Below are 123,827 nucleotides of genomic sequence, written 5' to 3'. Positions count from 1 at the left end.
TCGAGGAGCGGTCCGTTCGAGGCGGCGGCGGCGCCTCGGTTTTACGAAAATTAATTGGTGTAGGTCACTGTCAAGCGCGTAAATCGATCAGAGCACCATAATATATTATATGTTATATGTGTCTGGGGCCGCGTTGATAAATTGCATAAATTCGGCGGCGGCGCTTTGCCGATAATATTAATGATGGCACGGCCGTCCCGTTCAAAGCGGCGGTCGCGGACTCTCGCGCAGTCCGAGACGTGCGGCGCGTATAGTATTATATAGACGAGACGTATAGATGATGTTGTATGTATAAAGAAGACGCGGCGTGAGTGCGGGACCGCAGCGGATGATTAATGACGGTCGGGCGCGTGAGAGCTTTCGAAAGCAAAAGTTTGTGTTTATATATAATATATATGTATATGGGCACACCTGATGTAAGTGGGAGTTATTCTTTCACCTCAGTCCCACGGTGCAGTATTATGCGTATATATATATATAGACAAGGGGGGCCGTATTTTCTATACGCTACACCCCTCGCCACACCTTCGCCGACCACCCGAACTGGTCTAGACTTATACGTGTGACACGAGATCATATACATGGTATATAGTATACACAGTACATATATACGCGTGTACATAATATATAGTAAGTGCGTTTACGGCGGCAATCATTATTCATGTCGTCTGCCGCCCGAATGAGCAGTCCCCGGCGTCCCCACCCTCGAGGAAATATGCTCTACACCACGCTGCAACCGACGACGACGACGACGACCGCGACACATTACGATAAAGCTTATTGTACGCGCGGTTATATATATTTATGTCAGTTCGTGAACCGTGATATATAAATTATAATATGTATATATATATATATGCAGAGGAAGCTCTCGCGGACAATTCAAATCGATCGGATCGATCGGAGACAAAAAAAACTATCAAAAACTCAAACTATAGAAAAAATTATATTTTATTTTATTCGAATTCAATATATTTTTAGTATTAAATATACTTAAATATACCTACATATTATTATTCATTGGAGTTTTTAAAAAAAGTACTTATTCTATTGTTATAATTAAAAAATGCTATTACGTACCGTTACATCCTGGGATTTGACTTCACGAGTTTCTAAAAAAAATTGTTGGTATTTTCCTCTCCGACTTGTTCGACAAATAAATTGAGAACATGGTTAAAAATAAGATTATGAAAAATAAAATAATAAAATTTAATTATTGTAAGACCTGCTTTGCGGAAACAGTAGCAGTATTACACATGTCTTCTCCGATAATGATGTTTTGTGTTTTTTTTATAACGCCTTGGTCAATTGACTGCAGTTTAATGTCGTGTTTGATGGCAGATTAACCACCCATATTGCCCTCAGTTCACGCAAAAGAATTATAGGATGCACAGAGCAATTATTGACAAAGTGAAGTACTTTTCTCCACTAATAATAAAACATTATATTATACAAGTCGAAAATCCAATATTCATAGACAGTCACGGTGGATAATGTCCATCAAGCTTTTCTACTAAGTATATGCCTAGCTACGTGACTGGTAACAGTTCCGCTTTTTTTCTTCTTGAAATGTCTTTGTTTTTCGATTATTCAATCACAAGGAGTTTCAATCTTTCAGACTTCAGTAGGTACCAATCGTATTGGTTCTTACTGTGACTATTACATAATATTCTTTAATCTTTTCCCCTCCATGACAACTGACAAGTATCCCTTTTAAATATAAAAATTTTATCTAGTGGACATTATAATTAAAAGACAAATTCAGCAGCATTCTAAATGTCTTTAGGGTTGTTTTCTTATCACAAACCCGGCAGTAGGTTTGTCCGATAATTTTCAGTCATTTTCAAACATCACTGTATTACTCAAGTCTAATTATAAATACTAAATAATAATACAAATAAATTATAAATTAGGTACCTAGATATTTAAAAAATACAGCCTAACATATCGTTTCTGCTCAGAATTATTTTTCATATACCTATAATAATTTGTTACTGAATAGTAAACAAATTTAACACATCTATATGCACCTGTATGCACTATGCATACTCAATGATAAGGTACTACCTATACTTGAAACCTAATGTACAGGCAAACAGCACACTGCCAAGAGACTTCCTCTTATTTTTCGTTAATTTTTACCAATACATTTATGTTTATACATTTTTCTTACTAGGTAGTAGTATGCAAATACAAGTAACCTTTATTTGATTACCAAAGCAATTTTTTTAGATCAACATTATTAAGATAAAACAAATTAATACAATTTTTGATCTAATGAAAACAGTTAAACCTAGAAATAAAATTAATAATAAATGTAAAATACCTACTCAAAAAATGCCTAAATAATGATTATATTTTAATAGACTAATGACGGATCACATAAACAATTACATTAATTTATTTAATTAATAAACAGTTAGCTAATAACACCTTAAACTTGATTTGGTAATCCATTAAATTTAAGTAAGATATTAAATTAATACATTTTGTCACGGAACTTTAAAATAATAAAATAAATACAAGATAAACATAAGAATCAAAGCAACTAAACTTCCTGAAATTATGCGTTTTCAAATCGAGTATTTTTACTTTTTAGTGACTATAAAAAACAGTAAAATACAATTGAGAACGGAATTTTTAATGAAACAGTTGATGACGATAAATTTATTACGAAATACATTGCATTTATAAGTACATTAATTAAGGTCATGGAAATGCAGAGACAACATAACCTGATAAAATTCTAGGGTGTTCAGTGTTCACATATTATTATTGATTGTTTGACTGGGAGTGGAGGGCAATAATTTTTTTTACATTAATAATTAATATTACACAAATTATTCATAATTAAATCAATAAAAATATTTGACAAAATAAAAAGTAAAATGTCTTGGGGAGGGGGGCATGGCTACTATGCCCACCCTAAAAGCTACCCCTGCTCATTACATAACTTTCTAAGAAGTAGTCACACAAAAAATGCATGTAATCTGTCATCAGCTGGTTGAATTACTATTCTATAGGTAATGCCGTTTATAAAATAGTAATCTATATTATTTGAATTAACAACGCTTGCCAAGTTGGAGATCGGCTATATAAACTTTCTTGATTTTCAATTTTTAGAAATTTATTAATTGTATATTTGTATGCAATATATATGTATAATGTATTTTATTTTCATTTTCATTTAGTGAGATAGATCTCTGAAACCGGAGAGCGGATTTGTTAGATTCAAAATTGGCTAGGAGAAGTGCAGTGAAGATTTTCAGAACTTTATATTTTTTAGTTAATAAATTAATTCATTACAGAGCTTCAAAAAAATGAAAACACATTTTATTGGGCATTTTTTATGTTTTCCAGCTTTATAGCTTTGTGGTGAGTTAATGATTAAAGATAAAGTTCTGAAAATCTTCACTACACTTCTCTTAGTCAAGAGCGCCATTTGGGGTATCATAGGGTATACATTGGTGGCCCTATTTTTTCATATAACATATTGTCCTACCTTAATTTTATACTGCGCCGGTACAGCTAAAATGTAATAAATAAACTATTATAATAATTTTTGAAAAATATTTTATAAATAATATATTGTTTTAATCTTTATTGTAGTTAACATTTCTTGAAAGTTGTGAGATTATAATTTAAAAATATATTTATGTCTTATTAGCTTGTCATATAAATATAAATTATTAAAAATTTATAAAAATAAATCTTACATTATTCAATTTGCTAATTATTTATAAACTCTTAATTTTAAATTTTAAATAATTTAATAGTACAAATAACTGCATGCTAATAGCTTACATTGATTTTTTTTTATAATATATTGCTTACAGCTTTATTTGGATAATCAAAAATTTGATTTGAATGATAATAGTCATAATTATTCATTATAAATTGAGGTGCTTAAGTTAAATGTATGATTTATATTTATACTTTATAGATAATGACAGTTTAATCAAGATTCAAAGTAAGAGTGTGTAGGCTGGTTGTAAGACTTCTACAAATAGGCTAAAATGTATAAAGAATGTCGCACGCCCTATCTTTTAAGACAGTAATAAATTTCAATATTTTTACTATGTTCTGATGATATGGTGGACAAAGTTGGCCTGCTTAATAATTTGGCAGCCCTATTTTAAAACTGAATTGGCGCCCCTGCTCTTAGCTAAAGTGATTCTAACAAGACCCCAAATAACAAATCCGTTCTCCAGTTTCGGTAATCTACCGCGCTAAATGAAAATCTAACAAAAAATAACTATTTTTTTAACTGTGAAAAATTAAATAATTTTTTTTGAACAATTTTAATCTCACATTTTGTATTTAATTGATAATCTTTTTTTAATGAGCTATCAACCAACTTTTTAAAAATAATAGTTTTGGAGAAAAGTTAAAAAATAGAAGTTTTGGAATTATCCACCAACTCAGTTGTAATAAACAACTGAGTTATATTTTTATCATTTTCCTATTTAATAAAAATTGAGACCTTTTTCATTTCAATTGCCACACTTACTTGATTAAAAATGAAGAAAGTAAAATGACCAGCTAAAAAATAATTTTAAAATATTCCATTTTGTGTTTCCTTTTTAAATGTTGTACATAAAACTACTCAATGAGTTTTTCTCCATATGTTCTGTCTTAACAAAACGCCATCCTTTTCTTATTACATTTGAAAAAACAATTAAAAGTAAAAAATATATAGCCATAGGTAGTTCAAAATTAGAGTAAATTTGAGTTCAATTGTTCTATTTATTAATAAACTATTAAACTAGTAAAAGTATCTTTAAAATGTTGTTTTATTTCTCCCATTAGTAAAAAAAAAAAAAAAAATAGAGGTGTATAATTATGATTTTAAACATCTAGAATTGTAAGTATACAAATTATTGAATATTTTTTTTTGTTCATTAATTTAATGTTTAAAGTGTCAACATTTATTAAAACAACTCAAATAAAGTATATACTTATAATTTTTCTGTGTATTGTATTTTTCTTTTTAATAAATTCTAAAATATACAGTTAAGATTGTTTATTATGTTGATATTAGGGTAACACAGTATTTAATTCTAATAGCTAAAGGTGACATGAATCAAAAAAGGTTAAGAACCTGTTATGCATATAGATAGAAAATTATTAAAAATTATTTGTAAAACATATATATATATCATGTAAATAAATAATAATGATAATAATATAAAATTGCCAATATTTTTATTTTGCATAGATTATGCAATAATTATTAAGTATAATATAAAATATTATTAAAAATATAATAATGTATATTAACATGTATTTATACATTATATATTTTACAAAAATAAAAATAAAAAACCAGACAATTTAATCAATTATTGATATTTTATTTTTGCTATAAAAAATAATATGACTAACATTACGTACAACAATTTTGTATGATTGGTATATATCACTCAATATATGGTAGTTACCATCACAGTCATACACGATGACCACTAAATAAATAATTAATGACAATAATTATTTATATATATTGAACTTTTTATTTTGATTAATCAGCTGAAAAGAGAATCAAACTTTATTAAATCTGTTTGATATTTTTTTACAATATTGGTTGAAAAGTGTCTCGCCTTTCTATAATAGTAATGCAGGGTTTTAATAATAAAATTCTTACCACTGATACATAGGGTCCGGGTCATATTTTTTTAATTCTATAATTTTTTAGTGGTGAAATGGAGTGGTTGTATAAGCATAGTTTATGATTTGTTATTTGATATAAATTGTAAAATTATATTATAATATATAATATTATTATTATTATAATTATATTGTGTATACAATTGCTCAAACAAAATAAATAAATAAATCCAATACATACATATTCATTAATGAAAATAAAAATAAATTTCTATTCAAATGATTCGTTATAATATATATTTTCAAATCTACATTATTACTTTGTTACATTTCAATTTATATTATTATAGGTACTAGTGTTCATAAAAGTAATTATAATATTTTCTAATAGGTATTACTCCTATAATAAAATAAAAACTGAATATTATTTTTACAATAAAAAAATAAAGTATATTTTTTTCACAAAATATTAACAGCCAATCTATAGTTCCATATGAGTATTTCTCAGAATTTATCTGATATGAGAATTAAATAAAATAAGTATTTAAAAATAAAATTCTATAGTAATGTTACAATAACAATCTGGGCAATTCTTTTACATTTCTATTTAATTTACAGAATTTAAAATTTAAATTGATTTCAGAATATTGTCTGAATAATGAAAATAAATTTTCAGATGTATATAAAGGTAAAAAAAAATATCATTTCAAGTAAACTATATTTAAATTTTAAATGGTATTCACTAAATAGAGAATATAGCATAAATATTAGAAATTATTTTTTAATTATCTAAAAACTTTATTATTTAATTTTATTAATAAATTATATTCTTATTTAGTATTGGTAAAATGTATTAAAATATAATACGTTATTGCTTACGTTATCTTTAAATGAAAAAAATATTCATATTTATCATATGTATTTCAATAATATAGTTTGAACTTGGAATATTAAATAAAAACTGTACATCATAAAGCCAATTTTATATCATTAAATATAAACTTTAATGTTGAAATAATACTTCTTTCCATAATTCTATTCATTGACCTTCTGATTTATAAAATATAATTATTATTTTTCTTCTTCTGATGTTTCATCTGTAAATAAATATCAAACAACCACAGAAAATATAATAATTATTTTTAATTTAAAAAATTTTAAAAACATGAAGAACATTAATTAAAATTGTGTATATTATCCTTATAAATTAACACGTTGACTGCCATGCACTCGCTAGAATCCGTATAAAAATGATTAGGTATTGATAATTTTTAGACCGCCGGCTACCGCACCATATCATACGTAGGAGGCCATACAGCTACGGGCTGCCGTAAATTAATTTATATTTATATTATCAACTTTTCCGTGGCGCTACAATAATGATCTAGAAAATATGCTGTGGCGTAGCAGGAATAATTGCAATTTTTTTGGTGTAATTAACATAATTTTAACATTTTTTTTTTATTTTCACGCAAATCTCAATCTCAATACATTTGATGGCGCGCGGATCTACAACCTGGGAAAAAAACAAAAAATTGGCGTTTAAACCACGTCTACCCCAAGATCTTCTTTTATCACAATCAAGCGAAGACGAAGATCAATTTTAAATTACCACTAAAAAATAAATATTAACTAACATTAGCATGTATATTCATTATCACTATATCACTAACTAAAATATTAGTAATTGTAATTTGTTATTTGTAATTGAACACACGATAGTAAACTTGTAATAGCATGATAATAGGCTGAAAAATTTTAATTTAATAAATAAAAAAAACATGTTTTTTTTGTATTTATAATTTTTTTTTAAACTCAATAGTATATAACCGAGTACAAATTTATAATGACACTGAAAAATGTCCTTGGCGTACCCATGATAAATATTCTTGTAGCCGCATGGCAGTCAACATGTTTAAATCTTACTAAACATAAAATATTAATATTCACAAGCTTTTAGAGCATTACCTTCAGTAAAATGTATACGATTTGTTTTTATTGGCATATTACTTTTATTACCAAAGTTAAAACGTATTTTTGATTGTTTGATTAAAATATTTGTCTTGGGTTGTTCAGGTTGACTAAAATTAGTTGAAAACCCGAGTCCCGTTTTTTCATCTCTAACATCCATTGAAATCTAAAAAAAACATAGATAATAAAATAAATATACTTGATATAAAACATACCAATTGTAATGTATATGTTACTATCAGGACCAACTACTAATACTAACTTCTAAAGCTTGCCATATAAAATAAATAAATAACAGAAATTTACTCTTAATTTAATATAAAAAATTCAAAATATAAAAAAATTATAAAATATTTTTGGTTTTATTTTTATACTTAGGAACATCAGTATAATAATTCCAATTAAATATTGAAACAAATAAGAACAACATAGGTAGGTTTACAAATAGTAAATAATTATTTGTGTACATTTAATATTTATTATTTTGTTTTTAAACTTAAAATGTATTTTATGATTAGATATATATAAAGATAAATAATACTTTAAGAAGTTCAAACTGTTAAGTAATCTTAACACTCATGGTATTAAGTTTAATCGGTCAATTAAATAAACAAGTCATTAAGACATGTACATTCATAAATGTATAATAGTTATTACAATCAAGAGGTTTACTAAGAAACTGAGAATGGATTAAGGGTTTTATGCATAAATGTTTGCTTAAGTAGTGAACAAATATATTCAAACATAACTAGTTACAAATGTACTGCAAATGAATATATTATAATACGAGAAACAGTTCTGCAAGTCTAGACTGTAGACCATAAACCACATTCAAGATAGATTTATCTTAAATTGTGTTAGAATTTTCATTGCTGTTGTCTTTAATAGGTATTAATAATATAACACAATGTATTATACAACTATGCAAATTTATATTTTACCAATAAACTACTGTTTATATAACCGTAAAATATTAAAATCAATCATTGTTAAAATATTTTACACAATAATAACAATACACTATTTTCTCGGGAAAGTATATAAATAACTTAATAAATAGTAATCATAAACAATAATTTATCAAAGCAGTCAAAATTGAAAAATTTTATAATGTTATTTAGATTTACTAAACATTATTCAGTAACTTATGTTTCTACAAAAATTTAAAATTAATCAATTGTTTTATCTATTAGCATTTGGTTTTTGTAAACTATGATGAAATTTTAACTTGTAATGCACAAAATGTAATATAGCAAGCAGCATACAAGCACATCATTTAGTTTTATATTTAACTTTGTTATCGCATTTAATAAATCCGTGTAATTTACTACTTTTGCCACATGCCTACCAGACTTATCTATTGTCCACTAAGAATTGTTTAAAAATCAAACAGTTTAATCTTTACGTAGATTCAATTCTGTTTTAAAGTATGTTTTGAAAAATCATCATTAAGTATAATAAAAGTATAGATAGATAAATATACAAACTAGTTATTATATACATTTATAAAATTAAGAATAAATAAACATCAATGTTAATAAACTGTGATTATTTAACATTAGCTAAAAGAATCAGAATTATTAATGATGTCTAAAAATAATTTATAATGAATAAAATATCATCATAATGAGTAATAAATATAGTTAAATTAATGATCTTTAAAAATATATATATATAATTAATATTATAATACTTACAGGTTCTTTAATCCCAGAATTACTAGATCCCAAAGACTTTCCAGGTGTCCAACCCATATTTTCTAATAATTTAAAACCTTTGTTTTTTGTAGGAATCGGCCTAAAATAAATTAAATAATTTTTATTCAATTGTGAATTAGAGTATGAAGAATTTTATTAAGATTTATAATTAAAATATAATTTTATTGTTATGAATTATGAAATATAATATTATATATGCTTAAAATATTTTTTCATTTTCATATTAAATTGTTTAAAAATAATTTTCAATTTCACTTATTAAATTTTAACATGAAAACTATTTTAATTTTTTAGAAATATTTACAACAAAATAACCAAAGTAAATTTATAATTAATTATGAAAACTTACTGTGTTACACAAGCAACTTCAGTTTTTTCATTTGCATTTTGAGATCCAACAGTTTTTCTTCTTTTATCAGCTCTATCTTTATATCCCTTTGGCAATACAGCATCTGGTGGTTCACAGCCAAGTAATCCATATTTTTCTTTTAAACTTTTTAATTCATCATCATATTTACGTTTTTGTGGTACAACATTTTTAACACCTTAAAAAAATATTTGAATTGTAGGTAACATTTACTTTTATATTTAATTTTACAATCCTTAACATAAAATAAAAATATTAAATAAATAAACTATAGGTAATGGTATACCTAACATATTTCTCAATTATATATTGACTTTTTGGTAAGTATGTAAAAAAACATTTATGTGAATTTAATAAATTCTAGCTATATATAATCTCTATAATAAAAGCGTTTAATATTAGCAAATTAATTACCTAAAATATTTTAGCAGAATTAAAATAACAATGTAATACATTTTAATTTACAAGATATTTATTAAATGTAAACATAATATAATCCTCAAAATAGGCAAGTCAATTAGTAACATACCTATTTACAATATACTTTATTCCAAATAAGAAGACCAGGCATTGGACAAAAACCGGTCTAAATTTGCACATACCTCCCACCACAGAACGATAAGACATTGCTTAGAGCACAGGTTCTTAACTGGGGGATCGTAGATGGTTACTCGGGGGTGTCCACGGAGTGGCTGTGAGTTTTTTTTTTAATAACCCAAAAATAAATACGGTCCAAGATTTCAAGGTAATATTGGAAAAAACGACAGCAAATGTCACATTAAAATTTGTTTTTGACTATAAGAAAAAGTGATTATCCACAATCATTAAATATAGTATTTGCAGTATTACATCTTAGATTTATTATGATTAAAGTATATCTAAAATAAAAATTATATCTATTCATTTATATATTTATACATAAATTATTAAGGTTAAGAATCTATGATTTATATATATTTTTTTTGGAGGAGGGTCCGTAATTACATATTATCCTTGAAAGAGGTCTATGGCCCAACAAAGGTTAAAAATTATGGCTTAGACTTAGAAGGTCCAGACTTTGCTCAGTGATTCACTTATATGCACCAGAGCAGTTCCTCATTTGTAACATATTTACTACGTTTATATGCAGCAGTTAATGCCCATTAACTTAATTGTTGATCACCCTGGTATAGAGCATAGTCAGTATAGACATTAGACGTATCACGTATAGAATATAATTACAATAGTTGATCATTTTCACATTTTAAAAAATACTAAAATTATTTGTTTTATAAAAATAATTAATTTGCTGTTATCTATTATCATTTATTAATAATATAAATGTATACATACTTTCTTCTGGTGGAGGAGCTTGTATACCAGGTTCACACAAATTACACGTTTCCATGCCATCATGAATATGACACAATAGTTTTGTGTCACCTACAGTAAGTTCACTACCATGTACTAAATGACGTGGTTCACTCGAAGACGAGTGCTTTGGAAGTTTTTTACCATCCAAAAATGTGCCATTTGTACTACCTTTGTCTTTCACAATATAATGACCTCTACCAACTTTGTTTACATTACCAATAAATGATATTTCAGCATGTAACTAATAAAAAAAAAAATTCTTAACCTATTAATAATTGTACAATTAAATTTTTAATTTCAATATTATTAAAATAATTTATTTAGTGAAAATAATATTATGATTATTAACCTTGCTAACATTATCATCAGGTACTACTACATCTCGATTTGTTGAACGTCCTATTGTTCCACCAGGACATGTAATTAAAAATAGCTTACCAACCAATGAATTGCATGCTTTGGATTCTGTTATTATAATACGTATACATGGAGGCCATCCAACAACTTCTATAACCATACAAAACAAATATTTTAAAATATTATAGAATAAAAATATCTTCCTTTGCAAAAATACTATCCAGAACTAAAATATTTACTTGATTTAATCAATTTAGTTTGTGTATCAGAAAGGTGAGCTTTAACTTCTTTGTATGATTTCCAATTTGAATTTTTATCATCTCTCTTATTTTGACATAGATATTGTTCAATTCGATCCCAAACTAGATTGTCATACTGAACAATTTCTGATTCGATTGCAGTTAGTTGATGCTTGACTGTGTACCAATTTCTTATTTGTGCATATTGTTTTGCTTTACTCTGCAAATTACGTAAGTTAGTTGTTGTGCCAATTTTTCAAATGGCTTACCAGTATGGTTTACCCCATCAGGTGTTAATTTGTGAACTATATTCTTAGGTGCTGGCAATAACTTTGTATATTGCAATAAATTCAAATAACGCTTGTCTAAAATCTAAAATATAATAAAAAACATAACTTTTAAATAATTTCTAACATAAATAAATAATTACTTCACAAGTAGAAGGTGGACATGGACAATCTTCAGGTTTCACTGCTTCCTTTTCATCTTTAATAGGTTTATTTTCAACATTTAATTCTTCTTTCACTTCTTGACAATCATTAGGTTTCTTTTCAATAGTTTTTAAAGTGGTATCTTTAATTTCTTTTTCATTTGCTTCAGTATCTTCTTCTGTGTCATCTTTAATAATTAAATTACCACTATCTTCAGAATTTTCTGAATCACTGACCTCACTAATACTTCCAGGTACGTCTTGGCTATGTTTTTGTTTATCTACGTTGAGCACATTAGAAGATAATTTAACTGTATCTGAGTGAACTTGGGAATGTAATCTATATTTTTGTGCAATTACATCAAAGTAATAATAACACCCTTGATTTCCATCATAAAATAATCCATTATCCTATAATTAAAAATACTAATATAAGACTCAAATATTGTATTCTGAATTTTTTTTTTTTAAATTTATTAACATACAAACTATAGATTTATTTCAAATACATGAAGGATTATTGACCTGAGTATTTGAATTAGATGTTCAATAAGTGCATGTATGAAGCAGTCTATCCCATATTCATCAATAGGTCACTGATTTTATTCAAAACTCTATTGCACTTTTATAAAAATATTAATTTTTTGTGTATTTATTTAAACTTTCTACAAATTTGCTTATTTTGCTTTGATTTTGATTGTAAATATTCAGTTTTAAATAAATATAAAAACTAACTTTTTAACTTAATAAGTTACTTTTATTTTTATCTAATTTTAAAATTTTAACTTGATTAATTTGAATTTTTTTAAATAAAATTTGAAATTTTAATTAATTATTTATTTAAAAATTGTAATCATTTCACTATTAGATACCTAAAAACCTTCAATCCCATCTATCTTTTAAGTAAATATGGGATAACTACATAGTGGCATAGTTATGGGGGGGATGGTAATGGGAATAGATCCACCTAGAACCTATTTTTTTTAATGTTTAATGTGTTGACTTGTACTCCAATTACTCCAATGAATTATATATCCCCCCTCCTCTAGAACAAAATTTTAACTATACTACTGGATAACTATCATTATTAAGTGCAATGTTTTTGTCTAGGTCAGATACTTATTATTAATATTCTGTACTTCATGTAAATATAAAATAGCTTCATAAATAGTAACTATATGACTATAACTATAACTATACTTAGTTATAACTATTCCATTATTATTTATAATATTAAAATAAGTATAAAATGTTAGTACCTAGTGAAATAAATTAAACTTACTAAATTATAATAGTAACCAGTCACTTGATCATAATACATTCCAGTTGTTTCTTCTAGAATAAAACGGCTTTCTCCCAAACTATATTGATTAACTTGTTTTTGATCTTTAGATTTTTCTTCATCTTCACTACATTCTCCTTCTTCTTTAATTTCACATTCTGTTTTTCCTGGGTTATCAACTTCTCCATTTTCAGATTTTTTATTATTTTCCAACTTTTCAATCTATAATAATAAGAATAATTAATTAAGTTTCCTATAATAAATATTAATCTAAGAAAAGGAATTTTTTTTACATAATATATTAATCACCTTACTAATAAGTTAGTAATTAAAATAATCAAAAGTATTTATGGGTTTACATTTGTAAATAATATAGGTATGAAATACTTATGATTTATGAATAGATGCCAAATTTTAATTTCAGAATAAACATTAAAATAAGATATTTTTATACAATTAAATATTTTAGGGAAATAACTTAATTTTTGTTTATTCAATACATTATGATTCTTTACAAAATGATTTATTCAGTTTTCAATTCTATTTTTTTTATGTAAATTATTAATTTTCTACTCATTTTATAATAATTAATAATTAACAAATTGTAAACTAAATCTTATATAATTAGAAAAAATAAAGACTATTATTTATGTGCTAAGGAAGCCCAGAGTACTATATTCACTATTTAGTTTTCTGAATTATTTATCAATTATTGTTGATTCTATATATCAATTTGAAAAATGGTCATGATAGAAATCATAAATAAATCACACTAATAGAAACCTTAATTTTTTGTTTGTTTATCCAGATAATTAAAAAAAACCGTTGAAAATTTTTTACTTTTTACACTCCTTCTTTCCTAAATACCAATTAATTTAACTTTCCTACCAGAAAAGTTGCTGAATTTGAAAATCGTAGCATTTATATTGTCTTAAAACATGTCCTCGAACAATAAAAACATACATCATTGTAAAATTAATACATACCTCGTTCTGCTCAGAATCTAAAATTGATAATTTTTTAGACTAGTAGCATCAAAAGATTATTTCTACACAGTAATAAGTTAGTATGTATGTATTATTTATATGATTTAATAAAATAAATTTAAGTTTTTTCTATAAGTAAAACTGCGTTTTTATGTAAACCTCCATTAATCCGGCAATCCTCTAGTTTGATATCTGCTAGATTCTTGAGAATCTACTGTATTTTTATACATATTTTAATATATATATATGTATATTTGTATATTACCTTTTTGTTATTTAAATAAAATAAATATTTCCAAAATTTGTCATTATGTGTGAAATATTTACTAATACCTAAATAATATTATATATTTTTTATTTTTTATACAAAATAAAGTGTTGTAGGTATACAGATTTGTAGTAAAATAAAGTTTCAATAAACCTTAGTCAAATTGTTATTGTAAAGCCTTGATAAAAATAGGTAAAAATAAAAAATTCTGTGTCTACTTAGGAGATATGGTTTGAAATAGACAAGGAAATATTCCACACAATTAGTCTTAAGGTATAAAATTATAGTGAAATAAATGTAGGTGACATAAGATCAAAATGGATTTTAAATTATAATTGAAACATAGATAATTAAGTATAGCATTAATAAGTAATAATACAAGCTACGGTGATCAATAGTGAAAGGTTGAAACCTGTTAGAGATAAATTTAGTAGTTATGTAAAATAAAATTAACAAACAATTAGTAAATATAAAGGATTCACCAGATTAAAATTTCATATTGTAAGTTATAGTACAAACACTTTTATACTATATTAACTAACTTGGGATAAAACTTTTCTCTCTCTCTCAAAATAAACATTTATACATAATAAATGTATCAGGTACTATTAGAAATTACTAATATTTTCTTACAATACATTAAATTCAATAGAAGATGTTCCATGTGAACTATTACACAAACCAATATTTTATTTGCTTTATAGTTTATACACATAACAGTTTTATATTTATTTCACTAATTTTCTTAAATATTAAAACAATATACTTACATTATCTACTACATCACCAGCATTTTCACTTAGTTGATTTTTAACTTCAAGTATATCTTTCTTTGTACTTTTAACTATTTCAGTGTTTTGGTCAAAACCATCAGTTTTAATGTCTGATTTCTGTTTAAAAAAAAATAACAATTAAATAGGTATATTAATGTATTTCTTTTTTAATTTAGCTTTAAATAAGTGTATGATATACAACATCAATTCAATATTACCTTGAAGTCGATCGAACTGTTGTTCTTAATGTTCTTTAACATAGCCAGCAAATTTTGTTGCCGTTCTAGCATTCGCACGGCATTTTTTAAATACTCGTATACTTCTGGATATTCATGTTCAAGAAGATCCTTAAACGGGACTTCTACATCGTCCATCGTAATTTGGGTGGTACTTATGCCGGTATATGGACCAGGGTGAGTAAGCGATCGACTTACGATTCACATAATATCATATCAATCGCTCATTAACGGCAATACACAGAAAAGTTTAATGTGAATGAATAGTAAAAAGGTTTTGGAAAATGCCGTTTAAAAAAACGTGTATTTGCCGTACTTGATAAAAAAAAAAATTAGCGTTCACACTGTTTACTCTACATAATCAACGAGCACATTGAGCATAGGAGTATAGGAGATAGAACTACCACCACAAACTACAGATGTGAATAAAAAAATTGTTTCAAGTACAAACCAAAGCGCGAATAAATGTTCATCCTCTTTGATAGTGAATTACGGTTTTTAATATCTTATCAACAATTATTCCATTCTATCTGTGGTTAGAAAACTGAATAACAGCTGACGAACCAATGTTTGGAACTCCTGTCTAGATTGTCCGATCTCGTTCAAAGGTATTTGATAAGAGTATAATATTATAATTTTTATTATTTTGAATTTTCTATGATTTTTACTTTTTTTTCATAAATCTATTTCAATAATTTGTTCTTGGATTGTATAATAATATTCAAAAATATGGTTGTAACAAATGACCATGAGTTGCCAACATTCGAAGAACTGACAGTGGAAGAAGTACCCATCAGTACACCAGGTCTCCGTGCCGCTGCTCATCATTTCGGTAATTTTTTTTACTATTATTATAACTATCATTTATATGCGTCTATAATTTTATGTTGTGTGTTTATTATTCGTGTTTAGGAAAATATTGTCTGGATGTAAATGATGAATTTATGATGTGCAAGCAAGAAACTAATGATCCACGTAAATGCTTGAATGAGGGCAAGGCGGTCACTAACTGTGCACTTGAATTCTTTAGGAAACTAAAAGGCAATTGTTTTGACGAATTTCAAATTTATAGTAACTGCATTGACAAATCTAGTAATCGCTTGGATTTTGAACCATGTCGTAAGACACAAGCAGTATATGACAAGTGTGTGTTTGAAAAAATGGGCATCGAGCGACCTGAGCATGGCTTTTTTTGTAAAGCTCGTGTCTACACTGGAAATCGTCCAAAGCCTCCAGTTGAGGAACTACAAGTGTTTGGTGATTTGCCTGTTGGTCTTAAAGACTTTAAAGAAGAAGAACGACCACCAGCAAAATATGGACAACGTAATTGGTTTATCAAGTAATACTGTATGTTTAAAGTTTACAGTTTAATATTATTACTTATTAGTGTTTGTTAATGAAAAAAAAACAGTAATTATTATGAGATCGAAATTGTATTTTCATTTAATTTTCCTGCTGTAGACAATTGAAAGTATAAATATTTTATAATGAAAAAATAATAAATAAAGTATTTATAACATGATGTAGCAATATATAAAATATTATGAAATAACCTGCTCACAAATATGGAATAAAACACTTGAAATTATATACAAGTTAAATACAATTATCAATAATTTTACACAGAACAGTATTTACAAATATTTTCTATAATGGTGTGTTTGAAATATCTAAAAAGTCAAAGGTTAATTCGACTGGTCTAACAGATCCAAAAAAGTCTGTTATTGGAACTTTGGCCAGGTCTCTGTGAAATAAGTCTATTCGTACTCCTACAGTTGAAATACAGTCTTGTTTAGGACAAACACCCAGCTGGAAAATAAAATAAATTATAGTTAATACTATGTCATCAAATGTCAAGTACATATAAGTATATAAGTATTAAAAGTGAATATGATTGATTCAAATATGAGTATTTTTTATTTAAACTATAAATTGTAAATAATAAAAATTATTTACTATAGACATAAGTAAATCATCCACTATTGCTAATCAATGATAAAAATGCTTTTCAGTTTATACATACACACATTTGATATAAGAATAAAATATTAAATTATATACCACATATATCGCTAAAAATTGTAAATAAAGTGTTATAAATAATATAGTATAATATACTGAGTAAAATAAAAAACTTACAAAACTCTTCATGCTAATACGACTCTTCAGTTTAACATTCTCTAAAAATTTCAATGCGTAAAATGTATAACGATCTATTATGTACACTCCAATTGCTGGATCTACGTGATGCTGAAATATAAAATATAAAATAAGTTTTTAGATAGTTAAAAATGATTATATTATATTTGTTTTTAATTTTTCCGTAGTAAAATATTATGTTTAAATCTTTTACCGAAAGAGAGTCTTCACCAACTAAACTACTAGCCATTGCAAGAATGTTTGGTGAATAAAATTTTTCATACATCGATGAAGCTTGACAGGTATCAATCATAAAGAATATTTCATGGTATCTAAGGATAAATAACACACTCTATAATGATATTAAATTATAATATAGATGGTAGTTTTCTAATTACCTTCTTTTCTGCCACATCTGTTCAAGAGCATCAGCTAATTCTTGGCTGGTAACTTCTTCAGAATCTTGAAACTTTAGAAATCCATCACCGCCATGACCAGTAAGGTATATTAAGATGTTACTACCTTCATCAGTAAGCAATTGTTTTGAACGAGGTGTATCAGGAGGTAACCGACCTGTTAATAAACGTACAAAGTTTTCGACCGTTACCTAAAAATTCAAAAGTTAGAATTAATAACAAAAAAAAAATAATAATGGAATTAAAATTTAAAATAATCTTACTTCATAGCCTCTAAAATCGACTTCAACGTCGTCCCCATAGACATTAAGCTGTTGATCGGCATTATTGAATACAGTCGCAGGACTAGGATTACGAGGGTTACAGGCCATATCATCAGCAACCATTAATATTATCTGACTATAAATGCATAATAGTATTAGAACCGAAATTAAATTTTAATTTGTTATGAACACATTTCATACCTATCTGGTATACCAAGACGTTTGACACTTCTGTAAATGGACAAAACGTTTGCTACATGCCTGTAATTGAACCAAAACCTTGATGTATCAACAAGAACTGCCCAATTATTCGAATGATTTGCCTATGAAAAAATTTGGGTGTGACTTTTCATGCATGATCATTGATATTTTTTTTAATCCAACGTACTTACCTGACACACATGTATGTTCAAGAAATTCGCACAGAAGAGGAACAATAATAAATAATATGATTTCATATTGTGCATGAAATTTAAAAAAGAATAAGAACTGAACTACGAACAATTTGTTTACTTCGGTAGTTTATAAAATCGTTAGTTATCATTTCACGTATTGTTAATATTGTCATGTTATCTCTTATCTATGCCGATTGACGGTTATCAGATAACCGTTTCCTGTATTGCTTAGATCCACAGACATGTATATATGTCTGTGCTTAGATCATATGATCTAAGTTGTATTGTTCACAGACGTATATAAATATCTAGATATTAGTATCTTAGTCCGTGATTATACGTATATAGTTAGTACCTCTCATATACCTACTATGTATATTCCAGATATGGGTCACTGGTGGTCCGTATAGGTACCTTTTTTTTGTAGCCCGTACCCTTTGCTCCATTTTCAAATTACTTAATAACATTTTAGAATTTATCTGTATTTTATTTTAATGCATAATATGTTTAATATTAAAATTCGTTGTAGGTATACATATATGAATAATTAAATAAAAATTAATTGTAAATTTTTAATTTTCTGGACTATTTTTTTTTACTTTCTATTCTATCAAGCCCGTTAATTTTTAAATTTTTAAAAATTGACACTAGTAACTTTAAGTTGCTCATCCCTGGTATATGTTTATATTCTCTAATGTAACTGTATGTATGTATTGTCTCTGTCTTAAACTCTTAACTCTTAAGAACATCATATAGTGACGTATAACTACGGATTAATATATTAATCCATGCACATAACGGCATTAAATATCAAAAACCGAAGTATACCTAGTACCTACGTTCCAGGCCCGTATACTAGAGGGGAGTTAAGGGTTCAAACCCCCCAGAAATGTTTAAAGTAGAATCATTTTTTATCATTAAAATAATAATAAAATAATGTATTTTTAATTCATGTATTATAAATATTTTAACACCCCTCCCCCCTCTGAATACATGTTTGCTACGTCCAGTAGGTCAGCAGTTTCAATTTTGTGCTTTACTTTAAATCCTTTAAACATTAATAATTTACATACTTGTAACTTGCTTGATGCTTATTAAAAAATTAAATATTGTATAAGTCCAACGAGAGAACACAAGTAATGTTCTTATTACCTTTAAGTTTGATAATTCGGTCACTGATCAATTCACCGTGATAATAAAGTTAATATAGTATTGGAACTACTGAACATAAATTTGCTACATCATAATCATTCTACATAAGCATAATACATTTGGTAAGACGGAAATCACACACGAGGGTACGGCGTCTTGTCGACTTCTAAGGTTCATGTTCAAAATAAAATACTTTAAACAAATTTCAAGGATGATGGCCTGATTATGGCCACTAATGGTTATTGCTTTATTAGTTAAAATGAGCAGCTATTTTTCTCATTAAAAATTATTTGTAATAATATATACACTTAGGTAATAGATACCTATGGAAATGAATCGAAATTTCAAAAAATTTAATATAAATTCACGTTTATAATTAAAAATAATTTTAATATTTTAATATATTTATTCAACTACCTACTGACTACTACAAAATATTTTCATGAATTAAAATTCTTTTAAATCATGATTTTATGAATCCTAAATGAATCAAAATTTAAAAGCCAAAATAACAAACAGGATTTTTAGCAAATGGAAGTATCTAGGCACGTACACAGAGGGGTATTTTGAGTGTTCAGGCACCCCCTGAAATACTTTGGTTTTTGCATAATTATTTACTAATTCAATTTTAATGTTAATTTTGTTATATCAATGTTTGTATTTAAAAGTATTTTAAGTATACCTAATTTTCATAATTTTTTTTTGTATATCTATTAAAAAAACTTCTACTTTTCAATAATTGATTTCCAAAAACACTCCCGCAAAACTTTTTTCTGTGTACGTCCCTGGAAATATCAAATATGACGAACTGGAATACCTAATAAATTATAACTTCATAAATTATATTGTTATGAAATAGTAATATTTGTGTGTAATACAGGTTTCTCGCGGATCATTCTATATCTATAATATCGCATAGTATATAATTCTGTACAACTGTACCCAATGAGATATCATAATAATCTATAGATGTTCTAATAATGGCAATAGTTGGGTCCACTGGCTGGCTGAGCAGGTATTCCTCTCCGCCTCATCCTGCAAACGTGTTCCTCAAGCCTGTGCTTGGCTTCGGTCTCGTTAAGCACGTGTGACCAGAGCACTTCGGCTACAGCGCTAGCTCTAGGCCACGACACTGGCAATAAATTTGTTTCGTCAACAAATTCGCCCCACATACAAGCCTCACCACCCAAAAACAAACGGTTTTCGCCGACAATGTCGGTCGGGTCGCACCTGTAGAAATTCAGCCAGTCCGTTCCATAGTTAATATAATTCAGGTACCAACAACTGGAAAATACCACTGGATGTCCACATTTCATCACCTGCAGTGACAATTATGAATTAATTAGGAGATGGTTTTAAAAGGCAATAGATTATCTACTCAAGAAAATGTACAAAATTATCATAATCGATATCGTGTACTATTCCAAATAGTATACTTTCTACAGTCTGTAAATGCATACATCGATGATAATGATATCGGAATCATGCGTGTCCACTGCTTTCGAAAGAAACACTATACATTTTAATATACAAACTAGTGTAGTAGTATACACATACATCAAATACTTACCTTCGACACGGACGAATTTAAATCGCCCTTCCACACTTGCACCACGACATTGGGATCTAGGTGGATATTCTCGTCAAATAATTCTTCCCACACGATGGGTATAGTTCTTAAATTTTGCGTTATGTTGAATATGTTTGCAAAGTAGTATTTTTCTAATTCGATAACATCGCTCATATTATTGCGAAGCATGAACATTTGTATCTTTTTGTTCGTGGACCTACAATCGACGAAAACCAATATAATATATTTAATATTTATAATACACGCCTAATTGGTCAATTGACGTAAAATTTGTTTGTTAAGTTGTTAGTGGGTGAAACGAATTTTATATCATTTCACCCATGGTGTATGGGTGTATGGTATACACTGGATTGGACCACATAAACAAAGAATATAACAATTATATTATAAAGTAAAAGTATATAATAATAATAAATATTATATTAATTTGAACACCCAATCATTCAGCACTGACTTTATGTATTACGTTACCCATCTAAAATATATTGTTTAATACACAAATCCATAAATATTGTCATTACCAACATGATGTATTTACTTCATCACCACCTAGGTGAAAATACTTGTCTTGGAATAATCCATTGACTTCAGACAATAGCATCCTGATAAAATTGTAGTTTTCCTCGACCGTCGGGTCAATAGGCCCAAAACGATTTGAATGAGAATCCGAACATGGGGTTAATAGTCCTGGAATACCACCGAGTCCCCAAGACAATGTATGTCCTGTGTATAAATAAGATTATCTTACAAAATATCGTCTGATAACACGTGAAACCGTCGTTCTCAGTTCTCGTGAACAAATATTGAAATGTATATTATGTATTAGACTGTCTATTACTTGTTCTATGTTATATGTTCTTACCTGGGGTGTCGATTTCTGGTATAACACGAATGCCTCTACGTTTTGCGTGTTCTATTACATATTTGACGTCATTTTTCGAATAAATAGCTGAATGTCCAAAAGCTCCTCTTTCGCTATTTATAATATATAAATACAAAAATAATATCTATTAAGGCAATAACTGTAGTTAACTATTAGCATATATTTATTAACTTATTGTAAAAAATTTTTACATTATTCAGCACAAATTATTATTAATATAAATGTTAAACCTAAGGTTTGGAAAAACGCTGCTCTGAAACGGAAAGCTATTGTCATCAACCATGTGCCAGTGAAATACGTTCATTTTTGAATACGACATAGCGTCTAAAGTTTTCGTTATTATTTCGATAGGTAAATAATGGCGAGACGTATCTAATAAAAATCCACGATGCCTGAATTTTGGATAGTCCACTATTGATGTACTTCGTATTAAAAACTGTGTGTTATAAAATTGTACATTATAGGTTCACCACATAATATACATGAGTGTAGTCATAATATTTAAAATTACCGTCGAACCATCTGTTCCCAAATAAACCAACTGAGAAAAAGTTTCTAGACCTCTGAAAATACCCCAAATAGACGATGCCAATAAAAGTCCACAAGAATTATTTATTTTGATTTCATCTGTACAAAAAATATATGTAAAAATAATTAATATTTGTATTCTTAATACAACTGATTGTAATAAAATATATTAATAACTCAACATTTTTCATCCATATTTAAAGAGGGATAATTTTCACAGGGGTTTGTAATCTGTACATTCAGCACTTCTAGCTTACCAAAGGTAAAGTTCGTAGATAAACTTTTATGGTGCTTAAAAGTTTTTTTAGCTTTTAAAAATAGCATATGATTATACCTTTTAAATGCATCTTGAAGGTCATCACAACTATGACCTGTTATCTAAAAAGAAACTTGTATATTTAAGCTTACTTACAATTATTAAAATATAATAAATATGCAGCATGCAAGATAATAATATATAATATTATTTAAAATTTAATTTATATAATTAAATAATTGTTAAAAAAACTCATAATATTATACGTGTTTTAGTCGTTAATATTTTCGATCTTACGTTAAAATGAAAATTTTCTGGTTTAAGTGTTAAATATTCGTCAAAGTTGTGTTGAAACAAAGGTTTCGGCCACACTTGGCCATTGGTCATTTTTACAAGTGGTCCCACATTTTGGTTGTGCGATTGTGGCACAGAGGATAGAAGAATTGAACAAATAATTAATACGTTGATAAATAAACCATAACAATGCATTGTTTAATTGTTAATCACAAAATAAATATATGTGACACTGACAACACTCGCGATAAATTGAATACTTGTATTTGCACTTTAGATGCACGGACTTAGTATGAATTATATAACAGTTATAACTCATAAATTATAATTTAATATAATAAATGTTCACTAGCCACTAAGGTTATTGAGCTACTTAAATTTAATAACTATGATAATATTAAATTGTTGTTAGCCGGTTGTTGTTGTCTAGCTATCACTACCACTTAGGTATAGCGTTTGGAGCGCTACACTGCTAAAGAGTATATTTTGTTGCTAAGTCGTATCATAAACTATGTCATCTTATCAATAGTTGATAGTTAATTAGTTGCATATCTTTAATTTTAATATTATACAAAGTTGCAAGCCTGCATCTGAACCATGAACTTCCAACTTGAAATCAGATCTACAAACCACAGAAGCACAGAGTAGGTAGGACACTACTATAACACAAGACATTAAACCATAATAAACTATGGCCTATGGGTCTGTGGCAAAACATAAATCATAATAAAAATCTATAAAAAATACGCTTAATTCTTTTTATTTTTAAGTTGAGAATGTTTCAAAGGTAAATATTGGCTTTGTTTGTTCTTTTTACTAGAGTATAACATTATATTTATTTTATCTTTCTAATCTATATTCTATGTTTCGCGACTTTTTAATTTCTGTATAAAACAACATATGGAATCTTGTATTAAATTATCATTGTTTTGATTTTAAAAAAAAATAGCATTTTAAATATCATTAAATAGCTTCAAAAAGCCAAGATATTTATGAAAACGTAAAGTTAATAAGTATTTACTATTATTCATTTTTGAATAACAACCAAAAAATTCCACTATGTTTAAATTTCGTAGATATATTTCACATATTTTTTTTTAGTTTTCCCAATTATTTTTAAAGTATTATGATTTTTTATTTTTTAGTCTATAAAGTATCAACCAAGTACCAATCATAGATGATTTATAGAACTATAAAATACTTAAATACATTTACGTGTATGATGGTCAAACCTCAAATTTAAATTGACTTAAAAATTAGTACTTAGATTCTAATGATTAAAAATTATAATAGCCAGTAAAAAATAACAAAAATAACACAAATAATTAATAAAATTACGTAATTTGTCTTATTTTAACCACTTTGATTCATATGAATGTGTAGTAGAATAAAATATAGCGAGATAGACAATAAATAAAGTGGGAGAGAGATGGGGCTATGATGTGGGGATATAAATGTATTGGTGGATTGGTAAAGTAATGAAATGATAACAAGTAATAGAGATTAAAGGGGAAATAAGTTTGTGTATGATTTGAAATTAAATGCAGTTGGTTGTTAAATAATTGAAATTAAATACCCTATCTGCATTATTTTATTCTACTACTATTTATATTATTGGGTCGACATGAAGCTACGTATTTAATTTTATGTATATATGTGTTAAATTTCCACTTACCTTTTCGTCGACGGATGTGTGTAGATATCTCGGTGTTGTGATTCGATAAGCATTATTATATACGATCCGATTTACTTTATTAAGATAGATACTGAGTCGTTTGGGCTCGAGTATAACCTATATTGGTATATTAATGTTGTAAGATATTTAGAAAGGGTTGGATAGATATTAAAATTAGGATTTAGGATCATAGGACAATGTATTAACATGTTATTGGATGTCAGGCAGTATAAATAATTATATGAACGTTTTTAAGTTTTAAGTAATAAAGCCAATATACCAATCTAGGTTTATACTTAGAAAACGGGGAACCAACGCAACGTTACGAAATTAATAATAAATAGGTCTCAGTACGCGGAATCGAATCTTGTGCTGTTCTCGCGTGTCTTCAGTATTTTTTCGTGTTCTTTTGGCGGTGTTTCTGCTTGAAGCTTGTGTGTCGTGTTGGTGAGATTTTTGCACTGCACTCATGCTGTGAGGGCGTTGTGATTTTTTATGCGTTCTTCAATGATTTTTTGAATGTATATTTGCGGCATTTTTGATATAGATAGTTTGTTCTGTCCGTAATTATGTGATTGATATTTTTATTTTAAATTTAATTGTCGTAGTGTTAGTTCCAGTATCTTTGTATAATTTGATTATCGTGGTATTTATTTTAATTCTTTAATTGCGGTTTCATCGCGTTGATATGATTGAATGATAGTATATGGTACTTATATTAGTTTGGTCGATTGCTATTTTATCATCTTCGTATAGTTCGTAATTGTAACATTTACTTTAATTCGTTTATTGCGCCTGGTTCCACATTATCTAAGTAAGCCTGCAATCGGAAATCTGCCTTATATATTTATTGGATTATTATAACTGTAATATTTATATATTACAAATGGATGAATTATATTATTTATGAACATAAAATGGGATCAATAGTAATATAATAATTGTAGTATCTACAAAGTAAGTACAAGTCTACAATGAGCATGTATAAAATGAATGAGTATAATTAAAATATGTATATAGTAGGTAATAATATATTATTTAGTTGCACGTTGACCGAAACTACACGGTACAAATTAATTGATTTTAAGTAGGTCGCAGATCGTTTAATTTCCTTTTCATGTACTCTTCAAGTTGTGAATAGTCAACTAATGTATTTTGTATGAGTTCTTTGAGCACAATAGGCCATTCCTGTTCTAATAAAATCAGCTTTGCCATTGCTAGACACGTAGTATTGATCAATGAATTGAAATGAACTAGTCCTTTGTGTCTCCAAATACATTCATCCTTAAAATACATATTAATTAATTTATATGATAAATTTAAGTGTAAATAAAAATATAATTAAAGTCAAGAGCAATATTAACTTGGAGTAGTAAGATACTATTTATTATCAGTTGATAACATAAACTATACAGAGTTTAATAAATTCTTTACTTATGTATTCAGTACTAATTGTTGGTGATTTTTGAACTGATTGATAGATCAGTTAAATTAATTCTAAAATTAATTATTTTTACGATAGAAACATTTTAAATTAAATTCCATTTGGAAATTACTATGATTTAAATTAAAAATAACAATCTACCATTAAATTTTTAAACGTGCCGAACGAACTGATATACGAGTGGATGACTGGGCTCTATACAATTTACTATACACTATATTACGACTCATAATTTATGAGTATTACGATTCATAATCAGATTGTAATAGACAGCACTCGCGCAATAATTAAGCAGTGCAAAAATTAACTACCTGAGCATTTCCATTTTTACGCCATTGCAATGCTTCTTTGCAAACAACATTACGTAAAGCTGGGTCTGATGACTTTAACCATTTACAAGCGCTTTCTTCAGCACTATAATCTAACTGTAATTTATTGAGCAACGGTGTCAACAATGATTCTGGCAGTGAGTATAATACTAAATTACTTAGTCCCTTAAAAGTATCCATTGATTTGGTTATTTGAGGTTCATCCACCTAAATAAAGTACCAGTATGTTTTATCAAAACTTGAAATAAAATCTACTTTAATTAATTTATATAATATAGTTATTTTTTTATACCTCTTTATCATTAATAAATTTTAATCCCCAATGAGATAATCTATAAATTGCATAAGAATGCCATTCTTTTCGTGTAATAGGATTTCCATCTTCATGTATGTACAAAGAAACCAATCCTTGTAAATCGGCTAGAGCATTCAACTGACCAAGGCAGTAAATATTTGTGTCGCGAAAAAAATAGTTTTCAGCGTTTGGAAAACGATTTTTAATTTTTGAAAAAACTGGTACAAGAGAATTGAAATTAACATAATTGAATTTAATTGTTGAAACATCATTTGATTTTGATTGATTCCAAGGTTTGTCTATGTATCGCAAACTGCCCTGCCCGTATACGTTTAAGAACTTTCCTGTTATTTCGACTAAATAATCACCACCTGTAAATCACAATATCATACTATAATATTACTATATTACTCATATTCATGACCAAAGTTTAACATTAAAAAATATTAAAATTAATGTAATTATATACACTACCTGTGTCCTGTCTACCTAACATTTAAAGTTGAATATTATGTGAAAAACCATATTATCATTGTTTATTATATTATAAAATATATATTTAAAAAAAAAAAATGTTATATTGCAAATTTGCAAATTTTATTTGGAACTCTTAATATTATAATTTATAAGTTTAATTCAAGCACATTTTGTAAAAGATGGTAATAATTTTCAATAATTTTCCCAAAATTATCTACTCATATAATATGTATGTATATTATATATATTAATAACGTGTATAAAACACACGGACAAACCTTGCTCTTTATTTTTATCTTTTGGGTTGGAACCATTGCATTTTGGTTTTGGTCTGGATGTTGCTGGTCTAAAACTACTTTCTTGCTGATCACTTATGATAGGAGCTGACATTCTAGGATTAGCACTTTTTATTGGTCGAGTATTGATAGCTGGTTCTTTGGTGATTTTTTCTTCTGAAGATGATTCACAACTGCTACTGGTGTCATCACTACAAGAAGCGTCCATATTCACTGAACTGGAAACACTCCTTTTACTTTGTTCACTATGGTCAGACGGATATATTTCTAAACTACTGCTATCATTTTGTCTAAATTCAGATTTTCTTTTGGAAGTTGGACTTTGGTTGAGATACTGGTTCAATATTGGCGGTAGTCTAGTTACAGGCACCGTGTCACTTTTGTCTGTTGTTGGACGACGACAAAGCTTCTTTTCAACAAATGTTCGATTCTTATATAAAAAGTACATTTTCTTTTTCCGTTGTTCTGCAGTTGCTGTTTCGGGATTTTCTTCCAATGAATTTTTACATAATGCAGAATCACTTTTAGTACCTATAAAATCATATTATTTTATGTTTAATAAAATAATAAATGCAATGAAGATATCTATCACTTTTCAATAGTATCTAAATAGGGTGTATAACCGACTATCGATATATTTATTCTATCGTTTAATGTTTGTAAGATTATCAAACAATAAAATGGATATATTTTTATTAAAAATATCTTCACTTTTAAAACAGTAGATATATTTTAATTATATTATATTATGTCAATATTAAAGTTAAACGTATGTTTTGAAAAAAGCAAAGTACGAGATGGTACGCATATGATCAATTTTATAGTTCGATAACTAGGTTATATAACATTATAACTTATAAGTTATAACAATAACTTGAATAACTGTATTATTTAAATTTATTTATTATATATATATAATATAAATAGAACAAATAATACAACAAAAGTTTTGTTTATTAAATAACAATTAAGTATTTTTTTTTATTTAATATATACCTATAATTTAACTATTTAAATATGACGTTATATTTGATAAACTTATAAATTATGATATTTAATAACTAATATGTATATATTACTACGAACTAGTAAAATTGTATTATTAAAATGGTGCTTATTAGTTTATTATATTCTTGACACAGCCACAGAAGCCAGTATTATAAATATAATAATTAATAATAGTATATTAATAAACAAAAATTATTATATTAATATATTATATGGTTTTCAATAGATTCTATAATATTAATACTTCGATTAGTTCGATTAAAAATTATAATAAACTTTTTTTTATGATTATTAATTATTATTGATACTAGATTTATGATTTGAAAATTTCAAAAATATAATCATATTATATTTGAACTTTAATTTACTCACCATCTTCTGTCTCTGTTGAACTTCTTAGATCCTTCAGTGAAGTTGCTAAATTGGGATTTACACAATGCTGAGACCGCATTTGTTCCCAATTAGACTTAGCATTATAAATTATGTTGTCACGACCTTTTTTTCCGGATTCTTGTATAGAATTTGCTGCAACACATTTAAGACTTTCTCGAGTTTCTTTCCAAATCACAGCAGTACGTCTCATCTGATCGGTCACCTGAGTACGATTTAGTGCTTGAAGCTGAGATAGATGTGATACCAAAAATGATACACATTCTTCTACAGCCGATACAGGGTTATTATCAATAGCTAATTCTTGGAGCTTATTTAAATGCACCAAACTTGGCATATCGTCAATACTAAAATTACGTAAATAAATTGGAACCAATAGGTTTTTAATATTAAATAATTTAAACTTTTAAACTTACGTGTTAATTTCATTGTTACTAAGAAAAAGTTTCGTTAACTGTTGAGTCTCTGAAAATCCTAACAGACATTTTAAACGATTTCTTCGAAGATTAAGTTCTCGTAACGACCTGAGGCCAGTAAGGTCCAATGAACCCAATACTTTGATTTGATTACCAGCAAGATTCAAAACTTTTAATTCACCTTGACTTTGCAGTCCACCTACTTGAGTTAATTGGTTACCATGCAAGTCTAGAACTTCTAATCGATGTAACGTTTTCAAACCCTCAATGCGTTTAATTCTAAACAATAATAATAAAATACGATTATATATTTTTTAACAATCGTAAAATAATAACAAAAATTATTGGATACGTACCGATTTTTTCCTAACAAAAGAACACGTAGATTGTTCAAGCTTTCAAGACCTGTAATTCTCTCTAGTTGATTACCATATACGTCCAAGAAAACTAGTCTAGATAAACCAGCTCCAGAAATACCATCTAATTTTGTTAGTAAATTATGTTGCATTGATAACAGTCGAAGACGAGCTTCGCCAGTAATCACTGGAACGCTCATCAAACCTCGTCTTATTTAAGAAAAAATATAAATATATTCTTATTATTAAAATAAATTAAAATAAATACCTATCTAAACTCATTCGTTCTGGATTACGACTCTTGATACATTGAGACCTAGTAGCTTGGATTTTTCCATCTGTTAATGTTTGTAATGATACCAGATTTGTGTTGCTCATGTTTTCATTTAGATTACTATTATTACTTTAAAATACAAATGAATTTACTAATCACGCACTTATTATGTAAAAGTAAGTAATTTTAGTAATTAGAATATATATATATACACTATATGTCTATACTCTATATATTACTTTACAATAGATGATCGTTTCTGATGAAGTCGAGGCTGCAAAGCTGCCGGTAGTAATGGAATGTTGGTGCATGTTTGTCTACGCTGTGGATTTAAACTGCCATCGATGAGTTCTTTATTATTTACTCCAAATACGGCAAAATCGGGATTCTCGTGCTTTAAACATTGAATAAGAACATAAAACACTCATTTAATATATTTGAAACTAAATATAATAGGACTTAGGAGTTAGGAGTATTCTATTATATATATACTGATTTATTTAATGTATTTATATTATTATTTATTATTTAAATTGAATAATATAATATATATATATATATATATAAATAATATGTATATTAATATAATCGTACTTACGTTCAAAATTCCGTTGTTCGGCGACATAAAATCAGCCATTTGTGTATTTGTCGCCATAGCAAAGTAGCGTGTGTGTAGTCATTTCGATTTGTATAAAAGGGTTCTAGCACGGCACCATGTCATGATTGTTGTGCCAGGCCCCTTCTACTTTTAATAAAACTTGGTCGATTTTTATTTACATACAACAAAGGTCGACGACATCCCTACCATGCCAAAAATTATCTAATTTACTATACATAAAATGTATATACATTGTATATGTTTATTAAAGTTCATATCTACTTATTTTACAAGGTTTTGTTTAAATCTATATTTATTAGTATACTTTGCATAAATAGCCAAGTGATGGTAAATCAAATCAATTTTAAAAACAATCTTTAGCTTCTAGCAAAACTTTTTAATCCTTAGTATAGATGGCTGTTTGAATACTAATTTTAATTATTTTTTTCAAAATTATTCTGAATAACAATACGTTAATTCTTTCTCCTCTTCATCATCTCTTTTTGCCAAAATCAATGTTCTAGTCACACGCTCACAATCATACCCTTTCTACATTTCAGGTACTATAGTACTCGAATACTAACTATATGAGATAAATCATCCGTAGCTTAAAAAATAATTTTCCCAACTATTAGATGGTTTTACCATATAGTCATATAGATACATCATATAGGTACCATATAAGTACATAATTTATTGATTAATGTATCAGCTAATAACTAACGAAAAAATAATTAATTATGAATTTTATATTAATAATTCTTTCTTATTTCAATTTATAACCAAGTATAAAATATATTGTATTAATAACGTCCTTTATATGAGTACCTTCATAATGATAATATTTAGACTAATTATAACTACCTCAAAAGATCAAAAGTAAAAATGTATACACTATATAGTGTTGAAAAAATTTAACATATTTTATCAAAAATCGGAATATATCGATTCATAAAATATTAGGTATTTATATCGACTTATCATAAAGTCTTCGCTCAGAATTGTTTTTCGTATACAATGATATAATATCATTGAATTAAAATTGAACACGTCTATTACATACTACAGTGAACTACTCAACAGTCACACCTAATATACACAGCAGTAAAACAGAATTCACTTGCGTACCTTTTTGTTTTTAATTATATTTTGAGCGGAGCAATAAATGCATTGATTTTACAATAATTTGTGTTTCAGGTATAAAATCGAATCTGATTTGTATTTAAGATAAGACAAAAGTAAAAAATCCTGATATTTTTCAAAATAACCGAGAAAAACAAAAATAAATTAAGTATTTTTATGCAAATCCAGATTTTAATAAAATCAATTTTTTTTTTTTTTTGGTGTTACTTGAAAACTAATAAACTTAGATTATTGGTACTTAAAATTTGTATTAAATGTTTATATAACCATTTTTGATACATTATAAAATTAAAATAATATTACTTCTCTTTTTGAGTTTATTTGTTGACAGAGTGAATATTGGTCTTACATTTCCAATTTCTCAGTTGAAAGTAATATAATGTTACTATATATATTATATATGGAAGTCATAAAATATTTTCACCTTTTTTTTTGAGGAACTAATCAATGTGTATTTTTACAGCTCTTAATAATAAATTTAAAATACTCACATAATACATATTTACCATTAGTTTGGAAATATATATTTTTCTATTTAAATTTATCTTGTGGCAATCTTCTATATGTTTTTTTAAGTCTACACTTAATGTCTAGGTATTTAATTGTTTTTTTATTATAATTTTATGCTACTGTGCCAAAGATCTTTTCATATGCTATTAAATTAGAAAGATAACAAAAAACGTTTTTGTATATATTTCATATAAGAAAAGACATAGACATTATTAAGTAAGCAAAGAAAATTCAAAAAATAAAATGAAATAAAACACAAAAAAGGATTATTAATCTCGTGGTGATAAGACAATATTTAAAAATGGGCGGGTGATTAGAGACGTTCAATTTAGCAATGATTCTGATTGGTCGCTGAATTTTGCTTTTGATGCTCTCGTTATAACATGATATCATTTTCAATGCTGAACATTGATATTTGATAATAACAAAACAATATAGTAACATGTACATACTCGTGTAAATTTAATATAAGCACCATAAGCGGCATAAGCTAAACGAAGTTGTGGAATATTGCAATGTCTGAAATCCAGTTGTTGAAATAATATTTGTCAATTATTAATTTAATTATTTTTGTTAAAAATATTTATTGACCAATTAAAAAAAAAAAAAGATTATAATGTTTAAGATAATTAAATTAAATTATGTTCGTAGTTGTGTTCAAATACCAAGTAATTCATATGCATCACCTAGTGGTAAGTTATATTAAACATATTATAATCTGTATTTCCTATAAAGTATACTCGGTTCTAAATTCAAATATTCAATTTCTGTATATCGAGGTAACTGTTACGATAAACTTCTATGTTTATATTTGTAGGCTTTATTATAAGGTGCTGAGAACTTATAAAATCTATTGATGACTAAACGAATATGTGGACTTAAGAAATATATAAATTATCTCATAAAATATTAAAAAATCACTTTGCTGTAAAAAAACTAAATTAATGCCTAAATTAATAAATTAAAGAAGAACAGTACTTTCCTGTTATACGAGACTACCATAATTTTTGACAACATCACAATCCTGTTATTTAAGACTACCAAAATGGTACTTTCCTGTTATACGAGACTACGGCTATTATTTTTGTGAGTATCACCCAAGACTACCTCCTTTATCGCGACTACCACAATTAGCTGATCGATATCCACGCGCTGCGTTCTAACGTAGCAATTCACAATTGTTATATTATCTATTATATTATTATTATTATATATATATACAGTGTGATTCAAAATTTATATTACGGCCATTTTTACACAACAATATTCAAAATAGAGAACAATTTATGATACAAAAGTTTTTTGATGTAGAAACATCTAAAATTATTATACGACACTAATATTATTACATTTTTTTTTATATATAATTTGTAAATGTGGCCATCATTATTTATTATTTTATTTGTGGATTTACCATTTTTTACCACTATTATTTTTGTATTTATTATAATTATTATTTTATTGTTTTTAGTGACCGTACGCCACATATATAGCGTGTGTTGTGTAATACATTACAAATGATTACTGGGTATTTAAATCCTTTTTTTTTATAAATATAATTCGATTATAGCCATCCCAACAATACCTACTGATTAAAAAATATTAAAGAATTAAATATGCAGATGCATTATACAAATATAAATATTAAACAAAACTAAGGTAGTCTGTAATAATAGGAAAGTGTGCAAATTTTAGTAGTCTTATATAACGGAGGTAGTCACAAAAATAGCCGTAGTCTCGTATAACAGGAAAGTACCAGAAAAACTAATAACTTCTTCTGTACTAAAAATAGTTTAGACTAGCTTATTACAGATGTGTTAATAAATTGTTTATAACCAGTATGTTTTATGCCTGTTTTAGATACTTATGACTTATAAATGTAAAATATGACCTATAACTTATAATGATGCATAGTGGTTAATAGTATCTATTATTTTCGACTATGTTAATAACTATGATTTCCATTGGTTATTAACTCAATTTTAATTTCTAAAAACTGTAAATATGATAATATGTATAATGTCTTTTTTTTCTATTTCTATTTTATTAATTATCATAAATAATAATGCAAAAAGTAAGATAAAATCCTCCTTTGTTAATAGTCAAACAGCTAAAATATATTTTTACATATTATTTTTACTTTTACTTTTATTACTATAACATTGGATATTAATTATATTTGTGCATTTGGTAAAAGTCTTTACAATAAAGTCTGCTTATTAGTTATTACGTCTTTAGATTATATTAATAGTTATTAGTTATACTTACTTCTATTGTGTTTCAGGAATTATTTCATTGGGAAAGTCTAAAAAAAAACTGGGCAAAGGAGGTCCAGTTTTAGAAAAATCTGAAATTCCTGTTGAAACTGATGCCAAAAAATTAATTAATTTTGTGTGCGGGAGTAATATATTAAAAGAAGGTCAAGATATAGAAATAAAACCTAACTCAGAATATCCAGATTGGCTTTGGAATTTGAATATAGGTAATAATAATAATAAATTTAGATCTTATTTAAATAATAAAAATAAATTTTATGTCACTCAGTTAAATTATTTGGTGGCAATGTGAAATTGCAAAAGTAATAAAGTGATTTAATTTTACTAAGTTTTTAATATTTCTATCATAAATCATTCATAATTACACTGTTTAAATATGTCTAACTAAATTATATTAGTTATATTTATACTTATATTATATACACATAAAATAATTATTATTACAATTGTTTGCAATAATCATGATAACCATGATTCAAATGCACTATGGTTATAACTTATAGTATAATTTTAAAAATAATTCCAATTTATCTTAGCTAAAAAATAATTCTTACATTAAATTTAATTTTAGATGGACCAAAACCATTACAAGAATTGGATCCTAATACAAAACAATATTGGCTCAGAGTACGGAAATTAGCAATGAGAAGAAATAACTTATTAAATAAATTAAAAAGGTTTTAGGCATATATATAATATGATAGATTTATAAATAGTAATTACATTAACCATTGTTTATTTTTAAAGTCAAGATAACTTTTTATTGTTCAATAAAAAAAAAAGTCGAATTTCTTGATTTGTGATTACTGTCAAGTATTATAACATATCTTTTGTCCTTTAATAATTTTGGTATAACATATGTCATCATCAGTTCAATATAGTATCCATAGGCGTCTACAGGTCCTCCCTATCATGCGCAGACATAACCTACAAAATTTAAAACATTCAATACAATTTTATATTAGTTATTTATTTATCTGATAAAAAGAAAATTGTTATTTGTTCCTAATAAAAAAAATTTTAATTATAAAATATATTAATATATTTAAGCTTATTTTAAAATTTGTGGGTCATATTCCTCCCAAACTAACCTGTTTTTTTGGAGGTTGATTGTTTGTAATCCCCTCAGCCCCCCCCCCCTCCACAGGATAGGCACTATTATGCACAACTTGCAAATGAGATCTATGATATTATATATTTTTAAATTATCTTTAAAATTAAAATGTTTAAAACATTTTAAATGTATTATGTAAGTCTTAATAATATAAATTATTGACCGATAAAAATATTTGTGAATTGAACTAAGTAATTTAAACTTATAAAAGTCAAATAATTGGTGTAAATGTTCAGGATTATTTTGATTTCAAAATTTAGTAGGTTCATTTTGTAATTTCATTATATTGGAATAAAATTAATTTTAAAACAATACCAATGAAAACCTTTATCTAACAATAAGTTGTTATTCATTAACAGTATTATTAAAAAATAATTATCATAAATTATAATATAAACTTAAACTTATTCTCCCTTTTAGAAAAGAAATATTGATCACTTTTCTAAAAAAATGTCTAATTGAATAAAAATATGGATTGAATTGGGACACAATAATAATATAATATCATAATGAATACCTCATTGCTGTATTCCAAGTTGTTGGTAATAAATTTATATAATTATAATGTTTTTATTGTTTTTAAAAATATTACATCTTACATTCAGTAAGATGTATTTAGTATTATAAATCTGGTCATGCAATAAGTATAAAAATTATCTTTAGTCCACACAATACAAATTTAATTTGTATAAAGTAATTTTATTGCCCTTTTGATTTCAAAAATTCTGGCAACGCCATTGAGTCAAATGATGATAGCTTATATTATTATGTAAAATTAATAAATAAACAACAATAATATTTTATATTTAATGGTATTACACTAAGTATCAGTATTGCTTGTATGGTAATATTCTGAATAGCAGTTATAATTATGATTTATGGTATTATTCGCTAACCATATTCTACTGTGTCACTGCAAGTTGGATTGAGCTCTACATTAATTTGGTCATGACACAACAGACGATGTAGCTGTGAACCTGATGAATTCAATAATTTATCCATGCACTTGATCTGGATAAATTGCAATAATAGATATTAACAAAATAACTCACCAACAGATAGCGCTTTAAATACCATTTAAAACATTATTATAATTTTGATTATCTCTAATATCTAAAATTTGATTTTTCCTTTTTTGCTAAAAGTTGTGATACAAATGTTTGAAAAATAGCTAATTCTTCTAATAGGTAAGTAGAAAATTAGTTACTACCTATACATTTATAATTTCATCATTTTCACTACCCAATGGGCGACGAATGAATCGAAATAATAAAAAAAATTAAATATTATCTAAGTGAGGTACCTATCAATAAGTTGTAATATCTACCTAAAAAATGTAATTTCGTTCGCCATTTTTATATAATGTATATGTACAGTGCTGTATACATTGATAATTGATTATGATTTATAAATAATACTAATAATAGTAAAAAGTATTTATATAGTAATAAATATGCTTTTTGAATTAAATACTAAATTAGTTTATAGATCGTAATATTGTATTATGTGGGTTTTTTACCTAGCCACCTATAGAAGCTAAATTTATTGTTTATGTAAATGTAAAATATTACCTATTCAATGTGAACGGTGCAAAAACAATGCTAAATTATTGTTAGATAATTGATTTTTATAGAAAATGACCAAAATAACCTATACTTTTATTAGTTTTATTTATAAAATACTAAAATAGCATATAGGTATTAACTCTGGTACAGAGGTAGGTATCTACCATCTAGTCTACCTACTTATTGACATTATTAATTGACTAGATGTATTAATGAGTTGTGCCGGATATTTCATTACAATAATTAACATTAATTATTCACTCAATTTAACAAAAATATTTTGAAGCGTATTAAGTACTACAAAAATACTCGAATAGGTAACTAATCATGTTATTATGACTTATGTTGACGGATTTTGTATTTGATCTTCTTGGAATCCTATCATTATAAAGTATCGCAACATCAAGTTTATAATAAATAAAGTATTATATGGTTACATTCAAGTTCTGTCAATTGAATGTAAAAGTGGCATTGAGTGTACCTTGACCTAGGAAGAAAATAGATTTTTCATTATAATTCAATTAAAAAAGGCATGAACAAAAAACGAGTTTTTCTGTACAAGCCATAAAAAATGTCTTTACCTCCCATACACATATTTTAATATATAAAAAAAATACTATATAAAAAAATTATTAATTTAGCTTCATAACATATAATAAATTTTTTATACTTAATGAGCTCATTAGCTATTATTCAGTAATACATCATCGTCAGATCGTCCCGGATCTCATCATATTAACATAACAATAATGAATCAATTTTATTATAACTAGTTAGTTACCAATCAGACAATGGTACTAACTATATGTAGGTAATTATGTAAATAGACACATCGATTTCATTTTATTGTATGAGTTTGAATAGTTAGTAAATAATTTAGTTAAATACAACTTTTAATTTTGCAATGTGTATTTATTAAAATAGATTTTTGAACATCGAATAATATTCAATATATTATATATAGATATTTATAGGTATTATAGGTAGATAAGTATGGTACATAACTGCAGTCATAACTAATATACCTATATTTAGTTAACTATTACTGTAAGTGTTCTTCAGAAAATATTTTGTCGAATGTTTTTTGATACACTCGAATATCGAATTCTATAATTAAACTTTAAACAAATCTATAGTTTCTATAACCCTATTTTTCTATTTCATAATATTTTTAACATAGATTAAATTTACAATATTTATTTAAATAATACTTATGAACCTATGCAACAAGTTATGTCTATGAGTTATGCACTTTACAGGCTTACCTGATGTACTTCCATGTTATTTTAAAGTTTAAATATCAAATTTATGTTGGTACCTTAGTTATAAATGTACTTTTTATATGACTAATTTTATATTTTTGGAATATTTATATATGAATAACATTGCAATTTGTATATTCGTATTTCCAATTAACTTCTGAGCCATTATAGATACTGCAAATAGATGTTCAAAATTGTTTATTCATCTACGATGTTTTAATTCAGTTTTTTGAACACAATATCTATCTGCACTACTATAACTGTAATAAGTATATTGTATGAGTATAGGTGTGACAGTTATTATTTATTTGTACCCATCGCCCATGTAAACATGAAGCTATAACATCATATCAAGGTATGATTTAAAAAATCCGGTTTTCATTCTAGGTACATCTTGTAAGTATAATCTTAACAATTCCACTACGAATTCTAGTTTTTGATCTGTATAATTATCATGTACTTGAGCTTAATCTTGATGTATGAAAATATATTTTAACACGGGAGAATTGGTAAATTGACTTTTTGCAGCGGCCTCATCAACGATTTGTAGGTACCTATTCAAAACTAGTTTAATAGTTTCATTCTGTAGTTAATTCGTTGCAAAACTTCGTCTTCTGTATGAATACTCAGATTATTACATCCTAGATAGGTGCCTAATTAAATAACTCCAAATAATGATTTTGCATAATATCTAAAAATTATTTTCATGTACCTAATCATTAAAAAAAATTAGTTCTCATTTCGATGAATAGGTATCTCATTCTCAGATGTTCAAAATTTAAATGTAGATATACATAAAAAATATATTCACAAAATAAATGCCTCTTGCAAAGAAAAAATACGTAAATATATACTGCATATAGGTGTATTTTATAATATAGAATTATAAAGATATCATTGTGGTTTTAAAACTAAATTGGAATCAAAATTGTTAGATTTATATTAAATCGGTTATTCTGTGTATGATATTATATTTTAAAAATTGCTATAGGTGAATGATAGGTAGATACTTATTTACACTTAACTAATAGATATTGATGGAATTAGCATACATATTACATACAATATAGTAACTAATTGATAGATACGAATTAATACTATATTAAATAGTAAATACTGACACATATTCAACAACATTGCAATTTACAGGTAAACAAAATAATTGAATTTCATGGTTAAAATATGCATACAAACACAAAGACATCAATTTTCAAATTTCATCAAATGTATTTAAAATGTTAAAGGTTTGTGTTAATATTATAATATTAGATATCGTATTTTATCTTACTCTAATGTTAATTTGTAAAATGTTTAATTCAATTTTAGTTTTAACACGAAAATATAATTGTGTATTGTATTTTACACCTATAACTTATGAGTATAGGTGTACATTATAATGAAAAACTAACGGACAATTTTTTACTAACGGAAATTAATTAACCGTGTGTTTACTACAAAACAGGTAAATTAATAATTTTTTTTTAGTTTCAGCTCCGTAAAGTTTTATAAATAGAGTCTTCATAAAAAATTCTACAAATGTCTTATTTATACATATTATACTGAGGGATTAATCATGCACGTTTCATTGAAATAAAAACGTGTCTGAGAAGTTTTCTTTTCTTTATGTACATCAACAGAATTTTTTTTAAAAAGTGCCAAAGAATTTTCTCTTTTATTCTTGGGTTAGGTTAGGTTTTAAGTATATTAAATAACTGTCATCTACCGACTGTCATCAATGATTAATATACTAACGTTTTATACTATTCTTTCTAATGATCTTATTGTATCATTTTATTAATGAGTATATTATTTATTTTTTTTCAAGAGACAAGTATAAATCCAAAACTATTATAATTATTAAAGTAGATTTTATTTGTAGAAATAAACAAATTTACTTAAAATGTATATAGTTTTTGCATACAACACGTGGATAAGTTAAATTATAATTCTAAAAACGATTAGCATAAAAATTGAGTAAGAATTAGGATATATTGCCAAGATAATGGATTGAAATTAATTAGATTAATAAAATACAACGTGTGATACAAAACTTTTTCAATTTCAATCAAATTTGAATTAAATTTGATATGAATCAAATTCATTATTTCAAACTCAAATGCTTAATATATCAATATTCAATATTATAATAAACATTAGCTATCATAATTAGTTATCATTTTATTTTGTATTTCTGTAATATTATCTTATATTACCACAAAAAGTATTTAAAAAAATATTATATCTATATCAGTAAAAAAATGATCCAAAGGGTTTATCTTTCATATCAACACACGTAAATATTCTATGTATAAATGCCTATATATATATCAAACTGCCGATTAGTCAATTACGAAACCAGTTCAAAATTTCAAATGCATTCCATACATTCATATGGAATCTTCTCGAAATAATTATCTCAATATCTAGTAATATATACTTATATCAACTAGGTATCTATAGTACCTGATATAATCTGTAGTAATCTTAAAAATAATTTATACTTTTTGATTTTAAAATGTTTATCTGTTATATACTAGTATATAATTAATAAATAATAAAGTATTTTAAATATTTACTATTTATAGATATCATATTATTTTAATCTTATTAGAAAATATAGGTAGATATATTATGTATAAGCACTGCAAGATATACAGTTAGGTTTAGGGTTAGTTATTTAAATTCTATGTTGTAAGAACAGGTTTTTATTAAATTAGTAAATATATTCTTTATAATAGTTATTAAAAACTTCGCCGAATTCAATTTTAATTTTATTTATATATTCGTGAATGTACCTATGTGAATAGTGTATTCGTTGTTTTGTGAATGTATATAAGGTATACTTGAAATACTTGCCTAAATCATAGATGTAGTTAGTATTTATTTTTTATAATTAAGTGTAATAATTTTAACTTTAAATACATACCTAATGTAACTTAAATAATATGGAGGCACTTTTAAGTACAATGCTAAAGTACAGTTATCTATAGTAAGAACTAGGTTGTTAGTTTTGAATGAGATAAGTTATTGGTGTAACTATATCGTACATGTTTTTGCTTTCATTATTATCTATTTAATTTGTAATACATAATATTAATAATATATGATAATAGTTTGATATATATTAAGATTCATTAGTATTATTTAATATTTTACATTTTAATAATGATAACAATATTATATGTATAACATGACATGCCTCCTTCAAAAATCACTTATTATTTTTATTTTTAATATAATAAAAATATTATAAAATGTGATTTGAAAAAAATTATCAAACAAAATGTCGTAAAATTTAAGTAATATATTTTCGAAAAAATCTTCTAACGTTTATTATTATTATTCTATTATTTTTGGTTTTTCGAAATTTAGAATAACTGTAACTATAAAATGTTTTGTAATACATTTTCGACCCATGTTATAGATAATCAAATGTTGATAAACGATTTATCTTACACATTTGTGACTAAACAATTTTCGTTACAAATATTGACGGTTGCAAATTAAATTAATCTATAGGTCTTTGTAGACTGCAGCATATAATGACGCAGTAAATACTCAGGGTGGGGTCTGGTAGAATGTTAAATCATTTCCGGCAGCCTCCTGGGGTTGACATAATGAGAGAAGTCTACTGACACCAATCTTAGCGGTGCCTGCAGCACTAGGACATCTCATGGAGTGTCTCTTATTCTATCAATGACACATCTTGGCGTAGGTGCCACTTTAAGACGATCTATTATGCTAAATATAACCTACCCATAACTGCAATCAATTGTACATTATTTTAATATCTTGATTTGTTTTACTTTCAAAAAATTAATTTTTAATCTTTTATACATTACCTATAATATATAAATATAATTTGATTTCTTAAAAAAAAAAAGCTTTTTATTTTCATTTTTCATTTATCCTACAGATTACTGATTAACTAGTATTGATGATGGTTATTTAATCGTATTAAAAAAAAAATGTTTAACATATAATAATAATTTTTCAAATTAAATTTAAATAGATAACTATTTCATATTATTTTTAATTTTAATAACGAAGTTTCATTTTTACAATGAAAGTTGAGGAAGGTATAACCATGGAATCTAGTATAACAATAACAATAATAATTATGAAGTGTTAACGTATCTAAAATAATTTGAGTTTTAAACATTCACTATAAGAATGCAGTTAAAAAAACACTTTCAAATAGTTATAAAATTGATTACTTATCAACTATTCTAGTTGTTAGAGTGTTAATTTTATTATTGTAGTCTGTGGACACTTAGTTTTTATGAGTTAGGTTGTTGTATTAAAATAATAGTTCTATAATATGTTATATGTTCTAGAAACAAACTTTTATTTATTTGTAATGAAATAAATTGTAAAATTCTCTCAAGTTAATATAAATAGTAAATACCAATTAATACCAATAATTATTTTGGTGATATAATTAAATAACGTCATTGAACTAGGTATATTAATAAAACAAATCTTGACCTCTATTACGTATGATATCGATATATAAATTATTATACGTAGCTTCAACTACCTTTATGACTAAAACCAAAAAAAAACAATAGAAAGTCAGAAATTTGAAAACAAAAACCGGAAACATAATCAAACTATCCCGTGAACATGATTTTCATAATTTAAAAATGATGTGAGACATTCTTGTATCGATGACCCTCGAGGCTTCTTAACGGTACACAGTAACGTGTGACCTATACACCAAACATTCCATATCCAATCATACGTGGTAGCACAAAATCAAGACGATTATTTTTTTCCGTTTGTTTTTTTCGGACACAACGTAACAAAATGTAAGAGTTCTCATGATATTATTATCGCACATTGTGCACATATCATATTCGTGTATAATCGTATTGAACTGCCAGTCTGCGAAGAGGTATACCATTGCACATGATATATCATACATGGTTAAGTAAAATAACAATTTTATTTTATTGTGTGTAACAAAACTATATCTTGAATCTTGATAGACGTGACACGTATCGTACCTACTCGCGCGTCGCTATGTATAATGTATTAATAATATACTGATTAGCTATGGTGGACCTATCGTGCTGAGTCTTTTTTTGTTGTTGTTGTTTAACGTATTTAACGGTGCTTTTTCTACCTCTTATCCTTTTGTACAGTTAGATATTCGTCACATACAACATGCTTTTCCCGCCGATCGTCCAGTGTCCTCTTCAACTATACAATAATACTATACGATGAATATTAATTTTCAAATGATTTAGTGAACGCAATGGTAATAATATAGTATATACCATTACAAATAATCGAACAAATATGCAACATATACATATTCTTGAATTTTTACTGTTTATCTTTGTGACTATAACAATAATATATTTCAAATAATAAGGGTGTGGACAATTGTAGAAACGTAAAGTGATATTTATTACTTTTGTATAGAGATAAGCCACAGTTGAGGTATCAAAATTCTACACTCGCGGTGCTGGTATGTATTTATATATTTTATTTATACTTATACAGCAGCAGCAACTCGTCAAGTTTGCCTGTATGAAACGAGGTCTTAGCGTCTGTGTATGTGTTTGGGGCCAAAAGGTTTGTAGTCGACCTTGAAGCCCACACCACATTCCAGACACATATAATACAAACGGTGCACACGGGAACCACTTTTCAAAAAAAAAAAAATGAAGTATAGAATGTAATAATAACAAACCCACCCTTTAATCCTTATATATGTCTATATGTTATACTACACCCTCAGTCAAAAAAATAATCAACAAAAACCACCCCTGCACTTAGTAATCTGTAAATGGCAGTGTCATCTTTCGATGAAAAAAGTCGAAACCTGATATGTCTTTTTTATGAAGGAGGCTGTTTCAAATCAAATAGTCGTCAGAACGATGGCGACGACTATATGTGTATAATAGGAAGTGAAAATCAATACCGGATTTCAGTATCGATAAAACGAAGGTGGAGAAAAATACAAGCCTCTACGTTCGTCAAAGAACTCATAGAAGCATTTTTTTTACATCTGGTGAAAGTCAATATACACCGTTTTTTGCAGACTAGAGTCATGCTCTTCCCCACTTACTCCACCCCCAATTCCATTTTGATTAGTCACCACTGTCAAGGACATACAAATATTTGGGTGGTTTTGTATTATTCATTTTCCCTCATTTTTACATTGTCCAATTTCAAACGATCGTGCCGACTAATTCTGACTTGCAGTTAACTTAGATATTTTATTTTGAAATAAAACAAAAATAATATTATTATATTATAGTAATATTTTTCCCACACAATTACAACTTTAGTATTATGGAATCATGACAAGTAAAATGTAACGAGGATTATCGAAATAGTTCAACAAATTTAAATCGATTTGATAAACTACTGGCATTTTGTATTTTTTGACTTTTCCTCAGATAATGAAAGAGAAAATTCTTAAGGTTTCTAAAAGACAATAATCATATAATCTCATTGATGTTAATTGATTTATCATTAATAATTACTACATATTGCATGTATGATTAAATTATTTGACCTAACTCGCAAACAGGATGTATCTAACAATAATAATACTCAACACTAATCGTTTTAAAAGTAAAAAAACATATCGTTGAGTATCTGAAAATTATAAAATTATTTAAATGTTAATATTTATTTAAAACGAAAATCAATTTTTAATTTATACGCTATGCAGTAAGTATATTAATGAGTAACTGAGTAAATTATCAAATCCAATAACCCATAATTTATCAAAAAGTAACAACATATATAAAAACGTATATGAGAAATATATTAACAGTGAATTTGAAATAAATTTTCTTAATGAAAGCAAGAAAATAAATATATTGTTCTTAAGTATTCTAAGAATTCGAGTGGTGTGGTACATGACTACATGAGAATAATATTACAGTCAAGAATGAATAATATGATACAAACTATTTGTCGATCTTAGTCATACTAATTTTTACATAATTTGTTAAAAGTTAAAATACTTTCTAAATTAAATTTTATGTTTATACTTTTAATTCATAAAATGCTTAAACTTAAAATATCAATATTGTTTACGAATCTTCAAAATTGTGAAATAACTTATAATATTTATTATAATTTATGTTATAATTTGGATTAGGTATGAAATAAATTATAACCTTAAATACATTATAATCAAGTATTATTGTTTTATTAATTAAAACATTAAATCTAAAACAGATAAAAATTTTAATATTTCAAGATTAATACAAGTTAACTACAACTAATATAAATAAAATATATTCTTTTGTGCACAAATAAATTAAAATTATGAATATTTTGAGAAGTATCGATTGTATAACTTTAATGTAGACAACTCAAATAACGACAATTGCCCACGTAAGTTCTAAAAAAATTGTGGTTAGACGGTTCATTCAACTGTTGGATGCCGCAAATGGTCATAACATGATATACAAAACAAAAATACATATATTTATAACTAACTAACTAAGAATTATAACTTTAATGAGTATATCAATACGACATGTTAAAAGTTTATACTTCTAAAAATAATAATTCTTAACTGGTTATTTACATTACACTAAATATGCTTCATCAATTGTTTGTATTTTATTTCCTATATAATTTTTACACGTATAAAACATGATAAGAATAAAAATGTAGATAGTTACGTGGGATTATTAAAATGTTGATGATTCATGTCTAAATTATTAAAACATTTCTATAAAACCAAAGATTAAAAATAAATTACTTTTCAAATAATTAAAATTTTTAAATTCATAGGTACAATTTTAGTTACTATAAACCACGTTGACCCTAAATAATAAATTAAGCAAAAAATAAATGTAAATACATTTGAATATTACAGTTTTGAAATTATTGCTTAATCAGTTAAATATATAAATATAATATTTACTTATTACTTATACTCATCATGTATTTTTTATTTATATTATATTATTTGAAAATAATATATTTAATTACTATTTATTATAAGGTATAAATTTGTTTGTTTTTAACATACTACAAAAACTTAGATTCGATTTTTTCATTAAACATAACTAAATTGAGGTAATTTATTTTTTAAGATTTAGGTATTAGTTGATTTTTTTTGATTGTAGGTATAGGTTATGTGTTTACAAATAAATAAATATTACCTTGACGATGTATTCGAAACTCTCTCGGATTTGATAGCTGATATGATTGAAGAATCTATATTTTATTATTTTTAATTCTTTGGGAATTAATCGAGATTGAAAAAATGATTAATTTAAGTCTACTTACACCTTTTGTTAATTAATTGTTATTTGTTATAATTGCTATTTGTATTGACTTAGTGTATCAATAAGAATAATCCTGCAATCTAATAATAAATATAACATCAACCATATAACAAGTCACACTTTCCAATAGCTTCGCTAACAAGTTTTTTTTTAATAATACCTAATTTATCAATTTAAAATGTTTATAACCACTCTTAAGTTATTATTATCATGTTTAATTAAAATTTAAAAAAATCGGGGAACTCGCTTTGTATATATGAATACTTGTATAACAAAATCGTATATAGTATGCACTAGGCAGGTATAAGTGCAAGAGATAGATTCACTGTAATGGATAGGTTAAATTTGAATTCAATAATAAATCATTGACCATTGTATATGAAAAATATCAACATTTTAACTTCAATCACTTTTAAAAAAAATTTTTTAATCCAATTAAAGACAAGGAAAAATTATTTGTTTTTGGAAACTACTGGGAACTATTTACTTTTAATTCTCCAAAGTATCAACTCGATCATATACGCTAGAATGCTAGATGACTAATAACAGATACAGAAATCTAAACATATTTATTTACTATACAATATAATATACACACATCATTGTAAAACTAATACCTCTCTTTAGAATCTCGATAATGGGAAACTTTTATGGATTTTTGTTTTTCTAAGATTAATTTTCCAAAAGCTTTAAAACAATTTTGTAAGCCCATTAATATTTTTTATACAAAGAGCTGCACACCAAATTAAGAAATATAAATAATATAATTGCAAATACTATTAATATGTTATAATATGTACCTAACCTACATAAAGTTAAGTCAAATAATTCATCATTTATATAGTAATCAGTAATCACATATTATAATTTTATTAATTAATATATCATAAAGTTTAAATGATTTTTGTTACACTTGTTTTTATTTTTTAAGAAATATATAAATTGATATGATTTATTTCAATTTAATGTTTACATATAACTTAAATTATTTGTATACATAATAATTAATTTTTTAAAGTCGAATAAAATGGTGCTTGCAGATTATTATTAGTATAAAATCGTAAAATTGTATGTTAAAAATTAGTTATAAGTTTGAATGGCAATAAAATATATTTTGATACAATATTAAAGATGATTAAATTCAATTAAAATATCTGAAAATGTATTTTATGACAATATATACATAATTTATACTATTAATTTATAATACATTTTATAATATATGTAACTACAATATATTATCAACTTTTAGCAAAATTAAAAACAAAATTTCAAAATTAGTAAAAAGTAAGTAAAATTAGTAAAAAGAAAAGCATGTTAAAGAAAATTTGAATTTGAATATACTTATTGGCTATTTATATTTATAATATTTCGTAGTTTAATCGACGTTTAAACTATACGTAAAGTGATAGTAAAATATACCTAAATGTATACTTTACAATTTCAGTGTATATTCTTGTTTAGCTTAAACAGTTATTATATGCTATTACAAATGTTTAGTGTATAGTATTAATTAATATGTATTTTAAATGCATTTTTATACACATATAATAATTTACGTTAATGTTTTAAACAAAAATACACAGGTACATAAACTAAATATATATCTTGTAATATATGTATATACTATATAATATATAATAAAATATAAATATATAATGTTATAAATGAAATGTGTGTTTGTGCATAAAATTCACATAATATTATATTTTAACTATTATTAATTAATTTATTCAAAATGCTATTTATGTATTATTAATATTTATTGTAGTAAAGATTAAAGTAATATTACTAATATTTATGAAAAAGATTCACATTATAATTTATATATAATTTAATTAACAATTATTTTAAGTAAATACTAAATAAAATTATATTATTCAATGCATCATAGATAAATCCGTAATCACTGATATTTATAGTTTATAGTTATTTAAAAACCAATAATAACAATTTACAAAACAGATATCTTTAGTGTTTTACCTTTAGTTTTTACTTATTAATAATTATTTTATAATGATGTGTAATGTGTAATATTATTATTATTATTATTATTATTATTATTATTACTACTACTTTTATTATTATTATTATTATTATTATCAACTTGATTTTCATTATTTAGGAAGGAACGCTCGCCACAATTTGTCCGTTTTACCTGCGCGCCGTAGTGGTAGGGGCGCACCTGCCTGTCTTGGCCAACAGGTTTCTTCTTTCTAGGTAGTTAAGTACAATAACCCGTGTCGGTTGGACGGCTCCGAGTAAAGGTGTCGCAATACCGGTATCGTTTATACTAACCATTACCTAGACACATTTTTATTATTGCATTTAACTATTTGCTAGTGCTTATTTAGTATTTTTCAGTTTTTAAAGTTTTGTGCAATATTCTAGTTAAGTGTATCGTCGGTTTGGTGAAAGTGATAATATTTTCCTGCAGGAATATGGTGTTTTGATGGATTAAACAGTTACTTAAAAAGAATACAGGTAAGAAAAATATTTATTTTCATTTCTTCCCCTAAAATCTAAAATGTTATTAAAAAAGAAATAAGAGTTATTTGTAATTTATATCAAGATAATTAAAAAAAAAAATACTCAAACCAAAATAAAAATACGTAATATTATATTCTTATGAATTAAAAAATTATACTCAAAGTCTCGAACAATATATTCATAGTTTAAACATACGTATTTTCAAATACTATTTGTTAATTATCTGCTATTTTATAATTTTAGCAAATGTATCTCAATATAATAGCTAGTTATTTTATATTTGAATTTTTATTACTTTTTAGTATCCCATGTGTATATCCTAGTAAACTACATAAAATATATCGATCTTAATAAGCTGTATGTGGTTTTAAAAACCTTAGGATACGGTTAGTATTAATATCTTTGTATAGTTTCATAGAATTGTAATATTTTATTGTGTACATCTGAAGTCAATCTAACCGTAGATAATAGTCTTTTGTACTTAAATGTAGGTCAACGGCACCAAAGTTATGATATCTAATTACACGGTACGTTATGACTATTATGATATTATATTTGTCTTTTGTGTCAATCGTAATTTTTTTTTCGAAAAATATCGTTCTTTGAGTTGAATATCAAAGTTTAATAAAAATTTAAGTATATTTTTAGGATTTGTATTTGTAGTATCGTCATCTAAAAATTCTGTTAATTCATTTGTCAATTCAATTGTTATTCATTTTTACAAAAAAAAAAAATATTTCTTATATTTCTTATATAAACACCTGTACATTTTTGTCAAAAATATGTCCCCTCCTACATAGGGATTCAAAAAAATCTATTGTGTTGAGTCTGACACATGTCTCGCCCAACCCTCAGGCTAATATATGGTTTATTTAGCCGTGGGATCCAACCAGAAGCCAATAGTCATTATTTTCAAAATGTCATATATGAACATACTACAAAAAATAAAAACGTATTACAATACACGTATTGCAATATGAAAATATATTTTGTATTATAATAGCAAAGGAAATTAAACTTTTTTTACAAACATCCTATGGTTTAAGATGTGAAACGTTACTTTCAATTTGTATAATATATTTTCATATTTTGTTTTATAATTACCAATCATTGATTTATAATAACCTTTATGGTTTGTGAATTGTGAAAGTGACATTTTTTAATATTTTTTTTTTAAAATACTATATTAATAATAAGATAAAATGTGCATCATCACCTCTATGTTATGAAAATTAATTATAAGTAATACTGTTTAAAAAGTTATTATTCCTATAAATTATGTTTTGACGTCATAAAATATCATCGATGTGCTTGTGTAGATACCGTTTTTATAAAATGTTCTACAACCGGATGCTCGTATTCATAATTATATTATAATTATTTATTGATATTGTTTAAGGCGTTTCTGTTATTAATAATATATAAACCTATTGATTGAAGCCACGGAGATTCAATCCAGATATGAATCGTAATGTTTTTATACTTAATAAATCAATCATTAATAAGACAAATTTACAAAATACAATTATACAAAATGTTTGCAAGTAATAAAAAAAAATATTACGATAATTTGTTGTACAGTATAAATTTATCTGTATCTAAAGTGAGAACTTTAATACGTATTACATTTATTTGAATTCTTAAAAATAAAATATAATTAAAAACATGGGACAATACAAAATATTTTTGAAAGGCAACATATAAATCTAAGATGTTTTCGACAGTAATCAAAATGGAATGTACCTACATACTTAACCTATTTAATCAAAGAGAGTAAAAGAAAAATTAAAAAATAACTAATGAAAACCTCATTTAGTTTATCATAAAACTTTTGTTTAAAGATTACAATTTAAAAAAATAATTTCTCATCAGAGAGTCAATTATAAATTTATAATTTATTTGTACACTCTATGATAAAAATAATTTATAATATATATTGTACGTATATTATTCGGATATGAATAGATATTAATTATCATAAGTATAGAGTTTATTATAGCCTTTATGTAATATACTGGCTGACTATAAAATAATTTAAAATTAATTAAGAAGTTTTAAAAAATTATTTATACAAATTTTATTATACAAAGAATTACTTTTAAAACAAATTTATTTTTAACAAACATAAATATAAATAAGATATTTATCAGGTAGTATACTAAAATATAAAGTTATGTTTTCTTTGTGCTTGTAAAAAAAAATATTTAATGTGGTTAAAACCATTCACGGCTTTGTACTTTCTTATAGTGAAATTCTTTTCCTGAGAGTAGGTATGCCCGTAATTGTCTACTGCCTATTATAGAAATATCTAAGTTTATACATGAGTAATTTATACTGTACTGCTCTTATAATATATTTTTTTATTCAACTGTTTAAAAAGTCAGAATATATAGTTTTAAAACGTTAAATTTTTATTAAAATTGAAAATCTAAGTTATTTATAAAAATTAACATCACATATTTATACTTGAAATTTTAAGTTTTTACAGCTTATATAATATTACTATATGTATTTTAATATTGTTATTTATTTTTTTAAATTTGTAGAGGATGTATTTTTATATATTTCGTAGTTTCAATTAGCTGCTATTTATTCGATTAATTATGGTAATATAACAAATAATGTTTCTGGTGTATAATTAATACGATTTTCGTGCATTTCATAAAAATGTGTAATATCAATGTTGTGTTCATAATTTAGACAGTCATTAATAATGTATGTACCTATTGATATCGGGTATAATAAAAACAAATTGTAGTTGAAATATGATATTGGTTTTCATAATTTATATTATTGGTAGATAGTGCCTACCTCTTAATCATTAGGTCCTAATGTATAATGGTACCTATAAACTAATAACTATAAAGCCGAATTCTTCAACTCGGCGGTATGCGCGTGATGATTTAATGAACTTGACCTGTTGCCTGTTGGCAAGATGTATTTTGCTATTATGGCTATAAAGAGAAAATAAATGTCAGAAAGATAATTATACATATAATATACCTATATATAAATACATTAGGTGGTATTGCTTTGAAGCATATTAATGTTGAATATATATATATATTAGTATCTATGTGAATATGTGATACCTATGAACATGACGTATATTATTTTATAAAGACATACGTAGACACGCCAAAAAATCATAACGAGTGTACGGAAAATATATGACAGAGACTTAAACAGCCGTATACGAATGAAACATAATTAACATTAAACGCTTTGGATATATTTTTTATATAATTTAAACTTATTATATCTAGATAGTAATATTAATGTAAATCACACTAAACCCATGCGTTGCGGAAAACGATTTATTTTGGTAACTTAATTCCTATACAATATTATAATACGACATTTACGATGCTAACCATACGCGTCTGTCAAAAAATACATTGTTAAATATAATCGTGCACGGCATTAGATCGATGATAATTATTATTATGAGGAAAAAAATCAAGTGCATATAGCGTTAAATAATTTCTCGCAGACGGGTCGTCATGTTTTATGATAGGTAGGTAATAGGTATATATACTATACGATTATACATAATAATAATAGAATTACATATTATAGTTGATCGTATCATTTGACGACATTGTATAATATACAGAACGAGCTGTTACGTATTTTTATTATGCTTATATTATCTTAACAATTATTGTGATTGTTAAGTACCCGCGACTCGTGGTCAGTTTTATAAAAAAATACGTGTTCACCAATTCGACTTAGTTTCGCGGCATCATCGCCACGTCATATTGTATTATGTTCGATTTTATATATATAGTGTTTGCACATGCAAGAGTGATCGTTAAGTCATTGTCCGCGGTTTTTAAGTACATACAAACGCTGAAACGCGTATACACACGCGATGGTCGCGATTTTCGACAGTCATCGCAATGGCGTTGTCCGCTGTGGTAGCTGCAGCAGCAAATACCAAGATGACGATTTTCACGGTCATCTAAAATCTATTATATATACATATAGGTACTTATTGCCACTATATAGCACAGATATATAGTAATTTGCAGTCCAAAGAAATGAATTGATCACAAGAGCTGTAGGCATACAAAGCGTACAGCTGTGCAGGGCTGAAAAATGTAATATACCTAAATTTTTGAAGACGTAGGTAACATAATATACAGAATGAATCATAAAATGTGCTTACCCCTTTTTTCTTCAATAATGTGGTTTTTAAAATTTTTAAATATACTTTAAAGCCATATTTTCAAATTATTGGAATTTATGCTTTATTTTGTTCTACTAAAAAAGTATCTTGTGAAGATAATCTTCGATTTTTCAAATGAAAACTCGTATTAAAAATCAAAATTTGAATTACCTAGTAATTTTGGGTTGATTTTCTTTGTGCATTCTAAGTATAATATAGATAATGGTCTTAGAAAGTATCAGAGATATAGGTATGTAAATTCTAACATTTTAGTAATTAATATTAATTTATAGGTATATCGATAAGTTCATAATTTGTAAAATAGTTCCAGCTAGTATAATAAATAAGAATATTCAATAATATATCTATTTATTATATTTTTATAAAATTATTGTTGAAGACTAATTAGAAGGAAATAATTTGTTCAAATTCTGAATTAAGTACCTACATCGTTGTCAAAAAAGTATAAATGTTCTAAATAATTGTTAGTAAAAATGGGGTTTCTCATTTGAAAAACTGAAGTTTGTATCACTACAAAAAACTTCTAAAATAGTATAAAAAAATTTCAATAATTTAAAAATACGGTTTTGATAAGTATATTAAAAAATTAAAAAATAAGGTTTTAAATAACTATATTACTGAAGAAAAAAATGGGATTGAACATACTTTACGAATCACTCTGTATATATTGATAGTTATTATTGTACGTCGTACTTGCCTAATCCGCAACGGCTACCTGATTATTCTATTATGATTCAGTACCTTGTGTTTCTCGCGCCATGTGCTATCGGTCGGTATATTGTTGTGGACCTTAGTGGCGCATACGATTCGGTGGCAAATTTAATTAATAGGATTAATTGATAACGGATTAAAGTGCGCGCGTATACCGTGAATAATGGAGCGCGCTTGCGCTGCGGGACGCTCGTTCAAAAGCAGATCGTCGATACATAGTCGTAGCCTGCGCGCAAGCTTATATACATAATGCACCTAATAACAACTACTCAGTACACATATAAAACATAATAATATACAATATTGGAAATTAGAATATTACAAGTACTTAAACCTACCAGGATAGCAGTTGTGTTGCATCGTTATTCTCGCTGGATTTGTATAAATCACAACAACTGCAGTCTCTAACAATGCTGTACATATTATTATACTTCGAGTCGAATCACGAACCGTGTACACGATTTAAAAGCCCACGGATATGCTCTAGTTATAATATGGTATTATTCCTACGCCACCGTTGCCGCTGTATATATAATAGACCTTTTACACGCCGATGACGTTGTACCGCAGCAGTTAGGACTCATGCGTTAACGCCTACACGTGATGCGTTATGTATTTGCAATCGGTCGTAAATAGATACAGCACCATACTAACATGTGTACAAAGCGTTATACGGCAAGTTCGGCGGATTAATATGGATAATAATATTAAATGTATATATTATAGCGAGTACTTATACAAATTATATAATATTATACGTATGGCCGCTGAATTATACGTGTTTGATCGATGACCGACCGACGCCAATCGCAAAACGATTTTTGGCCTGTTTTTCCGTTTTTTTTTTAACGCCGCTTTGTATTATTATTGGTACGCGATGATGATAATAATAATATGCATCACATCTACAAATCGCACGTCGCGCCGTCATTATACGAACCGTGAAATGTGATGGTTGTGTGTCTTTAATACTCCGTTTATTATTGTTTCTCCGTGGTATATACGAATCGTGAAATGAATGTGCAGTAGAATAATATCTGTATAAATTAGGACAAAAACATATATTTTACATAAAACTTCGATAGGTAATACCTACTTTACAAATTTTTTAATCGATAAGTTGTGCCAATTAGTGTAATGGACATTTTAAAATCAAAATACTATTCATTATTATTATGCTATTCATTATGGATATTTTTTTCTACTTTACGATCTATTTTTTTCGGGGTAATTTTTTTTTTTTAGTTTTTGACTGTATAATGCTTCTATTGTTAAATAATATATTATTTAGTTAAAACGTGTAGTACTATACGACGTATATTTTCCCCTTGGAGCATATACGTGAGGGACTTACTTTTTCGAGCAAACGATCATTTTTTACGATCGTAGACACTCTGGAATTTTGGTCTTTCGGCACGTCTACACGCGATATCGAGAACAGTCGTTCCTCAGAATTTTGACGCCATCAAAGTCTAGAAACCCCGGGTCGTATCTCGTATATATTATAATTATTTAACCGAAAATCCACAACAATGACGAACATTTATCGCTATATATAACACTCGTATACGCCCCTACTTGAATCAAGATGGTTATTACATTACTTGTATGGCTATATATATACCCGAGTAGGTATAAGAATTAATTTTATTGTTATTTTTCTTGGCGGAGTATTTGAGGGGTGCGTTTCATAATAATAAATAAGAAAATAACAACGAATTCCCACTGGAAATTGATTTTGAAAAGTGGTTTTTCTACGTTATTAGGTACCTATATACTTTAAAAACGGGCAAGTGGTAACGACCGACAGTCGTCTCTCCCGGATAACATGACCCATCCTTTTTATTCGTTTATATTCGTGTGTATGTGCGCGCCTGTCACTATAATAATAATTTATATGTACGGCCCCTGCAGCCGCGGCGCACAGGTAGTATCTTCTACGTATCTGAGAAACAAGATTTCGGGTATACATTGGCTGTGTACTACGTTCGGTGGTTATATTTATACACATGAGTACATATGAGACGTGTAATAATATAATACCTTACCACCCATGTCCTATACATGACATTATATTATATTATATCAAACCGTCGGCTACAATCCCGTTACGCGCCCAGTAATGATGTTTTTTTTCTCTGCGGATTGAAGAAAATAATATTATTATATGTTTGTGTACACGAAACGCGCGTGCAGATATATACTACGACACGACCTAAACTCTGAAACGAGATTTTAAGGTGTTGTCGTGTTGCGCAATATCATAATACACTATATATATTATTATATGTTATATATATCTCTGCAGATATAATATCTGCTTGTAGTGCAAAAACCTAACGTTTGCGATTATTATTCGCACTGCGGCGGACACGCCATCACTGTCAAACTTAACGGTTCAATCACTGCCACCGACCCGTATTCTTGGTGCGCAACAATTATTGGTTATTAATTTATTATTATTAATAATATTAATAAATACCTACGGGTACACACACGCCACACGCGTATGTATTATACATACACAATACATACACGCTATACATCGTTATTGGCAGAGGCCGCCGACTGCGGAAAAACCGCGTTCGTTACCCACATTTTAATTACACGCGTCCGTCCGTCGTCGACCCGGGCAGTGCCGGGTAATTCGATAGGCACGTCGCGTTGGCCGGCAAAAAAATACACGTAGGAGCCGGGCGCGTCGCCCCGCTCGCGTAAACCGGTTGTTGGCCCAGTGACGTATAATGATAATAGTAATAATAGTAATAATAATATGGTGTACGAGCGGCGAACGAACTACGCGCGCGCGCGGCGGTAGAGGAAGTCATCGGGAGCATCGAACTCCTCCCGGGCCACCGATGCCGCTGCCAAGCTGATGAGCTGGCACTGTTCGTGGCGGTCAGAAAGACGACGGCGACGCGATGCCACCGACTCATAAGTCGTAATAAATACACACTATATGGACCGGACAACTGATGACTAATAATATTATAATAGTGGTGAACAAATCCGCGCCGAATCAGATTCGGCGGCGGTATGTCTTTCCACACACATAAGCAGTGTCCGCTGTCCGCTTTAATCGTCATCGTGATGAATCGCTTTTGTAACCATACGAGATTATAGCCATTAGGCATACATACCATGAGTTTAAGAGCCAGGAATTAGGATTTTAAAATTTTAAAATATGCCCGAAATATGTTAATTTTTTGATAAGTACCTATCAACCTATAATAAATTTAAAGCAAAAACGATAAAATATAATCCTAGTATATTATTTTTTCATACTAAACTCATATAGTTGAGTGGTCACTCGTGTTGATGTCAGATTCAGTGCAAAACCCGATAATACGTATACAGATATCTGTAATAATATTATTATTGATTATAGAACCACAACTAACTTATATATTTTATAGCAAGTTGATTATCAAGTTAAGGTAATAATTGATATAGCAGCAGTAATCGAATTATTTGCATGTTTTTTTTCAATATTAAAAGGCATTTAAATTTGGAAAATGAACAAATATGATACTTGATACAAATAAACTATTATACTTATACAAGATGTTTTAAAATGTGAAAAATTAGCTTAATATTCTGCAGCGATCTCCAACATTATAATATTAATAGGCAAAATATATATTTTTTCTGCGAATTTTAATTCATAACCCCTGTTGAGCAGCTGCTGTCTCAAGTCTCAACTGACATACAGTCAATCTGAAGACCTAAAAATCATATCTATAATTATTATAATCCATACACAAAATCATACATCATAATGACTATTAGTTTCTTCAGTTTCTTGTAAATATACCTATCCATTTTTATATTCATTTTTTAAACGAAAGTTGGTACACAAGATATATTTTTAATTTTGACCGTTCTTCACCTGATCACGTAAACATATGGCACGAATTATTATGTAACGATAATTTTATATTGTATTTAATATTAATATCATATAACTGTCCGTATATATACAACGATATATTACCGTATACAGATATGCATTGCTCCCACACGACAAAAACTGCATGACGGAGCAAAAAATGTTCCGGAAATCATTTTACAACGATTATTATTATATTACTATTACCATTTTTTTTTTATAGAAGCCAAAACGGTTTTTTAATTAACAATACGATGTGCGCGAGGTTCCCTCGTGAATAACTGTGAGCAGACCCACCCCACTTCTTCTTTCAACAATTAAAATCCTATCTGTTGCCTAATACATACAATTATTAATTGTTGCGTTGTAATTATGAAAAAAAAAAAATACTGATTTGTTGGAGCAGTTATTATATTTTATACATCTGTAGAATTCGGTACCTACTTGTAAATTGATTATTTGTAGTCTTTTTTTGTAGACTTAATAATATGTAATATACGCGCCGCGTGTATTGCGTTTTGGACATTGCGCTAAATCCGACTTCGGTCTGTCGTTATAGGTATGTTGAACATCGCAAGAGTTTTATTGCCCCCTGGCGTTTTCTTCTTGTATAGAATCTACAGTCCGGTTATCGCGTACCTATAATATATATAATATACTGCAGCCGACGAATTTATAGCTAACAGGAATGCGCCGTCAATATAATATAGAGCCGACTCAGTAGATATAATTATTATTATATTGTGACCGGGATATATAGGATGAAGTCTCCTGTCTTGTGTACAGACGCGTATTATAAGGATAAAAAAATAACTCTGAAACTGCATGAAATGCGCGCTTTCTTTGTATAAAAGCAAGAACTATTGAAGGTAACCTATACATCCGTATACCTATATGTACCATTATGACGGTTTTCGTTTCACGCAAGCGTTGTCCGTACTTATCGTGTATATAAAAACGGCTACACTTCAAATATCTAATTAAAATTTGAACGCACGTATCTTATAGGCTTAAGTATAATAATCTGACGAGATATTTTATAAATTACACTCTCCACTCACACTATTGTTAACGATATTCGAAATCCACCACAATACCGCGACGAAAAAAAAATAAAACAATACGGAAAACCGACGTTATCCAAATACTTTTACTATTGATTATCGAGCATTATCTCTGTATTATCCTGCTACTTTTAGTCGTTATTTTTCTTTTCTTTTCGTATTAAACAATAGGGAAATTCAGAAGAAAATGTTATTATTTACCTATATAGTCTGTACGCTATACCTATAGCTAAGTAAATACAGCTAATTGGAAAATTATTATACATACCAAAAACACATTTCAGTCGTCATAAACGGTTTAATTATTATTATTATGATGGTATGTTGATGTAGTTGAGTTATGGTTCACCGTGTTCGTGTTGGTCTAAAAGCCATACAAGAGCGAGTGCAACAGCCGGTAACGTTACGCGCAGGTGTTTGGCACTGCTGCAGGTACCTAAGTATCATACATGTATTTTGTATACATTGTCCATATTATGTTTATATTGGCTATGGTTCAATGGATCCATACACAATATACATGTGCACGTTTTTCTTATTATTATCGTACTTACTTCAGTATGTACGTTTCGAGGGTTGGTCCAAATCGCGAAAAAAAACACTGTGGGCGTGCAAGGCGAAAGACGCAGAGGTATTTCGTCTTGAACGTATTACGTCATATTGCGTGCATCGATGATTTTAACAATATAATAATATTATTATCATACACTTGATGTACGATCTTTGTTTTGAATCTAAATAGACGGATATATACTATTATGGAATGGTTGTCGTCTTCAACGTCGCGCGTGCAATTGCCTGTGTACATAATATATTAGGTGCTTATACAGTATACACGGTGCGATGCGCTCATTCGGGGAGGGACGGAAACGCTCAAACGCATATATTATCTATACTTGAAAACTATCCACACGCGTGTGGATACAGAGAAGGATTTAATATTCAAGACGAACGGTTTGACATCTGAACGATATAGGTGTGACAGAAATAATATTATCATCGATTCGCCACGACGACGGAGGATACATGACATTATATGATGTGGTTAGGTTTTTGACCCGCGTCGCTTTACCGATGAGCGTTTTTTTACACGTCTCTTGTGCGACGTAACGTATTACTGTATATATATATATATACGCATTTAGTATTCGGATGGCGCAGCCGAGCCTGCAGCATAAATTAAACAATAATGAAGAAAAAAATCATAATATAGCTACGAGTATAATATAGCTCTAGCTATATATATGGTCGAGTCTTGGCCCCATCATCCGGTCGAGTTTTTTCGATATTTTACAAGTTCAACATTCAGCCGCGCCGCTGCACACCAGATAAGTGAGTTTCATCCAGTGATCTCGATCTGGAGCGTCGATAACGAATTATAATTATACCGTATAGTTTAACGGGTAAAAAACAAACAGACATACATTGATATCTCTACCTTGTTGCCAATTGCCGTATTATACTAATGAAATCATTAAGATCCCTATAGGAAACGGTTCATCTCGCAGTCGCGCACGGATTTGATCTGATGTGACGAAACTATACGTTCCGTAAAATTAACCTAGATCTGTACATATACCTATTACCTACTATAGTGCTACTATATTATAGTATTGGTCGGCGCGTGGAAATGCGAATTTTAGTAACATATATTATAATACGCGAGTATATGTTTTTATTGTTATAAAAATTATTGCATTATTATGATATTATCATGTATTTACCTACTCGTTGTACTATTACGCTGGGTAATTTCGTGAGAAAGTGGTCATGGGCTTATTGTGTCGCCCGCGCGTTAAATAATTGGTCTTAATAACCGTCGTGGGTAATATAATAATAATAATAATAAAAATAGCTATGGCGCGGGGGCGGTGGTGGGCTGGGGTGTTGTGCAAAGCCATGAACATTCTTGTCGCGTATATACCTGCGTTGCAGGTTTGGACTGCTGCGATAAATTATCAAATTTATGTGTCTCGGGGACGCCTGTTTCGATGTCCAAGGAAAACAGTGTATTATTATATTACATTATATTTCGAATAACACATGAACCGTCTATTGTGGGTGAACGAACAAATTTAAAAAAAGGACCAGTAGCTGTCGACGTACAGGTACTATATATATATATATAATATGATTTTTTTCAATAGTAAAATACTAAAATATGTGTTTTGTTGTCCGATAACAAGGCTTACATATTATTATACAATACACTCAATGTTGTACACGTACGCACTATCAAACAACGACGGTAGTTTTATCGTGTTCAAACATAAGACAACAGTAATACGAGTAATGTACACGGCTACAATACCATTTGCTGGTATATACTATGTATAATATGTACACTGATTATAGTGCACACTATGTATTATACCTGTAACCTGTGTTTTACTGTTGTAAAAATGAGAGACAGATTATTGTTGATTTTGTTATTATCTACGATAATTAATAATAGAATACCTATTAATGAAAATATTGCTGTTTCCTAATAATAAAATAATCGGTTTATTAACAATCATCACATAATCTACTTTTGATTTACACACATCCACGTATTAGCGTATAGTATTCTTTTTTTTCATTTTTAAAGTATTTATTTTTTATTTAATTTAGTTTTACCCGTTCTAGGATTCGTGTATAACAAAATTGACATTGAACACAACTGATTTTGAAATTTGTATACATTTTATTTGTTTTAATTTTAACGGTAATTCTTTTTATCACAATTCATAACATAAGTATTAAAGTATAAATATTAAAATACTGATAGCTTGTTAGTTTTGGAGATACAGAATGGAAAATTGAAATTCCAAAAAACTCGTAATGGATATGTTGTATCTAACAAGATACGAGATTTTATTTTTAAAACCAGTTTTAATTCATCAGTTAAAATTGGAAAAATTTACTATTTTTCTAAAATGTTGTATCTAAAGCTATCTATAATGCTATGTTTATCAAAATAATATGGTCGAATCTAGAATGATGAATCCAAAAAACTGGTTTTAACACTTTGGTATACGTACTGCTTCGTGGAGTTAAAATTATCTCTCTTTTTCTAAATCGTCCGTTTAATATAGGCTATGTTAAATTTTATATTTACAGCGATACAGCTAGGTCGACAGCAGGTTTTATTCTCCTTTTATCTGTGAAAAATGTCAAAAAGTTCAATCGTGTAACTATTATTTTCTTGGTTCGAGTGATTTTCAACTTTTTCTTCGGTTAAATTGTAAACAACTTATACGTTTATATGAATTACTGGAAAACAATATTATGGTCTGTGCAGGTTTTCTGAGTGTTTTTTTATGTAATTTAATGAATGTTGTTTTTCTGTATGAATGGATAATGCAAATGGCCATGGGCGCCACAAGGGGGGTGCAAGGGGGTGCACTTGCACCCACCCTGGCTTTACAAAAAATTAAATTAAATTAAAAAAATGTAATGGTATTGAAACTATTTTATTTTGCATAATTATCTACATTATATTATATTATATTATATTACGTATTTAACTATTATTATTATTACGTATATAAGCATTATTTAGAAATTAGCGTATACCTACTTGCACGATGCACCCCCCTGATAAAATTCCTGGCGGCGTCTATGCAAATGGCCCTAACTTTAAGTAGGTAGATATTTAACTATTATCACGTATTCACGTAACATACAACAATGAAAACATTGACGGTCAGGCGATATCAATAGTTATAAGTTTATGAAATTACAAGGGTAAACCATTAAAACTTGGATATACCTATAAATACCTATATAATATACAAATAAATACAGCTGCAGGCGGTTGCGTCATCGCGATACAGTCAAACACAGGCGGCTGCTATATATTATACACGTGCGCCGTGCGCGAGTTTTCGGATTGAAGTTCAAGTGCGTAAAAACTAGTCACGTTATTGTGTCAATGACAAGACTGCCGCAGCAATGTTTCATATTTCCTTTCGTTTTTCACATGATTGCTTTGCGTATATATATATATATATGGTATGTTCGTTCTCTTGGGATTAATACACATCGTTATCCACTGCAGCAACGTGTAAGACCTTTCTCTTTTAAAATCGCGTGAAGACACGAACTGTCTATAATAGTTGTCTGCAGAGCTGCTCTTCATCTGCTGGCGATTTTTCCCCGGTGGAACGTGAAAAATAAATCTAAGACCATACTTATAAGTTATAGTTTTATGTACTGTAGTATACCTATTATGAATTTATAGGTGTAGCGTGTACTGTCCGCGATTTTTTTATGACGAAAAATCGTATGAGGAGACGTGGAAATCGTGAGTTACGTTTGTCGCGTGAAATTTGAAAGACCCAACAACTTGAAGTATTATAACGGCGCGTGTATTATGTAGTATGACCTATGACAATTTTCTGTCTATCCGCCCGCCGCTGTATAGGTATATATATAGTCATATGTGGGTAGGTAGTATTATAGACACACATGATGAACCGTGTACACGAAATTCTTGTTTCCGCGTATACGACTCGATTAATTTCCATGTGTTAAAAAATGTATTTTAAAAAAGAAACCCAACCCGGTTTCGGAATGTTGTTATTAAGTCGCCGCAGCCAGGCACCGTTGTTCGTCCTACATTCTTTCGCCCATCTTTCAGGCGACGACCACGCTATGCATTTTATTTTATTATATACTACACCGGACAAGTAAACATATAGATTCATTTTCGTCCCTCCCCTTTTCTGTCGTCGTCAAGTCTACCTTGTCTAATATGTATATTTATATATTATACTGCACGACTGAGTCAATCGATCGTCGTCGGCTAACTGGCGACAGCGGACAATTTTTTCCTATTCAACGAGGACAATAATTCCTGTCGTATATAATTATATATGTATAGGTTTATGTTTTTGTTATATTTGTGGTGTACACGGCACACCGAACGTACTAAATGCCCGATTCTTTGTTTCGGGAATAACAACATAGGTAAGAGGTAACATATATATATTTTTATGCGGACTCTTTGGACTGATTTTTTTTATGGACAATATAATATAAACAATAACATATATACTTATCACATATATAGGCACTTGTCATTATGTGCATTTATACTATCATTGGGATAGTTAATAAATACTAGGCACTATTATACCTTCATATAACTATATAAATTAAGTATATTATTGAAATATTATGTTGTCCTTCTCAATATCTGTATATATTTCTTAATACTTCATTATTTTCAAATAGTTTTCGTTTATAAGCTTCGTTAAATGTATCCTATTTATTTATTACACACTCTAAATTCTACTAGAAAATAAATAATTAAATGTTTTTACGGCGTCGCAGTATCTGTTTATTACACATTTATTATTTTTAAGTTATGTGTTTATTTAATAATATTCACGAAAAAAAAAGTTTTTGAAATTTGGATCAATATTTAATTTAATAAATCTTCACTCCAAGTAAAGCCTGCAATTTAACAAAATATTATTTTGAAAAATCAATTTAAAAAATGAAAGAGTTCATTAAAACATATTTTTGTTTAAGTTATAAGATCTCATGTTTTAAAATAATCACATAAGAGCAGCTGAGAGGTTATCTTTCCACTATAATATGTATACTTGTAGTTTTGTTTAATATATTAATGTATTAAAAATAGCATAGCATAAACTTATTAGTTAGTCCTTATACTTGTTCTTTGTGTATATTTTGGAATCTTATACCATGAAATATAAAAGTAATAATTTGACATAGGTATCGTTTATGACCTTCTAATATTCTCATCTAATTACTAAAATTAATATATTGAACCTTGGTAACATTCTTTCAGTATTGTATTCATACTCGAGTAACTCTCACCGGATTGAAAAAATATGTACTTATGTTTATTGTTATTTAAAACTACTACTGTTTGAGGTAAATACGTCAGATTGACGATTGCTGTCATTACAAAAATTTTAACTGAAAATCTTCTACTGCGGGCGTTTACATGTACGGCAATAAGTTGCAATAGTTACTCACTCATCTTTTCACACAGCAATGTAGTGTGTATGATTAACTTTTCATTACATTTAGGTACTAACGAAAGATTTAAACTTGTTATAAAATATTAATATACATATATAATGATAGGATTCTTAAATTTATTCGTAAATTGATATGTAATTTTAATTTTAAATGTATTTATCTGTTTCTAATAAATAATAAATATTATACGTTTTTATTATTACTCTTAGAAAATTTAATTTAATTATTTTTCTATAAACTAATTATGCAAATTTTATTATAAAATAGTAAAAATTACCAACTTCAAGTCAGTTTAGCAATTTAACTTAGTTTGTAATAGGTTGGGTGGAAAATTTATTTATATTAAATATGTATGTAGGTAGACCTACTACTAGTACTACCCACTGGCTATTAATAACATAACTTATACAAATTAATTATTAATACATGTTAGTGTATATATTTATATATTAATTAATTATTAATCAAATTTTCATTTTCCTTGATTTCTTCTTTTAACGTATGTATAAGTTCAGATAACAGGAGGAAGGAAAACTTTTAGAACTCTCATATAGTCCTCCTTGTCCCAATACAGCGATCCCATCAAATTTTCTAAACGGTTTTTAAAACCCTGCAGTGGTCCAAATAATACATAACATACAGGTTTACTAACTGGATTATACTATAAATAAATTACTGGTGTATGTCTAATAAAATCTGGCGCGTTATCGTAACTGACAACTGCATAGTATAAGAAATTATATTATAATTCATAGTCATAAATAAAGTCAATAGTTACGATTGGAGAACTCAAAACAACGATGCTATATAAAATAGAAACATGAAACATACGAATTTGACTTCCACGTCATATTGTACTAGACAGTGTACTACTGTACTTACTATATTTAAAAAATATACCTAGGTACTTCAAAGTCTTGGCCGCATGCATATATATATATATATATATATATATATTTCGTGCGTGGGTGATATATGCAACTATTTCGTAATACAAATGTCGTATTATGCAATATTGTTCTTTAGACGAGTAAAATGTTACACCCTAGTGACCTTTATACATATTATATATGAGTTATAGTTATTCAATGGGTTTGGTGGAACAATAATGTCAATAATTTATGTTATTATGATAAATATTTGATATATGATTATGTATTTTAGATTAATTAATAATTATTACAAACATTAATGACATTAAGAATGTTGTAGTTATTTTAATATTTGTTAAATTGTTATTCTAATATACTCTATTATGTAAATATCTAAAAAAGATACTTATAAATATAAATATTATATTTATTTACATAAAGTATAATTCAAACTTATACGGGTACTAAAGCTACTATAGTAAATAAAAAATAAAAATACTATTCAATTTTTATAATAACTAAAGTTTAGTATGACCAATTTAATTCCATGTAATTTTCTGATTGATTGATGAAATCTTTTTTAAAATGTATGTACCGTCTTGTGATAACTTTTTTTATTAATATACATGTTTATTGTTTTCTCATTATCTCAATATAATTAGAGTGCGAATTTTTAAGTTCTTGAAAGTTTAAAATATACTACTAATATATGCTCTAAAAAAACCATATAATATTCTCTGCATGTTCCATTGAACGCTGATAAAATATTCTTTCATAGAGTTGTTTTTTTTTTGGATTGAGTCACTACTATTTAATCATATATGCGTAAAGTATATTATATTATATTATGTTAAGACTTACTTCTACGAATTATGTAATAAATTAATCACCCACATATTACTCCGGTTATTGAGCTTCATAACTCCAATACATTTGCATGAAAACCTAGAAATCCGTTTTCTACAGTTATCGCTAATCGAAATTTTGTTGGTTACTAATTCTGATTAATTCTGATTTGTAACATTGAGATACTTCTTACTTTATAAAGGTATGGCATAAAGTTCTGTCCATTAACGTAAGATATTTCAATTAAAAATAAATAGGATGTTAAAAATGGAATAAAATAATATTTTTGTCCGGTTAAAGCAAAGTATAATATGAGTAGATACTTATAGGTACATACTTATATATCAATATAAATAGTATTAGTATAAGTAGATTGAAAATACACAGACCGTGTAAAACATTAGTTCTGGCAACTATATTTCAAAAAACCAATTACTATTTCGGGAAAAAGATTTCAAAGTGTTGAAATAAGTAAATTATAATTTGCTAGTAGATGCAGTAGTGCAATAGTTATAATATTAGACGGTGTGTCTGCGATTACTGTAAATGAGCTCATAAAATATCCACTAAATATAGAAATATTCTAGTAAATATATGTATATATAGTTATAAATTATAAGTGTCAGTTATTACTTAACATCTTTAATCATAAAATTAAAAAAAAAATGTTTATGTGTAATTGTGGTATATTGATTATAATAATATAGATTCTATGAAGTTATTTTATTAATAAACATTTTTTATTACAGATTTATCCAGCTGGCATGAGGATTAAAATATATGCGGCCATTTTACTGGTCGTCACTCTTCCATACGTGCTGTCTCAGGTACATTAACTACATAGTTATATACTCATTAATTATTATTATTTATTTGCCATAATGACCACGTTTTATCTTTTGGAGACAAATTTATTTGTATTATTACGTCAACTACTTATTGTTCCAGTTACCTAAGGATATAATAAAATAATTCCGTTGACAATTTCATTATTCTGCCTATTCGATATAATAATAATCTACTGCTGTAGTGACTGTGGTCCGCGGTTACGTTAAGACGTTCACTTCAAATTAAGCGTAGTGATGTAACGTTTTTGTATAGGTACTCTTTATTCATACATTTTGTATTATTATAAGACCAGAAATGAAATAATCAAAATATTCTAGGGGAAAGTGTTATCATACTTGATGAATTTATACTCTAAAAGAAAATATTAATCTATACAAAATGTAAGCAACTGATTATAATCATATTAACTTGATTAAACAAAAACTTATTTTACTTATACATTTTAAGTTTTAAATAACTAATAAATTTAATACGTATTTATAGTTATTTTTTTTCTCAAAACCCCGACAAAAAGTTAAAAATAATAATTTGGACTTTAGTAATAGGATTCTACTATTATACATATACCTTTTTTAAATAATTTTCAAAACGGGAGAATTTCTATTAATAGGAGTAAAAATAATAATTATAAATGTTTATCGAATAACGTTGTATAGAACTTTAAGAATGTTGTAGCCTGTAGTACAATATTTAATTTATAAATTATTAAGGATATAATATTTCGATGTATATCAACTATTGTATATAAACTGGTGACATAATAATGTAAAATATGTTTTTTGTGGACGCTAGACGCACACGCTCTCGCTGTTAACCTTGTAAATTAATCGTGTCCGAAATCATTCGCCTCTGATGTCGTTTTAATTTTGAAAACCTTTACCTTAAGTTATGTACACCTACACCTAACGTTATTATTACATATATTATGTATAATCCTTAACCTAAAAAAAAATATCAATATTTCGGCCAATATATAAACACTTGCTACGTATATAACCTACGTTTATTGTCAGGGCAACATGTACGATATTATTTATCCGCTTACGGAATATGTGTGCGAACATGCGCACATTTCCGTACTATTAATCAGTTCTACTCGTTCCATGTACCCACTGTGAAAGTGGCACGGCTACATCACGACAGAATAATATCTATAAGAACACCTTTATAATGTTTCTCAACGGAATTAACTGTTGTATGCTCTAACAGCATTATAATATTATATGCCCTCCGGTTATCTGCATAATCGATAACCGCGCGGCGATGTACGCATAATATATACGTGGCGTGTACGTAGGTATATACACGCAATTGAATGCGACTTTTTTCCTCAATCTTCTCGACAGATACCTTCTACCGCACACTAATATGCAACACGTATTATGTCATCATTACATTAAACTATTTAAACTTTTAAAGTGCTAATATGTACCTTATAGATACTAATCCTGCTCTCGGCATTTATAATTATTGTACATAACATAATAATTATATCTATAAGTTATAACAATAATAAATCGATGTAATACTTCTCGATAAATCACAGTACCTAATCAAACTATACACGCCCTATGTGTGTATATTTATATATATAATATGAAATACATTATTGCAATACGATTTAATGAATGATAAGACCTTTATTTTATAGTACCAATGTCTGTAGTTACTACCCCCCTCGCCACACATACACACACAATTCTATGAGCCTGGCACTGGCTACTCCCTGTCACAATATACAATGTCATGTTAGATATGTAGTATATTGTTTAGTAATATATTTAATGTAAGTACCCGTTTATTCTAGACATTTATAAATTGTAATTAACCTAATATTTTAAACCAACTTCTACTAATCATTATCGTCTAAATAAAAAAATACGTTTATTATAAGAGCAGTATAATACATATTAACTATATAAAATATAATAGCTATATTATATTATATCGTTATAATAATACATTTTATTTCCTATAATGTGTTTATAATCTTGGTATAGTAGGTACAGGTAAACGTAAGTTTTATACTTGTATGCATGGGTAATGGGTACATTTGTATAATATGGTTAAATTCAGGATAATACAACTAGTTTAATATTTAAACACATACTTTTCAGGCATTTGTATTATAACTTTCTCTAACTATATAATAACATTATTAGCGTAAATTATTATTTTTTTTTTAAATTTAAATTTAAAAATGTTTTGCAACTATCTGCAGATATCAGCTATTGGTGTTTTGAGATTGAAAATTATTATTATGCAAAAATTCTATTAAAAAAATATTATTATTATCTTTCCTATTATATTGTGCTTGTGTGTTGGATTTTAATTGAATTTGTTTTGTGAATCTCTATCTTTTGGTTCCTTATAATAAATTTAATGCTAAATAAAAAAATATCTATCAATAAACTACAAAGTAACTTCCATAGTTAAATAACATAATATTTTACTGACAATGGATACAATTTATTAATTATAATATGGACGCTCATTGAATATTTCATTTTAACTCTATTAAAATAAATTGATATCAGTTATTATATCTATACAATAGATATATGTAACAGCATAACAAATAGTCTCGAATAAAATATAATTAATTAATTATTAAAACATAATAATTCTTTTTATAAATCAGACATGTAGCCATTAGTCATCGTAAATATTGTTATAAATAAAAATACATAATATAATAAATTGCATACATGCTTAACATAATATAAGTATAACTTTCAATAATAGAGACTTCACATGCTTAGTTTCTGCTATAGAGTATAGACTCCCATAGTTAATTTTGCAACATACTTACAATGGTAAAATAATACTTAAACCGAGAACCTCATTGTCCTTGACTCTTTGAGCAGGTCAGCGAATGTAATGCAATTTAACTATTTTAATAGTTTTATCGAGATTTTTGAATTTTTAAATAAAGTATATATTACTATTATAATCTATAATCATTATCAATGAAATGTGATAGATTTTTTGTATTTTTTTATAAAATAATTATTAAATAGGTACCTACTTATAACGCGTGTAAATAATAATTAAATCCAACTGAAATGTACTATTTCAGTTTTAAATAGTTTTTAATTTATTCAAAATGAGCCCTATAAACCTACATTAAATGTATAATAAAATGTGTCCTTCGAAAAATTGAATAATGCGTATTATTTAATTAACTAAGTTATTTTTGTATTTTTTAGGAATAAAAATCTTGTTTTTATTTATGCATTGTGTATATTATAATTTATAAGAATAATATTTAAAATTATTAAACCGATTTCATTATCAAACCATTATTTGTCATCTTAAAGTTTGAGTAATTTGACAATCAATAAAAAATATATTATATTTATTACAAAAAAATATTCTTGTTTAAATACATTTTTTATTATTTCAATTATGTTGAATTATTTTTTTTTCTATGTTTGCAAACAGAATGTATAATAATTGTATGTTTCCGCAACACCGTATTTGGCGCGTGAATTTCCGAGTTTCTAATGGCCTTAATGATTGTTTTTAAAAAAAAAGTACAAGGCAGATAAATTTAATAGATCTACATTTTCTTAAAATTAAAAAAAAATACAAATAAATGTATATGTAATATGTACGGTATGTATTTCATTACAACTGACAATTGGCATAAATATAATTGTTTTTATAGAGGCTATAATACAACATGTCCGAAAAAAGTTAATTTTTTTTTTTATAAAATTAGTTCAAGGTTTTTACATTCAATATCTCATATTTGACACATATTTTTGTATGTTTATACATTTATTTATGATCATTTAAATTCATATGTTTTATGCTAAATCATAAGAAAAATTTAAGTTTTTATTTGAGAAAAAATCACATTATTATACGTTTCCTTAAAAAATTACGAATATACTACTGAAAATGTCTTTAAAATCAAACAACTTTTGGTTCTAAAATTTTAAATCTATATTCTCGTCCATTTAAAAATACTTGATTTATATTTTATAAACATACCTATTTATAGTTGATAAATTAACTTTTTTATTCAGTTATACATAGGCGCTCTAGGAATTTTATCAGGAGGGTGCATCGTGCAAGTAGGTATACACTAATTTCTAAATAATGCTTATATATGTAATAATAATAATAACAATAATAATAGTTAAATACGTAATATAATATAATATAATGTATATAATTATGCAAAATAAAATAATTTCAATACCATTAAATTTTTTTAATTTAATTAAATTTTTTGTAAGGCCAGGGGGGTGCAAATGCACCCCCCTTGCACCCACATGACCACCTTGCGGCGCCCATGCAGTTATGTGTATCTATACATCATAAATAGGTACCTACTTCTGTGTTTATATTGTCGCTTATAGTTTGCTTATTATTTTATTTATTTATTATTACAATATACTAGCCGATCCGGCAAACTTTATTTTGAGATAGTGATTTAGAATATTGTCATAAGTACTCTATATGTATGTCGAATTTCAGAAAATACACTCATATGTTCATGAATTCATATAAGAGTTTCATTGAAAAAAACTTTCAGTTTTCCCGAAGTTTTCAAACCTTATTATTTAATTATTACGAACATTCTTTTTGAAAAATGTACCCAATCGGTCCATTCGTTTTAAAGTTATACGTTTGTCAACAAAAAGTATTTCATTTTTAAATATATAGATAATTATATTTTATTAATTATGTATCCACTACGATATTTATAAATATATTACACTTTTATTATTTTCTCGCGTAATTCATTTTTAAAGCAATTATAATAAATTATTAAAGCCATCATATAGTTTTTTAAACATGCGAGTATACACATTCCGTATTAATTACGCAGCCTATCGTATACTCATAAATAATAATAATACATATAATATTTTTATTCTCTGTATCAATCTATCTATTTAATATTTCCACTTTGGTTCCATTGATATAATATTTACGTAGGTACCTACTATTTAGGCCATCACCAATCTCATATAGTCGTAAAGCGGTCAGTTATGGAGAATTAAAGAGTTTCATAAAACATCCTAGCTGTAGAACATGTAGTTTAACCTACTTAACGTATTTCGAAGACTGTTGATGGTACGTTAAAAAATAAATAAAATACTAGATTTTTATGAAATAGAATAAATAATATCGATTGAAAGATTTTTAACTTTTGGTATATTCTGAATCTACTGAGTGAAAATATGTTGTTTGTAATATAATTTCATTATTCGTATAATATAATGCATTGGAACATTTATAACAATCATGTTTTTAGTCTTGATGTCTACTAGTTACTACCTATATCTGACTGTAGTTCACTATCCAATTATTAATCTACACCCATTTAATAATTTTATAATTGCTTTTCATTTTTTGTTCATTAATAAATCTGATATGTATCCCATTTGGCATTCACATATTATGAGTAATGACAGGCTGACCCCCACCTAATTTATTTTCTTTTGGAATCACTACAAATCATACATACTTTATAAGTCCGTCCCAAAAATATAATACTGAAACAGCTGGAGACAAGATTAATTAATTAAAAGGGATTTTATTCAAACGACTTATAAGTTATAACTACAAAATATTAATTACTAATTAAGAATAAATTGTAGCCTATTATGCCCTCGGGAAAGTTTCGAACAGTAACATAATCAACTATACAACTTACAATGGTCAATTATCCTGGTATAATTATAAGAGATAAATGTTTTTATAAATTTACAATAGATACATGCGTAAATATATCATTTATTAAAAATGCAAATCACTACATAAGCATTATTCAGTCATAAATCATATTTATGTATATAAAATAGGTATGTACCTACAATAATTAAGTGGATATTTATAAATAGGTAAATATTTATAATTCATTGTCATATCAATTTCTCAAGGCTTAGGAAATTAGTAACCTATGTTTATTAGGTTTGGGACTAAATAAAAATTATAAAACTCTGTTAATTATACATTATATAATTATTACAAAAATATTAAATCGTTTCAATAAATGTATTACTTAAATTTTATTAAATTTCCAAAGTAATCACATCAATCCGGTATGGTCTAGTGGCTAGGATACCTGGCTTTCACCCAGGAGGCTCGGGTTCGATTCCCGGTACCGGAATAATTTTTTTTGCATTTAATTTTAAATTGTATTTATAATTTATAATTTGTTGTTTACAGATTCAAACTCCTGGAACCGGATTGTTTTCGTGTCCATCGGGTAAGTTTAATTTTGTATTTGTACATTAAAATTACATGAAATAGGTTGCATTATGCAATTAATTATCAAGTATAATATTTAATGGGTAATTTTTTACTTTATATATGATATATTATTTTAATTTTCTAATAAAAAAAAATAATTATATATTTTTAACGGAAAAAGTTATTCGTTAGAAAACAGCTGATGAAAATAGGTACCAATTCCAATTTTATATGTTATGAATACAAATAAAAACATTTTTTCATTCTTCAAAACATTACATTTTTTTGTCATCTTTACCTTATGCAACATTCGAGTTACTTACGATAACTATTATAGATGTCTAACGATATTATGAAATTTAATGATTATTGTATCTTTTCAAGTTTTTTATAATATTATAATCTTGTCCAAAAATAATAAATTATAATCAGCTTTAAAATTTCATCCTTTCACGTCTGGTTTAGTAACTATTATTTTTATTTCTGTATTATGATGTTGTATAACACGATTTCAATTGAAATTATTGAACACGCAATAACTTCAATGGCTGTATTCGAAACTTTTCACCCGCATAAATAATAATATAATAGCCCATATATGGATTGCTAACAACTCTTATATCATTATACCAGGTATACATTGAACACAGCTATTATGCGTTTTTATTCATTTTTTTTTGGTTAAAAATTGAAATTGACAATTACTGTGATGAACAGAACACAGATTATAAGTATCCAGTATACCTATTCAATTTCTAAAACCTTGTGTCGTATTATTAATATATTACCCACAGTAACGAGTAATGTATTTTAATATTAGCCTCTAGCGTACGTTATTGTTTTCAAACAATTATACGTGTAATAAACTAATAACTATAATAGATTATATTATGGCCGTCGGGTAAAAATCTCACACCGTAAATACAACAATAATACTATGTCTATGATGAGTTTTGATAAATCGTTTCGAGTACGTTTTATTTCTTTCGAGAAACAACCGTCCCCGTTCGAGCGGTTCGACGTCAAAAAAATGTTTTAAAAATGTTAACGTATTCTATAATATTATACACGGTTTTATATACGGATCGAACGGTTGTTTAGTTCGGCGATGGCGCGTATAGTATCCCTAATAAATTATTATCCATTATTGCCGAATGTAAACTGTAATACTTATTAAAATAATACTATTATGCTCACAGTTAATGGAATGGAACTAAATTAATCGCTGGTGGAGCATAGTTGTTGTATAATATATAATATGATAATAATATTGGACATCGGGTTAGTGGGCGGGTGACGGTGGGGTAGTTAATAGACACGGCGAAGTCGTCGGACAGCGCGATCCATCAGCCGATCAATAACAATGCATTATAATAATATAGTAATTACTGTAGTGAACGATGCGAGTTGTGTGGCTGTAGCGCACAGAACGGGCGAGCGGCGAGCCGCGAGGACAAGGAAACCTAAATTCAATTCGTGATGGACGAGAACGAGCGCGAGCTGTTGTCGCCAACGTGTGTTCATTGTCGTAGAGCGTAATGTTTTGTACGACGACGATAACAATATATTATAGTAATATAATATTAATAATAATTATATTATAATGATGAGGACGGGGCAAACGTCCGGGAAAACAAACAAACGATGAGACAAAAAGTCAAAAATACAATATAAGCCTTATATTATAAGGGCTGAGCTATAGCAATATTAGTTACGATAATAATATTATAGTACGTGTGCGATGTATAAATAATATTTTTATTGTCGAGTCTCGGACCGTGCGGAGGCGAAGGTCGCGTCGGTGGTTCAAAGCGAAACGCGCGTCGTCTTCTTCTCCTGCACCATACGACCGACGCGCATACAGACCGCACAATGACCGGATACAGTACCTATATACTCACGTGAACAGCGGCCGACACAATGAAACAATGACGTTGTCGGTATACTAACCCATGTGTAGCCGTGTGGGTACACGTCTCGGCAGATAAATATTAAAAATATACTTGCACGTTGTAAAATACTGCAGCTGATCGGCTGTTATTGCTGCAGCTGCGATGCCGAGTTCATCGGCAATATTACACTCATCTGCACAACTCGATGATAACGTAACCATTTCGTATTTATTTTGTGGTACGTGCAATATAATATCAACAATGTACCAATATGTTTGCCCTGCGCGCGGATATTATAAAAGAATAATGGACATGTGACACAAAGAACTATACATTCGTCAGCCATACTTATTATACCCGACAGGGGGGGGGGGGCCGTCCCCTCAAACTCTACAGGGCACATTCGCCTCGAAGATGAGTATAAAGCTTGCTTGCACTACCGAAATAACGAATGATCGATTCAAATATCGAAACGACCATCATAATATTATTATTATATATGTATTATATTGCACGGTGTCTAGTTATATCAACCACGATGATAAACCCGCGAGAGCTGCTTGAAAACACGATGGCGACGATGGGTCGAAAATATTCAGTACCTACATAATATATGTATGGTATATACGAGCATACAATAATAATATCATGTGTATATATTATAATATATATATATATAAGTTTAGTATCGGGACGTGAATGTGAATATTTTTTTTTCATTTTTCGTTTAGTTTTTTTACCTCTAGAACGTGACCGACTCGTCACCACTATAAAACGCTATTATTATGGTTCATACACGGCGTGGTGGTATAGTGTGGTATGGTAAATACATCTTACAGTTACCGTTTTTTCACTTATTTTTCGCTAATCGCGCTGTTTATACGCTCCAATCCCGAAAAACCGCAGATTGCGCATGTATATAGACGTTTTTAGTTTTCATACTATACTGATATAATATGTTGTATAGGTTGGTACCCGAACTCACGGTTTTTTTTAATAAGCCTATATGCTAATATCGTGCACACGAATATAATATTATATACAATAGTAATTATGATTTATATTTCACGACTGCGTAATTGTTGTGTATTCGAATACAACGGGCATATCATCACCTTCAGGGGCGTTGTTTGAGGGAGCACACACACTCATACGCGTTGAATATGTATTATTACTACATAAAGCACTTAAACATGAGTGTTATAAGACACTCTACGTTCTGTTCCATGTCCTACATTAATGAAAAAATGTTTATAATAAGTAATAGCATACTATATAATATGTATTTATTTTATAGAGTAATACTCTATTATTAACTAGTGATTTAAAGATATATATAAGTAAAACTATATTATAGTAAGTGATCGGCTTTGGTGGCTTTTCGCTGAAGTGAAACGTAAAATGATAATTGTAATGCTATTCTATTTAAAAATAACTAGAATCTAGTTGCTAGATAATGAATGTGTCAAAAATTAAAATAACCATGAGCCCAAAATATTTTTTTTTAAAAAAATCTTTTTAGAGGAATACATGAGTGGCCCAATTTTTAAGGTAATAGGAAATATTCCTCATTCGTACATCAATAATTATATATATACTTTATGTATGCAAATCAAAAGCATCTTAAGAAAACCGTGTGATTTTAACAATTTTCGGAACCCTAATAGCATAATTCATAACGATTAACAACATAGGTTATAGATAGGTCATAGAATGTAAATTTTTGCCACTTGTTCGGGGTTCTTCCATAATATTATGTAGGTAACATACTATAAGGTTGAGACACAATTCGCAGCGAGCGTATCGATCTCGGTGTATATAATACCTGAATATAATATAAACTGTAATAACTATACGAAATGCTTTTGCGAATTAAAACGTGACTGCGTCTGTTGGCAGCTAATATAGTTTTTTTATACTACTAACTACGGAGCAATTATAATATATCGTTCACGAATCGATTTCACCGAATAGACTCGAGGATACCGGTACCACGGTTATTATATTTATATATAACATGAAGTGACGTGAATATCATTATTATTTATATTATTATAATTCGATTCGCATCAAACAGTATTGAATGATAATCGTTTTTCGTTACGTATGTAATGTATTATCATATTATAACTGGTAGGTAGGTATATTGTAATACCTGAGTAGTGTCTGTAGATTGATAATAGGTTTATATATAAGTTACAAGTATCTAAGTACCTATATGAATTATATCTATTTAGCTTTATTATAGATAAGTAAGTTAGTACTGATTATAATTAATGTGTATGATATCTTACTATTTGTGCACCGCTAAACATAGTACAATATAATAACAATTAACTCAAATAAATAATATTGTATTAGGAAATATTATTGTAATAATTACTATTTAATACTTAAAAACAGTTATATTTTACAGGTTTTTATAATTATTTCAGTGCAAATAATAAATTATAGGCACTATATACTAACATAAGTAATATAATATCTATATAATAGTTATAAATATTAGTTATCTATTAATGATACCAATAATATATAATTATAAATAAGTACTTAAATATAAAAAATATAATATATTTATACCTTTGAAATTTTAAGTACTAAATAAAATTATTTGTACTGTATTACGAGTATTGAAACTCACTAGTTACTAGTTAAAAAAGATTGGTATATCGTGTATACCTAGTAAAAATTCAAATTGGTGTTTCTAAAACAGTTATTCTAAACTGGTTTTATTTTTATAATATATTATTATACAAAATAGTTAATAATTACAATTTACTTTTTTTCTAATTAACTTCGCAAAACTATCTATTTTCAGTATATTTTTGTCATTAATACATTTTCTGTCAATCATTTTTTATAACTTTTATCGCACATTTCATGACATCTTGAGTAAAGTATAGTTATATACTAATATAAAATAAAATAAATACTTATATTATCACAGTTTATATTGTAAATGTAGTTAGTGCCGTGGAATAAACTGTACATTACACGGGGCTCCGTGAATAATAGAGGCACCCGATATTATGGGTATCAAAAATCAAAGTATTATAAATGGAATAAACATAATAATAACATAGCACCGCTTGCAGACGACCATTATACTACAATATATAGTAATAGTGATTGCTTATACTATTATTACTTTTTGCAATTATAAAATCCTAATAATTATTTGTGCATAATAAATTTCTATTCAATTGTTAATCATATATTCGTAAATTATAAAAAAAGACTTACAGTAACGCTTTCTACTACGTTTTATTAATTCGCCAAGCACGTAATACCACGAAATGTATTCGGGATCCATCGTTTGTCTACATTTCGAAGCATTCTGGGTTAAAAACAATTTTTAAAATAAACATTCCATTTGAATATCAAATGAAATATACAATTTATGTTCATAAATAAATAGGTTTACGAGAAAGAGAGAAGAGTCCGTGTGTAAGCAAATTGTTTTATACTATTTAACATTAATGCCAACGATACCACCACAGCTATATATAATAATTGAATTAATAATTTTGACTGGCCAATAGCCATATATTTAAAGCTATGTGAAATGTCTGCGGGAGCCAAACAACACTATGTATAGGTATAGTAGGTACTATATAATATATATACGACATAAGTTTATTTCGAACATGAAAAATAGCCCGGAGCTCCGGAGTAAATGAGCGGCTAACATTATTATTCGTTCCCGTTGCTTCTCGGGACCTACCTTATATTGTAATTATTTTGTGTAACAGACGATAAGTACAGAAAAATGTTAATCGGTGGATGTTTAATACATGTATATTGTATGACTATTACCACTGCTGATCTACTTTATACTTTTTATTTTTGATATTTATTTTGTTATTCTAATAAAAGTAAAACGAATATAGCGGAAAACAGAGACTTAAATAATATTAATACACACGATTGAACAATAAATTTAAAATTAAAATGGATGTTTTAAAAACGTGCATCTAACAAATATTTTTTACGGATAAGTAAAGTTAATATTTTATACGTTTTTATTTTTACAACTAATCACATTTAATGACCTCAAATTAAATTGAATAAATTTATACATCATTAAGAATAACGGTATTTATCCCAGAAAACTATATTCATTGAACACAATTACACAACATATTATATTATAAAAAAATAGTTGGCATATCGTTGTAAAAAATTACATTCGTTAATTATAACGCTATACTGCTGTAGTGTGTTTTTCAACTATACAAATCTTTTTTTTTTATTTTGTGTTCATCACTATAATAATTGTAACGGTGTATATTATTGTATATATAATTTGATATAGGTATACACCGTATACACGGTAAACGTGTCGTGCCGTATTAATTGTTCTGCTCAATAAATTATAGTGGACGTTTAGAAATAGGTACAAACAAATACCGAAACACTTAAAAAAAATCCTATATTTAATCGTAAACGCAGTTATGCTTGTGCTCGCCTAAATTTACAAAACACGAGTTACTTAAATACGGTTGCATTTTCGACGGTAGCAGCGCGGCGGGTGTTTGAATAAGATACCTATAATAATATAATGTGTATATAATTACTATTACGGCATAGATATTTCCTCGCGCATATAGTTCGAACGTTCTGTATTGTATTTAAAATCTATCTATATAATGCGTGTATTTAAATTGTTGCATTGCGATTTGCGAATAAAATCAATTAATAAAACACTGCGACCAAAATAATTGCGTGTCCAATAGGATGAACGAAAAACTGGACGGTACTGTAAGAATTAAGACACTATAGTATAGTTATAATATGTATTATGATACAGTGTTACTGTACGTTATACCTACTGTTATACTGTAGGTATATGATACAGTTATTATGCATAAAAAAACTATGCGATTAAAGAGCTACTTAGTGTGTATACACACTAATGCTGTGCACACTATACAGCAGGTCAATATATAATAACGTCTATGCGTATACTGCATAATATAGCTTAAATTAGGTTATAACGCTACAAACCGTTATTATAAAAAATGTGTTTCGCGCGTCTGCGGCTACGAATATATGGAGCAAAAACTCAAAATGTTTATTATAAATGTGTGGTAAATTCAAAATATATACGGTAAAATCACTTTTAAACACTGACAGGCTACCAAATTAGCTATACATATTTCAATCGCACACATAATTATTGCGATTCATATACCTACAGACTGTATACAGCAATGCCGCGACGTAATCGTCGTGGACATTTATCGGTTTTATTGCCGGGCAGTGAACACGGAATAATATCGATATTCATATCAATATATTATCATTATGTATAAGTGTCAGCGAATTGCAACAACGTGATATTATGTAAATATCGTAAATATAATATATTATTATGACCGGCCGACCGGGCGTCTGCACCGAAACCGGATTGGCGTTCGCATCACCGGAGAACTGCTGCAGTATCCATATTACATTGCTCGTATCGCGGGCAACCGCAATATGAGTGCAGATTATTTTGCTCATACGACGACAGCGACTTACCACATTCAAGGGTGATTCAGATCTACGCATACACCGATATATAATTGATATATAAATTATAATATAGTTATGGTAACAGATTATAACTGGGTACACCGTCTGCTGTGCGTTGTATTTAAAAGTCGAGCTCGACAATATTCTGCAAATGTATTGGTAGATTACGGTCATAGCGAATGATACCGTAATTAGCACGGCCAATCAGAATACGATAAAAGCCACACGACAGACGACGCGTGGCTTTAGACCCAAGAGGTCGAGAGTCGCGCGTTAGCGTCTATAGTGTACAATGTAACTCGAAGTCGCCAATTGTCGTTTTTTCTCCTCGTTGTCGATGTAATAGTTGAATAAACCGACTTTCGAATTGGCATTCGCGTTTAGTACATCACGGGTAATATGGCATCCGGTATTTCTGTACGCGTTAAGTCTCGACCCAACTAAAAGTGTGCAAAGCAGTCGTATCAGGTAGTTTAAGCGTTCGCCCATCTTTTATTTCCGCGGGTCCGCTATTGCGTAACGAACGCTTGACGGTCGCCGTGTTCGCATGTTATTATTAATTATATATACGTTATTCTCATGTATCGACGGAGATGCGCGTCGCGGATCGTGACGCATCCGACCGACGCAACGCGGGTAACCGGCTCTCGCTGCTAACGCGGGGTCTCGGCCTCGGCTATTATCGATGTTTATCCGCTGCACCGCCGCCAAAATCGTTGGCCGGAGAAAGCCGCGAGTATAATATTATTATCGTAGCGCCCGTATGAGTGAATATATTTCGCACGCGCGAACGACGAGTCGACCGCGGTCGGTTGTACGTAATACATAATATTATATATAATATATGAGCGTTTATGGTATATTATTAATTACGGTACCTACCTACCTACCGCGCGACTTATTAATATCATCGTCATTATCATTGTTACTGTACATATAAAACATGATATATTATATACATTTATAAATCACAAGAGTAAAATAGGAGATGTGATGTGACTATGAGAGGGAGTTAATATACAAGTGTATAATATAAAGTAGTAATATAAAGATTTACACTGTTTGCAGACAAATTACCCCTTCGTCACCTTCGGATCATTGATTTATCGATTTTAATTGATACCATATATATATATGAATATAATATAATATATGATATTTTTCATAGTATACGCTCGATAAAAAAAAGTTAATTTCGGCATATAGCGTTCAAATAATTTGCCACCCTGTTATAGGATACATTTAAGTTTAGTATCGAGTAAAAAGATTTATATTTATTGATGTAGTATCGAGTTCACTATTTTTTTATTATAATATATTATGATGATAATAATAATTCAATAATTGATAAAGGTTTGTACATTTTCTCCATCTTATTATGATTTAATGTTGTATTTACGTTACATTATATAAGTTTAAGTCCGTCAGAATGTCTCTATAGTTGTTTTCTGTGATATATTATATGATTTTATTATAGATACGTAATTTATACATATTGTATATGTTGGTATGATTACTATGATTTACATTGTATGTTGACATGTTGTAATGTAGGTATAATAAAAGTGTTCACGTATCACGTATTTGTTATTTTTTAAGAGTTGACCAAACGAGATTCGACTGATTTGAGTGAAATTTCAATATTATGGTTTTATCTTTTATACTAATTGATTAGAACCGAACAATTAGGCCACTGTCAATCAATAAATACGTTCTCATTTCTTTGTATAATCATTGGTTTTAAAATATACTAATAATAATATAATAAAAGCTGTATTTTAGAATAAATGGTATAATTCAATTTTTATTATTATTTCTTTACAAAACCGGTGATGTACACCAGTCATCTGCAGGGTTATAAGTTTATAACTAAAATCATATTTTTAGACTCGACGTATAATATTACAATATTAATATATAAATGTATAATTGATTGTTTATCGGTAAAATTGTACGCTTCTATGACCTATGTGAAAGTTAATACTTTGTTTTGTTATTTTGATTTCCGGTTTCATACTTGTATTTACATTACAATTTACAATACATAGTTAAGTAAAATAAACATGTATTGTACTACGTTCGTTCATCACGATCGTGTCATGTGTGGGAACTGCAAATGAAAATTATTGGTTAATCTTCAATTAGGCAACACTTTTATCAAGCTAATAAAAAAACTTAAGTTCTAAGTGTATAAGATATATTATATAAGATCAGCTGTGTTTGTGCGGCGTTGAAAATACAAGTAAAAATTAAAATTAAAATTAAAACTAGCTATCGATTTTCTATTATAATCCCTGTAACTAAGTATATTGTTTTATTTTGCCTAATTTGGAGTCATTATTACTTTCTAAAAATCTTTAAAACTATAGTTTTGTACGTTGACGGAGGGCGCCGCACGTGGTGCACGTGCGTGTGTATGTGGGCCTATATCCTATTTAAACGATTGTCTTGCGAGTAACATACAAATGTTATGTTATTATGCGTACTAAATAGTAAATATTATAATAATGCGTATTACATATTATTATCATTTCGATTGTTTTCATTTTGGGCGGGTACTTTGTATATTTACTACTGCGGCTATTGTCATGGTTTTCGACATTTCTCTGCTGGTCATTGACTGCAAGTTTAAAATAGTGTTTACAAAACATAGACTATTGGTATGTTCTGAAAAACGTCAACGAGGATCTGACCTAAAACCCAGTATCGCGTATACCCGATGACTAGTTTCAATTTCTATTACAAACGCGCACGTGATTCATAAAGTTTCACCGAATGAAAACGAACAATGTATATATATATATAACAAAAAAAAAATTGTTATGAAAAAAATTATAAATGGAAAGGAATACTCAGCTATTCCTGTTTTATGGAAGTACGCCGTTATATATATATATATTATATATACTGGTATTAGTAGTCACTATAGTTCTACATACGTGCTACGCTGCTGCAACTCTTTCACGACGAATGTGTGTCACATTGAATATCAATCTCGTTCCGTCATGATGATGGAAACTGTATCGTTTTTCGACTCTATTAAGAGCCGCGGGGTTTCGGTTTCAATAGACCGGCACAGATACATCGAAAACCGCAGGTATCATTGCCTATGATTTACCTATACCTATTAGTTTTACATTCAAAACCTGTCTATCTCACGTCTCAATGGTTTTGGAAACGATATAATATAGGTGTTGCATTTAGAATTCTATTAAAGAGGTTGTACGCAATATCGCAATACGGCGGTCTCAGGCATTCATATATTACCTTACAGTGAATACAATTATAGAATATATATATATATATATATATATTTATTATGTTTACCACGATATTACTGTCTTGGCTTATTTTTTGAAACGTATCTGATGAAATTTAATGATATTTGTCTATAATAATTTATTGCATGCACTCATTACTTATTCTATGTATGTTTAATGCGCAGATTATTTACAATTTATTTCATTGATTTGTTATAGGATGGGAACTCAAAGGACTTCATTGTTACAAGTTTTTCAGCATAAAGCATTCATGGGAAAATGCAGCACAACTGTGCAACAGGTATTTATGACCAAACTAGAATGGTACGTTTGGATAGTTCTTTAATGTTATACAAATTTGTATCCTGTTGTATAGATATGGCAGTGACTTAGTATTAATTGAGTCATACACGGAAAATAACTACACTGCGTCATTGGCGAGAAGAAGTCTAGGACCAGTAGATAGAAACAACCAGAAATATTGGTTGGGATTGGCTTCGTTAGACGATCTTCGAACGAATACTTTGGAATATGCTGGTGGAGTTTTAGTGTCACAGTATTCCGGTAAATTTCAGAAATTAAACGCTGCTAGTTGACATTACGATTATTTTATATTTTAAATACTATTTTAGGATTTTGGTCATTGTCTCAACCCGATCCTTCGTCTGGAGAATGCGTAGATGTAACAGTTACTGATGAACAACAGTCGTGGGAGTTACAAACGTGCGAATCCCTATTACCATTTTTGTGCAGAGCTAACGCTTGTCCAACAGGTTAGATTTTTAGACAGTTCAATTCTAATGTAATTTTATTTTCACGCAATTAAAATTTGTTATTAAGGCTCGTTTCACTGCTCCAATGGGCGTTGCATCAATTCAGCGTTCAAATGTGACAAGCAGAATGATTGTGGTGATTGGTCAGATGAACTGGACTGCTCTTCAAACTGCCACTATTATATGGCTAACAGCGGTGACGTAGTTGAATCTCCAAATTATCCACATAAATATGAAGCCCTATCTAATTGTAAATGGACATTGGAAGGTCCACAAGGCCACAATATATTATTACAGGTTTGAAGAAAATTCATAACAACAAATAAATATATATATATATTTTTCTAAATATATTTTTACTATTAGTTCCAAGAATTTGAAACGGAGAAGTCATTTGATACTGTTCAAATTCTTGTTGGTGGCCGTACTGAAGACAAGGCGGTTAATTTAGCAACACTTTCAGGAAAAATGGATTTAAGTAACAAAATGTTTGTGTCGGCTTCCAATTTCATGATTGTTAAATTTAGTTCCGATGCTTCAGTAGAACGTAAAGGTTTTAGGTAAATATTACAATGTTATACAATTAAATTTATTATGAAAATACGATTTATCAATATTTATTTTAAAGGGCTTCGTGGAAAACAGAACCTCAAATATGTGGTGGTAATTTAAGAGCAACAACACAACCACAACCTTTGACTTCACCCGGATATCCTAATAATTATCCTGGTGGTTTAGAATGCTTGTATACTATAACTGCTCAAGCTGGAAGAATAATTACTCTCGAGGTATTTTTTTATTTTTTGTAAAAATAATCTTTTAAACTTTAATTACATAAAATATTAAATTTTAGATTGAAGATTTAGAATTACAACAAAACAGAGATTTTGTATTGATTAGAGATGGAGATTCACCAAAGAGTCAACCAATTGGACGTTTAACAGGATCGTTGGAAAACAATCCAAGGTTATTAATGTCTACCGGAAACCAAATGTATTTATACTTTAAAACAAGTTTGGGTGACAGCAAAAAAGGGTTCAAAATTAAGTACTCACAAGGTTGTAAAGCCACTATAACCGCAGCTAATGGCACAATTGCTTCACCTACTTTTGGTTTATCAAATTACCCAAGCAATTTAGAATGTCTCATTAAAATCAAGAATCCTACTATGAGTCCATTATCACTGAAATTTGATGCTTTTGTATTACATCAATCTGATTACGTACAAGTTTATGATGGGGCAAGTACTAGCGGACTAAGACTTCATCCTAATAATGGCTTTACTGGAAGTACTCCTCCTAAGATTACACTTACAGCGGCCAGTGGAGAGATGTTAGTACGATTTGTAACAGATGCATTACACAATCAAAAAGGATGGCATGCAACGTTCTCAGCTGGTTAGATTTAATTTTTAATTTTAAATTTCAAATTTCAAATTTCAACATTATTTATTTAATTTATATTCTTAGACTGTCCTACATTGAGGCCTGGTGAAGGAGCATTAGAATCAAACAGAGATACTGCTTTTGGAACAACTGTAACTTTCTCGTGTCCTGTAGGACAAGAGTTTGCAACGGGAAAATCAAAAATTACTACTGAATGTTTAATTAGTGGTAATTGGTCAGTTTCCTACATTCCAAAATGTCAAGGTAAGTCAAATATTATTAAATAAAATGTTTAATTAAACTAATATTATTTTTCTATAATATAGAGGTGTATTGCGGTCCCGTTCCACAAATTGATAATGGATTCTCAACTGGTTCAACCAATGTTACTTACCGTGGTCAAGCAATGTATCAGTGTTATGCAGGATTTGCTTTCCCAACCAATGAGCCTATCGAAAAAGTATCGTGTCTTGCAGATGGGCGATGGGAAAGATTGCCGACATGTCTGGGTAAGTGAACAAATATTAACTTTATGTATACAGAGTTTTTATAATCAGCCATTTAAAAATGTGTAGCTTCTCAATGTCCACCACTTCCGGAAACACCACATGCCAATTTTACGATTTTAAACGGTGGCGGACGAAGCTATGGAACCATAGTTCGGTTTCAGTGCGAGTCGGGATATGTTCGGTCAGGACATCCTGTAGTACTTTGTATGAGTAATGGAACCTGGTCTAGTGGAGTTCCAATTTGTTCTCGTAAGCTTTAATATACTTGAAATAATAACCGAGATTTAAGACTATGACTGTTTAACATTATAGGTGCCGAGTGTCCAGTACTACCTGAAATCAATAATGGATTCGTCATAGACCAAACTCGCAAATACTTTTATGGAGATGAAGCTCGTGTACAATGTCATCGAGGATTCAAACTTACTGGTGGACCATCGATAATAAAATGTGGAGCTAATCAAACTTTCTCTAATGTACCAAAATGTGAAGGTAAATTAAAATTTTTTTTTCTGTTTTTACACGATTCGTGCATTATTATTTTAATAATTATACAAATATATATTGTATTTTGTTAATTAGATGTTAACGAATGTGCCGCTAGTCAATGTGATTTGTCATCGACGGAATGTGTCAATAGCTTAGGTGGTTTTCATTGCCGCTGCAAAACTGGTTTTGCACCCACTATGGAGTGTAGACCAGTTGGGGATCTTGGTTTGATTAGTGGAGGAATTTCAGATGATTCTATCACTGTATCTGGATCCGAACCATCATTTACTAAAGAGGTAGATTTTCCATTTTTTTTCGTTAAAACGTTAAAATAATGTGTACATTTATATAAAATATGTTTCATGCGTGTTTAGATGATGAGATTAAATACGATGCGTGGATGGTGCGGTACAAATGTTGAACCTGGTGATAACTGGGTTTTGATCGATTTAAAAGCACCAACAGTAATAAGAGGCTTTAGATCACAAGGTGTAATGAGAGGATCTAACAAAATTGCATTCTCATCTGCTATAAGGATTCAATATTCAAACAATTTAACGGATGTATTCAGGGATTACACTAATCCCGATGGTACACCAGTAGAATTCCGCGTTCTAGAACCAAGTTTATCAGTACTCAATTTCCCAATGCCCATTGAAGCTCAATACATTAAACTGAAAATACAAGATTACGTAGTTGCTCCTTGTTTAAAACTTGAGTTAGTTGGTTGTACTAGATTAGACTGTGTTGACATAAATGAATGTTCAGTTAACAATGGTGGATGCCAACAAAGATGTATTAACAGTCCTGGAAGTTATGCATGTTCTTGTAATATTGGATATGAACTATATGTAAAGAATGGAACTGCTGGATTTGTAATAAATGAATTTGAATCTGGGGAAAGAGATGGTGATGTATACCAAAGAAATAAGACCTGTGTTCCAGTTATGTGTCCCAATTTACAAGCACCTGAAAATGGCATGGTTCTTTCTACAAAAGAATCTTATCATTTTGGAGATTTAGTAAATTTCCAGTGCAAATTTGGATACGTGATGGCTGGATCAGCATCACTTTTATGTACTTCCACTGGAGCATGGAATGGAACAGTACCTCAATGCCAATGTAATTTAAACTTAACATTGATATTTTTATCTACACATTATAACCTTGATGTATAATTTTTTACAGTCGCAAAATGTGTATCGCTTCCTGATGATAAGGTTGAAGGTCTTAAAGTAAGTCGATTTGAAAAAGAAGCAATACTCGTGCCATTCAAAGAAAATGTTACGTTAAAATGTGAAAACCCAGGACGAACCCTTCGTGGAACAGCAACTTCTGGCTTTAGACAATGTGTTTATGATCCAAAACCGGTAAGTCTAAATGAAATATTTTATAATAATACAATTGTATATGATTTCAAATCTTTAAAGGGTTTCCCTGAATATTGGCTATCTGGAGCAACCCCATCGTGTCCAAGAGTCGATTGTGGTGTACCAGTGCCTACAGCTGGGGCTGAGTATGGAAATTTCAAAGATACGAGATATCAATCATCATTCTTCTTTGGTTGTCAAGATACATTTAAGCTTGCTGGACAGACCGACAAGAACGATAATGTAGTACGTTGTCAAGCAAATGGAGTTTGGGATTTCGGAGATTTAAGATGTGAAGGTCCTGTGTGTCAAGATCCTGGAAGACCTACAGATGGTTATCAATTAGCCACTAGTTATGAACAAGGCTCTGAAGTACAGTTTGGTTGTAATAAACCAGGCTACATATTAATAAATCCCAGACCTATTACATGTATGCGAGAGCCCGAATGTAAGGTTATAAAACCATTAGGTTTGACATCCGGTAGAATTCCAGATTCAGCTATTAATGCTACATCAGAAAGGTAAAAACATATTTCAATTTTTTTACATTTTTAAACAAAAGCTAATAAAATGTATTTTTAGGCCAAATTATGAAGCTCGTAACATTCGTTTGAATTCAGTTACTGGTTGGTGTGGTAAACAAGAAGCATTCACATATGTCAGTGTGGACTTAGGACAAGTATACAGAGTAAAGGTATAAACATTCTCAATTTATTAATAAATAGTTCTAGACATTAACATAAAAGCTTTATTTTAGGCCATCCTTGTGAAAGGTGTAGTTACTAATGATATTGTAGGACGTCCGACCGAAATTCGTTTCTTTTATAAACAAGAAGAAAAAGAAAATTTCGTTGTATACTTCCCAAACTTCAATTTAACAATGCGAGATCCTGGAAACTTTGGTGAACTGGCTATGATTACTTTACCTAAATATGTACAAGCAAGATTTGTCATATTAGGTATGTTTGAAATATTACTCGTTGTTAATTTAATATCAGTTGTAAAAGATACATATAAAATATAACTTTTATGTAATATTTTAGGAATTGTTAGCTATATGGATAATGCTTGTTTGAAATTTGAATTGATGGGTTGCGAAGAACCAAAAGTTGAACCTTTATTAGGTTTTGATTATGGTCATTCACCGTGTGTTGGTAAGTTTTATAGATATAACATTTATTATTTAAAATAAAAGTAAAATAACTAAAATAAAAAATGTTTAGATAACGAACCTCCGGTATTCCAAAATTGTCCAACTCAACCGATCATAGTACGTCGAGGACCTAATGGAATAGAACCAGTTAATATGACAGAACCAGTTCCAATCGACAACAGTGGTAGCATTGCAAGACTTGAAGTAAAACCACAAAGTTTTAAATTACCATTCTATACATTCCAAGACACAGCAGTAAAATATGTTGCATTTGATTTTGATGGAAACGTAGCCATCTGCGAAATAAACATTACTGTTACAGGTAAAACTAAATAAATTATATTAAAATATAAAATAAATAAAATAAAACAAAAAATGCTAGATATAAAATGTATAATTTATTCTTAGATGAAACCCCACCACAACTGAGCTGTCCCCAGAGCTATGTCATTGAATTAGTGAACAAACAAGACAATTATGTTGTCAACTTTAATGAAACTCGTAGACGAATAAATGTATCGGACGCTTCTGGCGAAGTCACGCTTACATTTAATCCAGACAGAGCTTCAATTGCTATTGGAGATTTTGAAAATGTAACTGTGACAGCTGTAGATAAATTTGGAAATAAGGCTACTTGTTATTTCCAGGTAAAATGTCCAATATTATTAATTTAAAAATAAAATATCGTATGAAATGAGTGTTTTAAAAAAAATATCCCTTAATTATAATAATAATAATATTAATTGCAGGTTTCTGTACAAGCAACTCCTTGTGTCGATTGGGATCTTAAACCACCATCAAATGGAGCATTGAATTGTCTGCCAACTGATGACAGTGGTTTGGAGTGTATAGCTACATGCAAAGCTGGATTTAGATTTACCGACGGCCAACCAACAAAATCATTTACTTGCGAACAAAGAAGTCTATGGTCACCATCTTCAGTTGTTCCAGATTGTGTATCTGAAGATACACATCAAGCTGATTACCATGTAGTGCCATCTGTAACTTATCGCGCTAATGGAGCAGTACCGTCTTTATGTTTAAGACAATACGCTGACATTTTAAGCCAACATTATGGACCTCTAAATGATATTTTAACTGAAAGATGTTCTGCTGTTAAAGTCAACATGAATGTATCATTCATTGATACTAAACCACAACTATTAGATGAAAACTTAGTACAGGTATGTTCATTAATCTATTTAATATATTATACTAAAACATATGATGAGTTGTTTGTGTACGAGATTAAAATTATTACATTTATAATATATTTGTTTTGTCTTTAGATTGATTTTGTATTAGGAGTTTTGCCAGAAGTTAGACAGCCTCAATTATACGATTTCTGTGGGTCAACTTTGAATTTAGTTTTCGATCTAAGTGTTTCATATGCTAGTGCTGCTATAGAACCACTATTAAATATATCAGCAGTAGCTAATCAATGCCCTCCATTGAAAGCTCTCAGATCATCTGTATCGAAAGGATTCACTTGTAATATTGGCGAAGTACTTAATATGGACACTAATCAAGTACCTCGATGCTGTAAGAAATAATTATTTATGATTTCATGATACGAATCGGACTTATATCATTTATGTTATTTTAGTGCATTGTCCAGCTGGAACTTATGCTGGAATTAAACAGACATCATGTATGCCATGTGCTCGTGGATACTACCAAGATACAGCTCGACAAGGCGCTTGTATGAAATGTCCTAATGGAACATACACTAAAGAGTTGGGATCAAAGAGTTTGAAAGACTGTATTCCAGTATGCGGATATGGAACTTATTCACCGACAGGTCTTGTTCCTTGTCTCGAATGTCCGAGAAATAGTTATACATCAGAACCCCCTACCTCTGGTTTCAAAGAATGTGTATCGTGCCCACCCAGCATGTTTACATACCAACCTTCTGCTCCAAATAAAGATTTTTGCAGAGGTACGTATTAATTTTTTGTCATGATTTATGTACACATGTTAATACATTTAACGTTACAGCTAAATGTCCACCTGGCCAATATTCAGAAACTGGTTTAGCGCCCTGCTCACCATGTCCTCCAAATTACTATCAAGCGGCAAGTGGACAAACTGTATGTCTAGGATGCCCTACAAATACAAGGACCAAAGGCGTAGGAGCCGCGGGACGAGATGAATGTCAATCAATCGTCTGCACAGAAAGCTCATGTTTACACGGTGGACTTTGTGTACCTCTTGGCCATGGAATTCAATGTTTCTGTCCAGCTGGATTTTCAGGAAAACGTTGTGAAATTGATATAGACGAATGTGCTTCTCAACCATGTTTCAATGGGGGTTCATGTATAGACCTTCCCCAAGGTTACCGCTGCCAGTGCAAGAACGGATTTAGTGGAATTAATTGTCAAGAAGAGAAGTCTGACTGTAAGAACGATACATGTCCTGAGAGAGCAATGTGTAAAGATGAACCCGGGTTAGGCAACTTTACATGTCTCTGTCGTAGTGGATACACAGGACAAAACTGTGATATGACGGTTAGTTATTATAAAAATATAACTCTTAAAACTTATTAAATACTATATTGTTAATTATTAATTTATTTATAGATTGATCCTTGCATGGAAACAATAAACCCCTGTAAGAACTCGGCTACTTGTACTGCATTGAAACAAGGCAGATATAAATGTGAATGTAAGCCTGGTTGGGAAGGTGAACATTGTGATGTAAACATCGACGACTGCGCAGAACGACCATGCCTTTTAGGAGCTGCTTGCACTGATCTCATCAATGATTTCAAGTGTGCGTGCCCACCCGGTTTTACAGGCAAACGTTGTGAAACAAAAATTGACATATGTGCGGCTAATCCATGTCAGAATGGTGTGTGCGTTGATAAATTGTTTAGTCATCAATGTGTATGTCATCCAGGATGGACTGGAGCTGCTTGTGAAATAAACATTGATGATTGTGCAAGTAATCCGTGTGGAAACGATGGAGAATGTACAGACATGGTGAATGGTTATTCTTGTACTTGTGACGTTGGCTATACCGGTAAAAGATGTCAACATTTAATCGATGATTGTGCTTCGGGACCATGTCAAAATGGAGGATCATGTATTGATATGTTGGACGGATTCATGTGTCGCTGTAGACCTGGTTACTTGGGTCTTCAGTGTGAAGCTGGAATTGACGAATGTTTAAGCGATCCCTGTAGTCCCGAAGGTACTGAACAATGTTTAGATTTAGACAACAATTACAAGTGTGTATGTCACCCTGGATACGCTGGAAATATGTGTGAAAAGAACATTGACGATTGTGCTTCATCACCGTGCATGAATAATGGTAAATGCTACGACGGTGTCAACACATTCTCTTGCCAATGTCCACCTGGCTGGACTGGAAAACGATGTGAAATTGATTTAAGTTCATGCCAAAGTAAACCGTGTTTCAACGATGCGACGTGTATAAACCTGTTCCAAGACTATTTCTGCGTGTAAGTATACATATTTTCCTGTGAAAATAAAAAAAATATTGTTGTTTTATATTTTACCGCGTTTTTAGATGTCCATCAGGAACTGATGGAAAACAATGCGAGACTGCACCAGAACGTTGCATTGGTAATCCATGTATGCACGGAGGTAGATGTCAAGACTTTGGATCTGGATTAAATTGCACGTGTCCAAGTGATTACGATGGGATCGGTTGCCAATATGAATTTGATGCTTGTCAAGCTAACACGTGTAAAAATGGAGCAACTTGTATTGATAACGGGCCAGGGTATAAGTGCATCTGTCCACCTGGATTTATGGGCAAGAATTGTGATGAAGATATAGTTGACTGCAAAGAAAACTCATGTCCACCTACTGCTACTTGTATCGACCTGACTAATAAGTTCTATTGCCAGTGTCCGTTTAATTTAACGGGAGATGATTGCAGAAAAAGTAAATTACAATATACGCTTAAAAAATATTCCAAACCAATTGTAATTGTTAAATTTATATTTTAGCCATCCAAGTTGATTACGATTTTAGTTTCCCAGAAGAGACATTGAGTAGTGCAGCTTTAACAGTTCCATTCCAATTTACGGGAGGTAGAGATAGTTTCACTATTGCCATGTGGGTTCAATATGCACAAAAAGACGAGTCAGGAATATTCTTCACGCTTTACAGTGTCACGTTAGTTTAATTAAACAATAATCGCTTATATGTATTTATGATAAATATAATTAATTTGAAATTATTTTTAGATCTCCTCATGTAGTACAGGGTCAACGAGTACTTATACAAGCTCACTCTAGTGGTGTTGAGGTATCAATTTTCCCAGAACTTCAAGATGTATTTTTGGCTTTCCACGAATATACTACTATTAACGATGGTCAGTGGCATCACATTGCTATTGTTTGGAATCAAGGTACATTGACATTGATTACCGAAGGATTAATCGCAAGTAAAATGGAAGGATATGGAACGGGAAGGAAGTTACCGGAATTGTGAGATAAATTTTATATTAATTTATAAAGACATATTTTATAAAACTTTTTCCCATTTTAGCGGTTGGGCTGTATTAGGAAAACCAAGAATGGACAGAAAGACATTTACAGAGGCTGGTTTCAAGGGTCAGCTAAACAAAGTACAAATTTGGGGACGAGCTCTTGATGTCACTAATGAAGTTCAGAAACAAGTACGTGATTGTAGAACCGAGCCAGTACTCTACCAAGGATTGGTTCTCACGTGGGCAGGTTTTGATGATATCCAAGGGGGCGTTGAAAGAATCGTTCCTTCAAAATGCAGTCAACACTCTTGCCCAGCTGGATACACTGGACCAAACTGCGAACAACTTCAAGTTGATAAAAAACCACCCCAAGTTGAATATTGTCCAGGTGATCTTTGGGTTATTGCGAAAAATGGATCGGCAGTTGTTAATTGGGACGAACCGAGATTTACTGATAATGTTGGAGTTGTAAGGGTTGAGGAAAAGAACGGACATAAACCGGGGCAAACACTTCTATGGGGAACTTACCGCATCGCATATGTTGCATTTGATGAAGTTGGTAACGCTGCAGTATGCTCTTTTAGAGTATACGTCCTATGTAAGTAGTTTTAAATAATCTTTTCCAAAATTCTTCGGCACAAAATTAATGTTTTATGAATTTTATTTGGTTTCAGCCGAATTTTGTCCAACTTTGGCAGATCCAATTGGTGGAAAACAACAATGCAAAGACTGGGGATCCGGTGGACAGTTCAAAGTGTGTGAAATCAGTTGTAATCCAGGATTAAGGTTCTCGCAAGAGGTTCCGAAATTCTACACGTGTGGTGCTGAAGGATTCTGGAGACCCACCATTGATCCTACTTACCCGACAATCTACCCTGCATGTTCAGCATCTAAACCAGCTCAACGAGTATTCAAGGTCGATATGAAATTCCCTACATCCGTACTATGTAACGAAGCCGGACAAGGAGTACTGAGACAAAAAGTCCGAAATGCAATAAATACGTTAAACAGAGAATGGAACCTTTGTTCATATTCTATTAAAGGAACACGCGAGTGTAAAGATTTAAACATTGATGTAAAATGCGATCATCGATCTTCCAGACCAACGAGAAATGTAGAGGATGATGAAAATGATTCTGCTATTGCAATAAGGTAAATTGCTTTTGTATTATAAGTTTTAAAAATATATATACAATTATATTAATTTTTTTCATATAAATATAATATTATTATTCTTTGTAAACTAAAAGATGATTGTATTAAAACTTTTTAGAGAAAAAAGGCAAGCCAGTGACACATACTCCGTACAAATTTCATTCCCCGCCATCAAGTAAATAATATTTATTGGTTTAACCGATGATGGTTTCAAGGACGCATATCAAATATTGAGTACTAATAATTTGTTTTTGCAGCGATCCTGTGGTCAACAGTAACTCTAATCAAAGAGCAAACATTCAAAGATTATTGGAAAAGCTTATATTAGAAGAAGATCAATTTGACGTGCACGACATATTGCCAAACACCGTTCCAGACCCAGCTTCTTTGAACTTGGAATCCGATTATGCTTGTCCTATTGGCGAAGTTGTCATGGCGCCAGACTGCGGTAAGAAACCGCCATAAACTTTCTGTTGTTATTTATTCAATAATATGACAACCTTCTCGTATGCATTTCGTTTTACAGTGCCGTGTTCTGTGGGAAGTTACTTCGAAAAGGAGACGAAAAAATGTGTACCGTGCGCGGTGGGTTCATATCAAAGTGAATCCGGCCAGTTGCAGTGTTCGGTGTGCCCAGCAATCGCAGGAAGACAAGGAGTGACTGTGTCGACAGGTGCCAGGTCAGCATCCCACTGCAAAGAAAGGTGTCCCGCCGGCAAATATTACGATGACGAGGCCGGTCTGTGCAGAAGTTGCGGTTACGGTTTTTACCAGCCGTCGGAAGGCAGTTTTAAATGCCTTCTTTGCGGCCTCGGCAAGACTACACGGACCACAGAGGCTGTGTCCCAAGAGGTTAGTTACACGATTATAATATTATATATAATACATATACAAGACGCGCATTTTGTCATGTTATCTGATTCCCGTTTTGTAACAGGAATGTCGAGATGAATGTGCCGACGGCATGCACTTGGGCATCGAAGGAGAATGCGAACCGTGCCCAAGGGGCACTTACCGAACTCAAGGCATTGAACCGGCATGCCAACAATGTCCCGCCGGTAGAACCACCAAGCAGTCGGGTGCTTCCAGCATTGAAGAATGCTCGTTGCCAGTCTGCGTGCCAGGTAATAAAATTCTACCTACTCAATATAATATAGTATCAGTGTAATACGGACCTTCAATCTAACCGCGAGTGATAACGTTATTGCAGGCACATACTTAAACGCTACCCAGAACAGTTGCATCTCGTGCAAGAAGGGCACTTACCAACCAGCCACGCAGCAGACCAACTGTTTGCCGTGCCCTCCGAACATGAGCACTAAGACCGTGGCTGCCGTAAGTATATCATACCAAATCCAAAACAACAACGGCCATTGCCGTAAGAGTTGTTTCTGACAAATTATATTATAATAAATAATAATTAATAATCACGTTTGTTGTAGACGAGCAAGTCTGAATGTTGGAACCCGTGTGAAGCGAACGTGGCAGGCAAGCACTGCGACGCGAACGCCGACTGTCTGCTGATTCCTGAGACGTCCGACTTCAAGTGTGAATGCCGTCCCGGATTCAACGGAACGGGTAAGGTGTGCAAAGACGTGTGTGACGGCTACTGTGAGAATAAGGGCACGTGCGTCAAAGACCTACGTGGTCAACCATCGTGCCGTTGTGTCGGATCGTTCATAGGACCCCACTGCGAAGACAAGTCTGACTTCGCATACATTGCTGGCGGTATCGCGGCTACTGTCGTGTTCCTCATCGTCATCGCGCTGTTTGTGTGGATGATCTGTGCTCGGTCGGAGCGCGTCAAAGAGCCCAAGAAGCTGATGGCCCAGACCAACGACCAAACCGGGTCCCAGGTCAACTTCTACTACGGCGCGGCACCGTACGCCGAGTCCATAGCACCGTCTCACCACTCGACGTACGCACATTACTACGACGACGAGGAAGATGGCTGGGAGATGCCCAACTTCTACAACGAGACGTACATGAAAGGTAAAACATTTTGAAGAAAAAAATGTCCAGAATATCTATATTTTTTAAATTTTTATTTAATACGATGTATACGATATTTAATAATGTTAATCTGCAGTAGTGAGTATAGTGCATTTGTTAAGAAATCTCGACGGTTAGATAAACATTATTATACATTATGTTTGTGTTTTACCAGAGGGTCTACACAATGGCAAGATGAACAGCTTGGCCAGGTCGAACGCCAGTATTTACGGCAACAAAGAAGACTTATACGACAGACTCAAGAGGCACGCTTACAACGGAAAGAAAGGCGAGTAGTGTGATATTTTATTACCATTAATTATGCTCTGTCGGATGATATTAGTTAGCCTATTCAAAACGTCTCGTGATCTTAAGTTTATTATAATAAATAAAATGTGGTAAAAAAAATGTTGTTTCCTAAAATTATGACATTCTATTTGAACAAAAACAATGATTATCGTTTTTGTACGATTTTTATAATATAATTATTACGGACAATTAATTTATTTTGGCTCCGTGGTTCCCTTGATTACGGTTGTACCTTGCACATAACTTTGATCAAGTTTAATCGGAGAAGTGACATAAAAAAACTAATTATGCAGTACAACCAATCTAAGGTGATGCAACGAAGTTAGGATTGAATAACATTTGTGAATTTCATTTAACCTGTGTTTTTTATTCGTGTTTACAGATAAAAGCGATACCGAAAGCGAATGCCAGTGAATAGACTACAAATAATAATTAGTTGCTCAAAAGTAAAAAAAAAAAAAATAATAAATATAAATATATATTATACTACAATAAATCGTACAAGTCGGGCGAACATGGTCTGTGGTCGAGAAATCAAAACCAAACGGAGTGCGTGTACAATTGTCTATTCGAATCGACCAACTCCAGAAATGATTATTGGCCTACACCCGACTTTTCCTCAAGACAATACAAACCTAATTATTTATAACTTAATATAGAAATTTAGTGTCATAATATTATGTACGCGATGGTTTTGTATGTATTGTGTAAATAGATATAAATATAATTGTTATTATTTTTAACAAATCCTAATGCATCCAAACATTAGCGTATAGGAATAAGAGACTATTGGCTCACAAACCAAATTTGTACAGTTTAGGCGATTTTATTTTATTTACAATTTATAAGTGTCATTATTCAATCATTTTTTATCATAGCTTGTAAGACGAAAAATAAATAATTTATTTGTTTTAGATATGTATTTTTTTTTACCATCAAATAAACAATAAATAAAGAATAAAATATATAATTAATATGCATATTTTCGGTATATTATATATTATTTTCAAATTTCATAGTAACATTTAATATTATTTTTATTAATAGGCAATAAAGATAAATATTTCCGGACTATTATTATAAAAAATAAACAATCCACAAAAAGGAACTTACAATAATTGAACATTCTCATCAGATAAAATAGGTAAGTAATAAAATTTAAAAAAAACATACTTCACAAAAAAAAATAAATAAAAAAAAAATAGTTTCTACTCAAAAACAATTCAGCACCTTCTAAACATCAAACAGAGGCATAGTACATCCTTAAAAATTGAAATGCTATAACTTGTAAGTACTTTATATCTATATGTTAAACATTTCAAGATCCGAGTAAAATCAACTCTGCGATGTACATTTTCAAACACATGATTGTGCTCACGGGAGCAGCATACGATATATAATAAATAATTACTTTGCTAATACATATGTTAGAATTAAAATAATACTATTTACTATATACATTTTACTGGGCTAATACTAATTAAAAATACACGTAAAAAAACATATTGAGGTAATTAGAAAGTACATTATAGTAATGATATAAGTAAAGTTGATTCTGAATGTATACAATATACATATAAGTAATGTAATAATCATTTCTTAAAACTATTTGTTTGCATTACCTGCCATCACGCCATGGTTGGTTACTATATAACCCCATTGCAACATAGCAGATTTTGCATATTATTGTTGCACATAATTGTTCAGACACATTTTAGGTACAACAAAATAATACAGTTTTTGTACATTAGTTTTAAGAGTAGTAATCATATTTAAAAAAAACTAAACATTACATGATAAACATGCAACCTAAATTTGTATGTTCCTCATATAGTCATATAAATAAATTTGTTAAATGTTTAACAAGTCATACTTTTTGCACATAAACATCATCATCATTGACAGTCGGCTATTATAATATTACACGAGACCTATCTTATCATCACAGTATAAAATTAGAATGTTTTAATGATTATAATATCATATTTTTTTAATAACAGTGAATATAATGTAAGATGGGTGTAACCTATATAATATTGCTGTGTAGACTATAGAAGCATTATTATTAAAAATTGTATTTGTGCATTATTAATATTAAATAAATATAATACATGGCATATTAGCTACACAAATTTTGATTATTTTTAACATTTTATGTGTAACAGTGATAACTGATAATAAATAATAATATCTATACTTAAATATAAATAATTTTTACTTAATTTTGCTACACTATTTACTTAATTAATTTTATAGCTGAATAGGGGATAAACAATAATAACAAAATAAATTATAGTATATATAATTTTAATAATATTTTTGTACTTTAAATATCTACAATATGTATCATAATTCATAGTAGATATTGACTAAAAACAAATATGAACATTTTACAAGTTTTGAATTGTTTATTTAAACTATAATAATGTTGATTTCTTAAAAAAAAAATTATTTCACAGAAATATAGAAATTAAGCTTAAGTAAAGATGACAGTGGTTAAATAATTTTTAAAGTAAACAAATAAAATAATTAATACTTAACTTAAAATGTACATTGAACGTTATTATTTGAAACAATAAAATATTTATTTGTAAAAGATATCAATTGTCTTACCAAATGCAGATTTGATGATTTTTTCAAATTATCGTGAATATGTAAGAGAATAACGATAAATAAATGAGTTCAAGGGACTAATTCCTTAAGACAAATTAAACAGGTAAAGTATAATATAACTATACATTTGATGAGATATAAAACTTAAAATTAAATGAATTAAAGTAAATTATTGAAAAATAAATTATAGCTATCACACACTTATTTTTCAATAATATAATTGAGATAGTCTAATTAAACTTAATATACCTTAAGATAAACTCCTGCTGCTCTTACAGCTATATTAGCTGTCTATGACGGAGGAACACCATTACATTGTTTTCATCCACTGCATCCAATCGGTTTCTTAGGATAGTGATCATATTATCTTCATCTCTAATTTCAAGCAAAGGTGGATCTGTATAAATATAAGTAAAATTGTTATTAGGTACTAAATATTACCTGAAATTTTATGTAAATTATTTATAACGTTACAAAAATACTCACTTATATTACCAACTTGCTTAGACCAGACTTCATGTGATAAACATCTCACTTGACGGCCTGTAGGGACGTTGAAGAAACCCATGGATGCCTTGCGCAGTATATTTGCCTCAAAACGCGCTGGATTCCAACTTGTTTGACTAGGATCCTCCGTAACTAGTTCCAGTTGCAAGTAAGCCTCTAGGTAACAAGTATCAGTCTCAGGGTTCCACAGAATCACACACTTTGTCTCAAAACCCCTAAGTGAATATTTACAATATATTTAAATAAATTATACATACATTTTAGGCACCAAAATTATAATATGTGCTAATCACTGCAGGGCCAAATTTACGTTTTTTAGGCTACTAGGATCATCTTATAGTGTAAGCTCTATCAATGGAGTTTTTAACGGGTAAGGGGTTACTTCTTCTACAAAAAAAAAAAAGATTTAGAAAACAAATGATTGATGATATAAAAATTAAAATCATTAAGTTATTCAACACTATTTAATAATATTGTTATGATCCGAATTTATAAAAATAAAAATAAATGAATTCACTGCAGTATAAAATTTACCTAATACAAAATAATTGTATCAATTAAATATTAAATATGCCTGAACTTTGAATATATGAAACTATTTATATTATATTTATAGGTAATTTATCTGTCGTAAAATGTCATTTTCAATGGTAAGCAAAGCTAACACACTGAGCCTTTCTTCTGTTGTGGATGTTAAAAACCTGTTTTTTTATGAAGTTAGTTATGAAAATGACCTTTCTCTACTGTTGTCGATGACCATAAATGACAGGTCTCAGGTATATTTTGAAAAGCATTCGCGATATTAGGATAACAATCTAATGATGCTTTCTTATGATATAACTTTCAATTTGTTCTGCACTAACTGAATTAGTTCATTGTTAAGGTGGGAAACAAACTAAAGAATAGATGTGGAAGAACTATTCATATAATTTTTTTTTTTTTAGTCATGTGATATATTGGAGTCTATATAGTTTATGCGTAAATCTAGCCCTGAACGCCTAATCCCAAAATACCTGCTATTTGCTGGTTGACAAATAGGTATGGGTTTCTTCTCCTCTTCTGTGTTCAGTCTTATGCACAATACAATTAAAATGTCACCATTTAATGGACAAATCTGATAAAAAAAAAAAAAAAACATTTGAATTATTTTAATTAAAATATAATATTATTAAGATGTAAATTGAACATAATTAACTCATATTTACATCAACAATAGAAGAGTCATAGTCGTTATAGCACCAAAATTTGTGACCTTCTAGATTGCAAATAATTTCAGCCACTTTATAACTAACATGTTCAAAATCTAAACTCGCCTGTTTTACAACGCAAACATTTTTTTCCTAAAGAAAAAATAACTAAATCAATAAATATAATTTAATGTACATGTAAACATGTTTCAATTCAAATAATAATTTTTACAAGATAGTAAAAAATGACTGACAGCATTTGTATTTATAGCTTCACGCAAAAGTCATAATAACTGTATAAAGAAATTTATTAAAATAAGTAATAAAAACTTTTTTTAACAAATATCAAACACTATAATCCTAAAACTTACTTAAAATGTTTACTAAAATATAATAATAATTATTAACATTGCTAACATATATTTTTTAGATTAGCATAAATACCTGTTTTCCAATTTTAGCAGTATTGATCATTTGCATTTGAGCAGAAGCAGACCCATGCACAGACAATGGAAGTGCACATAAAGACCCTGTTATACCATCTTCTTCTAAAGTTTCAAAAAACCCCAAAAATAATGACTATATGTATTTTAAATTAATTATATATTTTAATTCATTAAAATCTTAAGGTTGATAAGTGATTAATTTTTATATAAATTATTCATAACTATTAATAAATATTATTCATAATTTGGTAAAAAGTGAGATCTTACATAACTTTGTCCTATAAATCAAAGATCTTAAATCAATTACCTAAATTATTTCATACAACTCGGGTTATTAAAATCCCGGGTTATTTATTGCTTTAGGTCGTAAGCACAATTTGGGTGGAGGGGGAAGGACTTGGAGGCTTTTTCCTTCCAGTACTAAAATTTGCTCCTCCAAAAATTTGTATTTTAATTTTTAATTTAAGTATTAAATCTTTCATTAATTATCTAATCAATATAACACAGTAAGCGCTATTGAAGAAATTTTTCAAAATTAGAATAATAGAATATAATATATTAATATATTACATATAAGTATCTAAATGCTGTTATTTGTTTAATTGTTTTACTAAAAATATTTTTCAATTTAGTAATAGATTATTATTAAATGAAGGAAAGTAGGTGAGTAGAATAAATTAATATTTGAACAGGGGGTAGAGGCTCAAAGCCCCTCAAGAGTCTTTTTCATTTAAATATGTAAAGCTCCTCCAAGATAAAAACGGAAATAGCACCTATGTTTTAGGTGTAATTTTATAATATTAAATAATCAAGTAACAGTTATCAAAATAAATTAGAAATTATTCAAATTAATTAAATTGTAATATTAAAGTTAAAAATATTTCTAATAATATATCTCTATAAATATTTAAAACCAATATTTTTTCTATTTTAGTAGTCACAAATAAATGAAGAATAATAAAACTACCATCTAAATCTGTAGTGACTGAGACAATTTCTTCATCTACTTCAATGTACTGTCTTTCAAATTTTACTGAACATCCTTGTAATGGTACGGATCGGAATGAATTACTTGATTGATTTCCTATTTATTAATACCAAGTTGGATAAAGTAAAGAAAAAAATGTTATCTTATATAATAAACACATATGAGCTTTATTTAAAAATATGTTTACCTTGAATATTATCAGGAACAATCATAACACTGATTTTCTTATCACAGGGACTTTTGGAATTTTTAAACAATGGAGTTTTATTTCTTGGCTTGAGCACATTGGTAATCTTTCTGTTAGTACTATCAGGACTCTTAATGTCTCTATCTTCAGAGGTAACTGAACGAGGTGATGATAAACAATCCCAGTCGGCAATGATTGCATTTAATTCTTGAGCAAATAACATTTTTCTATCACAGTCATTTAATATATCATCTTCATAGTCTGTTTGTATATATAAAGGTGTTTGATCAACGGCTGAAGGTCCCGGGGATTCACACCGTTGAAAAAGACTTTTTTTTGATGATGGATGTACATTTTCCATATCTTCTTCTTCGGGACAAAATTCATACATTTTATCTGCTATTCTTCTCCTTCTAAACCATTTAAACTTAAGCAAACAATTATCATCGTTTTCATCAAAATCATAAACCTATCAGATAAACAATAAAAACATCAGATTAGATTAATAGTTAAAAGTAAAAGCCTATTATTTGTTTCAATTTTGTTTACCTTTTCGGCATCTTTCATCCTTAAAAGACGATGGTTGTTATAATTAGGCATGGGATTTAAAGCAGCTATTGGCAAATCTTGTTCTTTATCAAACTACAATAAAAATTAAAATTAAAATTAAATCTAAAATACATTTCTTATTTAGGTGAACATACAAAACATCTCGTATCAATATGTCTCCTTTTGACACCCCTTTCTTGATTATCACTTTTATTTGCCATTTTATAACCAAATTCAGTCAAATCATTACTAAGCCTGTAAATGAAAATGAATTATTTAATATAAATTAAGTGACTAATTTATATTTTTTAATATATACTTGTGAACTAATGGAACATTAATGTTTTCTGATTTATCAGGCTTAAAATTTTGATTCTTATCCAAATCAATATTTAAAACGTGAATAAAATTACACGTATTGAGCACAATATGATCATCATATTTCAACGACACTGAAGGCTCTAATTGAGGATAAGGATGCGATACTGTGAATGATGTATGTACAGTAAGGCCATGAACAAGACATGTGTTTCCCAAATAATACTTTGAAATATCTATACACAAATTAAATTTGTAGTTTATATAAAATAAACAAAATTATGTACAATCTTTACATACCTTCATCTCTATGCTCACGGGCTACTGATTGACAATCTTTACAGTTACTTAAAGATGGTAATGTGGTGACTGTAATGTAAATTTTGTGCATATCACTATCATCATCTTCAGAAGTCACACTATTTATAGAAATAAAGAAAAATACTTAATAACAATATCACTTAATCCAATAGAATTATTTACCTTTCACCAAAAACTACAATTCTATCAGAACGGTTTGGCCATTGGACAATGTAAACATTTAAAAACTCACTAAACTCAGCGTTTTCAAATAATATAATTTCTGAAACCCTAATAGCTGTTTGACCGGGTCGAAAAGCCCAAAAATGTAGTTTATACTTCATACTTAATGAAGACATAAGAGGACCATCAACAATAACTATATTCTCTGAGTCTGCTATTGAGTAAGTTAAGAGAAATCGACCACATCGAGTTAAACCCAAAAATACATGACTAAAACAAAAAAATTGAAAAAAAAATACATTTTAATAGTTTAAAGGAATAAATAAAATTTTATTTATAAACTAACTCAGAAATGTCTTCTAAAATATCTTGTAAGAAAAATTTGCCATAATCTGGATTGTCTTTAAATAAATATCTTGTATTATTTTGAGGCATATGCTTGTATTTAAAAGTACCATGAACCTAAAAATACAGCAAAATTATACAAATTATTAATTATTACTTTTTTTTAGACTAATAATTAACACATCAAAGTTTACGTGAACCTAGACGCCACTCTGACAATATTTTGAAAAATAATAATAGATATGAGTCAATTAATATGAATATTTGTTTGAATTTAATAATTTTTAATGAACACTCATTTTATACAAATTAAGAAAAAATTATAAAAATTAACATTTATATAACAAATATATAATAGTTGTGATTAAATTTATTATTTAAGTGAAAGTTTGAGCTATTTTTAATATATTTTATTATAGTTATACATTGTATAGATTAAGAGATAAATGTAATACAAATGATAGTTACTTATTATAAAATAGTTGGAAAATTAACAATAATTTGATGTAATTGCACATCTACTGATATAAATTAAATTAATTTGATTGATGTATTAGGTTGTATATTTTAAAGTTAAATATTGAAATAATAATAGGTAGGTAATAAAAATGACAATAGAATAAATGATAAATTGGTTTAAGTACATACCCGTGGTTATTTAAAAAAAATGTATATGTATAATTTTTAATTTATTTTAAGCGCATATGTCAGATATGTATAAAGTTACACACACACACACACACACATCTTATGTGCATAACATAAATTTTATTATAAAATAACATAAGCAAGATGTTTGGGACAATTATTGATTGTACTAATCGAACAGAATGCATAACAATCAAGATGATAAGTGTTCAATTTGTGACTTTTTAACACCATACACAAATGAACGATTTGATATTAAGTATATTAGAACAACGAAAAAAAAAACTTAAAACATTTATTTACCTGACGGTTAAACAGTTTGTGAATTATCGAGTCTGACGATACGGACATTTTCATATACAATTATGATCTATACAAAACACTTGGTATTGTTGTTTAGTCAGTGTACTGATTTTTTTTAACTCGTAATTCCGATAACCAAGTGTTTTTTATTTCTATACAACTACCACATAACACAATTTACGAGTTTAAAACGATTGAAAAATGACTATAATAATAATAATTCAATTGTCTTATTCTCATCTCCTCGGGAGCGAGAATGACTAACTACGATGGGCCGGCGGACAGATCGGAGTGTCGGATTAGACTGCACAAGCGACGAGACATATTACAATAATTATATTGACAACCTTTCAAAAAGAAATGAATAGAATAAAAAGATGGACCATTGACGGTAAAATTATTATAATAACTAATGAGTATTGAGTAGTAGTTGTAACTTGTAGTATTGTTGCTGTAGTAGTAGTAGGTATATTGGTATAGTGTATAATTTGATGTGCGATAATAAACAAAACGTTAGTGATTATTATTATGAGATAACATATCAATCATTTTTCCATGATGATTATCAATAAGACGCATGAGCACATCGAGTTGATATCTCCGATGGAAGAAGTGTCAAGTGATATAGGTTAGAAAATTTTCTCCGAGTTCGAAGAAAATTTACGCCTAATTGAAATTTGAATTGGTGCTATTCAGATTTTGTTGCTACGACCGAACGCCTAGTGCAATCAACGATTATCGATACTGAAGATGTGAATAGTTTTCGGATCGGGAAATCACAGTTCCAAATTTCCGACTACCGAACTTTTGACCTAACCTAATCAACATAAAATTGTTTTATCGATCGACGAGTGTCAGTGAGTAAACTTTTTAGTATTTTAATTAATTTATCATATAGGTATTTTATATTTTCGACGTTACGTCTTTTTGATATTTTTTTATGAGTAGCGATGGGAAATACGGTTTCTGGAGCTCAAAAACTTGTGGTGCAAGCATTCGTCCCACAAAACGAAACAAACAACAATGATGTACCTAAAAATCCTCACGGGTTCTCAAATACAGCTGGCATAAGCCCGCCCCCAGAGTGCCCCATGCACGTCAAAACAGATGATAAGAAAGCCGCTGGATGTGCTGTGGCAGGAAGCCCAGATGACATTAATCCACTGAACATGGTAAACATGTATGACATAGTGTAGTGTGTTGAATTTGGATAAACCATTTGGTTAACCATCTTCTACCCATTGAATCCACAAACCCTAAAAATTGTAAATCTTAATCTTGGCGATAATAATGAAAAAAAGTCATAAAATGTTGAGTATATTAGGTATGCATAATATTTATTGCAATTAGGTTCTAGTGTAGATAGAATCTAAATACATGGCTAAAAGCCAACTAATTTATAAAAATATATATGTTACAGGCAATGTGATATAGGTATAGTCCAGTCTATGTATACTTTGCTCGGTGTTTTTGGGCAATACATTAAAATATTATTTTATCCGGGCAGGATTATACTTTGACTGGTCAATTTATGGTTTCATAAGTTATTTTAAACTATGATTATCAACAGTACTTTCAGTTCTGGTAACTTGTCAGTACCCAAGCTAACCTAAAATATTAACTATGATAGATTCATTAACCATCCCTATTTCTATTTATAATAACTCAAAACCATTTATTGAATCTTAATGTATGCAATGTATTACATTCATAGATGCCGCCTCCAAATCAAAAACCAGCACCAGATCAACCGTTTCCACTACCAACAGAACGAGAAGTGTCTACTATACCTAAGTCAGAAGGAGATGGTGAATTTTGGGTTTATCCATCAGCTCAAGTAAAACAAAAAATAAAAATATATATATTATAAAACATTTTTACTAAGACGTAAAACGTATTTAAAAAATGTTTAGATGTTTTGGAATGCAATGTTACGAAAAGGGTGGCGCTGGAAAGATGATGATTTATCACAAAAAGATATGGATGTTATAATTAAAATACACAATGTCAATAATGAGCTTGCTTGGCAAGAAGTATTAAAATGGGAAGCATTCCACGCAGGTGAATGTATGAATCCAAAGCTAAAAAGCTTTGGAGGTAAAGCTAAACATTTTTCTCCAAGAGCAAGAATACGAAATTGGATGGGATATGAACTACCTTTTGACAGACATGATTGGATAGTAGATCGCTGTGGTAAAGAAGTGCGATATGTTATTGATTATTATAGTGCAGATAATTCACCAAATAAATATCAAGTGGCTATTTTGGATGTAAGGCCAGCTTTAGATTCATTTGAAGCGTTATGGGATCGATCAAAAGTAATTTAAATATTTTTTTAATCAAAATTAAAAATTCATCTAAAAATTTATCTTTAAACGTTCCAATTTTAGGCAGCTTATTGGAGATGGCGATTTGAAGCTGAAATGGAAAGAAATATTGCCAATAAAATGGATGAATTAAGAAATGACAAAGTGTGAATATAAATAATTCATTTTTTTTTTTTTTTTTTTTTTATTGTATAGTGTATAGTAGAATCCTTAAGTAAAAGTAAACTATTATAATCCTAATAAGATTTCAAAATGAAAAACAAAGCTGCAAGTATAGTATTTTTTTAGAACTACAAATACATCATTTTTAGACATTTTGTTATTGTATTATTTTTTCTAATTTAATAATGTTGGTTATTAAATATTTTTAATAAAACATGAACATTTTATACAGTGTGTCCAATGTAATAATTGTATAGTCAACATAATAAACTATAATAAAAGTTGTTTTCAAATTGCAGCAATTGTATTGTTTTTATGTATATAATTTGTTTTATATCAGTGAGATAAAAAAATATACTTAAATATAGGGCGGCCAAACGTATGTGCGGTTAATTATAAACTCCGACACTCCGTTTACCCCAAAGTGATATTACTCAAGATAGTCTTCATACAAACAGCTATAATTGGCAGGATAATTAAAAACAAATATCTTTATTAACAGTTTTAACAGCCTTTTTTCAATTCTACTTGGTAGTATTCACTCAAACGGAGTTAGCAAAAAATTATTTAATTTAATTATATATATATATAAAATATATATAATTAATATATTTCATACATTATATATATGACATTTGCACGCCTTTGGTGTATGAACATTACCTTAAATATCAGTTTTTAATTTTTCGATATGAAACAGAGTCACCGACCACACATACATTTAACTGCTACTATAGTTAACAATTTACATTTTTTTTTTTTAGTTAAGCTTCTCTCCAATGCACTATTTTTTATTCATCATTTTTTTTCTAATTATTAAATAAGACAAAATAATTGAAGTAAAGACATTAATTTATTACCTATTATATTATTTAGTATTTTATTCTTTTACTTAAGAATTACATTTTCAACAATTACATACTGAAAGACAAAAATTACATGTCAAATTTATTTACATCATATTTACCATGAAATTTAGATATATTAGCTATGTAGTATATATTTAATATTTATATATTAAATAAATAAATATAAAATTATATTATTAATTTGTTACAATAAATACGCATTAAAATAATGAAGAAAAATCAAAATAATTTCATTTTTAATAAACAAACATTATTAATTAATAAATGTAAACAATGTTTTCAATAGTCACTGACAACTGTCAGTTTCTACAATTGAAGTCTCCATAGAATGCTGTAAGTGAATTCAACTTTTGATTAATAATATTCTGTTGTATTTTCACTTTTTCAAAATCTTGTGCTAACTCCAAACATTGAAATATCATAATATAAAGTTTAGTCGTTAGTGTATACTTAAGACCATAATCATGTGTTTTACTTTTAATATATTTGTATTTTTCAGCATATGAAATGCTATGTTAAGCACAATAGTTTTAGCAAATTCAAAAATATTTAAACTTCCCCAAAAATTACTTTTGCACATAGTCTCTAAGCTATAGCTTTTATTGAATATCCTGGTCCTTCCCATCTCCCATGGTGGTGACATGAATAGTAGATCCACTTTTAACATTGGATAAATTAAAAACCATAAATTCAATTTTATTAGCAACACCACATATCTCAACATTATGACGCACTAATCTGATCTTTTCTGGATCTATATCAATTGCTATAACTAAACACAAGTTATTAAAACACACTAAACGTTATGTTACATACTAATAATACCTTTTTTGCATGTCTTTGCCAGTTGGATTATATTACCATTTATTGCCTGCTCCAGTGGGGTACGCAAGATATTTTTAAGGGAGATGTCACAAATCATAATTATATGCACAAATTGACCTTTTTATTTAGGTCATCGTTTTATAATTTGAACAGGTACTTATTTTTAAGGTGGGGTGTCATATCTCCCTGACACCCCCTCCCCCTGTGTACGCCACTGGCCTTCTCCGCTAAAAGGATTCACCACTATCCACTATGTTATTTGTAGAACGTTTTGCTAAATGATAACTTAATACTTCTGGAAACACAAAATAAAAGCTCTCTGTAAAATAAAATTTAACACATTATCGACTTATTATATATTAATATTTAATACATACATTATTAAATTTTATGTTATATATTATTATTACTATACTTATTAACTTACTTACCAATTCCCTGTAACAAAAAAATAATAGTATTAAACTAATATAAATAATTTACCTATATCTGGTTGATAATAATTGGTAAGAATTTAATATTTACCTATAGAAAAACAAAACTACAGTAGAAGTTGCTTATTAGAAACTCTTTGGGACCTAGGTGAAGTATGTCAATTAACCGATTGTTTCTAATAAGCGAATGGTTTGATTTGTACTATGAAAAAAAAAAGAAAAATATGCGAAAAATATATGTATGTATGTATATGTATATTTAACTATGTATGTATATTGTATAATTTAAAAATGTATATATTTTACTATATTATTTAAAATATGTGTCTAACGAAGTCTGTTTTATTACGTCAAGTAACTCCATGACCATATTTTCATACGAGCAGTAGCGTAGTCTCGTCCATAGAGTATAAAAAAAGTAGAAATGTTATTTATTATCTATAGCTGTGGTACCTAGTTCGATTACAAACGTTACCAATTGTTTTGTTTAGGCGATTAGCGGTGAATTTTATAAAATATTTTTTTGTTTCCCCCCTCTTTTAAAAATCCTGGTTACGCCAATGTATACGAGTAATGCTGCTCAAAACTTATTTCATCCGTATGGTTCTGGACGGCTCTCCTGAGAACACTTAGAGCTTCTACAATTTCCTTGTTTGATGAGAGTGCCAGGGGTGCCTCTCTGTTTTTTTCTTCGTCATCACTTCATCAGTATTAAACGAAACACTATTCACCTTTACGTATGTAAACCTAAGCTGAACTACAAACGATACGTACAGAACTACAGAAAGAGCATTCTTATATGTACAGTTAAGGTACTGTAAATTACGATTAAGTACAGTAAAAATAAATGTAACGACAGCAGATATAAGATTAAAGTACATTGGTTATCGTCGGATAACTGGTGGATATGTCAATTGACCTTCGTCTAATTGTTTCAAATAACCGATGTGATGTTCTAATATACGACTGGTCCGTCTCGGAACAATTTGTTTCAATAACGCGATTATATAAATTATCCGTGTTCCTAATAATGAGCGGCTTTTACTGTATTTAACATAAACATTTATTTTATTTTTAGAACTAGTATCCGAGTTTGAAATTTTTTTCTTATTTGGCGAAATAAGGTATTTGTGGAAAAGGAAAGTTCATTTACGGCGGAAACAAGCGACAGTCGTGTTGCATAAAGTATTAAAAATTCTTAATTTGTGTTAATAATATTTACTTTTTATTAGTCACGAAGTACGTGCACACCAGAGTTATTTTTTTATCTAAAAAGCTGCAGTGGTTGCACCCATATAACACTTCCACCATTTTTCCTGGGCGCGAAGTTAATTCGGCTTTTCCAAAAAATAAGCGCTGTTGACGGACGGCTGAGGTCTCCATTTCCGAGAGTCGTTTACTTTTGGATAATTCATAATTCATGATTAGTATGGATTAGTTATAATAATTAGAAGTCGACAACCGTCAATTCAGCCAAATATAATTTTAACTGTTAAGTCTTAAGTGTTACGCCAGAATATTATAATATATGATTATCGTAAGATATTCATGAACAAATTTACTATCTAAAACTAAAGTTATTTTTCATAAAATGTTCCAATTTCTATAAGGATAACTTACGAGGAATCTTGTATTCAATAATCAAGCATCATCTATTATTTATTTTAATCCTATAATAATAAAATTCTTTTGCTTGTATAATGTTCTATTATACTTAATAGTACCCTACTGGCTACCGGTGTTCGTTAATTGCATCGAATTTGGGACACTACCTGTATAAATGTATAATATATATATTGCACTAGTAAAAAATAATGGCTAAACTATTACCATCATATTATTATAAAACTGTCTGTACTCTGTTGACTTAATTTTAATAATTTTAGTTTATATAAATAATATGGTTATAGTTATAGACTTAGTACAGTTATAAATAGTTATAATTTATACTTATAATTCATTGATAGTTTGATGCTGGAGTCAATACGTCACACAAATTATCGAGTCATATGGCTGTTGCAACTTGTATTGTAATTTGTAGGTAGTAGGTACTAAATATCATTCAAATATCTTGAATGTCAATTTTTAATAACTAAAACCTAAATAAAACTAGTTAATCCAACTCGTAAAAACAGATTGATAGTTATCAAAATCTAAAGTTACCGAGAATTTGTAAATTACTAATTTACCAAATGATCAACACACCTTATCTATGTAATTCTGTAAGTTCTAAAATTAATAGTAATAGACATAAATATTATACACAAAATATATATTTATAGGAATCTTTCCTGATATTTTTCAATGCAATTGACAATATATTGATACACAACATTACAACAATATTGTAAATTTTAATTTTTTAATTTTTTTTTTTTTTTTTTGTCAATATTGACCGGCGTAATTGATATATGCCACTAGCCTAGCTACCTACTACTAAATTAATAGTACCAATATAATATGCAAGAAAATTACGTACAGGGTATAGCAATAAATCAGTGAGGATTTTAATGACGTCGTTGAACAGCATCGAAAAACAAACGAGGCGATGAATTATATACTTGCCAATGTACACGAAGTTACCCCCCCCACTTTGTCTGATCGATTTCAAAATACCACCAAATGATTGCAATTCTGTTTGTCTAATTGCAAATCGTCCAGTTTTGAGTAAAATCAAATTCAATATTGGGGGGAGGGCTAATTCATAGTATTTATTATCTATATTTTTACTTGTCAGTGGCGCCGAAGTAAAAAAAAATAAGTAGGACAAACATTTAAAACAAACACCCACCCATCACATAATTAGTTTACACTTGAATTTTGATCAATGTTTCTATTATACAATAAAATCATATATTCTCTCAGATAATAATATAATAATTATAATATTTGCTTGAGACTTCGTGGTGACGGGAACCCACCACCCACCTACCATTAATCTTATATAAAGGACTATTGTTTTATACATTAACATAGTGTTTGGCGCCACTGATAATTGTCTTTCCGCACACAATGTCGTGCTGTTTCTCTTTCTAGTTGTTTTATTAGTAAATCACCTTTTTATAAAAAAAAATATATATATCTAATATGAAAATTATTGAACTATTATTTATTAAACTAAAATAATTATTTTTGTATGAGAAAAATTAGGTGTTTTATTTGCAACCGAACGCGAACATGATATAGGTATAACGACATAACGTATAAACACTATAAACTTATAAACATAACACTATAACAGTTAATATAATATCTCCTTTACAATGAACAAAAGTAAGCTGTGGGCTGTGGCATTCATATCTGATGTATTTGATGTGCTTCGAATGAACGTGTTAAAAATAAGTGTTTGTCATACACACCAATACACCATACTTTTTTAACATCCATCATCCTTTGCATCATTAATTCACATACATTTTAAATTTATATGTATTGTTTTTAAAGAAATGCTGGCATGCTGCTTTGGTGTATACAATTAAACAAATAATATATTTAATGTTAATGTTACCGTTATTATTAAGAACCATTTTTTTTAAACACAGACATTTTCTTTACGTACACAATGCATTAGAGTTTTTTTATAAAAAAAAATAACGTGTTCTGTGTAAGTTTTGCAAAAAGTTTCCTGGGGTTTTGGTTGATCGCTCATGTCTTCTAGTATAACAACATTACTGAAGTAGCAGGTAAAATATAATTCATTGCCTCATTTGTTTTTGTGGCTGTTCAACAGCGTCATTACGACAATTATTGGTTCAGAGCTGCAGCACGATGTCAAACCATAACGAGTTTGTATTCTTATAATATATAGACGACTATATTATATACAGTCTAAATTTTCGTTCAGCAGAACACATTTTATGATGTTAGCTTTAATATTAGAGTATATTTACCTATTATCAAATTTAAAGGTAAAAATATTATCTAGAAAATGCCATATGCTTTTATTAATATTATCATTTTAAAGTGAGTTATGAATATTTTAAAGTTGTAATATTTTACATACCTAACTATAACTCACTTTAAAATGATAATATCAATAAAAGCACATGGCATTGTCTTAATAATATTCTTACCTTAAAATTTGATAATAGGTAAATTTACTCCATATTGAAACTAACATCACAAAATGTGTTCTGCTGAATATAAATTTGCTATGATATACGTAGTAAGACAGAGACAACACATGCTGGTGAAGCATAAACATATAATATGTCTATGGGGTGGTGCGTCCTTTAAATTTTAATAATATATATATCTACAAAATACTATCAAGTAGTAAATAATTATAAAAAATATTCCAATTGGCAATTTCCATTTCCCAACATCTAAATTTAATTAAAATATATTTATTATTTTATTTTTTATAATTGTTATTTAAATGATAGCGGGATTTTTTATCAATTTTTATAATTATTTTATTTTAGTTGTTATCATAGAGATAAAAAAGAATCTGTTCTAATATCTTATACCGTGTAATATAGGGAAAGTCGTTGTCAGTTCGTCACTAGGTATTCAAGTAGTTAATAGTTACTAGCAAATACGATCAATTTGAAACTAGTTACTAGCTATAATATAGGTAGTTTGTAGATTGTGACATTCGTTAATTATAAAAATACTGTTTTGTAACGAAAATATAAAACTATTGTTATTATTGGTGTGTTAGGGTATTAAAAATTACAATGAGACTAATTTTTATCACAGTTTTGGTTTTGTGTTTATCCAGTGAGTATACTATAAAATGTTCAGGAGATGAATTTGTCGATCCTTTGGATATGCTCAATTATGATAGGTCGACAAAATCAATGAGAAAATCTAAACCAAATACAGTAGTTGATGAGCCTATTCAAAATGACCGTTGTACAATCTTCCTTACTCGATTTATCAACATAATGTTAATAAACACTGGATTGCCTGTGAGTGTGTGTCTTTAAAATTGATCTGTTCATGTATTTTAAAACTTTTATGAATAGTCTTTTATTCTATATGATCTTGCGGTTTATTTTTAGAGTATTGATCAAGTGTCAAATGAGAAAGAACACAAAAAGCTGAGATCGCTTGCTTCAGTAACTCTTAGTGTTAAAGATTTACAATTATTAAAAAATATGGTCAATAACAGGGATATAGATTATACAGAAATTGATCGTATTTTAAATAGCCTATTTACTCCACTACCAATGAACTCCGATGAATTTAAAGCAATAGGCAGCAATTTTGAAATATATGATCAGGTACCTCCTAATTATTAATTTTATGTATTTAATTTGTTACTTATAATTTGAATTTTCTGTAGACATCATGTTCGATAATATATATGATATTAAGTAATTATTTAGAATACAATTGAATGCTTTAAGTATCATTCAATAAGTATAGAAATTAATATTTTTTGTGATTTGTATCGTTCGTGATCAGGTAGATCACTGTTTTAAAAAAAAATATTATATAACTAGCTATGGTATGGATATCAGCTTATAATTTTTTTTTTTTTAAATTCTGACATTAAATTAATGGAGGATAATGCTATATTATTTTACGAGCAATTTTTTTTTTTATAGGTACTATAGTAGTGTCACTCTAATAACGTTACTTGTTGGCGCATCTAAGTAGCGGTGGCGGTCAGAGTTGACGGTGGCCAGCGTTCGGGAAGGTTTAGTGTGTTTAGTGGTGGAAATGCGCGAGATCGGACAAATTTTGGTCGCCGTCCAGTAGCGTTCTTACGATGGCCATACTACAGAAAACCACTAAGTAGTTAAACTTTAGACCTCAAGCTAATGAGTCTACCTCATTTTTATTTTTCTTTCCCCTTTATCCTTATTACTATGCATAAATGTATGGATTTATACTTATAAAATCATAAAATATGTAGTTTGTTATATTACTTGCTTGTATTTGTACCTTTATGGAGTATTATAAATTGAAAGCCATTAAACAAAATGTATTTTAAATAATTGAAGAATGTTAATTATTACTTTATTTAAAATCTTTTTATAATTATTGTTTCAGATTAAGGAAGTGCTGTATTGGATTTCAGTTGGTTCTATTTCAATTGCTTTACTATATATTATTTTTCAACAAATTCGTTATGTTACCATTGTAACATTTATTTTATTTATTATTTTTGCACTTTCATTTGCTTCAACCTGGTACACCATGTACACGGTAAGAAAACCATACTTTTAATTAATTTCAAATGTGTTATTAATCATGATTCAATTACAAAAAACATCACTAATATATTATGATTTATGAATACATTAGATTTCTTAAATAAAAGAATTTACTGTATTAAATTAGTTTACAAACCTCAATACAATTTTACTTTTAATAAATAAAAATGAGTAATAATTATTATATCATTAGAATGCCAAAGATCACTGTAACAATTTTAGAGTATGATTGTATTTAGTGTATTTAGAAATCGTTATGTTGTTATAGAAAGCTGGAATAAATCGTGAAGTTCATTTTGATAACATGCCTTCTCATTGTTATAAAAAGACAGGCTGGACTACTTTTTCTTGGTTTCAAACTAACAATTTAGGTAATATCTTTTATTTTTAATGCTTTCTAATTAAATTATTTTTTTATATCAATTTTACTAGACGAATGCAAAAAGTACAAAGAAGCCATCAAATTGGATCCTAAATATTCTATTGCTATAACTGACGTATTGGCTGAGATGCTCAGTAAAATGATGATGAAACCAATAGAAACCTTAGGAGAATCTATATATGTGTTCAATAAATCAGTTTTAAGTAAGACAAATTGCGTCTAAGATAATATATTTTATTGTTTCTACGATACCTAGAATTTTCATATAGTTTTTCTGGTTTTTAGTTTATCTATATAATGTTAATTTAATTATTATTACTATTATTTTTCAGAGGATATACCATATTGGGCTCAATTGATTTTGATTCCTATTGTTATTATTATAATCATTAAAACAATATTTTTATCAACCGCATTGTTAGTCGGTCGAAGCTTAAGCATGAAACACTTATTTGGATATGGCGGTTCAACAATTGGTCCAGGACCAACCGGCAATCACCAAAGTAGGACAAATGATAGAATTAACAACAGTTTTCATCCAGTGACAACAGCACAACACACAACTTCTCAAATTTCTGAATTACCAAGAGTCAATTTTAATGTATTTAATCTAGGTTCAACTGAAAATACTCATGTTTCATTTGAACCAATTAATGATAAATTTAAAATAAACTATAAAAAAAAAAGTAATTTAATAGAAATGCTAAAAAATAAAGAGATAGACAGTGTTGATAGTAAAAGTTTCAATGGCCTTAGTAAAAAAGCACCTAGACATAGAACTTTGTCTATTTGATTTCAATTTTTCAATGCACTAGGTATGATATTTGATCTATTTTTTAATTTATGAATATTTTCCTTTTTGGATTATAATGGTGTTTATAGAAGTAAATTTTTGTATATATGTTAATGTGTTCCATAGTGCATCTATATATTTCTAATGTTGTAGGATAATGGAGCTTCCATTGAAATACTATTTAAAAATTGTTTTCACATTATGGACCACTCAATAATTTATATACTATGTGTATTGTGTACATTATAATATTGTACTTTAAAAGTTTTAAACTAAAAAATTGTATTAAGTTATGACATATTTTGTTTTTATATTGCTATTTTTAATACCTTAATAATAAAATATAGTTATCATTACATTTATTGAAATACTACAAGGGTATATTTTTTGTAGCTAAATTATTTTTGATGTTTTGATTATTGTAAACTAGTGACTAAAGATTTATATTTTAAAACAAGTTTTGTTTAAACTAGTGTTTCCCACTCGGTGCTCCTAACCTTATATACGGCCTTTACATGCTAACAGAAATTTGTAAGTCAATATCTTTTCAAATCACACGGCTTGTATTTCTAGCCCTAAATTATCTATCAACCATTAAAAAAACTACCTAACTATTCTAGGAAAACAATTGAAAAACATTCAGTCAAATTATAGATAATTATAATTATTTTAATATACCCATATCTAAAAACATCAATAGATTTAGATAATGTGGTTAAAATAAGTTTAATCACTCGCAACTAGTATTCAAAATGCAGCACATATTTTCTACCAAATGTATCCAAATACCCTTAACACAATTAAAGTAATATCCTTACACATAATACAACTCATTAAAGAAAAACACAGAGATTGCAGTAGATGATTAATAATCAGAGCTGTGCAAAGGGGGGGTAGGTAGTTAAGGCGGCAAAAGTAGCAATACTTTATAAACGGCAGAAAAAAAGCCTCTAAATCCCTCTTCCGATGTTTGCCTATGATTAGGAACACAAAATATAATTTCCCTAGGGCACCACTGATGATTAGCATTAGCAATTTTTCAAATTAGAGTGAAATGACCTCTTATAAAATTCAAAGTTAAGAAAATTATTTAGGGCATCTCATAAGCATTTTATTATATTTTAATTTCAAAGCGAGTTATGAGTTTTTTAAGACGTATAAACAATTTACAGTTTTAAAATACTCATACATCGATTTAAAATAAAAATATGATAAAACACTTATGAGATGCCTTAGGTAACCCTCATTGCTCTTAACTTTAAATTTTTTAAGAGGTAATTTCACTCTAATTTAAGATATTAATGTGGTTATAGTCATTATTGGGAACGTAAAATTTGTCATATTGCTTGTAGGTCAGAGAGATGAAAAAACAAATAGTGCGCTGACGTCTTCTTAATAAAGACTATCGTCTATCTAATTAGTTAGCAGGAATGTGTATCAGCGTGTTTGGTTGCATATTCTGAAAATTATCAGAATTAGTACCATCTTTCTCGCCGGTGGTATCATCGATGCGCCTGAAGGCATTTTACTATTTGCAATTATGCCATTGTTACTCATTAAGACGATTAGATTTAAATAATCTGAACCAGGCGCGGATCTAGAGGGTGAGCCGGGTGGGCCCGGGCCCACCCAAAATTTTCAAGAACAATAATTTTAATTTTGAATATTGGCATTCAAGTTGTTATTTTAGAATTTTGACTATAAGTTTTAAAATTGATTTTATCAAATATATTATATATGTATTAATCGTGCATGGGGAGTATAACAAAACAACATTATATTTAGGTACCATTTATAATAAGTTATTATTAATAACATGTAGTTGCCCGTGTGATTAACCTGATTTTATCTAAATATCGATCGTCGTCGTTTGAATGCCGATGGAACTCCGATAAGATATAATAAGTGCACGTAAAACTGGGCATCACCCGACCACCAATTGTTAATTGACACACGTCACACGTGTACTCGTAATATTATTCTGTCTGCTGTGAACTCCCAATACGCGATACCTGAATCCACATTTTTATTAAATAATTTAAATATTAAAATTTGTTGGAAATCCATCTACGAATTGTTGATGTGCACGTGAGTATATACACGTAGATTGTTATATTATTATAGTAAATTGTTATTCACACATAAAAACAAGTTGCCATTCTTTATATATTATGATATTCTAAAATCCTGTTTTATTTTATTTATAAATACTGCTTTTAGGCCACGAAACGTTTTTTTCCCCCTTTCAAAATCGGATGAATCTGATGAATCTGTTACTTCTAAAAAAATTCGTAAATCTTCTACTACAATAAGTGTCAATGATCGCGATATCCAAAACAATATTTTTGATATTAGTCAAAACGTTGAAAACGGGCCAAATCAACCCAACATTACGTTCCCGAGACGAAACATCGGTGGAAAACAAAGATCATTTAATGTTTTGTGGTATTCAAAATACGAATGGTTAGAATACTCGAAAATGAGAGATTCGATATTTTGTTTTTACTGTCGCCATTTCACTAGTGATAATTCCGGCTATAGAGATGAAGTTTTAATTGTTAATGGTTATTCTGATTGGAAGCATATTGGAAACATGTTAGAAAAACACAATTCTTCAAATATTCATAAACTGTCTCTTGAAAAATATAAATCGTGGATATCCGCTAAAAAAAATGGTTCTGTAGCAACAAAATTAAATACACAACTAAAAGAAGACATTTTAAAAAATCGGGAAATTATGAGATCGTTGATCAGATGCGTGTTATATTGCGGGAGACAAGATATTGGTTTACGTGGTCACAGAGAAACTAATAATTATATTGATGATAACGACTATGATAATTTAAAAACTGATATTGACACCTTTCAAAATAATGGTAATTTTATCGAGTTGGTAAAATTGCTTGGACTTGAAAATTTTAAAACAAAATTAAATACATTACCAAAAAATGCTAAATACACTTCAATGAGAGCACAATGTGATTTAGGAAAAAAAATGTTTGCTGCAGATTCAAATTCTATAGAAGCCTATTTATCAATTAAAAGCATGGGAGCATCATTCTTACAGCTAGAAGAAGTGTACAGACGAATTTTAGTTATTCCAATTTCAAGTTCTACAGCTGAAAGGAGTTTTTCTACAATGAGGAGAATTAAAACGTATAATAGATCGACCATGACCGGAAAACGTTTACACAACCTAGCTCTGCTATCGATTGAACGAGAAAAAAGTGAAGAGTTAATACAAAATCCAGACGAAATTTTAAATGAATTTGCTAGTAATAAGTTAAGAAGGTTAAATTTTTCCATGTAACTGTATTACAATATATATATATTTTTTTAACTATTATTATATTTATAACTAAATGAAAATTATTCTTTATTAAATCTGAATTTTACTGCATTATCTTATGTGGTTAAATTTACGTGCCCGCCCAAAAAAATATTCCTGGATCCGCGCCTGATCTGAACATTTAAATTTGTTGAAAGAGTTTTCTCGGTTGGGAAGAGAATATTTTTGCTCTTAAATGGACTGTGACTACTTTTTATGTTTTTTGATACCTATTGTTTTGGAGGGACCAGTCATGCTCAATAGGACAATAGAGCTGAAATATATTGTTGAATTAAATAAGAATGCGATAGACGGAAGAATGTTTCACGAAACTAGATGCATAGCACTATTATTATGTTAAGATAAAAACCCAATGATTAGATTAGGTAATAATAGCTCGAAAGATACATAACTGTGCGGATAACGCACATCTTATTGAATTAATTAATTAAATTATTTATTTATTGATATTTTAATATTAGGTGACTTTTTGATGATGACCTATCGATTATAAATGAAGAATTTTATTGCATTTTATTTTAGATTTTTCACTTATCATTTATTGCCATAGAGAATTTAAGGATCTCGTTTACACTCTTTTTGAAGTAATTATACCTACTTACAAACGTACAGGTAGAAGATATAATATATATGTCCAGCAAAAACATTAACCAACAAACTATGCTTATGGTAGCAATATTTACTGAAGTGAGTACCTAGTATAGTGTTGAATAAATTATTTTCCTCGTTACTCAGCGATAAATCTAATAAGGTTACTTTACTCGTTACTCAAATAAAATTGTAATGAAATCACTTTACTTTTCAATTAGAAGAGTAACAACGTAATGTCGTCGTTTTCTTGTTAAAAAAAAAAAATAATTTCTTAGCAATTGTTATGCTGCAAGCAATTTTATCAATATAAATATTTTAAAATTAAGTAAAACTCTACACACAGTATGTGGTTAGGACAGACCCCTCTGCGTTATGGTATGTAATTTTAACTTAAATGGCATGGAATTATAATTTTAAGTGTATCTAATGTATCCATACTTGACTAGTTGACTCTCCTACCAAGGTCAGGTAGTTAGAAAGGTCGTATAATAGGTAGGTAGGTATTATACCAGTGGCGTATTTACGGGGGAAATTATAGGGTTAATATATCACTTTATCCGTGGGCAATAAAATGCTGGGACGTTTGGCACTGACAAATGTGATCGTATCTCCTGCCTCAGAGAAATGCTACTGGGTAACGAGTACTGCTGATTGCCTATTGATAATACTAAAATATTATATAAGTGACATATATATGTTATAATTTATGATATTAATATTTTGGTACGACCGGGTTTTTTTTTTTTTTTGTTGATACT

The 123,827-nt window shown here is 28.6% G+C and overlaps 10 protein-coding genes and 1 non-coding gene across 12 annotated transcripts; 6 read left to right on the top strand and 5 right to left on the bottom strand.

The window, feature by feature from the left end:
* Window positions 1-6,526: 6,526 nt before the first annotated feature.
* Window positions 6,527-16,002, bottom strand: LOC113551860 (angiogenic factor with G patch and FHA domains 1). Its single transcript, XM_026954406.1, has 12 exons — window positions 15,570-16,002; window positions 15,349-15,468; window positions 13,325-13,546; window positions 12,043-12,453; window positions 11,895-11,984; window positions 11,613-11,832; window positions 11,366-11,523; window positions 10,996-11,257; window positions 9,646-9,841; window positions 9,276-9,375; window positions 7,576-7,744; window positions 6,527-6,704 (listed from the first exon to the last, which is right to left on the bottom strand). Exons 1-12 carry the CDS (start codon window positions 15,723-15,725, stop codon window positions 6,679-6,681), a joined length of 2,130 nt encoding a protein of 709 aa, XP_026810207.1. The 5' UTR covers window positions 15,726-16,002; the 3' UTR covers window positions 6,527-6,678.
* Window positions 16,003-16,206: 204 nt separating this feature from the next.
* On the top strand, window positions 16,207-17,012 carry LOC113551782 (NADH dehydrogenase [ubiquinone] 1 alpha subcomplex subunit 8). Its single transcript, XM_026954259.1, has 2 exons — window positions 16,207-16,419; window positions 16,500-17,012. Exons 1-2 carry the CDS (start codon window positions 16,317-16,319, stop codon window positions 16,928-16,930), a joined length of 534 nt encoding a protein of 177 aa, XP_026810060.1. The 5' UTR covers window positions 16,207-16,316; the 3' UTR covers window positions 16,931-17,012.
* An 81-nt stretch (window positions 17,013-17,093) lies between these two features.
* LOC113551781 (putative GPI-anchor transamidase) lies at window positions 17,094-18,872 on the bottom strand. Its single transcript, XM_026954258.1, has 7 exons — window positions 18,798-18,872; window positions 18,607-18,728; window positions 18,406-18,541; window positions 18,125-18,333; window positions 17,941-18,058; window positions 17,727-17,837; window positions 17,094-17,396 (listed from the first exon to the last, which is right to left on the bottom strand). Exons 1-7 carry the CDS (start codon window positions 18,870-18,872, stop codon window positions 17,235-17,237), a joined length of 933 nt encoding a protein of 310 aa, XP_026810059.1. The 3' UTR covers window positions 17,094-17,234.
* Window positions 18,873-20,926: 2,054 nt separating this feature from the next.
* Window positions 20,927-23,597, bottom strand: LOC113552430 (beta-hexosaminidase subunit beta-like). Its single transcript, XM_026955313.1, has 6 exons — window positions 23,508-23,597; window positions 23,289-23,332; window positions 22,406-22,518; window positions 22,065-22,266; window positions 21,523-21,739; window positions 20,927-21,271 (listed from the first exon to the last, which is right to left on the bottom strand). The coding sequence occupies exons 1-6, from the start codon at window positions 23,595-23,597 to the stop codon at window positions 20,927-20,929; spliced, it is 1,011 nt and encodes a 336-aa protein (XP_026811114.1).
* LOC113553453 (leucine-rich repeat-containing protein 49) lies at window positions 22,990-31,197 on the bottom strand. The gene is made up of 11 exons (XM_026956786.1): window positions 31,063-31,197; window positions 30,704-30,858; window positions 30,459-30,593; window positions 30,191-30,400; window positions 29,835-30,113; window positions 29,401-29,765; window positions 28,003-28,551; window positions 27,245-27,618; window positions 26,935-27,159; window positions 25,180-26,463; window positions 22,990-23,053 (listed from the first exon to the last, which is right to left on the bottom strand). Exons 1-10 carry the CDS (start codon window positions 31,117-31,119, stop codon window positions 26,263-26,265), a joined length of 2,550 nt encoding a protein of 849 aa, XP_026812587.1. The 5' UTR covers window positions 31,120-31,197; the 3' UTR covers window positions 22,990-23,053; window positions 25,180-26,262.
* Window positions 31,198-33,152: 1,955 nt separating this feature from the next.
* LOC113554238 (39S ribosomal protein L54, mitochondrial) lies at window positions 33,153-35,955 on the top strand. Its single transcript, XM_026957989.1, has 3 exons — window positions 33,153-33,407; window positions 35,000-35,197; window positions 35,563-35,955. The coding sequence occupies exons 1-3, from the start codon at window positions 33,332-33,334 to the stop codon at window positions 35,673-35,675; spliced, it is 387 nt and encodes a 128-aa protein (XP_026813790.1). The 5' UTR covers window positions 33,153-33,331; the 3' UTR covers window positions 35,676-35,955.
* A 13,490-nt stretch (window positions 35,956-49,445) lies between these two features.
* Window positions 49,446-99,510, top strand: LOC113553160. Its single transcript, XM_026956337.1, has 41 exons — window positions 49,446-49,686; window positions 68,016-68,093; window positions 74,305-74,344; window positions 85,220-85,301; window positions 85,377-85,564; window positions 85,633-85,773; window positions 85,841-86,070; window positions 86,140-86,333; window positions 86,402-86,561; window positions 86,627-87,170; window positions 87,243-87,422; window positions 87,485-87,667; window positions 87,734-87,916; window positions 87,980-88,159; window positions 88,250-88,452; window positions 88,531-89,278; window positions 89,345-89,526; window positions 89,587-90,047; window positions 90,109-90,220; window positions 90,284-90,485; window positions 90,570-90,680; window positions 90,750-91,001; window positions 91,088-91,326; window positions 91,429-91,863; window positions 91,969-92,221; window positions 92,286-92,618; window positions 92,678-93,186; window positions 93,259-94,142; window positions 94,211-94,590; window positions 94,656-94,824; window positions 94,896-95,138; window positions 95,200-95,738; window positions 95,815-96,292; window positions 96,414-96,470; window positions 96,553-96,743; window positions 96,822-97,147; window positions 97,233-97,419; window positions 97,506-97,630; window positions 97,738-98,287; window positions 98,463-98,576; window positions 98,979-99,510. Exons 2-41 carry the CDS (start codon window positions 68,031-68,033, stop codon window positions 99,008-99,010), a joined length of 10,683 nt encoding a protein of 3,560 aa, XP_026812138.1. The 5' UTR covers window positions 49,446-49,686; window positions 68,016-68,030; the 3' UTR covers window positions 99,011-99,510.
* On the top strand, window positions 74,174-74,245 carry Trnae-uuc. Its single transcript has one exon. It is a non-coding gene; the product is annotated as a tRNA-Glu (tRNA).
* A 1,584-nt stretch (window positions 99,511-101,094) lies between the features above and the next one.
* Window positions 101,095-107,646, bottom strand: LOC113552289. 2 transcript variants are annotated; one of them, XM_026955092.1, is made up of 15 exons: window positions 107,171-107,646; window positions 106,221-106,336; window positions 105,875-106,144; window positions 105,692-105,810; window positions 105,393-105,627; window positions 105,229-105,328; window positions 105,074-105,166; window positions 104,525-104,993; window positions 104,317-104,433; window positions 103,348-103,451; window positions 102,922-103,056; window positions 102,730-102,830; window positions 101,696-101,931; window positions 101,459-101,606; window positions 101,095-101,293 (listed from the first exon to the last, which is right to left on the bottom strand). In XM_026955092.1, exons 1-14 carry the CDS (start codon window positions 107,222-107,224, stop codon window positions 101,488-101,490), a joined length of 2,268 nt encoding a protein of 755 aa, XP_026810893.1. In that variant the 5' UTR covers window positions 107,225-107,646; the 3' UTR covers window positions 101,095-101,293; window positions 101,459-101,487. The 2 variants fall into 2 exon arrangements, with proteins under 2 accessions (XP_026810893.1, XP_026810892.1); XM_026955091.1 differs by lacking the exon at window positions 101,095-101,293 and having other exon boundaries at window positions 101,319-101,606.
* A 129-nt stretch (window positions 107,647-107,775) lies between these two features.
* LOC113553470 (cytochrome c-type heme lyase) lies at window positions 107,776-109,722 on the top strand. Its single transcript, XM_026956817.1, has 5 exons — window positions 107,776-108,027; window positions 108,119-108,342; window positions 108,885-109,007; window positions 109,084-109,488; window positions 109,561-109,722. The coding sequence occupies exons 2-5, from the start codon at window positions 108,121-108,123 to the stop codon at window positions 109,645-109,647; spliced, it is 837 nt and encodes a 278-aa protein (XP_026812618.1). The 5' UTR covers window positions 107,776-108,027; window positions 108,119-108,120; the 3' UTR covers window positions 109,648-109,722.
* A 6,553-nt stretch (window positions 109,723-116,275) lies between these two features.
* Window positions 116,276-119,388, top strand: LOC113553630. The gene is made up of 6 exons (XM_026957058.1): window positions 116,276-116,700; window positions 116,794-117,015; window positions 117,791-117,946; window positions 118,223-118,325; window positions 118,387-118,539; window positions 118,669-119,388. Exons 1-6 carry the CDS (start codon window positions 116,467-116,469, stop codon window positions 119,127-119,129), a joined length of 1,329 nt encoding a protein of 442 aa, XP_026812859.1. The 5' UTR covers window positions 116,276-116,466; the 3' UTR covers window positions 119,130-119,388.
* Window positions 119,389-123,827: the final 4,439 nt, after the last annotated feature.

The sequence above is a fragment of the Rhopalosiphum maidis genome, chromosome 2 (genome assembly GCF_003676215.2).
Source record: "Rhopalosiphum maidis isolate BTI-1 chromosome 2, ASM367621v3, whole genome shotgun sequence".
NCBI classification, from domain to species: Eukaryota; Metazoa; Arthropoda; class Insecta; order Hemiptera; family Aphididae; genus Rhopalosiphum; species Rhopalosiphum maidis.
This window is presented reverse-complemented; position numbering and strand designations above follow the sequence as displayed.

Bases quoted from the DNA above. Each gene is read 5' to 3' on its own strand.
- LOC113554238 (XM_026957989.1), top strand. From the start codon at position 33,332: ATGTTTAAGATAATTAAATTAAATTATGTTCGTAGTTGTGTTCAAATA. The intron at 33,408-34,999 runs GTAAGTTATATT...ATTGTGTTTCAG, and splicing joins TTCATATGCATCACCTAGTG to GAATTATTTCATTGGGAAAG. The intron at 35,198-35,562 runs GTAATAATAATA...ATTTAATTTTAG, and splicing joins GCTTTGGAATTTGAATATAG to ATGGACCAAAACCATTACAA.
- LOC113553160 (XM_026956337.1), top strand. From the start codon at position 68,031: ATGAGGATTAAAATATATGCGGCCATTTTACTGGTCGTCACTCTTCCA. The intron at 86,334-86,401 runs GTAAATATTACA...TTTATTTTAAAG, and splicing joins GTAGAACGTAAAGGTTTTAG to GGCTTCGTGGAAAACAGAAC. The intron at 92,222-92,285 runs GTAAGAAATAAT...ATGTTATTTTAG, and splicing joins TAATCAAGTACCTCGATGCT to TGCATTGTCCAGCTGGAACT.
- LOC113551782 (XM_026954259.1), top strand. From the start codon at position 16,317: ATGGTTGTAACAAATGACCATGAGTTGCCAACATTCGAAGAACTGACA. The intron at 16,420-16,499 runs GTAATTTTTTTT...ATTCGTGTTTAG, and splicing joins TGCCGCTGCTCATCATTTCG to GAAAATATTGTCTGGATGTA.
- LOC113551781 (XM_026954258.1), bottom strand. From the start codon at position 18,872: ATGCACAATATGAAATCATATTATTTATTATTGTTCCTCTTCTGTGCG. The intron at 18,059-18,124 runs GTAATTAGAAAA...ATTTATCCTTAG, and splicing joins CAGATGTGGCAGAAAAGAAG to ATACCATGAAATATTCTTTA. The intron at 17,397-17,726 runs GTAAGTTTTTTA...TTTATTTTCCAG, and splicing joins GTATTAGCATGAAGAGTTTT to CTGGGTGTTTGTCCTAAACA.
- LOC113553630 (XM_026957058.1), top strand. From the start codon at position 116,467: ATGAGACTAATTTTTATCACAGTTTTGGTTTTGTGTTTATCCAGTGAG. The intron at 116,701-116,793 runs GTGAGTGTGTGT...GTTTATTTTTAG, and splicing joins TAATAAACACTGGATTGCCT to AGTATTGATCAAGTGTCAAA. The intron at 118,540-118,668 runs GTAAGACAAATT...ATTATTTTTCAG, and splicing joins GTTCAATAAATCAGTTTTAA to AGGATATACCATATTGGGCT.
- LOC113553470 (XM_026956817.1), top strand. From the start codon at position 108,121: ATGGGAAATACGGTTTCTGGAGCTCAAAAACTTGTGGTGCAAGCATTC. The intron at 109,008-109,083 runs GTAAAACAAAAA...AAAAATGTTTAG, and splicing joins GGGTTTATCCATCAGCTCAA to ATGTTTTGGAATGCAATGTT. The intron at 109,489-109,560 runs GTAATTTAAATA...TTCCAATTTTAG, and splicing joins CGTTATGGGATCGATCAAAA to GCAGCTTATTGGAGATGGCG.
- LOC113553453 (XM_026956786.1), bottom strand. From the start codon at position 31,119: ATGGCGACAAATACACAAATGGCTGATTTTATGTCGCCGAACAACGGA. The intron at 30,594-30,703 runs GTAATATATAGA...TGTATTTTAAAG, and splicing joins AAACGATCATCTATTGTAAA to TAATAATAGTAATCTAAATG. The intron at 29,766-29,834 runs GTAAGTTTAAAA...ACGTAATTTTAG, and splicing joins AGTAACAATGAAATTAACAC to TATTGACGATATGCCAAGTT.
- LOC113552289 (XM_026955092.1), bottom strand. From the start codon at position 107,224: ATGAAAATGTCCGTATCGTCAGACTCGATAATTCACAAACTGTTTAAC. The intron at 106,145-106,220 runs GTTAGTTTATAA...TTTTTGTTTTAG, and splicing joins ATTTTAGAAGACATTTCTGA to TCATGTATTTTTGGGTTTAA. The intron at 101,607-101,695 runs GTGAGTATTTTT...ATATTTATACAG, and splicing joins TAAGCAAGTTGGTAATATAA to ATCCACCTTTGCTTGAAATT.
- LOC113551860 (XM_026954406.1), bottom strand. From the start codon at position 15,725: ATGGACGATGTAGAAGTCCCGTTTAAGGATCTTCTTGAACATGAATAT. The intron at 9,842-10,995 runs GTATGTATACAT...TATTTTTTTAAG, and splicing joins AGCTCCTCCACCAGAAGAAA to GTGTTAAAAATGTTGTACCA. The intron at 6,705-7,575 runs GTAATGCTCTAA...ATTTATTTACAG, and splicing joins TCGTATACATTTTACTGAAG to ATGAAACATCAGAAGAAGAA.
- LOC113552430 (XM_026955313.1), bottom strand. From the start codon at position 23,597: ATGACCAATGGCCAAGTGTGGCCGAAACCTTTGTTTCAACACAACTTT. The intron at 22,267-22,405 runs GTAAGAACATAT...ATTTATACACAG, and splicing joins ACCAGAAATCGACACCCCAG to GACATACATTGTCTTGGGGA. The intron at 21,272-21,522 runs GTAAGTATTTGA...TTGTCACTGCAG, and splicing joins TAAATTCGTCCGTGTCGAAG to GTGATGAAATGTGGACATCC.